Here is a 136,384-nt window from a genome sequence, read left to right on the forward strand (position 1 = left end):
GCATCCCCCACCACCTAGACTTGGGTAATGCACTCCCTGGGCCAGGGCAAACAGACCTGATGTTGGAGTGCAGAGGCCGATGCAGGGTTTCTGTCTGGTGATACTTGATTCAGGTGAGCCTTAACCTCAGCACGGTGCGTCAGCGTCACCATGGTGAACCTCTGTATTTATTTAATGTCTATCAAGGTGAGATCATTCCTTCAGCCTGATTTTTTTGTGTGTTGACATTAAAATTCTGTGCACAGCCTGTGCAGGCTAAAGGTGGTTAATTTCAAATCAAAGTTGTTTTTTTGTCTGTGTCCTAAAAAGTAAAAATAAGCCACAAAGATATAAATATTGACTAAAATGAAATGTTTAATTGAAGTAAAATTTTCATCTGTATTGCTCAGCCCTACTGTGTGTCATCAGCAGCTACTGTGAGAGAAAGAAAGCAGAATATAATTTCAAAACATTGAAGGGTCAGTGTTAGACACATACACACATACACACACACAATAATTTCTGCACAATTTACATTGCATTCTAGCTTTCCAATCCTAAAATCCAAAAGAAAATTTAAATTAAATAAGGTCACAGTGTAATAAAAAATGATGTTTTGTATTTTTCTGCCTTTCCATTGTTTTTAACCCTTGTGTTGTCCTGGAGGTCAAAATTGACCCGTTTTAAAGTTTGAACGTTTGAACAATACATATATTTTCACAGTGAACCCTCTGATGTCCACATTACAGCATTTTTGGGAAATCTGGTGGAAAAAAAGAAAAAATCTACCAAAATCCAGCGAATTTCGATGGATTATGGTTGATTAAATGTTTTTTAAGATAATATTAGAAGTTTTAATGATATATATGTAATCACTTTAGATATTTCGGATTATTTTGGAAGATTTTTACTCATTTTTTGAAAAATATTTACAAGAATTTTCTTGTCAAATTTGGGGGATTTTTTTAAAAAAAATAAACTTTTAAGGGACACTTTTAAAGAATTATAGGATTTTTCTTCCTGAAGGTTTTGCAAATTTTCAGAAATCTGGGGAATATTTTTGCTGAAGTTTTCAGACAGGGAAGCAATATTTTTTGGTGCCTGTAAATGAGGATTAAAGGGTTAAACAATGTTCTTTTATGTCTTGTTGTTGTTGCACAGCCTTGTGGAACACTAAATTTGCATTTCATGTCACATACTGTATGGGCATATGACAAATAAAAGTACTAAATTTTGGATATAATAGCGTTTCAATTTTTTTTTTAATCAAATATGATAAATAACAACTGAAATATGGGTGTCCGTCATCCCTTCACCGCCCAAACAGCGGTCCTTCCCCCAGAAGGTGGCGCCAATGTGAACTCTGTGTTTGCCACCCGCAGTTAAATGTCAAAAGAAGAAAAACATTCTCTTCCGTTTCCAGGACAATTTAGTTGGCGGGTAAAAAGCGCCAAATCAAAAATACTGGACGTACAGAGAAGCTGTGATGGAAACTAGAGCCGCTTCTTTTTAGCTGCTCCTCGTCACGTCTGTTTCTGGAGCAGAGCCCGGAGGACGAACGGATCAGAGCCGTTAAAGAGCCGTCAGTGTGTTGAACGCTATGGAGAAGCTTTTCAGCAAAGAGCTACACGTTACTGTGAAATGCAGGGACAGCGAGGAGAGGTGAGACCGCTTACACAGACATCCACAAGACAAACAATCATCTACATATTTACCTGGAGTATGTTTTAGGAAGTTTCAGTTATGACGAGACGTTTGCGGACATCAGTAACACCATTCAGGTTAGTTTAACACACATTGTAATACATCGTTTCCCAAAGGTTCGTTCACTGGACAAGATCAAATTATCAAATTTATTTATAGAGCACTTTGAAACAACCAGAGTTGACCAAGATGCTGTACAGAGGAGTAATAACATAATCAAAAGATGAAAATAATAAAACTAAGATCAACACAATAGAACGAGCTAAAAAAAAAACAATAGAACTAAAAGCAAAATACACAATAAAAACATAAACAATAAATAGACTAAACAGGCTGGACTGCCCATCCCAGATACAGGGTGACGTGAAAAGCCAAAGAAAAGAGGTGGGTTTTAAGAGGTTTTAAAATTAGACAGTGAGGAGGCCTGTCTGATGTGTAGCAGAAGTTCATCCCAAAGGTTTGGAGCTGCAATGGAAAACACTGGATCCCCTCTGAGCTTCAGCCTTGTTTTGGTCACCCTGAGGAGCAGCCGGTCATCTGACCTGAGGGATCGGCTCGGTGTAAATGGATGAAGAAGCTCAGAGAGGTATGGTAGGGCAAGACCATTTAAAGATTTAAAAACAAAGTAATTTTAAAATGTTTTCTAAAATAGATGGGCAGCCAGTGGAGTGAATCTAAAATTGGTGAAATGTGCTCAAACTTTTTTGTGCCAGTTAAAGCGTTTCGGACTCATTGGAGACGAGCGATTGAGGACACACTAAGATGTTTGATTATCACCAAAATGTGTGCACATCTAGTCAGTCAGGTACTGTTTGGCTGTTTGTCTGATCAAACTGTCAGGTCCCGTCCCACTATAGAAATTTCTTGCTTGACCAAAATTCATTACACATAACCAAAGTTTGGAAGTGTTGTTACCATGACTTATAGTAAGGGTGGAAATGCTACTCTTTCAGAGTTTGAGATTCGTGTACAGGCCATTGCTCTTCGAAATGCAGGAAAAACTGGTCAGCAGGTAGCTGAAGCCAGCAGAAGTATCCACTAGGTTCAGAAGTGGTGGCAAAGACTTTCCTCACTCAGGATGTCCATCTGGCCTAACTGCAAGAGCCAAAGATCTGATGAGAAAGACCAAGAGTAAAAGACACCAGTCATGCCGACAGGCTGAAAAATTTTGGAGATGATGTTTCTGAGAGCGCTGTGCATCATTCTTTAACTGAACCATTGGGGCTGAAAGCTTCCAAGAGGCAATGTACCCCACGACTCACCAAACTGCAAAAGGAGAAGAGATTGGCTTTAGCAAAGAAGTCCATAACTCTGACTCCAAATGATTGGGAGAACTGGATTTTCTCTGGTGAATGCCCTCTCTACTTATTTTCGACACCCAACAGTCAAAATGGCCGCATCTATACAGATGATCGCGAAAAAGTGACATCTTCTGATCAAGTGAAATTCAGTGATTTGGGGGCTACATCCACTTCAGCTCTGTCAGAGCTGCACAGAGCTGCAAAGTACCACTGTAAATGCACAATATTATACCAGTAACAGTCTAGAAAAGGAAATGCTTCCAGTTTTGGCCAGAAGGAAAAAAATCAGGGCCTGTGACTGAATGGGAAATAATTAACAGACATTCAGAATTGGTATTTATTCAAAATGGTACCGATGCTCAAACTGCCTTTATGACTCAGCAGTGCTGCTCTGAGCATCTACTTGTTTTCTGTAAGGAGGAGCGGCCACCAAACTCCTCCGACCTCAACCCAATTGTTGGGGAATCCTGAACAGTCGCATCTTTAACAGTCCACCACCGACCACCATGAAACGGCTCAAATCTAAGGCTATGCGGAAGTGAAGGAAGATAAAACCATCCACACTCCAGAACCTTGTACATTCTGTGCCTGAAAGACTGAAAGCTGTGATCAAAGTGACAGGGGGAAATAGTGATTATTAAATAAATTCATTATATTTCATATTCAGTCTTGTAGTGTGTAGAATAAACTTTTGGGACACGGTGTACACTGACTAGTCTGAATATTTTTCCAGATATCTACAACATCCTATGACCAGTCAAAGGGACAGTTACAGAAATCTGTAATAATTTGAACTAGACAAAATAATAGCTGCAGATATCTCGTGTATCTTACCAATCTAAATTGAGTATGACGCTCCTCATATGAGGCTATGACCAATGGCAAGTCATTTTAACTGCATATGTATTGAACACATCGATAATCCAATCCTTCCCAGCCCAATTAAAGGAAACCATAACATTTCAGATATTCAAATCTTCACTTCACATATAACGTAAGTTTTAACAATCATTTTATAGGATTTCATTAAACAGTTATCTATGATTCAACTGCAGATATCCGTAGTTCACGCCGAGGATAGCTGGAGCTGAATTCTGAGAAGTTGTAATTCAAAAATCTACATAACTAATCGTTGTAGTTCAACATATTTTAATGTCTCTAAGAACAAAATCTCTGTTGCACTTTTTTAGATATCTTCAACTAAGCTTGAACTAGTCAGAATGATCCCATCAATAAGTGGAATTTTGTCAAGTCAAAATGTAATTACAGATATCCTGAATGAAGGTTTTAATGAGGCAAAATGATGCTGCAGGTATCTGTAGTTACGTTAGAAGCTACCGCAAGTGAGACGTAGAGGCAGCTTGCTTTTCAAATATATTAGAATAGAATCGATATAATAGATAAACTTTGTCTGCCCCAAAGAGTGACAGAAATTCTCCTTTGATGAGGCTGCAACAATAAAATGCAACACTTATCAAAACACTTAAGACACAACCTTTAGTACAGATGTGTAAAAGAAATGTTAAAAAGAAAATGTGCTGTTCAGTTTCTTATTTTGCTGAACAGTACATTTATTTTTTTATCAGCTGCTGTTTCTTATTTTTTTGTTTACATACATTTAGTATTCAGTGCTCCTTTTGAATTGAACACTGTTACTGATGAATTTCCACCATTTAGCCGACATTCACAGATGAAGTCTTTGTATTTCACAGCACTTTGTAACAAATGTATCCACACCAGAGCCGTGGGTCCTGCTGCTAACAGTGTTCGAATACTTTGCTGGACCAATGATGGATCCAGTGCCAATACTCACATGAGCATCATCAAGCATAAAAATTCTGGTTAGTCATAATGACAGCTACAGCTATTATTTGACAAGTCACAGGTGAATCACAAATATCTGTAACTGTTACTTTGAGATAGATATCTGATATAAAAACTCTGACTAGTCAGTGTAATTGCAACCAGTCAAAATTACATTGTTGATATCTTTTTAAATTTATATTCCCAATGGACAAACTCAGCCATTAAATGTTAATGCAGCTGCCGTACTGCCATACGAAAGTTTAATTTGTTTTCCTGTCAAAAGGCAAAAATGAAATGACAAGAAAACATCCATCTATTATCTGTACACAGCTTAATCCTTGATAGGGCCGCTTGCATCTATTCAGCTGACTTTTTTGTATCGGTTCAATAATGCAGAAGTCAACAAACAGAAGTATTTCCATGGTTTCTCCTGTTGCTTTGTCTGTGCTGTTGCACTGATCCTCCAAACAGCAGATGTTTGATTTTGGAGATGTTTAAACATGCCCAATTAGCAATTGCAACATCAGCTGTATTTTTATCCACATCTGGACCAACACAATTGTTATCTTTACTTTGGATGCTTATATGGTTTAGATTTATTAAAGACACTCCTCCATTCGTGTTCCATCATATTGAGTGAACCCAGTTCCATCATTAATGGTGTCTGAATGTGTTTATAGCTAAAATACACACATCACTGTTTGTCAGTTAAAGGGGAACTTCGGTTTTTTTCAACCTGGGGTCTGTTTTCATGTCATTTCATACATGTGAGTGATGGAGAAATGAATTTTCGCCATAGCTCCAGTATTTAGCCAGGCAGTCAGCTTAGCAGCTCAGCTAGCAAAAAGTATGGGGCAACTTGCCCCCCCCCCCACGTCAAAGTCCGCCCTAACGTGCTTTTTTCCCCCACACTGACCAGCTCGGATAGTCTCAACGAATCTCGCGATTTCGGAACGAGATTTGCTTTCTAGCGTCCTGAGATTTGGATACAGACCACAACAAAGAGGTAATCAAGTATTCTATCCAGGTAATGTGGAGGTTTTTGTTCACTTCTCATCTCTAGTATGTTGTGGGACACTCGTTGAAACTATCCAACATATGAAAACAGACCCCAGGTTGAAAAAAACTGAAGTTCCCCTTTAATTCAAAACCTCATGCATCTTACCAGGCAAAAACATTTTTAAAAAATACGTGTTTTTAAACAACCCATCAGACTGTGCAATCATCTAGAATAACCAAAGAGTTAACTTTGAGTCCACGTGCAGGTGATTATTTATGTACAGAGTGTCAATAATGTGTGCAGTGCATACATTTAGTCTCAGTGCTCCTTCATAATTGGACATACAATTTACATTTTGGCATTTATCTCAGGAGGAAATTGATTATTCCAAAGAATCTGGTCCTGGGTTCCCTGCCCTTGCTTTTAGTGAATTTGTTTTGTTTAAAATGCTCCAAACAAGTTACAGTGGGTCTTAGCCTCCCACCACAAACTTGTCCAATCCTGTGAACATGTTAGAAAGTGAAGCACTTCACTTTTTCACATGCCATTTTTATATTCCTGTTCAGTCAGAGCTTACCGCACAGCAGAATAATGGTCTGTGTTTCCATGAGCAGGAATTCTAGAGAGCACAACATCTGGGATGTATTTATCCAGTTTTCTCTCATCGGATCTAAGTCATTTAATATTTAGTATCTGATGCTGCTGAGTCCCACTCCAATACCATCCATGACAGGTCTCTCTTGAGAATAAAGCTCTGTATGTCAATGAGATTACCTTCATAAAGGTTAAATAAAAAATATATATTCCCTAGATAATAAACACTTCAAGTACATTAAACTTTGTACAATCCAACTGTTAGTTAATGTTCCATAAGTATCCAGCAACTGTATTGTAAAGCTCCAGTAGGACATTGTCTGAAATGTAGTGTGCAGAGGGTAGGGTGCAGCGTGGCTCCAAAAGCTGCAGAAGACAGTAAAAATCTGCATTCTATACTACAGCAATGGGCTGCTCATCTAGCTATCCATCCATTATCTGTGCACCTCACAGGTTTTGTGGAGGCTGGAATCTGTCCCAGCTGACTTAGGGTGAAGGCAGGATTCACCCTGGACAGATCACCAGTCTATCACAGGAACAACAAGGACAGACAGAAAACCAAGGACACTCACATTCACACCTGTGAACAATTTAGAGTTATCAGTTAACCTCAGCATGTTTTTGGAGTGTGGATGGAAGCTGGAGTAACTGGAGGAAATCCTTACAGGCCCACAGGGAGAACACGCAAATAAAAATCCTGGGCCAAAGACCGAGCTGTGAGGCAACAGTTTAACTTTCCTTTGAAAAATGATGAACACAAAACATCAGAGAGTTAACCACTAGTAAAATTCACACATCAAAATAAAAGTAAATGTATAGGAACTTTCCTGCCAGGGGGAGGTTTGGCTTGTTGGTATGATGTATCGTGATATTAGGCCTGGTCAGTACACATGATCACATGTAAAGGAGCATATAGAGTCCACAGCACTACCTGAATGGTTTCACATCATGATTAATAGTCTGTCAGCACTGAAGGATAAATGTTGTGAAGTTCTGCTTTATTTTAAACATGTACAGTGTATATAAACAAAGGCATTTTATTTCATTTATCCCTCAGTACCACACATCTGTCATCAGTCTCTGAGGACTGCGAGTCTTTATTAGCATTAGCGCTGAGGAAACAATATTTGTCAATCCCTGCTGTTTACTACTTATGTAATGATCCCAGAAATGTTGTTGTACCAATATAAATTAATTTAAACAGTTCTCAATATCAGATCCGGTTAACCTCGTTTTATTGGTTTAATTTTACAGGAAAGCAAACATCCGTGTCACCATTGAGCAATCGCCAAGCCCTTTACATAAAAAGGTGAGTAATTGCTTTACACAAATAATTTTGAAAATGTTCTTAAATAAGCTATAAACAAAAATAGCCAGATTTTTTCAGGCAGCTGAATTTCTCTTGTTTTTGTTTGTGCTAGGATCTTTTAGTGAGACTAACAGATAATGGAGATCCATTTTTTCTCTTCAACCTCACTATATCAGAGGAAGATTTCCAAACGTGAGTCCTGATAGAAGTAGCGTATAAAATGTAAATTTAGGAACATGAACAAATTGTCTTAACATCTCTTGTTTTCTTTCTTTTTCATTGTTTGGTAGCTTAAAAGCCCAGCAGGGGCTACTGATTGACTTTGCATCGTTTCCTCAGAAGTTTATTGACCTGCTAAACCTGTGCTATTCCGAACAAGAGTCAGACAGCCCAAGGTAAGATGAAATGCAAACCACCACACTGTTCAACTCAATAAAAATATCCTAAAACGTCATATTGATTTGTATCAGTCTCAGTAATCCCCTTTGTACACAGACATTCTGTGTAGAAATGTTCAGTTCATGAAGTAATGCTAAACAGTGAATATGTTCTCAAAAATAATGCTACAAGAAGTGATTTATTCCCTAACTTCATTCATAGTGCAGTCAAAGGAAAAAAAAATGAATCCAGTCATTATTTAGTTTTACCACCTGGCCGTGCTTTTGAAAAAGGAGAACCAAAAGTTTACCGGGGTCAGTTTTTGCTGTCTCACTGTATTGTGGATTTTGCAGTATATAGGTATTTTTAAATAGTTCTTAATGTTGCAAGCAGTGTTGAAGAATGACACTGAAGACCAGATATCAGCCTTTTTTGTACTCTGCAACTGGCAAACGCTTTTATTTTGACGCACACAGCCAGCAGCATTATAGACAATGTCACAGGAAGTCATCAAACACACTACACTTCACACTGACGGTGCTGACAATGTAACACAACCACTTGCAGTGTGAAATTTGTGACTGTGGACTGTCCACATAGAAAGTATTCCAAAATATTAAAGCAAACTGGATGAATTTGTGCACTGCATGTGCATCATGATCTATGTACTGCATTAAAAATTCTTTGTTCCATTCCTGTGAAGTAGTTGCACATGCCATTTTCTTCTTTGACTTTTTCACGTTGTCCATTTATGTAGACGTGTTCACATCGTCCACATGTAAATCTGATGCTGTCAGCATGCAATTACTTTATAGTTTGCAAAACAAGTGGTTGTAAGTGAAACAGTTGTTGCCAACCGACACCATGATGTAAAAAATCTAAAATAAACATCTAAGTACCTCAAGCTTGTAGACTGTGTGTGTTGTAAGACTGCCAAAGTTGCATCGCTTTCTAAATTTCAGAAAAGGCTGAGATCAGCTGATGTGAAAATGTCTTTTGTGATTGTGTGTTTATTGGGGAAAAAAACATGACTTTTGTATGTTTCTCAGGTTTTATTGAATGTAATGGACAAAATATTAGGGATAAATTTTCTCACAAAAACCTCACCACACTCTACATAATTGTTTATCATTTTCATCCACAGGTTTCTCCTGTATTTGTCATGTCAGTCTCCAGTGCTGGAAGGCTCTGCCACCTTCACTGTTGTAGAAACAAATGCATTCAAGCACTTGAACCACTTGTCTCTACGGCTTGCACATGGCTCTGACAGCGAGGTTAAAGAATATCTGGCAGTTTGTCTTTCATCTCTGAAGGTTGGTTCTTTCGCCGTCCTGATAAACCTATCAGATGTAACTTTGAAATCCATTTTATTGCCTGGGTGTTTGTTGAAATGTTTCACTGTGCTCTCATTTGTATATTGCTCGTACATTTTAACCAAACGAGTTAAAGCAGTTCAGTGAATTGATATCGTCCTGCAGATACAAATATAAAAACCTTCATATGGCTTTTTATATAAATGTAGACTTTAGTTAATAAACCTAAAGTAAGAGTTTAAGTGGAATTATCTTGTCAAAGAATTGATGGTATTTTTTTTTAGGGCTGCAGCAATCGATTATTTTAATAATCAAGTATTCTATCGATTATTCTGGCAATTGAGTGAGTAATCAGACTCTGTGCTTAGCATGGACGTTACAGCATCAAAAGCAGAAATGAGCGCTCTGTGCAGCAGAAATAAGCATCCTGGCAGAACACAGGTGGACATACGTACTGTATCATACATATATGATAGTGTCAGTGATCAAAAGAAGCCTCGAGGCATTTTAGTGATCAAATTACTTGAGGAATCGTTTTAACCCCAGTGCTATGTTAGCTATGTGGCCTCATTGAAATTTGTTAGCTTATGCCATGTTTACAAAGATGTGTCGTCTCAATTTTTCAGGCAGAAAAGCAAACCCTTTACACAAAGTTTAAGAAGACTGAAGAGGATCTGTCCAGGCAGCTGAGTTATGCTCAACAGGTGTGTTTTGTCTCTGGATTCTGTGTTTGGACCCCAGCTTAATTGTACAGGCGTGGCAGTGAGACATGACTGTCCTCTTGGACTGTTTGTTGTTCCCAAACAGTGACGAGGTGATTGACTTGTTACAGGTTAAATTTAGTTTTAGGACTATTTAGTTTTGTTCCAGAACTCAGCACTGCATCTTAAGGTGACTCCTGGGATATTCTGGTCATGAAGTCTGGAATGTTTTTTAAACTATACAAAAGATTTCTAGATTATCCTCAGGATTTCCAATCCTTGGTCTAAAACGTTATTTGCTATTTTTGCTATGTGCACCTATTTTTTTTAAAATGTACTTAATGTTTTATTTAGTAAACCAATTACCTTTGACATTTCTTGGATAGAAATTTGCTTCATTTCACTCTTATTGTCGTCTTCATTTGAATGCACATTTCTTTTTTCTATACAGGCAACTCCACCTCAATCTAAATAGTTCTAAACTCCCAGTCTCAACTCTGAGCCTGTTGTGAGCTCATTTGTTCATGAACTAATGTTAAAATGAGAAAGAGTTGCCAAAGAAAACGTTTGTACCCAAGTTTCTCAATTCCCTTTTCATCTTTTTTATGTGCAGTATGTGTTAAATAGGGCACACAATTTTTCAATAATAATGTTAACCTGTTCAACTTTATTTGAATGAATTAAATAAATGAATTTATTTGAAACTGATTGTTCTGAACTACAGAGACAGTGTGACTGTAACCAGTGACATTTATTCTGTGTGGCGAGGATATCTTTCACAATGTCACAACCAGCTTCAGATAAAAATTCAACATTTTTGTATGAAAAATGGAAAGTGTACATCCAAATATTGTGCAGTGAAACCTGTGCAACACATCTATGCTTGCAATGTAAGTGTTGGAAGTATTTTTAGATTTCTGCAACATGCAATACTAACAAATGACCAGGGCATGTTTCAGATTAACAGTGACTGTATTTCTGTTGCAGACTCTGTGTGAGAAGACTAAAGAGCTGGACAAACTGCGTTTAGAGTGGACAAATCAGACCAGCTCTCTGTCCAGCTGTCATTCTCAGGAGTTACAATTGGAAAGACAGAAGGCTGTAGAGGTAAGACCCTACAGACTCTGAGCTGATCTTTCAGGTGGAAGCGGGAGGAGAGTTTGTCAGCGAGGATTGGAGGCTGGAGGTTATTGAAACAAGAGCAAGCAGTGGATTATTGTGCAGGTGTTTATTTGGTTTGTCTTTACGATGTCTTTTAGTTGCAGAACAGGCTTCAGCAGCACACTGAGCAGCTCCGTCAGGAACTGGAGAGTGCTCACACAAAGGCCAGCCAGCAGCTCCAGAGCAGACTGACAGAGCTGGAGGCCTCCTGTAGAGAACTGACAGAGAAGAAATACAAGAACGAGTCTGCTATTCGAGATCTAAAGATTAAACTTGTGGGTGCAGAGGAGGTAAGTGAGTGCGTGAGACTAGATGAGGAATGAGTGGGTCCGGACAATTTTTGGTCACTGTTTAAAGATGGAGTAAGCCATTTCTGAGAAGGTTTTGTTGATATTTGAACTCGGCATCCAAAAAACACACCCCTTTCTTTAGGTCAAGGACGTATCGGTGACTACACTAATAACTTGGCTAGCAGGCAAAAAAAATTCCAGCCTTATATGTGTGGAAGTAGGGGTCTTTTTCTCATAGCTGAGGCAAAACAAACATTAAATCATCTGTCACACACAGCACCAAAACACAACAGAGTAAAAACTAGCAGGAGTAGATTGTTTTTACCAGGTGATGGAACCAAAGAGCTGACCACAGACAGCGTTCTCTCCCCGGTGGAGCCAGAGCAGGCTCCTGCTCCAACTTAATGCAGCATTTGCTGTGTCAGCAAGCCTAGACAACACAGTGGCATTGCAGCCTCACAGCTAGGTCCTTGGGTTTGAATCTCATCTGGGGGTCTTTCTATGTGTAGTTTGCATATTTTCCTTGTGTCTGTGTGGGTTCTCACCAGATGTACCGGCTTTCTCCCACAGTCCAAAAACATGATGAGGTTAACTGGTGATTCTAAACCGTCTGTAGGTGTGAATGTCACTGTGCTAGTTTGTCTCTCTGTTATCTGTCCCTGTGATGGACAGATGACCTGTACAAAATGTCCCTTGTCTTCAACCCTACAGAGGAGGATGGCTGGATGGCTGGATGGCTGGATGGCTGGATGGCTGGATGGCTGGATGGCTGGATGGCTGGATGGCTGGATGGATGGATGGATGGATGGATGGATGGATGGATGGATGGATGGGTGCATGGGTGCACACAGGGCAAAATCTGCTCAGGAGGACAGGAGTGTTTGCTGCTGTCTCTCACCGCTGCTGAACAAGCTGCTGCTGCACAAAAACATCCATTGTAAATAATTAGGAATTAACCTATTATCTGGAAAATGCTTAAAGGTTCATAGAGTCATTATGAGATTGTACTCTATGCCTGTGCATGAAAATGAACACCCATTGTTGATAGATAGATAGATAGATAGATAGATTAAACCATTGCTGATTCTGCAGTCGGGAAATTTAAAAAGTTTTCAAGGATATTTATTGTCAGTGCATTTCTGCAACGAAATTTATATATATATATATATATATATATATATATATATATATATATGTATGTATGTATGTGTGTGTGTGTGTATATACCGGGCTTTGCAAAAGTTCTGTTACACGGTTTCATGATCTTTAGAGACGTTTACATGTCGGAGTGAAAAATTCCATTGAATAAACTGAAAGTTCTACCTTATAGGCAGGTGTCCTTAATACAAATTTTTTTCTCCAGTGAAGTTGTATCAAGATGGAAGTCAAAAGAGTTGAGATATCTGCTCTCCTTTGTGCTGAACATCAGCCGGATGACCGTCCACAGAGTCGCGGAGAGGCTAAAGAATGGTGAAGATCTTTCAGGTCTTCACCATTCTTGAAAGATCACTGAAAGATCTTCACCATTCTTGAGCCTCTCCGCGACTCTGTGGACGGTCATCCGGCTGATGTTCAACTGCTTGGCTCTGTCAGACTTGTTGTGGCCAGCATGAAGGAGAGCAGATATCTCAACTCTTTTGACTTCCATCTTGATACAACTTCACCGGAGAAAATAATTTGTATTAAGGACACCTGCCTATAAGGTAGAACTTTCAGTTTATTTAATGGAATTTTTCACTCCGACATGTAAACGTCTCTAAAGATCATGAAACCGTGTAACAGAACTTTTGCAAAGCCCAGTATGTGTGTGTGTGTGTGTGTATGTATGTATGTGTATATATATATATATATATATATATATATATAAATTTCGTTGCAGAAATGCACTGACAATAAATATCTTTGAAAACTTTATATATGTGTGTGTGTGTGTATATATATATATATCATGGTAGAGACTGCGATTTGGTAGAATTGGAGTTTCTACTGGTAGAGACTTGTCAGGGCTAAGGTTAGACTTTTAAGGTTAGGGTCAGGGGTCAGGGCAGGGGTCAGATTTAAAGTTCCATCTCTACTGGTAGAGACTCCAATCGCAATCTCTACTGGTAGAGACTCCAATTCTACCAAATCACAGTCTCTACCCTGACATATATATGTGTGTATATATATATATATATATATATATATATATATATATATATATATATATATAGTGGACCATATTTGCTGAATTTGACAGAAAGTACATTGGATTAGATTGCACTTGCAACCAAATATATTTTACTAAACCCACAATAGCTACTTTTGCAAAGCTGAATACTGATATTTAATTCAATTTATGTTGACATAATGCCCATTTGTTGCTTAACAGCTGCTAATTTACAAAGGTTACGGCTTTGGAACACCATTAAATCTATAATTGTCTGGACTTGATGTGGAGCAGTAACACTACAGAAAATTTTAAGAGCTTTTCAAAGTTGCCTGCTTCAACACTGAATGAAATGAATGAAACAAAACAGTTTGTAGTTGAGCACTATGCTGAAAGTCAGTATAAAGGGTTGTGAAGCTTCGGAGGAGTGAAGATCTAGTTTGTCATTCTCTGTAGATTTTTTTTTTTTTTCACATCATGATTTGATTCCCCGTTCACATAAAAATGTCATTGTGGTCATGACACATAAATAGAAATTTCACTTCACTAAATATGCACACACACACACACACACACACACACACACACACACACACACACACACACACACACACACACACACTCTCTCTCTAACCTCCAGGGCAGAAGAGAATACAGTACAGCCGGCATTACTACTTTCTGTTTGTCAAGCAGAGATGCGTGTTCTAGGGTGCTCTCTGTGTCTTAGATACACATAGGATTACTTTGTCTGTCTTTGTTGTGGAGTTCACTTATACACAGTAATGTGTGTTAAAATAATGACGTCTTGGTGCCCATTTGTTGTGCGTGTGGATGAAAACACAGAAGTCTGGATAGTGTATACAATATTTTTAATACAACACATTTGATAGAACTGGTGCCAGCAAATATGAGATTATGTCTGCTACCTGACTGACTGACCGTTTACAGAATGTGTATTCATGATCTCCTGCTGTGTGTTTTGTGTGTAGGAATGCCAGCGTTTGAAGCAGCAGGTCCTCTCTCTCAGAAGGGAGAACAGCACTCTGGACACGGAGGTTCATGAAAAGGAGCGTTTGGTGAGCCAGCTGCAGATGAGAGTGGCTGTTGTGGAACAGGAGATAAAAGATAAGGATCAGCTGATGCACAGCACAAAAGAGATGCTGGAAGCCACCCAGGAGCAGAGGGTGAGAACTGCCTCCTGCATAAACACTTTTTAAAGTAACCTGAAAAGCTAAGAACAGCCCTTAACCTTTTAGATGGATTTTAGATGCACATTTTGTTACATGGATATCTAGGTCATTTTTTCCTTTTGGCCAGTTTAGCCTGCCTTTGGGGGAACAAATCTTATTTGTGTAATGTTGCTTTTTGTCTTTAATCTGATTTTTGGACAACAAGGCAGAATATCAAATACTTGTTTCTTATGTTCTCTTTTTCTGTTTGTATATTTATAAATTCTGTCATTTTTGTTTCCTAGAAATCAGTTGAAGAAAATGCAGAAAGTAAGGAACTTAAGATAAAAAAACTTGAAGCAACCGTGAAATCACTATCTGAGGAGCTAATAAAGGTTTGTGAAGCTGAATGCAGGTTGCCCGTCTGCTACACGCCACATACTCATGAAGTTTAATATACCACTCTCACTGTAAATCCTATTTTCATACAGGTTCCATTTGCAAAATCCTATATAATATTACATATATTTGCTATATGATAATTTTGGAAGATGCACTTTGTAGTGCTTTTCAACTGTAGTATAGAAAGATGTTTAGATGTTGTATTTAGACTCGACAGGGATTAAAAAACAAACAGTTGGAGTGCCTGTAAAACTGGCAACTGGGTGTTTTGGATTGCATCTTATGTCTTTTCTCCTTTTTTAAATCCAGGCTAATGGTATCATTAAGAAGCTGCAGGGGGAGGTTCGAGGCCTCGTCAGAAAAATAAATGTCAAAAACACAGTGACTGTGTCACAGGAGAAGGTTCTTCAGGACACATCAGAAAAACTTCAGAGTGTTGAGAATGCTCTACAGAGTGCTCAGCAGCAGCTCATTTCCAAGGATGAACAGGTATGACTCCAAAACCTGGCAAAGGTTGGCCCACTGATTTTAACAGACTTGGGACTTTTCTCTGGGTTATTTAAAGTGGTAGGATTTTTGCTCCTTATATGTAGATCACATCACATCCGGAAAGTAATTGATAAATGACAGGGGCAGTGTGGTATTTACTGTTGAATTTATTTTTTTCTAACTGTATACTATTGTGCAACAGTTTTGGGCACTTTAGATTTTTATCCATCATGCGATACCGTTAGTTAAATATCCCATACTCATACTGCTGCATAGAGACAGAGTCATAGAAAAACATCTTCACCCACAAGAACAAATAGCCTTGGTAAAGATGGTATGGCCACCTTTAGAGCCTTGATCTCATCATCATGGAATCAGTCTGGCATTGCATGGTGAGACACAACAGATCCACAAAAGAACAGTTGCAAATTTTTCAAGATGCCAATTACCTGAAAAATCTACAAATGTACAGAAGTAAAATGGTGCTGGCAAAGGATGCTAACCCAAAAATTGATCTGATTGTATTTATGTCACACTTTACATGACATGCATGCTGCTGTTATTTAGAGCATCTTTACTGTCAGTTCCAAAACTAGCAATTTTGTTCATTACCGTAGTGATAACCAATGTGTATATGAATTGTAATCACTGATGACAGAACACAGTCTTACGTGCAGGTTAAAACCACTTCCCTAATATTATGCAGGTTCCGCTTGTACTGCCAAATGAGCTCTGACCCATTGGACCATGGACATGGAACCTCTCAGGGTGTCCTGTGGTGCTGGGCATTGGGACTTGTTGAGATAGACACCATAGTTAAGATGGTGAATACAAAAAACGTGACAAAAAAATGTTTCATTATGGAAACGACAATATTCTTTTTATCTTACAGGTTTCAAAACTGAAGGAGCAGTTGGAGATGACAGTACAGAAGCTAAATGAAAGCAAAGAAGTGTTAAAAACAAATGAGAATGGTGAGGAAGCTAATTTTACTAATTTCATTATGTAGTTTAACAATATTGAATTTGAATTAGATGACCCTTTTCAGTCCCTCAGTGTTTAAAGATCCACTAAAGACATAAAAACTCTTTGGTTGGAATAACAATTACCTTGTTACAGTGTTTTTTATGCATACCCTTCTTCTAGGACATCAAATGTTCATAATCTTTCACGGGTAGCCTTTGGTACTCAGTAGTTCTCAGTACTTAACTGAGACACATTTTGTTCAGTATTGATATGCATTTAAAATGTATACACAGGTTTCACCTCCAAATAATTGTTTGTGAGTTTAGTTTATTTTACTCATGGACATCAAATTAAGCTTTATTGTCATTTTGCTGTGCATACAACAGTAGTACAGGCAAGATGAGAGAGGGTTTCTCCAGGATCCAGTAACTTAAAGTAGTTAAACATTTATGCAGCAGTCACACAACCACCCTCCCACCCATACACATATCTCTAAGATATCCTTTTTTTTTTTTTTTTTTACAAAATTGGCAGTATTTACAAATTGACACTAGAGCTGTTCGTGTCTATAGCAGCAGCCTGTGATGTAAAGTACACACAGTTAAAGTGACCTTGTGGACTGATGAAAATTTAAATACTGAGACTCAAACTGAAAATACTAACACTTTAGATTTAAGGTGCAGATCCAGATCAGCAGTTTAGTGTTCTGACAGCTTGTGGAATGAAGCTGTTGATGCTCTGGAAACGTTTGCCTGATGGTAGCAGTTCAAAGAGTTTATGGAGAGAGTGTGAGGAGTCTCTGACAATGTTTAGTGCCCTGCTTCTGCAGCAGCCCTGGAAAAGTTCTTGAACAGAGGGGAGGGGAACTCCGATGACCCTCTCAACTCCCCTGGCTATCCTCTGCAAACATACTGCAGCTAGAGAACTGCGACGTTGTGACACAGTGTCAGGACACTCTCAACCACACTTGTGTAGAAAGTCCTGAGAATGCTGGTGGGGAGAGAGAGGCTTGTTTCAGCCTCCTCAGGAAATGCAGTTTCTGCTGGGACTGTTTGAAGATCGCTGAGGTGTTTTTATTCCAGCTCATGGACTGCAAGATCTGCACTCCAAGGAACTTGAGGTTTTCTACTCTCTCCACTGTGCAGCCACTGATGCTGGGGGGAGCTTGCTCAGGTCGTGACCTCTGGAAGTTTTTGATCATCTCCTTCATTTTGTTCATGTTGAGCAGCAGGTTGTTCTCTCTGCACCAGCCCTCTAGGTGTTTCACTTCATCCCTGCACTTCATTCCTCATTCCCACGAATGAGTCCCAGCACTGTGGTGTCATCAGCGAACTCCATGGTCTGGATCCCCTCTTGTGTGGCTGCATAGTCGTGTTGTTGTCGTGCAGTGTAAACAACAGTGGACTGAGCACACGGCCTTGAGGAGAACCAGTGCTCAGCAGGGTGGTGCTGGAAAAGTTCTTTCCAACCTGGACAGACTGGGGTCTCTCTGTTAGAAAGTCCAGGACATGTGGCGGGATCCAGGCTGAGTTGGAGGAGTTTCTCCATTAGGGGGATGATGGTATTAAACGTTGAGCTGAAATCAATGTACAGGATTCTTTTGTAAGTGTCAGTCTGATCGCCTTGGGAAAACCTCCTAATCAGTGTATATAAAACAAAGTGCTGAGGACGCACCCTCTGACCAAATCCTAGCTTGTTTTTTCACTGCCTTCAGTAGGGGTTTGTAAATGGGTGCCAGCATAACAGAAAGATGATCAGAGCGCCCGAGGTGGGGGCGGGGGTTGCTTTGTATGCATCAGGGAAGTTTGTGTACAAAAGTCCAGCATGTTCTCTCCTCTGGTTTTAAAATCCACAAATTGCTTCAACTTGGGGAGCACAGTCTTTCAACTGGTGTGGTTAAAATCCCATGCAGCCACTACAAAGCTGTCTGGGTGCTTAGTGAGAAGTTCTCTGATGGCGTCATCCAGCTCTCCGGTGCTTGGTTAACATTAGCGGTCTGAGCTATGTAAACAGTGGCTACAATCACATTGGTGAATTCCCTCAGCAGGTACAATGACTGGCATATCACAATGAGGAACTCGGCCAACTGAGAGCAGTGTTTAGAGCAAACGTGGCATAAACACACCAGTCCTTGCTGATATAGATGCACAGGCCCCCGCCTCGGCTCTTACTAGAGCTACCAGCCTCTCTGTCCGCACAGAACGATGTCATCCCCTTGAACTGTATGGCCACATCTGGGATGTTGTCATGGAGCCACATTTCCGTGAAAGCGCACACACAGCAGTCTTTCCACTCTCTGTGAGTTTCTCTCAGTAAACATAACTCGTCCAACTTGTCGAAGCTGCGGACATTGGAGAGTAGGAGCGATGATACTGCTGGTCCGGAGGGGTTAGCATTTAGTCTAGCATGGATCCCAGCTCTCTTCCCCTTCTTTTGTTCAAATCGTTTGTGCTTCTTCCTCTCTCGAATAACTGCTGACATAGTCTTGGATAGGATTCCGTGCTGGCATAGTATGTTCAAATCACATCTAAATGTCGCAATTTTAGCAACATTCATTGCCCTGATGGTCGGCAAAGTCTCTCGGCTGTAAGTTTTGCGGAATGAACGTCTGGGGTTGGCAAGACACTCAAAAGAGTCTCGCTGTCTCCTGGAAGGGCCATTGCTTCCATGCGTGCCACCATTTTGGGTTTTTTTTTGGGAATATGAACATCTGTTATCACAAACTTCTCATGAAGAGTATTTCTCCAACATAAAATAGTTCAAATAAAATCTGTTGAAAGAACTGCGTAAACCTCTTGAGGACGATCTGCTGTTCTGCACATAAATTGATGAACTTTACTCATCTGTATTTTTAGGTCTGCACAGACTTAGCGAATGCAATACACAGCCAGTCAGTAGGGGAGGAAAAGTAGCTGATATGTGGTAGCTACATTCTAAAAACAATCTCTGTAAAACTACACTAAACCACTTCCAGCTGTGGTCGCCAGTACTTTACTGTATTTTTACAGTGTAGACAGCTTGCAGTTACTATACGTGTGCCTCTCTAGTTAAATAGTGTTAACCAGAAGTGCACAGTGAGACCCTAACCCTGAGACAGCTGCATTCATTTCCTGTGCTGTTTGTGCACAGTGAGATGAAGTAGGGATATGCCAATTTTTTTATGGAAATAAAAGACAGTTTAAAGAGAATTTGGCATATTGCAATTAAAACATGTTTACCAGTATTTAACACCATGTTCATCTCCGATTTTTCTTTTACCGCAGTTATAAGTTGGCTTAACAAGCAACTAAATGAAAAGCAGCTGTCCAGAAGTGCACAGTCTCCTGAATCTTTGGAGAACCCTTCAGTTTTATCCACAACACCAGGACTGAGGGTAGGAGATACCTTGTGACTGTGCTTACAACTATACTCTACTATACTCTACTCATCATAGCAACTGGCCGTTTAGCCATTACCTACCCCTAACACGTTATTGTAAACATGATCTGCATATCAAGTACCGTTATGTCTTTCATTAAATATAAAATACAACTTCATTTTGTTAAAGTAATGATCTGTATTTTATGTCATACATGTCTGAGAGTGAAGTTACAGCTACAGCCGAAAACTTATATACAATAGTACAACTTTTACCTGACACAAACTAAAACAGCACTATTTGTCCAGGCACAGTTTTATCCTCAGACAGGCAGTCGTGCTAACCCTGTGGCAGCCACTAACTTCACCCCTGCTGGACATCAAGCAGGACACCCAGCCAAAAGACAAGTGTAAGTTTGGATTTTTGCTTGCTTTCCACAAGTATAGAGAATTTAGAAAGTCTTCAGACCGTTTCATTGTTCTACTTGCCATCACATATAAGCTAAAGTTTATAACCTGTAAGTTTTTTTATTATTCATTATTTTTACCAGGTAAGATCAGTTGAGAACAATTTCTTCTTTACAATGATGACCTGGGAAGAGACCCCATAAATCAATCCATTTTACTATTCCTTTTGGTCAATCCATTTTTTGATAACCGAATATTCTACAGTGCATTAAGAACAAATGTATTTCTGCTTCCAAACTGCTGGTCATTTTTTCATAAGTAGTCAGGAGCTGTATTGTAAAGCTCTGGTAGGACATTGTCTAAAATGTTGTGTGCAGAGGGTAGGGTGTAGAGTGGCTCCAAATGCTGTGAAAGACAGTAAAAATCTGGATTGTTTACCACTGCAATGGGCTGCTTATCCATCCATCCATCCATCGTCCCTCATCGTCTATGCGCCTCATGGATCTGCAGTGTTTTCCAGCTGACTTGGGGTGAAAGCCGGGTTCACCCTGGACAGATCATCAGTCTATCACAGGAACAGCATGGAAAGACAGAAAACCAAAACCTTTCTGTATTCAATTGATTGTTTGACTTTTTAAGTTCTGTATCAGACTAGCAGTATTGAGTGCAGCTCTGTTGCTCCTTTTGTGTGAAATACTCTACTCAGAAGTGTTACAAGTGGATTACTTTAATTTTTCAGTTTAAGTACTTCCAGAGGGCAGACATTTGAGCCAAATCCTGCCAGAAATTGTGCTTTCCTTACACCCTCAAGCCCAGCAGGTGGGATTTGAAATGGTCTGACAGAAGAACAAGAAGGGCCGTGCTCTCTCTTTATGACACCTCAGTGACAGCAGACATAAAGAAAGAATTAGGGTTGATAAAGCCAGTACAGATTATTTAAACAATGCTTACATTGCTCCTGATCATTGAGATTGGATCTGGACATAACTGCACAATCATCACTCACAGAGCGACGGCAGATGTCCAGCAAAGCTTTTAATAACCGCTTGTCTTTGTTTTTAATAGCAGCAATGCAGTTCACAGCAGTATGCATTCAGCATTTTAGCAACCCATTTTGAGACATCAAAGCATAAGTTTGCTTCTGACTAAGCTCTAGCCTTGCTCTGCACATGCCCAGCTCTTCTCGAGACATAATATACAAATTTTGCAAGTATTAGTAGTGGACTGCAATAGAACAATTTCAACCATCTTTTTGGCTCACTCTCTTCACATGCGTCTGGAATTTTCATTAATATTCTTTAAGATTCTCATCTTGTATTTTCATAGTTTCTGGTTTTTCAGAGACATGTTCCCGCTTGCTCTCTGACGGCTTGCCTCAGTAAAATCTCTCCATCTCTTCAATAGACGCCCTGGAACCCAGAGGGTTTGATCAAAGTTCAATCCACCTCTGTAGTTCTCCAAAAACTTGTCAGACACCCTTAAAATTTCTCAAATATTATCATGAAATATTTGTGGAAAAGTCTTTTTTGTGTTTTAACAGATTTGGCTGCATTACCCAGACACAAATACAAATCATTTGTTTTTAAAGTTTCTGTGATGTCATTCAGCAGTTTTCCCTGCACGTGTTTTGGGATGCGGTCATTTCTTACTGAAGAAACCCTTGGATGCTCAGAACTTGGTTTGTCTTCCAAGTTGTTGGTTGGTCTGTATTTCTGCAGAGTGTATCCAGCTGCATCTGCACTTCCTGGCTGTCTGGTGGCAGCTGTAGTCTTTCTAGCTGAGAATCTGGATCTTCAGGCATGTTCCCTGGGTTCCTTGTTTTGGCCATTTTTAATGTGCTGCTTTATATAGACACAAAGCACAGCAACAAAAAGTGTGTCTCTAAATGAAAAGTATGACCTTCATTAGTGGGTCACTGGTACCAAAATGACCTAATACTCAAAATTTCTTCTGTACTTTTGTGGACACAATCGGTTTTAAGTTTTTAATGGCTTTTTGAGATTTGTTAATTGTTTTAGCTGTGACTGTACTAAAGGAAATTGCATTTAAAGACATAAGAGGGATTCTTGATGTAATATTTCTCAAATGCATGGGGTGTCCAAAAACCTTTTTCCAGCACTCATTCTGTAGTGTCTGCATGGGTTTTCTCCGGCTTCGTCCCACAGTCCAAAAACATACTGAGGTTAACTGATGATTCTAAATTGTCCGTAGGTGTGAATGTGAATATACTTGGTTGTCTGTCTCTCTGTGTAGCCCTGTGGTATACTGGTGACCTGTCCAGGGTGTACCCCACCTTCACTCTAAGTCTGCTGGGATAGACTTTAGCCCCCCTACAACCCCACAGAAGATGAAGTGGTGTATCACTGATGGATGGATGTATAATGGTGTGTGAAACACTGTCAGTCTAAGTGGTGATTTTCCTAAGCTGAATAATATTTTAGATTCAAGTTTTTAATAGTGTTTTGAACATGTCTGTCTTGTTTGAGGGAGTTTTGTCTTAGAATAGTTTAGTCACAGGACAGCATGTTTGATTTTGTGTTCTTCAAGCTTTTGCGATTTCTCATCAGTGGAGACTCTGCAGGTCTGGATTCCAAATACTTTGAGAGGAGAGATGATGGCACCCCAGTCTACAGTCTGTCAACTAATCTGCTTCACAAAGGTAAGCTGTTCATTTAGAGCACTTCATGAATTCAAAGATTTTAATGTGTTCAGGATAAACGATAATCTTGTCATATGACTGTTTAAGTAGAGAATATCATGTCCTCCTCAATCCTCAATGCTACTACTGCAAGGTTTGCAGGGTGTTGCCTAACCTAAGTCACGTCTTAATAATGCTGAATGAACATTTTGTATATAAAAGAGTGTCTCCATGCAGGTTGAAGACATCAGACAGGAGAGTGATGCTTGAAAAGTAGTGACAGAATGAAAGGACAGCTCATTCTGAATCAATATGCATTCTCATGTCCAAAACATTTGTGAGCAAATGAATAATGGATTCATTGTAAAGCGCTTTGGGTGTCTTGAAAAGCGCTATATAAATGTAACCATTATTATTATTATTATTATTTAAGTTTGAAGCAAACTGAACCAGGATTCATGTGTCATCTGAGCACACCTGGAAGCAGAGTGATTGAACCTGTGCTGGATGGACAGGCTTCAGGCTACTGTGAGCAGCCTGCAGTCCTTCACCACGGCACCCTTACCTCCTCACTCACCTGAAAAGAATCTCTGAATGCTACACATCTTTGTAGTACCGACACATTAAATGGCCAAAGTGGTGCATGCTAGCAGTATCGAGATGACAACGTTCACAGGCAGCGTGAGAATATCAGTGCTTGAATTCAGTTAGATTTTATTTATATAGTTCCAGTTTACAGCATATGTCACCTCGTAGCACTTCACATAGTCATGTTTACACCATCCGCATTGTAATTACCTTACAACCATGTTCTAATACTGGTTTGGATGTCTTCACTTTGACATTAAAAGAAGAAGAAACTGTTTTTAATTGACACGTTGGAATGATGTAATGGCTGTTTAAATACATTCTTTTCATTTTCCTTTTTTTTCCAGAGCTTCCTCAGCGTGCAAAGCCCACCATAGTTTCTGCTTATTTTTCTGCATAAAACAGAAGCTGCTGGATTTGACAAACAGCTACAAAACAGTCTCTGTTTCAGTTAGAGGAGGAAGTAAAGCCACCCACATTACGCCTTCAGCTCTCGCACTAAACTGTTGCTGTTATGCTGTGTTGAATAGACATGGTTTTTCTGGAGCTAATGTTGCTTTTTATCACCGCACTCATGGTGTGCAGAGGTGATTTCTATGTTGTAATTCATGTCTTCAAACTGTACTTTTTCTTAATACTTTACGTTTGCCACCCTTAAGTGTTTATATTGTGTTTTTGTTTTAATAAATTTTATTTAAATGCAAGCTTCAATAAACAATTTCTCCGGCCTCATTGGATGGTGAGCAGTTTTACGGTATCTACCTGCTGTATCCTTAAAATACATTTATTTGAGCTCATTTTAAGCCAACATGCTCAACATACCTTGCTTAGTAGTATGCCTACACCCCTTAGCTGTTCTTGAAAAGTGTCCTGATATGTGTGCAGGGCTGCAGCTCCTACAGACACAAATGAGTTTACGGCTACATATTGGCACAACAAAACAGCCTGTAGTAACAGGATGAGGATAAAAAGTTTGTTTATTGGGTGACACATCAGCAGATAGGCTACCCGTTGCAACAAACACAGGCCTAAATAAATAACTTCCTAAATGCGGGATAACACGATATGAACTAGAACAACTAAGAAAAGACACTCATTTTAGGAACATCACGTAGGTACAGCCCGTACACATATTATTGCAGGTTGTGGAGAGGGTGCGCTCAATTTGCTTACCCAGCTGTCCAGGAATGATATTAATAGTATTAGTTGGTATTTCGTGGGCACAAATTAGTATTTCGAGTGCATGTTGTACCCACTTCGTGCGAACGAAGTAGCATTTCATGGGCACGTTATAGCTATGTTGTGGCCACAATTTATTTTTTTTAACGTCATCAGAGGGGCTCCGTATTATAAGCCGTATCAATGCCAAAATTTAATCACTTGTTCCTTGTGTCCTTTCTGACCTTCCCTGAAAATTTCATCCAAATCCGTTGGTTTGTTTTTCCGTAATGTTTCACACAGACGGATTCACGTACGCCAGCCGTCACATAACTCCATTTCCTTGGCGGAGTAATGAAAGGTTACCTTTCAAAATTTGAATTTTTGAGTCACTATTCTATTTTTCTGACATGCACTAGTGGTTAATACCTGAGTCAGTTAAAGTAACACTAAAAACTCCATGTGTTTTCCATGTAGATGTTTGGATGGCCGTGCTCAGTTGATGGTACAGAGGCTGACGCTACAGTTGGCTCCGAGCCACACTGCAGGGTAGAGAGGCATGTCGAATTTGGTTTCCACTCTGTGTAGGAGATGGACTCCTCTGGGTATCACCACGTAGAAGCAGAGCAGACCTACATCATGGTCCAGGAACACCCCGATCCTGTGAGATACAGATCCGGAGGGAACTTCCACCGCCTTCTTCTGGTTTCCATGACAGAGGATGAAGGAGGACGAGCTGCACTGGAGGCTCCAGGAGAGATAGTTGTGTCCCAGTCTGCAGTGATCCGATGATCCCTGAGGAAGGATCAAAGATGAATGATGCAACATGATGACAAATAACAGCCTCTTTGTCAGGAGTTAACTAGTAGTGATCTACACTTCCTAAGCGTACTCAACAAAAAACATTTCATCTGTGATTCAGGCCATGTGACTAAGCCGTAAATGACTGGATTCATATTTTGCCTTGCAATTTTAGACATATCCACTGAGGCAAAAAAAACTGAAGCCAAATAGTGTCAGTATTTTGGCCATGGCGCTATCTCTCTTTTTTAAACACAGTTTTTATTTAAGCTTCAACAACATACGTTCATATTTACAGTTTCACCTGCTATTTCTTTGGATTTTTTTCCAGCTGGATAATTTGACAAAGTAAGAACAGGAAGTTTTGCTTTATATTAACAGAAATTTCAAAAGAAAAATAATGTATTTTTAAAATACCTTTAGTAGTGTGGATGTGTGCGTATTCACAGACAGGAGATGACTCAGTAAGTGTGGAAAAATTCATTTCATTGTATTATGATGGATACTGCAGGGCTCCATTCTATTAATGAATATCTTGTTGGAGTCTCAGGGGCCGTGTTATTTGTCTCATCTGGTGACATGTTGTTGGACAGCTATATATTTAGTAAATTTAATACCAGAGCCTTACACCATAACAGGAAACTTATAAAGCAGTTTGTCATGTTGTGTAATTCCCTCTGTAATTATTATGCATCACTTTGTATGTATCGTCTATCTTATCATGCATGTATGCCAATGTGTGTTATACGATTCTTTGTCCCCCACCCTCCTCTACCTGTCTTCCTCTCTACCTCTCTTCCTCTTCTGTCCCTCTCAACCAGCTGGCTAGCAGTATATTGGTCCCCCCATAGGAGCTGGGTTCTACTCAAGGTTTCTTCCCATTAAAAGGGTGTTTTTTCTTGCCACTGTCTCCTTAGGGCTGCTCTGGGGTTTCAGGCCTATAGGTTCTGTAAAGCGATTTGAGACAACTTGAATTGTAATTGTCGCCAAATTGAATTGGAGTGTGTCAAACACCTCTTGACTGCAATCATGTACCATTTGGATTTCCCCCTACCCGAACCCTTAGTGTATTTGAATTGGTCATTAAATGTGTACTAGAGCATCTGTCTCTACATTTGTGGTCCTGAGTGTCCCCATCTGGACCCTTTAGACATATACATATAGAATGAAGAATAAAAAAATGAATGAATAAATGATTGTGGCCTTGCAGCTAGAAGGTCTGGGATCTTTCTGCATGGAGTTTGCATGTTCTCCCTGTGCATGGGTGGGTTTTCTCTAGCTTCCTCCCACAGTCCAAAAATAAGCTCAGGTTAATTGGTAATTCTAAGCTGTCTGTGAGTGTGATTATTTGTCTGTACATGCATCCCTGTGATAGACTGGTGACCTGTCCAGGTGTCCCCTGCCTTCATCCTAAGTCAGTTGGGATAGACTTCAGCCCCCCACAACCCTAATGATGATTAAGTGGTGTATAAACGATGAATGAATGGATGGATGGATGGCCTTTCATGCACTGGCTGATTTGTGGTCCAGCTGATTTTTTTTTATCCCAATAAAAAAAAAACAACAAAAACGACAGTCTAAAAATCCTTATCCCCTGTAAACACTTCTAAAAGGTGAAAAAGTTGGACACTGGAGCACCTTTCTTCCGATGGTCTCGTAGGTGAGCCCCAGAGCCACCTGCTGGCCGTCCCACTCCACCTCGAAGTAGTTGCGGCCTTGTAGACCCTCACGACACAACACCTGGACCCAGGAGTCAAAGCGGTCAGGGTGGTCTGGGTACGTCTGTAATTGTCCGGTTCGTCTGGCCACGCGGTTTCCTTCAGTCAGAGAAAGTTCCCTGTGTGCAGTGAACGGGTCCAAAGACAGCGGACAGAAATCTGCAAAGGGAAGGACATATTAGGATTAGTGTGTGTGATGTGTGTGTGTGTGTGTGTTCTAGCATTTGCTGCGTTGTGGGGGACCAAATGTCCCCACAACGGTAGGAAAACCGAAAACTATGTCACTTGTGGGGACCTCATTTCGGGCCCCACAAGTTTAAACAGTGTTTTCTTGGACATTTGTTGTTACTGAAAAAAGTAAAAATGCGAAAACGTTTCTTTAGGGTTAGCCATTGTTTTGGTTAAGGTTAGGGTTAGGGTTAGGGGTGCGACAGACTGGTGACCTGTCCAGGGTGTCCCCTGCCTTTGCCCGAGTCAGCTGGGATAGACTCCAGCACCCCCCACGACCCTAATGAGGATCAAGCGGTGTACAGTAAACCCTCGCTATAACGCGGTTCACCTTTCACGGCTTCGCTGTTTCACGGATTTTTTTAGCGCAGTTTTTTTTTTGCTTTTTTTTAAACAGCATTGTGTTCTGCATCCTGATTGGCTAAGGGACTGACCAACATGAACAGTTTTCGCGCCTCGTCTCCTCTGCCATACAGGCCAGCGCTGCCTGCTGTGGAGCGCTGGATCATTTCTCTCCTTGGCCTCCATGTAGTGAGACACCCTGAAAGACGGAGCTGACGGAGCAGCCTTATTCTTTTCCCCCGCCGTCAACCGGACAGTGGACGTGGTCCCCAGCCGTCTCTGGCCACCGCAGCCGCGTTCCCCAGGAGAAGAGCGCAGGCGCAAGCCTTCCCCACCCCCGACTGCTCCAGTGGATTCAGCCAGCCCGCTCTCTGAGGCAAGAGTACCGCCGCGGTGTCCACCTGGCTGCAGCTGCAGTATTGTATAATAACTGTAAAAAATAAAGCTGACTACTTCACGGATTTCGCCTATCGCGGGTTCTTTTTGGAACGTAACCCCCGCGATAAACGAGGGTTCACTGTATAGAGAATGGGTGGGTGGGGGGTGTGTGTGTGTACAAGAGGTCTAGTGGCTGCTAAGTATCAGATGAAACTCACACTGCAGGAGATCAGCTCTGTTGTCCAAAGCAGGAACGTGTGCAGAATCCCAAGCTTCTACAGCCGTGTAAGTAAACAGAAAGACAAAAAAATGATTAGCTTGAACCAAGAAACAGTGTTCTACAGGTTTTCACATCTGATGTAACAATACAATGCAGAACACTTTCTCCAATGGAAAATCATTCCATTAAAATTCCAGCTGGATACTCAAGCAGAAATTTTTTTTTTTCCACTACTTCACATGTGTACCGGTGCTTTGCTTTAAACACGACAGAAAAAAATGAAAACCTCAGTACTATGGTTCTTATCATACCCAGTGCATTTTCATGTCTTTAGAATGACTCCACTGGTGATGCAATTTACAGTATTTGTGCAGCAGGACACTCACCTGTGTTGGTCTTTTCCATCTGCAGAAGGCTTACAGTTTTTACTGTGAAAACAAAAAAATTGATCCAAACAGGGCATGAGTGATTTTTTTAAATAATATATCAATAAGATGGGTTATGGTACTTAAAGAAACTAGATCAACATAGCAAACCTGTGGAGGTGACATTTGGAAATTCTGTGTTGTAGAGGGTCTGCAGCTGCTCCTTCAGCTGGGAGATGGCCGTCCTCACAGGTCCGAAGGAGACGTGTGGACTGACTGTCAGAGAGCTGCTCGCCTCAGGGACTGAACGACCACAAGACTGACACATCTAGAGCAGAGGAAACAGCCGTCATTAGTGCAGAAGCTCATTGTTTCTCATCTTTTAATGCCAAATTCAAGACATTGAAACATGTAAAGTTGGGGTATTATAAATATCAAATTCTATCCTGGGAACACCACTGGAGCCCAACAGGTTGAGCAGGTGACCCATAAAGAGGCTACAGTCCCTGGCACAGCGGTCCTGGGTTTGAGTCCGACCCATGACCATTTACCACAGGTTTTTCCCTCCACTGTGCACGATAATAAAGATCAAGAAAATAACTTTTCATCCTGACCTTCAGCATATTGTAATTTAAGTATTCTGAGAGGAAGCTATACTTCTTCACCTTCTCTTGGCTCTGTTTTCAGACTTAAGAAAGTCTAGCTCACAAGGGGAGACTTCGGCCCATCACAGCTGTTTTCACTCCGAGAAGTTAAATATTATAAAGAGCTACAACGTTCATGGCAGTAGTAGAATGTGGCGGTACAAAAAGGTTAACAGAGGACTCTACCTCAGGAGAGCGATCCCATGTGGAGACACAAATGAATGTTTTCTATAATCTTGACTATTTCTAAGCACATGCTCACCTGGTAATAGAGCAGAAGGCTGGAGTTTTTCTGGGGTTTTTTTGTTGTTGCCTTTTACCCCAGCTTTAAGCACGCCCAGTCATTATTCTCTCACCTGTGTGATCAGCTGCTGATCCTGAGTGTGGAAAACTCCCTCCAGCTCAGCGTCTCTCCTCCTCAGCTCTGAGATCTGCCGCTCCAGATGCTGGAGGTGGTTTTCAGCTCGAGTGAGTTCAGCCTTCTCCTGAGCCCTGATCAGCTCCTTCATCTCAACACGACGGTGCTCCAAAAACTCCATCAGCTCTGAGAAGATCCTGCTGCTGTCCTTCACCGCTGCTTTGGCCAAACGCTGAAGAACACATCACACACTGTCACTCCATCTGACCACAGGAGTAACAAGCTATGTCATTATTTAGGGGTCTACAATAATATCAGCATCATCTTTGGTATCAGTCAACAAAGATTTTAACACGAATAATGGGCCAAATATTTACAATGACAAGTAGATACCTTGTCAGGTGAAAAGTTTGGGTTTTTTAAATCATATTAAAAAATAAATGTTATTTTAACATGTAATTTGAAGCAATACAGAAGTACAACAATACAGGGTGTCCCTAAAATCTGGACACAGGAAATGTCATTAACTGTAGTTTATGCCTCAACAGATTAAATATGGCTTTGTCAAAAGAAGAAAAAGTTGAACTGCTACTTCTAAGTGGATGTGAAGGATGGACATATGGAAAGACAGCAGGTGAATTAAATGCATGTCATCCAAGGAGGATTTCACTTGGCTTTAGGACGGTGGTGAAGGTGGTTAAAGGTTAAAGAAACGGGCAGCATCATGGACAAATCCTGCGCTGGACGACCAAAATTATCAGCTGAAACGAAAGAACCGCTCATGGCTAAAATTCATGTTAGCCCAAAAAATCACTTCCCTAACCCTATCTTTCCATATGTTCTTCCTTCACATCCACTGAGAAGTACCAGTTCAACTCTTTCTTCTTTCAACAAAGCCATATGTAATCTGTGGAGGCAAAAATATATATATATATATAGTTAATGAGATTTCCTATGTGTCCAGACTTTAGGGACACCCTGTATATGTGGAAATTTCCTATACGAGAAGCCTGATGTTGTTTGTAATCAGTTTAAAAATATGTGCAATGTATAAGTCATCAGCCAAAAGAAGTAGGTAAATGATGAAAAAATCATTTTTTTGTGGTGATTCAGTGATTTGGATGTCAAATATCAGCATAAAGGCATACTTTCCAACAAATGTATTGTAGCAGACAGTCTCTTTGTAACTCACAGAGAAGGACTTCAGACTGTGTTTTAGCTGTTGAACTTCTGATTCCCTCTCTTTAATTTGTGCTGCCAGCTGTCTGCGTGTTTCCCCCAAGATCCTCTGAAACAGCAGCATGATGTGGATTAGAACCAGGCATCAGTAAAAACACCTCCATTTTAGAATCAAACATGAGTGACCTCTCACCTGTCCATCAGTCACTTCAGGACGCACAGAGGACACGTCAAAGGTGGCGTGCTCAAAGCCTTGGCCCTCTGCAGGGGCCAGGAGCTCATACAGAGGAGGAGCAGAGGGGCCCTCAGTCTGGCCCACAGTACTGAGTTTCTGCATCATCTCCACCAGCAGGTTGTTCCTGCCCAGCTTGGGTCTGGGACTGAAGGTGGCTCTGCACTGTGGACAGCTGCAGACTGGCTGGCGGTCCCAGTGGTTTGTGAGGCAGCTCATGCAGTAGCTGTGGCCACATGGGATGGTGACCGGATCCCTGAGCAGCTCCAGACAGATGGAGCAGCTGAACTGTGCACTGTCCACACTGAGCAGGGCCTGAGCCATTGTAGAGGGAGGAGGCTGGAGTCAGGCACAGAACCCTAACCCAGAAAATGAGAATAACAAAAATAATGATATACAAGAAGAAAAAAAATGTATATATATATATATATACCTGCCTTTCACTTACTTTTTTACAGCTCCTTTAATTAACAGATCTACCTGACCTTCAAAGCTGAAATCATATATAAATTAAATATATAATATTATATATATATATATATATATATATATATATATATATGGCATGCCGTTTAGGAAATTATATATATAATGAAAGTCGGAATATATTGAATGAAAGTCGGAATATATTGAAAGAAAACTGGAATATATGGAATGAAAGTCGATATATTTTGAATGAAAATCTGAACATTATATATATATTCGTACTTTCATTCCATATATTCCAACTTTCATTCAATATATTTGTACTTTCATTCAATATATATTAACTTTCATTCAATATATTCAGTATATATAACATTAATATATAACAGGTGCACAATACATTTCACTGCACATTGTACTATTATATAATTGTGTTTCTGATAAATAAAGGTCTTGAATCAATGCTTAATAACATCCGCAGTCCCTAGACATGGAAAACATTAAAAAATTACAAAAACAAAAACATAGGACAATAGATAACAATACAACCACATGACGAAAAGCACACAAAGAAGTTAAAGATCAGTGGTCACCAGACTGGTTCACTGGATGACTGAAAGACCGGAAGACTGTTCCAGATCTCACTGGCCTTCACAGAAAGAACATTTTGTCCAATGACGGTTTTTCTGTGTGGATCCTCACAGTCCCCTCTAAAGGAGGCCCTGGTCCTGAGACCGCTGTGAGGCCTTCTTATCAGAAAGTCAGACATGGAGGGTGGGGCACGTCCATGGAACACCTTGTACATCAAACACGTCAATTTAAATTTTTTTTTTAATTCTCAAAGCTCAATAAGGTGTGCTTCTCTAAGATATTACAAGCATGATATGACATTGGTTTTCTATCAAAGACCTTTAACGATTTTTATAGTGATTCTATGACTTTGCATGTGTACATCTGCCAGTGACCCACAAGTTATGCAACAGTCAATATGTAGTAATATCATGGAATGTAGAAGAAGAGTGATATCATATTGTGTTATGTTACTTAAATACAGTGCCATCCATAATTATTGGCACTCCTGGTTAAGATGCGTTGAAAACCTTAAAATAAATTCAGTTTTTATTGCAGAAGCATACTCTCACACTGAGAATTGTTGAAAAATGCATTATAGGAGAAGATTAGGTGCTGTTTTGTTGGCAAAAGGGGGTTGTACAATGTTTTAACATCAGCCGTGCTATTAATTGTGCCACACATGATTTGATGTAAAAGAATTATTTCCTAATGTGTGATTTTTTTTCTCCACTGAATAAATGCACTTGAATTAAAGATTGGATTTTCCTCTTTTTTCGTTGTGGTCCTATATTATTCAGAAAAAAATGAATTTATTAGAAGCTAAAGAACGCATCCTAACCAGGGGTGACAATAATTATGGAGGACACTGTATATATAATTCATTCAATTCTATTTATAGCCAAGTACAATTCGGATTGTCTCAATTTCTAATTAAAAATTTCTTATTAAAAATTAATTATCTTATCTGATCTTATTGAAAAAGCACTGGGCTTTATGTCTGTACCTGATCCATGGATGATCAAGATAAGAGCAGGAACACTAATATTCCACCTGGTGTTCTCTGCACTGGGTCTGGACTTTAACACTGTAAACTTTACCGGCCTGGGTCTCTGATATGTGGGACTCTATCCATTAGTGTGGTTGGTGGAGTGCCATGCTTGCTTTGAGTTACCGTTGTATGAGTAGTCCAGTCTCTGTTGTGATAAAGATCTTGATCTCAAAGGGACTTTCTGAATAAACAAAGCTGAATTAACTATTGAACCTCACTGAACACTGCTGGTTCAGACGGATCCAATCAGACAGAAGCTCTCTGGACATCCACACATCACATCAATCTATACAGCTCGGGCGTTGCCCTCTTTACAGCCAATAAAGACAAACTTGGCTGGATTTTTGTCCGTTCTCACATTTAAAACTATCCCCTTCCATTAAATGACGAGCTGCAGCTGTAAATGAAGAATGTATCCCTCAGCTGAAAGTTGTTGGTACTTGTTTTGAGGTGTGCTGGAACTCATCTTTGTGTTAAATCACTCTTAATCAGTCGGTCGGCATCTCAGCAGATTTTCAAAGCAAATATTAATCTCATAACAAAGACGTTCACTAAGCTGCCGACTACGTGAAACTGTTCTCGGTTTTATCGGGTTTTACTGACCTGAAGTGTCCGCCCAGTCAGCTGGAGAAACAGGAAGCAGGGAGGCAGGGCGGAGGCTATGGGAGGGACTCAGGTTTGTGTTTGAATGCCCCCTGCTGGTAACACACTGAATCACAGCCTCATCTGACAGGGTGTAATGACAGGGATAGAAGGTCCTGATGTACACACACACACACCGTGTTTCACCATGTTACGTTAAATAAAAAAATAGAAGAAAAGAGGAAGAGAGAAATAAGCAGAAAGGAGGACGAGGCAGAGAAAAAAGGCTCAGAAACAGAAGGTTCAGATGCCGTAGTTTTCATTCTGGACAACTATGTGTGCAGAAAAGTGAAGAATACCTTGAAATTACTGGAAACTGCTCCATTCATAATAAAAAGTAACTCTACTGTCTGTAATGCTTCCATCAGCTGTACGCATCTTGTAATGTGCAGCAACCTGTTCTCCCTCAGACGCTCCGTCCAAAGTTCCTCTGCAACATTAGATCTGAGGAGCAGAAATATGTGCATCTCTGTTCTAATTGACAATGAAACCATCTCTTTTGCAATGATCTTATGTGCTAACATTCTTCAATATAACCATCGTAAACAAAACCAAGTCATTTTGATATATTAATGTTTCAGTCATAACGTAAAGGGCTGCAATCACCTGTAGCGTAACTACTAATGTAGTTAAGTTTGTTGTTAATAAAGGGGCACAATCCTCAGTTTGTCTGAGGAAATTATCAATTTAAAATAAATCTCAGACTTTGATTAAAATGAATTTGATCAGTCTGAAATCTGAAAGTCTAGAATTCTGATTAAATTGACCTCAGTTCCAACACAAAGAAAACAAGAGACTGTGAATTGGTTTAAATGACAGCTTACGAGTGAATGAATTTGACTACTGTGAAGTTCTTAAAACATCAACCCAATCAGGAGCAGGTAGGAGCAGTTGGCTTTGTCTTTTTTGTGCAGCGCTGATCAGATCGGTGCCTCTGTTGGCTGGAACACGGTGGGAGGCAGGAAAGTTCCTCATGACGGATCCAGACTGTCCGTCCTGAAAAGTGTCATGTGGTTGCAGACCTCCAGCCACGCTATGTTGGAGGTCTGCACTCAGGTGATGAGTGTCGGTAGGCAGCTGCTGTTCAGTGCGTGGTGTGTGCAGTCTTCAGGGTTGATGGAAAAAGAACTTGTTTAACGGTGGTTCTCATTATGTTTTCTGTTGGCATTAGCCAGGTGATACAAAGAGTTATGAAAATGAGAGCGAGGGTGCGGTGGAATTTAGACAAAAATGAAAATTAACTTCTATTGTTTCTTATTGGTTCTCAAAAAAGGATTAAGGCATATAAGCTTAGGGTTATAAGGAAAGTGAGCACTATCTAAGGCTGCTGCAAAATTTTGAAAGAACAACAAAAATGAGGCCAAGGAGCAAAGAAAAAGAGCGCCAAAATGAAGTAAAAATTTAGAACAAACTCCATGCAGAAAGATCCCAGGAAAGCCAGTATGCAAACCCGGTATCTTCTAGCTGCAAGGTGAAAGTAGTAATCACTGTGCAGCCCTCGTTGAAGCTGTGGTCTTCCCAAATGTTAATGTCCTGTATGAAGCTTCATCCATCCACAGAAGGTCTGGGATTCACACTCATCCTGTAAGCAAATGAATGTAGCACCATTTTCTCTAGAGAACTGCAAATGGTGAGGTTGATCACAATAGTCTCCTGCTGCAATTCATTTCTGATGCTAAAGGAATTTCTTCCTGAGAACAGGAGGGTTCCCCGTCCTGTGTAATGTTTAAGATAGTAGTTTTATGCGGGTTCTAGGTCCAGAACCTAAACAAAAAGGATTAGTTACCTGCTTGACCTCTTCCTTGGCATTCCAAAGAAAGTCAGGCTGTGTCCGCTACACACCTTATTCCAAACTTGTTTCAAGCAGTGAAAACAACTAGACTGGTTATATTGTAGGCACAGAACAGACACAATACTGCAGAGAATTACTGCATTACACTGCAAAAACTCAGAATCTTATCAAGTCTATTTGCCTTAGTTTTAGTCTTGTTTTAATCCTTGTGTCGTCCTGCGGGTCAAATTGACCCATTTTACAGTTTGAAAATGTTTGTGTGTGTGTGTGTGTGTGTGTGTGTGTGTGTGTGTGTGTGTGTGTGTGTGTGTGTGTGTGTGTGTGTGTGTGTGTGTGTATGGCGTCAGAATCGTGTCAAAACAATCAAAGCAACTCGCAGCAACGTGTCTGTACACGCATGATTATTTTCTTACGCGTGCGTGCGTGTGTGCGTTGTCGTGTGCAGATTGTATTTCACGCGTAACAAGAAGCTGCGTGCGTATGAAGCAGCGCGTACACGCCTGTCTGTCACTGTTTGACAAATACTATTACGCGTTCACACACGCGTGCGGTCGCCATACACAATAGAACGTTTCTGCACCGTGCGTACCAGTCCGCCTCACATGAGCGTGTCGTGTAGTTGGCCTTTTCATTTTAGTCAGCCAGGGGAGGCAGCAGTGAGGCATACTGGCGGAAAAGAAGAAGACGAAGAAGAGTCTCCCCTTTTCGATCGAGGCAGTTCCGGTTCGAGGTTGGAGTTGGTGGCCGATTCGGCTCCGGTTTTTTTGTTTTTCGACAGGCGGTGGGCCGCCTCCGGGCTCCAAAAACTGGGACTCGCACCGACCCCAACTCGTTGCTGGGCCAGAGGTGGGCCGAGGTGAGAGCCCAGTACGTCAGGGGCTGGGGTTACAGTCCGACCGTCAACAGGGGAAACACAGAAGCGCCGTTTTTAAACAGCCGAGCGAGCAGCAGTAATGTTCAGTGTTTGTGTTTTAAAAACCGGTAAATATAGAAGCAAAATCCAAGCAGCAACGGTCTGAGGAGGAGACCCAAAGCTTCCTGGAACTGTGGTCTTCATATGAAATTCAGTGGAAGTTAGAGGGAGCCTCTTGGACCACACCAGTGTTCGAAACAATCCAGTGGGAGATGGCTACAGCTGTACGAACGGAGCCTGACTAACTCCTCAACAACTAAAAAGTTCAGAAATGACTACAAGAACCAGAAAAGGCAGCCGGGATGCAGCAGTTTTTGGCCAAAAAGAGCCCCAATTTTTTCCGGCTGCATTCCGTGATTCCAACCGGGTCCCTGAACGCAACAGCTGAGCATTCCGTGATTCCAACTGGGTCCCTGAACGCAACAGCTGAGCAGGAGTTGATGCAGGCCGCAGTACCGATCATGATAGGTAAGTTTTATTTCTTAAACACCCTGCTGTTAGCCGACTATGAATACGCCAGCTACAACAGATCCACATCAATATTATGAACGCTACGCCAGCTAACGTGGTCCGGACACAGGATCAGAGGTCGACTATTTGCTAACCAGTTAGCCACTGCTAAGCTAGCAAGCTATGAAAACCGTCTTATAAAACCTGAGAAACAGCAGCAATATTTCATTACCAGACCTGTATTCAGAACCTCCCACGTTGTTACACAATGGCCCATTAATCATATTGCTGAACTATATGATAATCATTGAAATTTCCCTTGAAGAACCAATAAACTGTTTAACATTATTAATACGAGTCTAAAACTTATTCAAAAGATCAAATTAACACAATGAAGTGAGGAATACTGTTAATGTGCAGCTATTTTTATAATTTCAAGGTAAAATGCTGATTGTTCTGTGATTTTCCAGCTTTGCAGAAAATTCAATGCATTCATTACTTATACACAGATTTCTTTGATGGTTTTTAGTTGTTACTCAAATATATCAAGGCATTTAGCACTGCTGGAAATTATTACAGGCATTTTTTGTAACATTTTCTAACATGGTACGGACAAATTAATAATTAATGGAGAAAATGGTTTTAAATTACAGATGCTATCAACAACATTTCTTGTTAATTTTATTTAGTTGTCGGCCTAGGATGATGAGGTCCAGTTACCAGGATCACTACTCTGCAGCTTACTGGTTCCATCCTGCAGCTCCTTCATGCTGTCCTCCTCGCTACAGACCAAATCAAGTAAGATTTTGATTTAATTAATAAACACCATACATTTACAATAAAAAAAATCAAGTAAGATTTGTTTAGACTATGCAGACATCAACATGATCAATATGTTATCTTTTGGCCCATCCTAAAATCACAACGTACAACATTTATTTTAATCAATCAATCAAAGTTTATTTCTATATCACGTTTCTTACATAAAGTAGCACTAAGTGCTTAACAAATTAAAAACAAACAATAAAAAGACAATGCCCCACATCCCTCCCAACTCAACTCCCATCATACTCCCTATCAACACACGGACAGTCACACAGCCACGCACACACACACACACACTTCTACAACAGAAATAACTAGAAAAGCACGCAGAGAGCGCAGACTTCCGCCAGGCCATCTGTCTGTCTGTCTGTCTGTTTGTTAACAGCATAACTCAAAAAGTTATGGACAGATTTTCACCAAATTTTTACAGAATGTCCGGAAGAGCAAAAGTAACTATCAATTAAATTTTGGAGGTGACCTGGATCATCGTCTGGATCCAGGATTTTTTTGAAGGACTCTGTACAATTGAGAGATGGCCGCCAAAATCCGTCCATAACTTTTTGAGTTATGCTGTTAACAGACAAACAGACAAACAAACTCCGATGATTACATAACCTCCTGGCGGAGGTAATAAGTTAACTGTGTTCATGAATATAGAAAATAATTACTGACAACTAATGCTGCTTGGGTGCTTTTATGCAGGACAAAGGAACCAGGATGCTACTGTGGATCTGCTGCAGTATCTGGAGACGTCAGAGGAACGGTTCTTGGAACAGATCTGAAGACACCGAGACCTGACCACTGCCATGCTCCAGAACATCCAGAGGACGGATGAAAATTCAATCACCTTTGCTGGACTGATGGGACGCATGGTGTCGGTGCTGGAGCGACTGTCACAGAAATAAACTGCATTGTCCACTATTCCTACCTTTTTTAGAAAAAGGAATCATATTTTTTATAAATTATTTTCCTTCTTAGCAATTTAAGTACACTGGTATTTTACTCTTGCATTTTGGGTGAATACAAATATATTTGTGATGAAAGATGCGTGTTTTGTCTATAATCTACAGAGATTTTATTCAGTGTTAAGTGCACACTTCTACGTACACACATTTTGACAGATAATCAGTTGTGCTTTTCAAGCAGATTTCAATCTGAAACATATCAGCAACATACCAGTATGTTGTTTCTTACAACATATGTCACACCAAGCTAGATAAACTGCACTACTGCAGCAGATATATTATTGAAGTGTGCTTACATTACATGTCTACATACACTACTCACAAAAAGTTACTCAACTTTCAGGTGACATTTATGGAAATTGTAAAAATTAATGCTATGGTGATATTAAATCATGAAAGTAGGGCATTTAAGTAGAAACATGCAATAGTGATTTCCTCATCTCAAACAATTTATTAAAACAAAAGCTAACAGCAGTGAAGGGTATATCACAATAAAAATGTCTCATGACAGTTTGCATAGAACAGCAGCTTTCAACTGAAATCCGGTACAGTTGTGTCCCACCAGTAGCGTGATCACGGATGTTCCCAGACAACAGCTGACCTCTGTCTCGTAATTAAGATCATCTATAAAGGTAAATATAGATACCATCATCAATTTATTGCGTTTGTTTAACTGCTATGTAGGTTAGCCGCAGCAAGACGGAGTATCTGTGTGTGAATGAGAGGGACCCAAGGGGAAGAGTGAGGTCACAGGGAGAAGAGATCAAGAAGGTGGAGGATTTTAAGTACTTAGGGTCAACAGTCCAGAGCAATGGAGAGTGTGGAAAAGAGGTGAAGAAGCGTGTACAGGCAGGCTGGAACAGCTGGAGAAAAGTGTCAGGTGTGATGTGTGATAGAAGAGTTTCAGCTAAAATGAAAGGAAAGGTTTACAAAACTGTGGTGAGACCAGCCATGTTGTTTGGTCTGGAGACAGTGTCCCTGAGGAAAAGACAGGAGGCAGAGCTGGAGGTAGCAGAACTGAAGATGCTGAGGTTCTCTTTGGGAGTGACCAGGATGAATAGGATCAGGAATGAGTCCATCGGAGGGACAGCACATGTTAGAGGCTTTGGAGATAAAGTCAGAGAGTCCAGACTGAGATGGTTCAGACATGTCCAGAGGAGAGAGAGTGAATATATTGGTAGAAGGATGCTGAGTTTCCCACTGCCAGGCAGGAGGCCTAGAGGAAGACCAAAGAGGAGGTTTATGGATGTGGTTAAAGAGGACATGAAGGTAGTTGGTGTGAGAGAAGAGGATGCAGCAGACAGGGTTAGATGGAGGGAATTGATTCGCTGTGGCGACTCCTGAAGGGAGAAGCCGAAAGGAAAAGAAGAAGTTTAACCGCTATTTAATGGATGCAAACGTATTTGAGGCTAAGTAGCTAAGCTAAATGAATTATGGAATAATAATAATAAACGTCAGAAGAACTGCAGTCTAGTGGCTCGGGGCTGTGAAGCCTGAGAACCTAATTTAAATAATAATAATAATAATAATAAAAACTGGGTAAGTTTATCCCCGTGTTTTGGAACAATAGCGCCATCAGCTGGAACCGAACAACTACACGACGCGCTCATGTTACGCGTTATGCTGCGCACGGTGCAGATCAACAACTATTGTGTACAATCAGAAATTGTGACCGCACGCGTGTGTGAGCGCGTAAAAGTATTTGTCAAACAGTGACAGACAGGCGTGTACACGCTGCTTCATACGCACGCAGCTTCTTGTTACGCGTGACAGAGTTCGCGCACGTCATTTCCGCGTACGTGTGAGCGCGTGACCGAAATGTTCTATTATCTTCATGTGAGCGTTAATGCGTGCGTTTGTAAAAAACACATGAATTTTACGCGTGACCGCTCCGCGTAGTGTGATTGCCGGTGCGCAGCAATGATCACACGTGAACGCATGCGTGAACGGGAGGCCATTATAAGTCAATGGGGAAACTGCATTACGCGTCAGGAGCTCAGTGAAGCTGACCCCCCACCCACAGAAAAAATCCAAGCAAACAGGCTGAGTGGTTAGTGCTTCGTTTGTGCTGATTTGTGCCGTTAAAATTTTCGTTTGTGCTGCTATCGTTTTTCAGATATTAAAGATTATTTTTTAGGTCATTCAGAGGTCATCATCCCCCCAGCTTGCTCCAAAATGAACCAGACTTGTCTACTTTTTTAGTGCTTCGTTTGTGCTGATTTGTGCCGTTAAAATTTTCGTTTGTGCTGCTATAGTTTTTCAGATATTACAAGTTTTATTTTTGGGCGATGACGTCATCATCCCCCCAGCTTGCTCCAAAATGAACCAGACTTGTCTACTTTTTTAGTGCTTCGTTTGTGCTGATTTGTGCCGTTAAAATTTTCGTTTGTGCTGCTATAGTTTTTCAGATATTACAAGTTTTATTTTTGGGCGATGACGTCATCATCCCCCCAGCTTGCTCCAAAATGAACCAGACTTGTCTACTTTTTTAGTGCTTCGTTTGTGCTGATTTGTGCCGTTAAAATTTTCGTTTGTGCTGCTATAGTTTTTCAGATATTACAAGTTTTATTTTTGGGCGATGACGTCATCATCCCCCCAGCTTGCTCCAAAATATACCAGACTTGTCTACTTTTTTAGTGCTTCGTTTGTGCTGATTTGTGCCGGTAAAATTTTCGTTTGTGCTGCTATAGTTTTTGAGATATTACAAATTTTATTTTTGGGCGATGACGTCATCATCCCCCCAGCTTGCTCCAAAATGAACCAGACTTGTCTACTTTTTTAGTGCTTCGTTTGTGCTGATTTGTGCCGTTAAAATTTTCGTTTGTGCTGCTATCGTTTTTCAGATATTACAAGTTTTATTTTGGGCGATGACGTCATCATCCCCCCAGCTTGCTCCAAAATGAACCAGACTTGTCTACTTTTTTAGTGCTTCGTTTGTGTTGATTTGTGCCGTTAAAATTTTCGTTTGTGCTGCTATAGTTTTTCAGATATTACAAGTTTTATTTTTGGGCGATGACGTCATCATCCCCCCAGCTTGCTCCAAAATATACCAGACTTGTCTACTTTTTTAGTGCTTCGTTTGTGCTGATTTGTGCCGGTAAAATTTTCGTTTGTGCTGCTATAGTTTTTGAGATATTACAAATTTTATTTTTGGGCGATGATGTCATCATCCCCCCAGTTTGCTCCAAAATATACCAGACTTGTCTACTTTTTTAGTGCTTCGTTTGTGCTGATTTGTGCCGGTAAAATTTTCGTTTGTGCTGCTATCGTTTTTCGGATATTAAAGATTATTTTTTAGGTCATTCAGAGGTCATCATCCCCCCAGCTTGCTCCAAAATGAACCAGACTTGTCTACTTTTTTAGTGCTTCGTTTGTGCTGATTTGTGCCGTTAAAATTTTCGTTTGTGCTGCTATCGTTTTTCAGATATTACAAGTTTTATTTACAGACGATCACATGACCCGAATTGAAGTCTGTGGTCTGCCACGTTTATAACGTCTTAATGTATATAATGTGTATAGAACTACTGTAATAACATCTGAGGATGTTCAACCTGTTATTGCTGGAAAATGTCTCTTTGAACTGACTTTGTGCCTTTGTGTGTACATTTGTTCAATAAAATTTGGTTAAATAAACGTAGAATGTGTATTTATGTTACTAATTTACATTTTTAATGAACTGTGCTTTATATTTACTTTGCCAATCACATTTCTGTCATAAGACAATAAATGAAACTGCTTCAAAGTTTATTTAGGAGCATGAAGCATTTAAAAAAAAAAAACATTCAGCACTCCCCACTAAGAACGACACAAAATAGCAGTCTTTCACAGCCATTTCACAAGACACACACATTGGATGACCTTTTCACAATTTTACCGTTTCAGTGGTATTTTTACAACCTTCAGATAAATCTGATTTCTAGACATGGTAAGTGCACTTGTAAAATACCGAGGTTTTAGCAAAAATAATGCAGTAAAATTCCAAGTTAACATGATTTAGCTAACATGGTATCGCTAACATTTTCAAAATTAAACAGGAAACACTTCATTTGTAAATGCACAAAAGACCCAAGTAAGCATGTAGATTGCTGGAGACTGATATGCTTTGTGTCTCCAGGAAGATTATATAGGCCAGAATTAATGTTTTGATCAGTGCTAATCATCGTTTTTTTTTTTTTTTAACTAGATGCCCCGAAAGCCATCAGTAGACAGGGATTCAATTTTTGCTGTTCTCTGCACTTCAAAAGAGGCCATAGTCAACAATGGCAAAATAGCCACTCCAGCTGCCACTGTCTGGACAGAGCTGAGTCAGCAGTTAGAAGGCAAGATGTCTGCAAAGGCCCTGTACACTTTTGTGAAGCTGAACAGACATAACATCTGGTCAGTTTTGGAATTTAGTGACCAGGAAAGTGATCCAGACAGTACTGTTGACATGGAGTCAGACTCAGGTTGCATTTCTCCTGAACAAAAAGATTGTCAAGCTTTTCAGCTGGAAGTGCCTTTTGAGGAATGGATTAAATTTATTCCAGAAAAAGTGCAATACAAAGACAAGTTTTCTCCATCTCAGAAAAGGGAATACACAGTTTTGAAACCTGGCACTTGGACTCATCTCATAAATAATTTATTGTGGAAGAAGATAAAAAACTCATGCACATTTGTGTTCCAAAGAGCCAAGGTTTATCCAACTGTCACCAATGCTTACATACAGATTAGAGGCTACTGTAAGGAGTGCAATGGCCATTTGGAAATGAAATGTGGCAGAGAGCCAGCAATTAATAGCCCAATGATGTTTCAGTGTGACATAAAAAATACAGACATCTCGCTGCACACTGGCCGTTCCAAGCGGTTCATGTCTGGAAACCTGCGTGAGCAGATTGCGAAAGAGCTGTGTGAGGGCAGGATGGAACCAGCTGTATGGAGGTCAGCAAAGGCAGCAGATCTAATGGATGTTGGAGATCCTGAGCCAAGCCACCTACCAAATTTGGCCACCCTGCGGAAAGCCAAACAAGAGAGAAAAGATCTGGAATTAGGGGACAAAGATCCTATTAGATCTTTGCAGTTACTAAAATATAGTGCACCTCACAGTGGTAGCATTCGAGACATTGGACTGGATAAGTTTTTCTGTCACTACTGGAGTCAAACTCAGCTGCATGTATATAAGACGTTGTCTAAAACAACTCACCCAGCAGTGTGTTTTGATGCAACTGGCTCAGTAGTGAGAAAACTGGTGAGACCAAATGGTACATCTGGCCATATCTTCCTTTATCAAGGTGTTCTGACAGCACACAACTGCTCCAGTGTCCCAGTGGTGCAAATGCTGTCAGAGAGACATGATGTTAATGCCATTGCAAATTGGTTAGCAGAATGGATTCGTGCAGGTGCAGCTGTTCCAAAGGAAGCTGTGAGTGATTTTTCTCTGGCCATTCTTGGAGCTCTGGTCAAGGCTTTCACTCCTCATCCTGATCTTAAGACCTACATTAATGAATGCTTCAATGTCTTACGTGGGAACCAGTCTGCAAAACTTCCCCCTTGTTTTGTCAGGGTTGATGTTGCACACTGCATCAAGATGATCTGCCAGTGGGATTGCCTGAAAAACAAAGCACATCGTGTCAAAGATTTCTTTGTCAGGTCATTAGCACAGCTTCTTCAGTCGCAATCCTTGGACCATGCAAAACACATCTTACGTGCTATCACTGTTGTTGCCCTCAGTGAGGCAGAGGGTGACGACAGTTCTGGAGTCCCTCTCGCATCAGAAAGGTGCAAGAAATACCTAAAAGCCCAAATTGCAGAGGACTCCATCATCACTCCAGGAGAAGATAGAGAGGAAATGAAAACAGTGGATCCATGTGATGAGATCCAGACTGACCTACGACAGTGGGTAACAGAAATATGCGAGGAGAGCAGGTCACTTGCTGCAGCTACGGGGATCGAGACAATATTCACTTCCTCCCTGAGATTATTCCCCACATAATACGGCTTGCAAGTTACTTACCTCTCTGGACAGGAATAATGGTCCCTCTCTTCCAAAGCACCAGCATCACAGCAAGCTCAGCCACTGCTGAAGCAGAGTTCAAAAATATAAAACATGGCCTTTTCAAACATGAAAACTTGCCTGTTCGAGTTGATCGCTTCATTGCTCGTCATCTGTCTTTCATTGAAGGAAATATGCGGATTTGCTCTGCAAAAGAAATGAAAGATGAGGCAACAGCGGCATCTGTGATAGTCACAGAAGCCAATCCAGCATCCATGACTACCCACAGTGCGGAAGGCAAGAAAAAAATGGATGTTCACCCTTTTGTGGAATGTGATGCTGCCACAAACATTCCTTCAGCAGATGATGAAGCGGTCGAAAACTGGAGAGGCCTAGTGGTTCCACCCAAAAAAAGGAAGAGGACTTCCTACCTCTCTCCTTGCGCTGAGTGGCTCCACGTAGATCCATCTTTTGGGGCCAAAAGAGTGAAGGTGGGATTATTAAAAAATGGAAACCTTCATCAGCCTATTAGACTTGGCAAATCAATGATCTCTGTGTTGAACACCTGCACATTTGATGCGTTTTGTCAGGCTTTATGTTGTGCTTTCTGTGACAGCTCTGCATTTCAAAATGCTGTTAGGAGAGATGGTGACAACCCAGTCTTGCAGCTGGTGAAAGCTGTCGTCACAGATGGGGTCGCCAAACAGACATACTCACAGAGGGCAGAGCTGCTTAGTACAATGTTTGAAGCAGTCCAGTTGAGGTCCGGTGCCCTCCAAGTTGATGCACAGTGCAACATCTCTACTGTCATTGCAAAAACAATGAGAAATGTATCCAGTGTGTATCTCACAAAACACTGCTCTTCACAGTACTGTTACCTCAGCAAAGGAATGACAAGGGAAGTGCCACTTGTTTCTCCTGACCTTTCTGTTCTGAGGAATTCTGGTGTGGCTCAGCTTGACACTGCTGTGGAAGAAGGACTCCGGCTGCCCCAGTCTCCCTGCCTCAGGCCAATCCTGGAGCATTCTCAGTGTCCAGCAGAACTGAAAACAGCAAACAGAACCTCAGGAAAAGTGCTCTGTGCAGGGACAGTTACTCACAGCTACAGCATTGAAGAAGTAACATGGATTGACACAGACCCTGCAAACCAAACCGAATTTTGCTTGAGTGAATTTCCCTCCAGTATGGTTCTCCAAGGAAAGACATTCACTCTGAGAGCTATCATTGCATTTCAGGGAAGCTTGACCAAGGATGGTCTGGGGCACTACACTGCATACTGCAGGAGAGCTTCCTGTGTGTGGGAGAAGTATGATGACTTGACCAGTGGAGTCACAGCAGCATCTGAGAAGGAAAAGCTACAAGCACATGCTGTGCTATACACTGTAAATTGAGCATTGTTCAAAATTGGCCCTGTTTAAGCCATTAATCAAGGTGCTATTGCTGCCAGGTTGCTTTGACCCTGTTAATTGCCACTTGTGGCTATACTGTTATTCATTATGTGGTTTATTATAGTTACATGTGTTCAATATGGCTATTTTTTTGGCTATTTAAAATATTCCACATATGGAAGTTCTTATTTCTCACCTTCACTTCAACACAAGCTACCTTGTGCACTGATGTACTTTAAAATAAGTCTCTCATTCAGTTTACCTCAACGAGAGACTATATTCCGGAGAACCTGATGAGTTTTACTCAACATTCGTTAGTTTAATTTGATATCTACAGCAGTATTTATCATTTCAGAGGTTGTAATTTCCACAAATATCCGGTTAGCTTCTTGTTGTCTTTGTGATTTGGTATCTCGGAGGGTTTTGAGACCGAATGATTTAAAATGTGAGAATTGCGTTTGTTTTAGGTTGTATGTAGTTAGTGAGACTGAAAGGGATTTGTGAATATTTGTTACACTTGATAGTGAGATAAAGGATTCTCTACTGTGATTGGAGGGATTTATTTTTATAACAGTATTTGTATATGGTTCGGTTTTTGTGTTTTTTGGTTCCATGAATGTGCCAGTGGGAAGAATGATGGACTCTCCAAGCCATCAAGGTTCTGATATTTACTTTTTTGATGGAAACTTTTTTTTATCAGTACATTCAAATTTTCACATAAAGTTGATTTTCCAAATCAAAAGTCTTTTTTCAGTCTTTTCTTTTTCAGTCTATTATATATTGGATTTTCAAACACAGTCATCTTCTTCTGTATCCTCTTCGAAGTCATGGTTCTTTTTTCTCTCAGTCAATTAACTATATTGATCATGCGCTGACCTCATGGCAGGCCGTGGAACATCAATTAACAACACGTGGCTTCTGGCTGCTTTGACGTGCTCTTGTACTTCGTCGTGGCAAAAACAACGCCAATAGAGTTTATGTTTCTATATTTACAAAAAGCAAATGTCCACACTCATAACTAGGAATGGATATATGAAACCAATTTATTTACCGTCTGGAGTTCACCGATATCAACAAAGAGCAAGGTCTTCCCAACAGTCCACGCCACAATACACCTCCCCTATGCGTCACACCTGTGTCAATTAGTGTGGCCTTCAAATAAGCGGGTATCTAGGTCACAGCACCACTCATTGGTTGCTGATTAAAATGGCTCCAACAGAATATATATAATTTAATAAAACTCCATATAGAAAAACCAGGCTCCCGAAGAAACAATATAGGCATTTATAAATCACTTAACCGGTAATGTCAGTTTTTATGCAGAAAAAAAAATTAGAGACTTACGTTTCATTCCTTCTTGTATTGGTAACATCCGACAACTTCACTTTGTCGCTGATTTAATAACAGATAAGTAGTACAACATTCTGTAGGAAGCGCAGAACGCTGCCGCTGTTGACAGCCACGGACGGTGGTGTTGATGTCTATGGCGCAGACCACAGACGTCATCAATTCGGGTCGTGATCGTCTGTAAATAAAACTTATAATATCTGAAAAACTATAGCAGCACAAACGAAAATTTTAACGGCACAAATCAGCACAAACGAAGCACTAAAAAAGTAGACAAGTCTGGTATATTTTGGAGCAAGCTGGGGGGATGATGACGTCATCGCCCAAAAATAAAACTTGTAATATCTGAAAAACGATAGCAGCACAAACGAAAATTTTAACGGCACAAATCAGCACAAACGAAGCACTAAAAAAGTAGACAAGTCTGGTTCATTTTGGAGCAAGCTGGGGGGATGATGACCTCTGAATGACCTAAAACATAATCTTTAATATCCGAAAAACGATAGCAGCACAAACGAAAATTTTACCGGCACAAATCAGCACAAACGAAGCACTAAAAAAGTAGACAAGTCTGGTATATTTTGGAGCAAACTGGGGGGATGATGACATCATCGCCCAAAAATAAAATTTGTAATATCTCAAAAACTATAGCAGCACAAACGAAAATTTTACTGGCACAAATCAGCACAAACGAAGCACTAAAAAAGTAGACAAGTCCGGTATATTTTGGAGCAAGCTGGGGGGGATGATGACGTCATCGCCCAAAAATAAAATTTGTAATATCTGAAAAACTATAGCAGCACAAACGAAAATTTTAACGGCACAAATCAGCACAAACGAAGCACTAAAAAAGTAGACAAGTCTGGTTCATTTTGGAGCAAGCTGGGGGGATGATGACCTCTGAATGACCTAAAAAATAATCTTTAATATCTGAAAAACGATAGCAGCACAAACGAAAATTTTAACGGCACAAATCAGCACAAACGAAGCACTAACCACTCAGCCTGTTTGCTTGGATTTTTTCTGTGGGTGGGGGGTCAGCTTCACTGAGCTCGCGTCAGGCGCACAGGCGTCAAAGTACGCGCGCGTGTGACACGTTCAGTTGATAGCTGCGCACGCTTTTTGACACGATTCTGACGCCATAGTGCGTGTGCGTGTGCGTGCGTGCGTGCGTGCGTGCGTGTGTATATATCTATATATACATACCTAGGGTCGGAGGCAAAGATTTTCTTGTTTTTATTTCAATGTTTTAATGTTGTGAAGCACTTTGTGGTACGATTTCACGGAGGAAAAGTGCTATACAAATAAAGATTGATTGATTGATTGATTGATATAGAAACTTATTAATGATCTTTTTGTCTTTTACTGGCAAGTTTTAGATAAAATATATCAAATTTAGTAAAATCTCTTTTGATCCTTTTCTTATGGGTTGGAAACAGTAAAAGTGATGCTGATCCAGAGATTCAACAAGAACATGAAGAACTTCACTTCATCTGTTGCTCTGCAGGACTGATGAGAAAACCTCAGGGATTCAAAGCTTCACTTCGCATGTTTTCATTTGTGTTACTACAAGTTGATGACTCAATAAATTGATGTCACAATAATTCAGCTGTCATATAAATGTACAAACTTGTCTATGTTAGCACACAGAGAAATATCAGAGAGGAAAAAATATTTATACAATAATTATTTTTGTAATTGATTTTCTAATTTGAATCCTCCTTTAACTCCACACAGAAACAATATGTTGATATTAAAATGACTTCATATATAATTGTTGATCTTTTCTTCTTCTACACAGCATAGTTGTTTCATATGTACAGGCCTGGATGATGCCATGATCCTCTCATAAATCACATTTAACTCCATGAATAACAGCAGTAGGTAGAAATAAGTCAAAACAAATAAAATCATTCCATTGACAGTGACGTCAACATCTTGTTTCTCTCCTTGTGGCTCATGATGCTTGAATTTCAACCACTGCGTTGACATAGTCTGCTTCTTCTGTGTCCTGTGGAAATGAAACAGCACAGAGAGTGTTGGAGCTCAAACAATTTGAGGACAAATATTCAAGTCAGCATGTGACTTTGTGCTTTTACACAACAGCTGCAACACTTTGACTCACTTGTGTTCCAGTGTGACAGAGACTGACAGTGAAAACATGAAGGAAGTTAGAAAGAAGAAGAAAGTGTGTGAATCTGCACCCAGACAGCAGGAGGCAGTCAGCTGCTCTGCTGCTGTTTTATTCTCATGTTTATTCACCACATCAATGTTTCCTCTGCTGCTTGGAAATGAGAAAAAAATCATAGAAGATGATTTGATTTCTTGTGGTCTGATTCAGAGAAACACGTTAGAGACTCTGACATCTCACCATCACTGTCTCTGATGATTTGTCCTCTGATATCTTTGACTCATCAAACTCAACGTTTCACACCAGCAGCTGTTTTAAGGTGGATTTTCTCTTTCCTCTTTCAGTGGAACCACAATCAAACTCTGCTAACTTACCTTGTCTGCCTCGTTGCAGCATCTTGATGTGAAGCAGCTGAAAGAAGAAGAGAAGAGAGAAATAAATGCTGACACATTTAAAGACTGACTGTCAAAGGTCCACAGCTGCAGAGTTTAGCACAAAAGTTTGTGTCACCACTCAAAAATGATGAATGTGCTGTAGAGCGTCACGATTCCCAGGATCTTCACTGTGATGTAGACAACAGCCCCAAAGTGTTGGTGATCTGGAACAAGACAGCACAGTCACCTTCTCCTAGTGGGAATGTTTTGCTTCAAATCATTATTACATTTATTCCTGCTGTTTGCAAACTTTTTAAGTTTGAACTGAGTTCCTGATGAAACTTGTACATTTTGAAGCTCAGTCTTCACCACTTTATTCTTCATGACAAATTAGAAATGTGTAAAACTGAACATCAAGAGTCAGAATAACTCAGATGAAATGTTTTCAGTTCCCTCTCAGAATTATTAAAATAAAACTCTTGAAGTTTGTTCTTCTGCAATTCTTCTCTTAAAGGTCACATTAAAGTGTATTTAAACAGCAGTCAGTGTTTTACAATCAAATAAACACAAATCTAAAGATGATCAGAAAGAAGAACGACTGAAATATTCAGTTCAGTTCAACATTTACCTTCACTCTTCAAATGAATCCATGATGAGCTCTGATTACCAAGAATATTTGTTGCGTTGCAGTAATAACTTTCTGTCATGTTGGTCATCTTGTGTCTGTAAAAGTGTCCTTCAGCTACTTGGATCATGGATCCATCTTCAGTTTTTAAGAACCAGGAGAAGCTGCTGACAGGAGGATTGGCTCTGCTGGAGCAGGTCAGGTTCACCCAGCTACCTGCTGACACCAAACCTGATGGACTGATGGATGCTGAGGTTTCTTTGGGGGCATCTGAGGAAAACGGGACAAAAATGTACAACATGAAAGATGAATCAGAGACTTGAAAACAGAAGAAATAAATCATGATGAGCAGACAGGATCACTTACATGTAACACTGAGAGTCTGTTGTGTCTCTTTGGTCTTTCCATATTTTCCTTCACCCACAGGATATGTAGCAGAACAGCTGATGTTGAATCCATTATGTGAGTCTGACAGAGTGATGCTCTGCTGGATTTTACTTGTTAAGGTTCCATCTGTGTTTTTCTCTATTTGGCTGTGAGAGTTTTGTTGGAGGTTCCAGGTGAGTTGAGGAGGGGAGTGTGGACAGGGAGTGGAAGCTGAGCAACTGATAGTGACAGACTTCTTCTCCTTCACTTCACCTGAGATGATGATTCTGGGACTCCACGGAGAATCTGTGGATTCACATCAAACACACGTTTTACACTGAAAGTACACTAAATCTCCTGAACACACATGGATGCAGTCACTCAACTACAATAAACTTGATGTAGATTTTGTCCTTCACTGATGATGATCAATGTGAAGCAGTGAAAAGTGTCCACAGTGAATTCAGCTGCTGACATGTTTCCAGTGTTACAGTTGCAGCAGTGCAGACAGCAGGAGACACAACAGAAAGATACTTTGATGGATCCTGTCAGTTTCTCAGCACGATTCAACTGGAACAACTTTTCAATCCAACACTTTGTCTTCACACATGCTTTCTTCAACTCTGGACTCTGACTGATTCTGTTCATCTTCCTGCTCTACATGTTGGATTCACACTGAAGGTTACATTCATGGACTTCACTGTTTCACAACAAAACTACAACTCATTTCACTTTTTATTCTCTACTATAATATTACAGACTCATAAAAACTAAACTCTCTTACCTGTGACTGTTATCTGAAGAGGATCAGCACAAGCTGTTGCCTTGAAAGGTCCGTTCTCAATTCTGAAGAAGTATTTGTTTGTTGTACTGTTGTCCAAATCAGAGAACAGAGTGGTGCAGTTTTGTTCTCTCAGGTTTCCAATCATTTTCATTTTGTAGCTGTTAACTGACGACTGACTACTGTTGAAAATTACATTGTCTGGTTTGTCAGAAAAATGTGAGTCACTTTTAATCCAGACTCCGTAGATGTCTCTGCTGCTGTCAAACTGTGTTCCTTCTTTAGCTCTAAAGTTACAGGGGATTAACAAACAAGATCCACTCAGTGCTTCCATCTCCTTTGGTGCAGTGATGAAGAGATCTGCTGTGTTAACTCCACAATCAGCTGAAACATCTGTAAAACCAAAGTGATGATGAACATGATGTGGAACAAAATGTGTGTGAAGAGAAAGATTGAGAAACATCAAGTACAGTTCAGCAACATGTTTGTCCTGTGAACAATCTCACATCAAATACTGTTAATGATTTGATTCTCCAGATAAAAGTCAACAAACAGCTCACCTGAAAGAAAGAAGACACTCAGTAACATGTTGACTGTCACCGCGTTCACACACAGAGCTGCCATCAAACTCATCTCTGGACTGGAACTAAATAATAAAATGTAGATTTTGGTTTGAATTTTACTGTTTAAATAAATAACACTTTGAATGAAGTATTAATGTTTTTACAATCAACCTCAAATTTACACAAGGAACTGTGAACAACCAGATTTTAAAGTTTTAGAAGTTGAGATCAAATCATTCAATCAACAATAATCCAGCATTAATTTATGATATTATAATTAAAATATTGCTGATGTAGCATCTCATTTTTTGAGGCTCATTTCACATTAAAAAATGATACTAAAGAATTAACAAAGACAAAATGCAAAATGTTTTAATTCATGAAAGTTGAAAAACTGAGACAAGTCTGAGTTCAAAAATAAAATCAACCAAAAATCAGTAACATTTTTCTTACCAATCAATCAATCTGCAGCTCAAACACAGAAACTTGACTTTTAAACTCCGTTAATCAGTGAATCTCTGTTGATGAGCAGCAGGTCAAATGAACAACTTCCCTGTTTGTTTGTTCTAATGTTAAAACTCAGTGACCTGATGTTTAAAGACGTCTTCATAACTTCCTGCTCAAACGCTGTGAAAGAGGAATTCACCTTTTTAGGGCATCTTCAGCTCATCAGGGTGTGACTGACTGATTTATTGTTCAGATGATTTGATCTGTCGTCTGCTGTCAGAACGTTGAGTCCAGTAAACAGGGAGGCTCCAGTCACTGTGAGGATCCTGCAGAAGCAACTGACCAACTTCCTCTGTTCACTTCACGCTCTCAGCTGTTTCTCAGCACTTTGTTGATGAATTTATAAATTCACATTAACCACTTCTCTCTGACACCCTGACTGCAGTTCATCAGATATCACACATACTGTAGGTTTATATGTAACACATTTGTAGTGTGAAAACCACATTAAAATTTGAGCACATTGCTGACTCACTGATCACTGAGGAACCATGAAGTTACCTTGTTTACTTAAATCAGGACTTCATCTCATCCACACCTCTAATTACCTCCAGACCTACTGATACCCTGATAACCCATCCAGCAGTTCTCTCAACAACGGACTGTTTGTTTGTTTGTTTTTTTACAACTAAGTTCTACTTCAGTAAGTTAGGTAGGAAGTCATTCCCTTCAGCTGCTCCAACAACAAAAGGAGGTTGTTTCTGTATTCAGCATCCATTCCAGACACAACAAACTCTGAGCCTCCCACACTTCCATCATCCTCACCTGAGCCTCCACCTGCAGGGCCTCAGCCAGCATCAGTAGCTCCCTCTAATGGTTCCAGGTTGTATTACCATTAATGCCTGCTTCCTCTGTGTCTGGCCTCTCTCATGTCATCACATCAGTTCTTTCATCTCTGTGTTTCAAGGCTTCACGAAATCCACATTCACATCCATGCTTCCTTCCATCATCCATTCCTCCACCCTTCCTTCAGCTGTAAAAGTAACAAGGCTCCTGCTCCTTCGGGTTCTGCTCCAGTTTCCTCTACAGCAGTCCAAGTTCTCCATCCACCAACCCAACAGGAACCACCTCAGGTTGACCAAGACCCATCTGCTCAGCGGCTTCCTTCATCTTCATTTGGTACTGGTCTATCCATCTTCTTCATCATTACATTATAAATATCATCCTTTCATCATCATCAATTCTTCTTTTCTCTTTTCCACTCAACCACACGCTTTCATGCACTCAAACAAAACATAGCCTGAATGAACACAGACAGCATGTGCAGAGCCATCATTCTCAACTACATCAGACCTCACATATGTGTCAGTTATCAATAAAAATTATTTTTAGTGTGTCATGGTTTCTCTTAGATGTACCGAGGTTGAATAACACGTCCGGTGTCACTGTTTCCATCCATTCTCTATACACCGCTTTATCCTCACTAGGGTCAGGGGGGTGCTGGAGCCTATCCCAGCTGACTCGGGCGAAGGCAGGGGACACGCTGGACAGGTCACTAGTCTGTCACAGGGCTACATATACAGACAAACAATTCAATTCAATTCAATTCAATTTTATTTATATAGCGTTAATTACAGTCAAATCGTCACAAGATGCTTTACGGAACCCATATGCCTGACCCCCAGAGCAAGCCCAAAGGCGACAGTGGCAAGGAAAACACCCTTTTAACAGGGAAGAAACCTCGAGCAGAACCCGGCTCTATATAGGGGGACCCATCTGCCTGCTGGCCGGGCGGGTTGAGAAGGACAGAGGAGGGCAAGGGGGAGGGATGGGAGAAGAGGGAGGGGTGGGACAATCACAACAATCACACTCACATTCACACCTACGGACAATTTAGAGTAACCAATTAACCTCAGCATATTTTTGGACTGTGGGAGGAAGCCGGAGTACCCGGAGAAAACCCACGCATGCACAGGGAAAACATGCAAACTCCATGCAGAAAGATCCCAGGCCCAGGCCGGGATTTGAACTGGGATCTTCTTGCTGCAAGGCAAAAGTGCTACCCACTACTGCACTGTGCAGCCCCTGTCACTGTTTCTTTTAATATAATTTTATTATAAAAACACAGCATCTGAACAGGCCCCACGGTTTGCCTATGGAGGTTCACAGCCAATACGAACATCTCCCAGAATGATGGGCTAGTGCAGGGCCAGCCCAAGCCTTCAGTGGGCCCTAAGCGAAATTTACCTTGGGGGCCCCCCACAAACGACTTCAGTGCAAATTCTGAATATATGTCAATAGTGTTTCCCCTTGGTTGAAATGGCTGTGAGGTGGTGGGTTGCGCTGGAGGCGCGAAGCAAACAGGGGGGTCCGGGGGCATGCCCCCCTGAAAAATTTTGAAAATCAAGATGCAAAATGGGGCATTCTGGCACAATTTGGAGCACATTTTGTTGTATTTGTAGCCATTTCCAAAAACTAAATTAAATAAAATTTTCACGTTTCTTTTCTAAAAATTAGTGATAGGAAGAAAATATGACAAATATAAACCCACTTGTCCTTGCGATCAAAACATGTCAACTAGTCCAGTCTATTATATTCTGGTCAGATTTCCACAAGCCATTCCAAAATGCCACATCAGTTCCTATTACAAATTTGAAAAAGATGACAAAGGACTTGAATCTGGAATCAAGTGGTGACTTTTACTTTTTTTCTAAAAACAACTACATGCTCGGTACCAAATTCCCACTTCATTTTTATTTATAATAAAAAGGTTATGTCATGACCTTCATTTTACTTAAAAATGTGAAAGAAAACTTCAACTCTGGGTTAACAACTGGTTTTCTGAAGGAGTTAGTTCTGTTTTCAAAACTGTTACCTTTTTGAACACAGAACTAGAATTTGAAGACAGAATTTGTTTTGCCATTGAATGATATAATTTCGGGCACTCTATAAATCATTTTATCAAAAGAAACTAGGGACTTTATATTCCGTTGAAATCATTTGTCTTGTTCATAAGAACGGGTTTTGTCGTGCCTAAATGTTTTAACGGGAGCCATTTTTGCAGTCACTGTCAATTCGTATCACTGGTCAAGTAGTGATGGGTAGACTAACTGGTGCCACGAGTGGATTAAGAAATGTACTGCAGCCAATGAACAATAAAGTTTTAAACAATTTGTGATGAATGAGCTTGACTGAAGGTAATGCAACTATTTTTTTAAACTGTATGTCTAAAAATAAATACAAATAGACTTGAAAGTGTTTTTGTTTGATAGAGAAAGTAGGCCTACATGTGATAAATTGAATGTTATATTATCATTAAAATGTAGGCTTAAATGCTTTGTGCCTGTTGTGACCACAGTCAATGTCAAGTGTTGTTTATAATTTTCTCAATAAACCCAGTTGTGTTCCCATGCAGGAAATCATGCTTGTAGTAATTTTTAAGCCCCAAAATTAAAATTCATAGCATGTATTTCAGTAGTTTTTATGCTTTTATTATACAGCAAATGCTTCTTTACTTTCACTTCACTGAATTACTTTTATATTTATTGGGGTAAATTTTTGACCCAATTTACTTTTACTCAAGTAATGTAATCAAGTTCTTTGATCATTACTGACCATGTTGATGTTGGAAGTTCATTTAGATGTTTTTTGTAAAAGTTTCCTTTATCTTTTAACAGAAATTACCTGTAAGGTTGCTTAGCTTACTTTTTATTACAAATGATTGTAAAACAGAGTATAAAAGTACAGATTGGCATGCCAGAAAAACATATTTTCATATTTGAAAAGGCACATGACATGTTTTTATGATTTTATAACATACATAAAAAAACAAGTTCTCTAGAACACTAAAATCTTTGCTTTCTTTTTGCTTTTTCTGCTCTTTCTCTTTTCATCTGTGTGTAATAATGAACCCGCAAATGTGAGTCGTGCTGTGTACGTTAAAGCCGTGTATAGAGAACAGAAGGATGGATATTGGTTGTTTGTTGGACAAATATTACCCGCTGTGGTAATCACATCTGAAAGTGGTTTATACCGGCGGATTCGTGAGAATTTAAGCTTTCCATCGGTGTATAATGTTTCTATCATCGAGTTGGCAGTGTCGTTCTATTTCGAAAAATGCTTATGTAAATATCAAAACGGCCCACCCGCGGGCCGCTGAACCTTAACGGGTTTTAATTTCTCGGTTTTAATGTTTAGAGTCGAGGATTTAGATCATTTTGGGTTAAGTGAAGGGATTTGTTATATATTAAAGATTAGAAAATGTAATTGCAATGACCAAATATCCAACCGGAGGAGAAAAAGGCACCGTGGCAAACAAGACTCAGACTGAGCCCTTAACTTGCGATGCTCACAACGTTTATCAAAACAAAAAAGTCATACAACCTACCTTTATCCTTGTTTTTCTTTTCCTGCTCCTCCAACCATTTTCTCTTTCTTTTTTGTGCCCCTGAGAGGTACATTTTCTTGGACAGCAACATTTCTGTTTGCTTCTGTCCGCCATTGAGCAATGACACTGTCACTCTAACTGTCACTGAACTTGCGCAGCCGCTAAGGTATTCTGCCGCAGGAGTAACTAGGTCCACTTATTGATACCATCGAAGGTTGACATACTTGGCAACCTAGCTGGCATTAGAAAATTATACCAAAATTATTGTTGTACAACCCGGAACAATGGTTATTCATTGTTTTGTTTTTTTTCTAAATTTTTTTACAATTACACTTGCTTTTTTATTAAGGACTCTGGGGGGCCCCTGGTGGTGGTGGGCCCTAAGCAACCGCTTAACTCGCTTATGTCTTGGGTTGGCTCTGGGCTCGTGGTCATTTTATACCCTTCTGGTGAAGGATATGAGCTCAATCTCTGAGACTTTGGTAAAAACAGGATGCACCCCTAAATCAACAAAACACAGTTTCTCTTCTAGGATAACAGAAGGCACTCACTGATATCGGTTCATGCATGGAAACCTAATGTAACATACTGTATGGCTTCCCTTCAATGACAGGTCCCATGTCACTTTACGATCTGCCAGGCACAGAAGCCACTTTAACATAAACATTCCCAAACCAAAACAGAAACACACATCTCAGGTCAGAGACTACCTACTTACATAGGAACAAAGGAAATGTATGTTTTCCCACAAGTTACTGGTCAGACACTACAATAGACAAAACAGTTTCCATTCTACTAACTTATTAAGTAATACATGTCTCAGATCAGATACTACAAGTGGAATCGTTTAGCTTCAGTTTGTTTTGGAATTTCAGTTTAGGTGATCTGTGTATTCGATGACAACCATCAACTTATCAAGTTAATATGGGTTGTTCAGAAGAGTTGCTCAGGAAAACATCCTGAGACTTACTCCCCACAGGACCAAAGGTCAGACAGCTGGTCTTGCTTTTCCACAAACAAATACTTTTACATTTCCCAGAACGTCTTCATCAAAGGTGGAAAGCTCACAGACTGTCCCCTAAGGTTGAGTCCAACCCTCCATTTAAAAGGTTGACCCAGCATAAACCCGATCACTGCATCGTGCACCGTACTTGTCTCTTGAGGTCTCATTTCTAATATTACACAGATAACTTTTAAAAATTTTACAGGTACAGAATCTCTTCAAACTCAGACATGGAAGATTGCAAAATTTCAACATTTACACTTACCAGTGTCATTGCTCTGTTGAGATGCTATTTTGTGATGGTAATTTGTTCAGGAAAGTCTACGATGTTGAGAGAAGGCTGAGGAGACAAACACACAGACACTCTGGACACTCAGATGGCTTTGGTTGAGAATAAGGTTTACTGACATCAGGAGAAATGATACAACAAAGAAGCACATTAATGTGAGCAACGCCAGCATCACTTCTGAGGATTGTCTCTGATCTTCGGGTATACAAGTTGGGAGAAGGTCAGCTTTAGACTACAGCCTGATATGGAGACAACTCGTTGTGTTAAATATAAACCTCGAGTATGTGTGATATCTAATGAACTACAGTCAGTGTGGCAAAGAGGTGTGGTTGGTGTGAATTTATAAATTCATCAACAAAGTGCTGATAAAAAAAAAAAAAAACAAAAAACCCAAAGTGCTGAGAAACAGCTGAGAGCGTGAAGTGAACAGAGGAAGTTGGTCAGTTGCTTCTGCAGGATCCTCACAGTGACTGGAGCCTCCCTGTTTACTGGACTCAACGTTCTGACAGCAGATGACAGATCAAATCATCTGTACAAAAAATCAGTCAGTCACACCATGATGAGCTGAAGATGCCCTAAAAAGGTGAATTCCTCTTTCACAGAGTTTGAGCAGGAAGCTATGAAGACGTCTTTAAACATCAGGTCACTGAGTTTTAACATTAGAACAAACAAACAGGGAAGTTGTTCATTTGACCTGCTGCTCATCAACGGAGATTCACTGATTAACGGAGTTGAAAAGTCAAGTTTCTGTGTTTGAGCTGCAGATTGATTTGGTAAGAAAAATGTTACTGATTTTTGTATTTGATTTCTAACGGTAAGATTTTTGTTACTTTTTTAAATTTTCATGAATTCTCCTTTAAACATTTTGCATTTTATCTCTGTTCATTTTTTTGCGATTATTTTTTATTGTAAAATGATCCTCAAAGAAATGAGAGGATGCATAAAAAAAAACCAACTTATTTTTTGATTTTATTAGACAGGTTTAGTTGAGAGGAAAGTAGGGAGAAGAATGAGGGGGAGACTTGCAGTAAAGGGCTGTGAGCTGGAATTGAAGCCACATCATGAGGAACTAGAGCCCCTGTTCATGGGTCACCTGTCAACCAGATGAGCTATCTGGGTCCCCAGAAAAAAAGTTTTAAAGTATAATATCATAAATTAATGCTGGATTATTGTTGCTTCAATGATTTGATCTCAACTTCTAAAACTTTAAAATCTGGTTGTTCACAGTTCCTTGTGTAAATTTGAGGTTGATTGTAAAAACATTAATACTTCATTCAAAGTGTTATTTATTTAAATATCAAAATTCAAACCAAAATCTACATTTTATTTTTATGTTCCAGTCCAGAGATGAGTTTGACGGCAGCTCTGTGTGTGAACGTGGTGACAGTCAACATGTTACTGAGTGTCTTCTTTCTTTCAGGTGAGCTGTTTGTTGACTTTTATCTGGAGAATCAAATCATTAACAGTATTTGATGTGAGATTGTTCGCAGGACAAACATGTTGCTGAACTGTACTTGATGTTTCTCAATCTTTCTCTTCACACACATTTTGTTCCACATCATGTTCATCATCACTTTGGTTTTACAGATGTTTCAGCTGATTATGGAGATAAAACAGCAGCAGATCTCTTCATCACTGCACCAAAGGAGATGGAAGCACTGAGTGGATCTTGTTTGTTAATCCCCTGTAACTTTAGAGCTAAAGAAGGAACACAGTTTGACAGCAGCAGAGACATCTACGGAGTCTGGATTAAAAGTGACTCACATTTTGCTGACAAACCAGACAATGTAATTTTCAACAGTAGTCAGTCAGTTAACAGCTACAAAATGAAAATGATTGGAAACCTGAGAGAACAAAACTGCACCACTCTGTTCTCTGATTTGGACAACAGTACAACAAAGAAATACTTCTTCAGAATTGAGAACGGACCTTTCAAGGCAACAGCTTGTGCTAATCCTCTTCAGATAACAGTCAGAGGTAAGAGAGTTTAGTTTTTATGAGTCTGTAATATTATAGTAGAGAATAAAAAGTGAAATGAGTTGTTGTTTTGTTGTGAAGCAGTGAAGTCCATGAATGTAACCTTCAGTGTGAATCCAACATGTAGAGCAGGAAGATGAACAGAATCAGTCAGAGTCCAGAGTTGAAGAAAGCATGTGTGAAGACAAAGTGTTGGATTGAAAAGTTGTTCCAGTTGAATCGTGCTGAGAAACTGACAGGATCCATCAAAGTATCTTTCTGTTGTGTCTCCTGCTGTCTGCACTGCTGCAACTGTAACACTGGAAACATGTCAGCAGCTGAATTCACTGTGGACACTTTTCACTGCTTCACATTGATCATCATCAGTGAAGGACAAAGTCTACATCAAGTTTATTGTAGTTGAGTGACTGCATCCATGTGTGTTCAGGAGATTTAGTGTATTTTCAGTGTAAAACGTGTGTTTGATGTGAACCCACAGATTTTCCGTGGAGTCCCAGAATCAACATCTCAGGTGAAGTGAAGGAGAAGAAGTCTGTCACTATCAGCTGCTCAGCTTCCACTCCCTGTCCACACTCCCCTCCTCAACTCACCTGGAACCTCCAACAAAACTCTCACAGCCAAATAGAGAAAAACACAGATGGAACCTTTACAAGTAAAATCCAGCAGAGCATCACTCTGTCAGACTCACATAATGGATTCAACATCAGCTGCTCTGCCACATATCCTGTGGGTGAAGGAAAACATGGAAAGACCAAAGAGACACAACTGACTCTCAATGTTACATGTAGGCAATCCTGTCTGCTCATCATGATTTATTTCTTCTGTTTTCAAGGCTCTGATTCAGCTTTCATGTTGTACATTTGTGTCAAATTTTCCTCAGATGCCCCCAAAGAAACCTCAGCATCCATCAGTCCATCAGGTTTGGTGTCAGCAGGTAGCTGGGTGAACCTGACCTGCTCCAGCAGAGCCAATCCTCCTGTCAGCAGCTTCTCCTGGTTCTTAAAAACTGAAGATGGATCCATGAGCCAAGTAGCTGAAGGACACTTTTACAGACACAAGATGACCAACATGACAGAAAATTATTATTGCAACGCAACAAATATTCTTGGTAATCAGAGATCATCATGGATTCATTTGAAGAGTGAAGGTAAATGTTGAACTGAACTGAATCTCATCTGTTTTTCTTTATTCTTCTATTGTAATAATTTTCTTATTTTGTGTTGCTTTAATGCCCTGAGAATCATTTTTCCGGATGATTTTATACAGTAAACTCCGTTCAGCAACCTCAATTCTGTCCACATTTATTTACATTTAATCATTTGGTTTTTGTGCGTTTTCATTTTTTCTTGGTAACAGAAAGTTTTCCTCTTTCTACAATCCTGGCTGGTATTGTGAGTCCTGTCGTTGTTCTGATCTTTCTTCTTCTCTGTGTTTGGTAAGCACCATAAATTTAAGCGTCTGACTCAATATATTTTCCTGCAGTGAAGTTTTAGTTCAACATGTGTTATAGGTGATGGAATAATGGATATGTGATCTTCCAGTTTGTTTCACTTCTTCACATGACAGTTTCCATTCAGGCTACTTGATCCTTGATTTAACTTCAGCAAATGTTTGATCTTATTTTGTTTCTCCAACATCCACCAGTTGGATTTCAATCATGTTTTCCACTGATGAACATCCAATAATGTTCACTTCATATCATCCTTGCTTCTATGTGTCACAACTGGAAACACTGAATGAATGTTCTGACAGCTCTCTAATATCTTCCAGCTGCCTGAAGAGGAAAAACCCAACTCTACAACAGACTCAGGTGAGAAAACACACATTGGTTTAAGCTCCATGTTTTACTGGGAGTTTGAGATTCTAGTAAGATTTGTTAAAAGCATCTGCATGAAAAAGTACACAGGTATTTTTGAGGTTATGGAGAAGGTTAAATATCAGAAAGCAAACCAAATAATAATAAATTCACAATAGTCGCTGTTCTATAAATAAAATTTTGTGTTTTGCTGCATTTATTTTTCATTGAATTACAAAGAATGTCCTTCTGGAGAAAATATTTATGAAGTTACAGCAGTATAAAAAAACACCATACTTTATGATAACCTTACTAATAGTAAATAGTTTGATACAATGGATCATATATTATTTACAGTGTTTTTCTCTTATTGTTAAGATAGTACGTTATAATTTGCATTATATGGCTGAGTACTATTTTATTACAGACATTTTTCCACTAACATGTGATCCATTTACAGAAAACTGAAGTCCACACATCTGCCACATGCTGTTCAAACTCGTCCTAAAGCCCATTCAGTAAACATATGTAATTATTTAATACTGTGTGGAAGGATCAGCCTTAATATTTCCTGCGCAATACATTTCTCCAGAATCAAACAGGTGAGGAGGAAGAAATCCACTATGGAGACATCAAGTTCTCTGATCAGAGACCTGCACCTTCATCCGTCGGGGAACAGGACAGCGGAGAACAGCAGGAAACTGTGTACTCACAGATCCAAGTGTCCAAACCAGAAAGCAGCTCAGAGCAGACTGCTGAAGACCTCCAGGATCTCTATGCTGAAGTCAACAAGAAATGAGTTCTGTTTGGGGATCAAATACCTTCAGTTTGTTGCTTCAGCAAGATGTTAGTTTCTGTTAAAAGACAAGAGATGTTTACTGACCTGAGCTGAATGACAGGAAACCTGCAGTTCACAGTTTCATCATTTTCATGTCTGTTGTTGTGCTGCTGTAGTGTGATCAGTAATCTGGACATTTGTGCATCTGTCTGCACAAAAACTACCCAAAGCTGTAAACTGGGAGCTACAGTTGAAATGGCACAAATCTGCACCCACATTTCCAGCAGAGAACAGGATTTCATGTTGGTTCATGCAACTTTGTGAGAGTTTATTTGCTTTTCTGCTGCACATCCAGTTTATTCCTTTAATTCAAGTTACTGCAAAAATTAAGGAGTCGCTGTTTCTGCTCTTGAAGATGTTTATTCATTGCACTGTAATAAAAACCTCGGCGTACAATTTCTAAAAATACCTAATAATCTCAGTGGCATTTATTGGTCCAACATTTCACATATTGTGTTAACATCACCTGAAATCATACAGTTTAATCACAAACATTACAAAAGTGGTTTCATGAATGATGCATAGTAATCCTATGATGCCAGCCGATGATGCTCTTCTTGGCCGCCTCGTCTTCCCTCTCTCTGCTGCGGCGCTTGAAGATCCACTCCAGCACGTGGGCGTCTTCTCCGAAGCCGGGCCAGACGAAGGCGCCGCTCGCTGGGTCTTTTCTGAACCAGTTGACGTGGAGGATCTTGGGCAGGTGAGTGGGGGGTCTTTCGGCTCTGCATGCTCAGCCAGTGAGCGAGGTAGTCTCCGAAGTTGTAGCCGAAGAATGGCTGCATGGTGAAGGGGTCGTGCATGATCACCTTGCCAGGAGGGAAAAATCTAAACTTTATGCTTTCACCGTTTTCTTTAAACAGCTCATCAACAGACAAATGTAATGTCTGGTGATACAATCATGTCAAAAAGACAACCCAAAAGCAAAAATTTGTTTTCCACTAAATCACCTGTTTATCTCATAAAATCATCTCTGAGCTTGTACCTTTATGCTCAGCAGCTGCCGTGGCCTCAGACTTCATCGCGACTCGGACAATCACTCCATGCTGCGAGCTGAAAGACTCGTAGACCAGAGGGACTCGTGACAACAGCAACATTTAAATTTGATAAACCACAGAGCTACTTTCTAACAGAAATGTTCCTGATGTTGGTCAGTGACTGAACTTTAAATACAATAAATCTGACAACACAAAGACTGTGTTGCATCCAGCAGGTTATGCACAATACATCTGATCTGTTCAACCATGCAGTCATTTTATCACAGCAGGTATATTATAACTCTGACATCGATTATTATAAGGACTCAAACTGAATAATGAAGTCAGAATGCTGCTACTTGTGGAAGAAAAGAATAAGGAAAGATAACCATCTGTTAATGTGCTAAATGTAGTGATGGCAAAAAAAATTAGGAGGTGGAAAATCATAATATATAAATTTTGGTATTTTGTATTTATTTGAATATTGATTCATGTAAACTGTCCCTTTTAAAAACAATAAACTGACACAGAAATACACAAAAAGCTAAAATACATTCTGAGTCCAAATCTGTTTCTATTTCATCTGAAAACAGCTCTTTCCCTTCTTGTTCTAAGACTGATGTAAGCCGTTGAACTTTCCTTCCTCAGTCACATCATACACACGTGGACAAAATTGTTGGCACCCCTCAGTTAAAGAAGGAAAAACCCACAATTCTCACTGAAATCACTTGAAACTCACAAAAGTAACAATAAATAAAAATTTATTGAAAATTAAATAATCAAAAACAGCCATTACTTTTGAATTGTTGATTAACATAATTATTTAAAAAAACAAACTAATGAAACAGGCCTGGACAAAAATGATGGTACCTCTATAAAAGATTGAAAACTATTTGACCAGAGTGACATGATTAACTCAGGTGTGTCATTTAATTGACATCACAGGTGTTTCCAAACTCATAATCAGTCAGTCTGCCTATTTAAAGGGAGACAAGTAGTCACCCTGCTGTTTGGTGAAAAGGTGTGTACCACACTGAACATGGACAACAGAAAGCGAAGGAGAGAATTGTCCCAGGACATCCGAAAAAAAATGATAGACAAACATCTTAAAGGTAAAGGCTATAAGACCATCTCTAAACAGCTTGAAGTTCCTGTGACAACAGTGGCTCATATTATTCAGAAATTCAAGACCCACGGGACAGTAGCCAACCTCCCTGGACGTGGCCGCAAGAGGAAAATTGATGACAAATTGAAGAGACGGATCGTTGGAATTGTATCCAAAGAGCCCAGAGCAACCTCCAAAGAAATTAAAGGTGAACTCCAAGGCCAAGGTACATCAGTGTCAGATCGCACCATTCGTCGTTGTTTGAGCCAAAGTGGACTTCATGGGAGACGACCAAGGAGGACACCACTGCTGAAAAAAACTCATGAAAAAGCCAGACTGGAATTTGCAAAAATGCATGTTGACAAGCCACAAAGCTTCTGGGAGAATGTCCTTTGGACAGATGAGACCAAACTGGAGCTTTTTGGTAAGGCACATCAACTCTATGTTCATAGACTCAAAAACCAAGCATACGAAGAAAAGAACACTGTCCCTACGGTGAAACATGGAGGAGGCTCAGTAATGTTTTGGGGCTGCTTTGCTGCATCTGGCACAGGGTGTCTTGAAAGTGTGCAAGGTACGATGAAATCTGAAGACTATCGAGGCATTCTGGAGAGAAATGTGCTGCCTAGTGTCAGAAAGCTTGGTCTCAGTCGCAGGTCATGGGTCTTCCAACAGGACAACCATCCAAAACACACAGCCAAAAACACCCAAGAATGGCTGAGAGAAAAGCGTTGGACTATTCTAAAGTGGCCTTCTATGAGCCCAGATCTGAATCCCATTGAACATATGTGGAAGGAGCTGAAACATGCCATTTGGAGAAGACACCCATCAAACCTGAGACAACTGGAGCTGTTTGCTCATGAGGAGTGGGCCAAAATACCTGTTGACAGCTGCAGAACGCTCATTGACAAATACAGAAATCGTTTAATTGCAGTGATTGCCTCAAAAGGTTGTGCAACAAAATATTAAGTTATGGGTACCATCATTTTTGTCCAGCCCTATTTCATTAGTTTGTTTTTTTAAATAATTATGTTAATCAACAATTCAAAAGTGATGGCTGTTTTTGATTATTTAATTTCCAATAAATTTTTATTTATTGTTACTTTTGTGAGTTTCAAGTGATTTCAGTGAGAATTGTGGGTTTTTCCTTCTTTAACTGAGGGGTACCAACAATTTTGTCCACGTGTGTAGAAGTCCATTCAAATGATGCCTGTTTCTGCTACAGAGGAAAAACTCTCCATGTGTCTTGTATGAAAGCAGCACCAACCTTCTGGCCTCCAAAGACGACCCAGATAGCAAACTATGGGTGAATCAATGTTGAATCTATGTTGAGACCTAACGTTGAAATTATACAGAAAGCGCAAGGTTGATAAAATGTTGAGTCAACGTTTGCTTTTCATCCATAAATCACACTTTACCCAGATAGCAAAAGATGTTAAATCAATGTTGAATTAGGGTTAAGAAGGTTGAATTGTGGTTATGGTTGAAGACTGATGGTTGGATCAACGTTGATTCAACAACATTTTGTCAACATTGAAGTTTGTGTTTAAAAGATACCATTGAATCTACATTGTATTTTGGTTTAATTAAAATGTTTGACAGGTCAATGTTTAATGTTGAATCTATGTTTGCAAACATGTAATCTATGTAAGCAAATGTTGACTCAACATTTTATCAACCTTGCGCTTTCTGTATAATTTCTACGTTAGGTCTCAACATAGATTCAACATTGATTCACCCATAGTTTGCTATCTGGGAAAGGCATCGATGGGAACGCTCTCCTCGCTGTCCCACTGAGGGTCGATGATGGGACACTGAGCCTGATCCAGTTTCTGCTCTTCCTCATTTCCTCTTTCTTCCTCCTATATCTCTCACACTCATCGTCTCTCTCTCTGTCCCTCTGTCTATCTCTGCATCTCTCTCTCGTCCTCTTGCTCTCTCTGATTCACCTACCTGCACTCTGCTGATTACTGCAATGAATGTCAGCTGCAGAAATCAACTCACTCTGGTCACCTGTCCACTACCTCACCTCCAGCTATTTAAGCTCAGCTCATTCACTCACTCTCTGCTGGACCAGATCCTTGCTTTCCCCTGAACTCACATCTCCACATGGATTCAGCTTTCCCCTTGGATTTCCACCTGTCCTGTTTTGTCTCAAGATCCTGTCTTGGATATGGTTCTTCCCTTGTCTTTCCACTGTTTGTCATCCAGCCTCCTGTTTTCTATCAAGTTTCCCATCAGCTCCTGGATTCCCTGTGCCTGTCTGTCAGCCTTTCAGTTAGTTCCCTGGTTTTTTGTGAGTACACTGTTTGCTTAGTTTTTATTGTTCAGTTCTTCTGTTGGAGTTTCTGTGTTTGGTTTAGTTCTTAGCTTAGTTTTAATTCAGTTTTTGTAGATTTCTGCATTTCCGTTCATAGTGTGTATGTAGGATTTCAGTAGCTTGGTTTAGTTTTTCCCTCTGTTCAGTTCCTCATTCTATATGTTGGTTTGGTCCTTGTTTGTTAAATAAAACCCCTGTTTCACTTACTGTCTCCCACTTTCTGTGTTTGTGCTGAGGTTCTCTTGTAACAGCCACTGGACCACAGAAGCTTGAGTTGGGGTAACTTTGTGAAATCAAAGTGGACTAGTTTTATGCATCTTTTCATCTATTTTCTTTTGCAGAGCTGCAACATCAACAAATTCTGTTTTTCTGCTATGACAAGTCAACATCCATCCACTATCGCTGCACCACTTAACCCTCTGTAGGGTATCTGGGGACTGGAGTCTATCCCAGCCATGAAGACAGGAGACACCTGGACAGGTCACCAGTCTATCTCAGAGCTACACACAGCAGGGCCATGCAGGAACCTTTGGATTGGCAATCTAAGTGTCACGGCCGAGTGGGGCATGTGCCTCAGATTAAAGCCTTTAAAACAGAATTAAATTGGGAAGTTTGAATTACAAACAATTAAAACTGACAACGCCACCTAGTAAGGGACTAGGACCCGCTTTTAAAAGAGGTTCTTAACCCAGAGGTTAGCAGTGCATAACGACAGAGGATAAAACACTTTTTTTTCCCATTCCAATAAATTTATTCATCTAAAAAAACATAACATTTAAGAATAAACGATAAAAATTTAACAGACTAAAAGTTCTTAAAATAAAGTCACTAATAGATGGGTGACCACTGGACTCGTCATGCGGGGCCTCTTCTTTGACGGGGGTTGAGGGGAGCTTCTCCAGTCCTCCGGGGCCACGGCGCTGCGCCTCGCGATCACGCAGGCTCTGGAGCCTGGGAGAAAGAGAGGATCTGCCAGTGGGGGAAGTAATAACAGGACCCACGCGTCTCCCTCCCGTGTGTGGCGACTCACCGGGTCTGGGCGGCGATATCCAAGCCCATAGATATATACAAACACTAGATGTCTCAAGACGGAGTCAGCCGCGTCGTCACTTGGCGGCCATCTTAGGACAGGGGACTGCTCTGGCGCACTGTACTGTAGTCAGTGGTAAGGTGGACGATTTCCTCACTTTAACACTCATAACTCGCTCAATTCTTGATTGATTTACAAACGGTTTAGTTTATTACAAACCTTATTAACGTGGCTATGATTCAGGCTCAATTCCGAAATCGCAGCTTTTCATTTTGAAAAATGCGGCATAGTTGTGTCTCTTTTCTGCCTGGCTACTCACATTGAAGATGGTGTTACTCACAATCTGATTTTCAATTATTAGGTTTTCCTGAGACCAATGTTTTTTTAGAACCAAATCTTTAGGCGAAATTACATTCGTGGTGGTTGTGGTTGTATTTATTTGCTTGTTAAGAGACTTTGATTGAGACCTTAGACTTATTGTTTGTATACATCTATGCCTGGATTAGTTAGCATGCAGCCGAAATGCATTGTGGGTAACAGGTTCATGAAAAGAAAAGACATCTCTGTTTGTTTTGCATTGATTTTGGTTGAGCTTTGTTTTTATCTGTGCATTAGAAAGCTGATAGTAATAAAGAAGTGCAATGCTAAATAATAAAATTACATTTACATCCATTTATGCTGAAAAAAGATGATATCTGTGTTCATTTTTTATTTTTGCAGTTGGCAGCCTGAAGTTTAGAGAAGTGGAAGGTCCTCGCTGCAATCCTCAAACCAGCAGGATAAAATTTTGAAGATTACAATATAAGTATAAACCATAAATTAAGAATAGTAAGACACTAAATAACCTTTGACTAAAAAGACAGCTAGCAGACAATTTTCATGCCCGAGATTTAGAAATAAATTCCAAAGCTGAACATGATACTGTGCAGCTAGTTAGAGATATTGGTCATCAACCTTTAATCTTGTTTTTTTAAGAAGGCGAGATTAACTTAAAAGTTGCCCACTCCATTGTTGTAACTTCAGTTGGTTATGGGACACTGCAAAAATCCTGGAAAATGATTTATTGAAAAGAGTGGGAACCTTGTTATTATTTTTCTTTATTATTTATTTTTTTGTTCAAATGTCATTATTTTTCATTTTAGCATTACTTTTTTAGCATTACTTTGTTTATCATTTATTTATTTTGTCTATTTGAATATTGTAAATATTAAAGATTGACAGTATAATATCTGTGTGTGTATAGCTATTTCTTTATTACCTATCTACTTAATATAATTCTTATATGAATTCAATGGTTTTAATTATTCTTAAGTAAGCAGTAAAAGAAGTACATCTCTGACGTTTATAACAAACCAAGCTGTTCTAAAATTGGTTGAAAATTGAGCAATCGACAGTGATTTTAAAATCCACGCTCCATTGACTTTAATGTTATGAGTGATCGAGCAGCCCTGTCCCAAGATGGCCGCCATGTGACGACGTCGCTCCCCATCGGCTGACAGCGCTCACGAGCCATATAGTGTTTGTATATATCTATGTCCAAGCCGCCCAGTATGCCGCAAACACGCGTTGAGCACCGCCGTGCGTTCCAGACCTGGCCCCACTTTACGGCTCCCGTGCGTCTCTCTCTTGCTCTTCGGTCGTCCTGCTTCTGTGCCGGTGCTGTGCGCCCTTGTTTCAGCCTAATGGTCTTTCATGGTGCTCGTTACAGACCGCCATTCACCGTCGCTTCTGCCCGGTTATCCATCACGCTGCCGTTCCCCGCTGCTTCTGCCGCCGCTGCACTGCCTGTCTCTCTGCGGCTCGCCATTGCGGCTCGCCTCCGCTGCCCGTCCGTCTCTCAGCTTCCTTCCGGCTCCCCTCGGTCTTCGGCTGAATCCCAAACCGCCCCCTACACACTCCCCCTCCACTACCGAGTGTCACTCCAAAAGAAGTCACACTCGCAGCTGTGGAGGGCACCTATTATTGAAGGGGGAGGGTATAAATACGATCGTCAGGAATGGGACACCCTGTCGCCTCACCGGAAAACGGAAGACGTCATCGCCATGGTAACACAAAGATGCCTACTGTGCATGGCTGTACCGCTGTGGCAGGTTGCAACTAACAAGGATCGCTGCTGCTTCCAGAAGACGAAAGCATCCCACTTTTTTTCACTCACATGTTTTCCAATCCTATTGTCTGGCATTTAAAATCCAATAAATGAATTCTGTCAGTTGTGTTCAAATTTTAAGGTGTCAGGGGGTGCACAATTAAATCAAACGTCAGCAGAGAAGACGATTTATTTCTTTTGATTTATCTTTTTGCACCACTATTTTTGTGATGTTCTGTCAGTGTTTTTTAAAAAAAAATTTATTAAGGTCTTTATTCCACAATTTAATTAATATAAAAAAAAGAACAATAACAAGAAGAAAATAAACTCACATTTCCATTTACAAATCTGCTTACATCTGAACCTAGCAAGCTTTCTGAATATAATGACAGATAAGACATTCCTTTACATGAACAAAATGCATTTTAACTTTAAAAAAAATTTAAAACAAAATAATCCAATAATAGGGGTTAATGACTTAAAGTTATTAAGCGTGGTTACATTACACAGGATTATAATTTAGAAAACAAGAGACTTTAATCAGGTTTCATATAAATCGCATAAAGACTGATTTACTTCTGACAGTATCTTTAAGGATAATAGATCATTTTTAAAGCAGATTATAGAGGGTTTACAGTTTTTCCATTTACTTTGATGTATATGATACTTCCCCATAATGCAAATAATGTTCACCATTTTAGAAATGTTTTTTGGCAGACAATCCATATAAACCATCACCTGCAGCTTATTAAACAAAGAATTGTTTAAGTCAATATTCAGCCAGCTGTAAACATCTTTCCAGAAAAGTTGTGTGATCGAGAGAAATAATGGATGCATGTGGAACTTACATCAATATGTTGTTTCCTCCTCCATTTCGACGTTGCACTTCCTGAAAAATTGTCCGGAGTGAGCATCGATGCAGACTCGCTATTTAAGGGCTGAACAGTCCACTCTCCCTCCGCACTATGCGGTTTGGGACGGCCCTTAATATGGAGGACCCTCCACGGGAACGCGCAAACGGAGGGGTAGTGTGTAGGGATAGTGTGTAGGGGGCGGTTTGGGATTCAGCCTTCGTCTGATTGTGTCTTTTGTTTGCTGTCATTGCCCCAGGTTCAGCCCTGCTAATCAAGCTGATTGGCACCAGGTGCGCTCAACCAATGTCCACAGTCTGTTCTGGTACACACCAGCAGGTAGTGGGTTTGGCCTAAACTCATTAAAAACAAGGGGAAAAAAGGAGTATGCGAAGAAAAACAGCACAACAAAACATGCAATTTAAGAAACCAACACAAGAATCAAGCAAATAATTTCACAACAAAATATAAGAAAACCACACACCAAATAATCATGCAAATAAAGATAATCACAATAAATAAAAGGCCATATTCCCACATAAGGGGGCACATGGAGCCGGAATTTTATACGCCATACAGAAACATACCTGACAATAGAACTGGCTGAATTGTAGGAACCCATATTCACGAAGAACTTAACATGGAAGCAGTGGTGCAATGGTTAACACTAGCAAACCCAAGAGTGGATCACTTGATACATATCATTATTGAACCCAGAGAAGGGTCATTTGACCCTAGTCAGCATATCTTTGTGAGTATTGAGGTCCTTAAACAGGCAATCAAGCAGATGACCTTTTTACACATTCCTGTGGTGTCACTGCCTGGGTGTGGAATGGTGCTGTTTACAGATCAACAAGCTGCAGGTTGCGTAACCCTGCTCTACAGTGGGTACGGAAAGTATTCAGACCCCTTGAAATTTTTCACTCTGTCATTGCAGCCACTTGCCAAAATCAAAAAAGTTCATTTATTTCTCATTAATGTACACTCAGCACCCCATCTTGACAGAAAAAAACAAATGTAGAAATTTTTGCAAATTTATTAAAAAAAAAAACTGAAATATCACAGGTGATGAGCAGTGCCTGGTTTTCTCCACACACACCGCTTAGAATTAACACCAAAAAGTTCAATCTTGGTCTCATCAGACCAGAGAATCTTATTTCTCATAGTCTGGGAGTCCTTCATGTGTTTTTTGTCAAACTCTATGCGGGCTTTCATGTGTCTTGCACTGAGGAGAGGCTTCCGTCGGCCACTCTGCCATAAAGCCCCAACTGGTGGAGGGCTGCAGTGATCGCTGACTTTATGGAACTTTCTCCTATCTCCTGACTGCATCTCTGGAGCTCATCCACAGTGATCTTTGGGCTCTTCTTTACCTCTCTCACCAAGGCTCTTCTCCCACCATTGCTCAGTTTTCCTGGACGGCCAGGTCTAGGAAGAGTTGTGGTCGTCCCAAACTTCTTCCATTTGAGGATTAAGGAGGCCACTGTGCTCTGAGGAACCTTGAGTGCTGCAGAAATTCTTTTGTAACCTTGACCAGATCTGTGCCTTGCCACAATTCTGTCTCTGAGCTCCTTGGGCAGTTCCTTCCACCTCATGATTCTCATTTGCTCTGACATGCACTGTGAGCTGTAAGGTCTTATATAGACAGGTGTGTGCCTTTCCTAATCAAGTCCAATCAGTTTAATTAAACACAGCTGGACTCTAATAAAGATCCAGAACCATCTCGAGGAGGATCAGAAGAAATGGACAGCATGTGAGTTAAATATGAATGTCGCTGCAAAGGGTCTGAATACTTCTGACCGTGTGATATTTCAGTTTTTCTTTTTTAATAAATTTGCAAAAATTTCTACATTTCTGTTTTTTCTGTCAAGATGGGGTGCTGAGTGTACATTAATGAGAAATAAAATGAACTTTTTTTATTTTGGCAAATGGCTGCAATGACACAGAGAGTGAAAAATTTCAAGGGGTCTGAATACTTTCCGTATCCACTGTATCATGAACAGCCTCAGAAGTCAGCATATAGATCTTATTCATACTATATTTTGGCTTGGGATCAATCCTGACATTTAAAGACTAATGTTGACTAAAGGACAGATATTTGATTATGACCAGTGGTGGAAGAATCATTCAGATATTCAGTTTTAGTAAAAATAAATCATCCTTGACTGCATTAAATGTATACAGCAGCAAAATGTAGTAAAAGTGGAAATGTGTATGAATTGTTCCCATTTAAAGTCCTTTATTTGGAGTAGAGAAACCTTTGTGTAAGATGAGTGGAAACTGATGTTATTTTATTCTTTTCGCCTTTACAACACTGTTTCCTTTAGAGAAATATGACTCAAACATAAATCCTTTCTAAATACAATGTAAACAAGCATGAAAACTAATCAGATTTCTTCTCAAACTGTATAAAAAAATTACCAACCCCATTTCTACTGCTGAAAAATGACTTTCAAAGGTGCAGCCAACTACAAAGAAGTGATTCCACACCTCTGGAATGTTTAGACATTTTTTAATCAACAACTTCTTTTATATGGAGCAATAACAGTTGTAAGCCTTAAACACTCACCATAGCCTGGTTTTGGCTGTGAAATTAGACCGACTATGTGAAACATGCATTTAGCTCCCCAACGGTGAATGCAATATTTTTGTTGAAGCCTTTGAATCAAAACTAATGTCTACACTTTAATCACATCTCGATTGCTTCATTTCAACTCCACTGTGGTGGGCTACCAGGCAAAGTTACAAAAACTCTGTCCCTGTCCAAATATTCGTGACTTTCCTTTATCTAGCTAGCTATTTGAGAAATATTTAATGGTTGGATTGGTCGCGGTTTGAGAATGGTGAGGATATGCGTGTGCAGGTGTCTTCAAATAGAGGAATGAGATTCACTAAATCCAGTCTGTTGAACAAATTAAATACAAAATTTACATCAATGAAATTAAGTTTGTTTCTAAAAATACATCATATTCCTTTTTGTGTCTTGTGCACAGCAAGCAGCCACATGAATCCACTTTTAAGAGTTTGATACTGTGAATCTACTACGCCACCTAGTGGACAAACAAAGTGTTACAGCAATAATAAAACGTTAAGCTCTTGGAAAAAGACGGAAAAACATGTTAATATCGCACGTGATGTCCCTACAAAATAGAAAGTAACTTAAATATGTTCTGTATCGGCCTTCCTCTTTGTGTTTCAAACAAAGTAAACAGACTAAATAACTGATTATCCAGATAAATTATCATTTTATTTATAAGGTTTGAGATGCAAAGAAAAATGTCCCATACTAGTATGAAGTAATCAGGAGCTTGAAGCGATAATTTATCAGTGTGAAACAAATGTAATGATTAGAGATGTAGCTACACTGTGGCCTCTTATGTGTTGGTCTTGTTGATGGAGGCGTAGAGGTTCATGGGACCAGTGGAGGCTCCAGCAGAGGTGGAGGAAGTGCTGAGAGTGCTGCAGGTCACTGTATCATCTCTATGATCTTCACCCTGAACCTGGAGACAAACAGAGAAACACAACTAATAAACTGACAAACATTTGGGTTCATCCACTGGAGAACAAGAACATTGTGGACAGGCTGACGCCACAGGACTGATAAACACAGCAGTATAGTAACAAATAAGAGAGCTTACCCGGGCTTCACTGTTGCTCTTCTTCTTGTAGCGGAAACACCATCTGGAAGATCAGCCTGCAGTGAACACTGGTGGAAGATGACTACATCACTCAACTACTTATATAGAAACACTTAGATGCCTGTTGATGTTTCCTCTACTTTGTTCCATGATATACTTCTACTTCATTACACTACAAGTCGTTCTGCACTTTCTTGCGGCACTGCATTTCTCTGAGGGTCATAGAAGTAGGTTTACTTTGTAGAATAAAACACAAGCTACTTGTAAAATGAGACACATTATTGAGGATAACATCTCCCTCTCATCAAATCATTTCAATCTGGATTTGAAGTTCTTTGTCTTTACAAAATGACAAACGTCTACTGGGAGTATTTCTACAAATTTCAGTTTCTTTCACAGTTTTAGTTTGCAGATATTTATTTCTAGTACATTTCTAACAATTAAAATAAGAAACAGGTGAAAATATTCTGCATTGAAAAGTGTTGGGACGCTGTTGTGTTTCAGGAATAATAATTTTCTAGTGTCCGTAGGATCAGTATCCTGTTGAATGATCCACTTCTGATTCACTTCAACTTCTTCTTTCTTTTTTTTTGACTGTAACCTAAGTAGGTAACCTCAGGTTATTAATAATGTGTTTTTAGCCAGTATTTTAGGTTAGTTCCTTAATTTGTATTTTCTCCAGGAGAATAGACCCTGTGCACGTCAAAAATGCTAACTTCCGGGTTCTGACCGGGAGGGCTTACAGGTCCTTCCGGAGGCTATTTCGCAGCATGGATAACATGGATCAAAAAAGAAAAACACTGTTTTCTCGGCAAACAAAAAATCAGATTTCCGCGTGTTCAAGGTCGATATGGGAGGTACTGTAGTGTACCATTATGTTCGCTTCTGGTGTTTATAACAGTTCTATAAGCCTTCATCGTTTTCCCAAAAGACCGGCATTTGCGGGCTCAGTGGATTGCCAAAATTAGATGAAAAAAAATGTTTCACACTGAGCTGAGGATCGGGAATATCCAGTGCATAGTCACTGATCAAACAGCAAATATCTGATAAACTATAACACAATCCGTGCACTCTTCAATCATTTGTTATTCTGTTTTGACATCTAATCAAATATAGAGGAAATCCAAAGCATTTGTCATTTTGTTCAACAAACTACAAATATAAAATGTCTTGCTGAAACTCGACTAACCCTTTAAGCTGCAGTCAATTCCGGCCATTTTTAGTACAAAAAATCGCTAACATTCTATTGTAAATAAAATATGACGAGAAATACAGGGAATATTGGACGCGCATCGCTAGGTGCATTTCCTTGAAAACGACCTATTCGTGGAGTATATACCGACTTCAAAGACATGTTTTGGACAAAATATGTTACTGGCTTGTTTCGTCTGGATGTCCAAGGTTGGATTATGGCCGTTTTTTGTTGGAATATTTTCATCTGTGTGTAATAATGAACCCGGAAATGTGAGTCGCGCTGTGTACGTTAAAGCCGTGTACAGAGAAAGGATGGATGGATATTCGTTGTTTGTCGGACAAATGTGTTATATTACCCACTGTGGTAATCACATCTGAAAGTTGTTTATACCGGCGGATTCATGAGCATCTAAGCTTTCCATCGGCGTATAGTGTTTGTATAATCGCGTTTGCAGTTTCAGACATTTAGCAAATTGCTTATTCAGATCTCAAAGTGTACCGCAGATGGGACACTGAAGCGCAACTGAAGCGCAACGGGCTAAGTACCAAAAGACTAAAGTGTAAAGTGGATTCTAGTAGCTAACTAAGCAAAAATAGTAATGTATAAATACTAGAAATAAAATAAGGTACATGTTTGGTAAGCCCTACAGTTAAGCTAGTGCTAGTTATGTAGGATGCGATGCCACTTACTTCAAAGTTATATATGTACTGGGATATATAAATTTGAATCCCTTTTCCTGTTTGCTTTGAGGAGCTGACGAAAAATCATCATCGAGATGATAACATCGTCAACAGAAATTTTAGACAAGTTGCCTAGGCATCTGGAAAAGTAAAGTGTACTGCTGGCTTCTTCCATTTTGACAGCACTGTAAGCAGAACCGGAAGTACTGTAGCACCCGGAGTTTTTCAACTGGAACTAGCACATGCTATCGTGCATAGGGTCTATTACTACCTTAATTGGCCACAAGGTGGTAGTAGAAGGCCATTATTGTTAGAGTGCCTGTATATCAGAGTGGCGACATGACAGGTCAAAATTTTGGTCACGTGATCTATGGTGCCATTTTGTTTCCTATTCATGAACGCCGGGTTTTTCTGTTAGCGTTGTTTACACCGGCGGAGAGTAATTCAAGTAGTGATGGTGAAATCGAAGCTTCATGAAGCAATGAACCACTTTGACATATCTGCTTCAAGAATGGCACATTGCTTCGAAGCATTTGACACAACCAGAAAAGTGACATCTGCTGGTCATGTGTCAGAACTGCATCTAAGTGAAAAAAACTGATAAAGCCTCAGGACTGCTTTTCTCACACTACTTTGTACTTGCAATAAATGTTTAAAACGTTATATATGTATGTTTGTGTGCATATATGTGTAGTGTGTTTCTATGAATGCATGTGTGTTTTGTATGTGTTGAATCTATGCATATGTATCTGTGTGTTCTTTAATGTATTAAATGCAACTAGATATATCTAAACTAAAATCTAACTAAATGTATACTCTCCTTAACTTCTCTCAAAATGACAAATGGCAAATGAGCTAGCGTAATCTCCTCCTCTCAAAAACCCACAATTTGAGGAGTGAATCAGACCCCTATGCCTTTTAAGACCTGGACAGATTGAAATGTCAGACCCCTTCAAAGTTCGCACGAAGCACCGCGACACGCGATGTGACGTAACGAGGCCTTGCTCTCGATAGTCACGTGATTGTGGGCGTGCTCAAGCAGGGGTTGAAACACCGTCTTGGAACACTTCCGCTTCAAAAGCTCGGCACTGTGTCGAGCAAACTGGCTCAAGCATAACATCGCTAAATCTAGGTCCTTTTTCGCTTTCTAAATACCTGAAAAATGATGGGCTGTTGTGCCTTTGGGTGCACAAATCGATCAGAGAAGGGATTCCACATGTTTAGATTTCCTAGTAATAGTAAAAGAAGGAACGGGGGGAAAATAAAGTCCGGAGAGTGGGATGGAAACCGACTTCATCATCGTTTTTGTGCCAGGTTAGTCCCATGTATGTACTTTCATGTTATGATGTATGGGTGAATGACAGATAGAAAAGTTTGATGTGATTTTAGGCAGTTGTGGTTATTTTGACTTTGACCATTTTCATGCATGGAGATGCATGAAATACGGGCCGCTGAAGTTTAACGGGGTAATCCGTTAAGCTTCAGCGGCCCGTATGTGCAAACGTATTTTGCTAAATTGACTGAAGCTGCAAACTCGATGATAGAAACATTATACACCCATGGAAAGCTTAGATTCTCATTAATCCGCCGGTATAAACCACTTTCAGATGTGATTACCACAGCAGGTAATATAAACACATTTGTCCAACAAACAGCAAATAACGTAAACAGCACAACTCACTTTTGAAGGCTGAAAACTAGTCACAGATGAAAATATTCCACAAAAAACGGTCATAATCCAACCTTGGACATCCAGACAAAACAAGCCAGTAAATATTTTGTCCAAAACATGTTTTGAAATCAATAAGCAATCCACAAATAGCTAGTTTTCGTGAATGTGCACCTCGCGCTGCGCGTCCCATATTGAGTGAATGGAACAAATTGGCGTCAAATCCCCAGTTGTCGCCACTCTGGTTATACAGGCACTCTAATTATTGTCTTAAGATTGAATTTGATAAGTTTTCTTCATGCGCGAAAAAGTGCTTGGGGTGGCCATCTTACCGAATACGTCGTCTTTTCATTGTCTTGCCGCAGCTAGTCCTGTGTGGATGCTACGCTGGAGCTAGAGCTGGATTTACTCAGAAAACAAACCATAAAAGAGGTATTTTGACATTAAAGTTAACTGCAGAAGTTACGGAAGTAGACAAGAATTATCAGACGTCTTTGAACCACGTAAAAATTGATATTCCGGTGAGTTATGGGTGTTCCTCAAGGTATTACCGTAGCATGCTAACACTAGAAAAGTGAAGCTAAAAACGGGAAACATGATCCCCGTGGTCTGTCTAAAAAAACAGTTGGGATAACTTTGATAGGAACTAAATGATTTTCCATTCGTACTTGTTAACTATTTTATGTATTTACTGAGTTGTATGTGGTTGGTACTTGTCTAATTTACTGTGTAAAACAAAGGATCTCCACTCTGCTGACTAATTAGATGCTGCATATGTTTAAATGCTAGAGTCCATTTCATGCAGCTAGACTGTGAGTTACTGAGTCTTAGTAATGTGTTAAACTGTAAAATGAGTTGCATTATCGGCTGTAGGCTGAGGGAAGAATGTATATTCACAGGTTTATATTGTTCATTTGGTTTCAACGCCGAGAAATGAAGCCCGGATTTTGCTACTTCCTGGTCGCCATTTTGGATTTTTTTGGAAGCCAGTGATGTAAAAAGCGTCATCAACAGGCTGGACCGGAGAGCAACTAGGGCAGGCCAGACTGAGAGTTGAAGACTCCTCTTATCCCGCCACATTTTAACCGCAGAGGCTTCTCTGCCTAAGGATTGTCAGTCATTCCAGACAAAGACTGTCTATCAAGTATAGCCACGCCCCCTGGCTCCGCCAACTTTAACGATTTATTTAAAATTCAGTATTGATTTATTTAAGATCGGCACCCTGATCTCTCATTTTGACCATGAGAACTAAGGGGAAAAAATCCTGAGCTGTAGAAAATCAGTCTATCATATTTTATTTTTTCCCAAAAATGAATTGGGGTCTATGGAGAAAAAGCTTTTTGGAGCCAACCCTAGCGGACGGTGTGATATTGCAAGTTTTTGACACTTCCGGGTGGACTTCAAATTTGGAGCCAGATGCTACGTCCATCTTTATATACAGTCTATGGTCACTGCACTGCTTTCGTTTTATTTCTTCATTTCTTGCTGTCTTGGTGTGTGTAAAAGCTGAAACAAGCCTTGAACAGTTACGGTTTTTCTTGATTGCTAAGACACATTCCTGGAAAGCTGCTCTCCTTTTCCCTAAACTGTGAACACAAAACCCAATTTTTTAGCTACATTCACAAAATCTCTGACTCTTCTTGCAAAACCAAACTTTCACCCAAAACAGTTCATTTCTGTGCTCAAAACTGAACTATGCTGTCAAATCATGCCTCAAATCAATCTAAATGAAATACTCTGAGTAATCACTAAACACTACATAGAAAAAAGGAAAACACAATGCTCAGGACATGAAGTGGTAGAAATAAATGTTTATTTGGGCTTAATGCAAAACAAAATACCTGGGCATTTGTAACACTTTGTACACACGTGGACAAAATTGTTGGTACCCCTCAGTTAAAGAAGGAAAAACCCACAATTCTCACTGAAATCACTTGAAACTCACAAAAGTAACAATAAATAAAAATTTATTGAAATTAAATAATCAAATCAGCCATCACTTTTGAATTGTTGATTAACATAATTATTTAAAAAAACAAACTAATGAAATAGGGCTGGACAAAAATGATGGTACCCATAACTTAATATTTTGTTGCACAACCTTTTGAGGCAATCACTGCAATTAAACGATTTCTGTATTTGTCATGAGCGTTCTGCAGCTGTCAACAGGTATTTTGGCCCACTCCTCATGAGCAAACAGCTCCAGTTGTCTCAGGTTTGATGGGTGTCTTCTCCAAATGGCATGTTTCAGCTCCTTCCACATTGTTCAATGGGATTCAGATCTGGGCTCATAGAAGGCCACTTTAGAATAGTCCAACGCTTTTCTCTCAGCCATTCTTGGGTGTTTTTGGCTGTGTGTTTTGGATCGTTGTCCTGTTGGAAGACCCATGACCTGCGACTGAGACCAAGCTTTCTGACACTAGGCAGCACATTTCTCTCCAGATGCCTTGATAGTCTTCAGATTTCATCGTACCTTGCACACTTTCAAGACACCCTGTGCCAGATGCAGCAAGCAGCCCCAAAACATTACTGAGCCTCCTCCATGTTTCACCGTAGGGACAGTGTTCTTTTCTTCGTATGCTTGGTTTTTGAGTCTATGAACATAGAGTTGATGTGCCTTACCAAAAAGCTCCAGTTTGGTCTCATCTGTCCAAAGGACATTCTCCCAGAAGCTTTGTGGCTTGTCAACATGCATTTTTGCAAATTCCAGTCTCGCTTTTTTATGAGTTTTTTTCAGCAGTGGTGTCCTCCTTGGTCGTCTCCCATGAAGTCCACTTTGGCTCAAACAACGACGAATGGTGCGATCTGACACTGATGTACCTTGGCTTGGAGTTCACCTTTATTTCTTTGGAGGTTGCTCTGGGCTCTTTGGATACAATTCCAACGATCCGTCTCTTCAATTTGTCATCAATTTTCCTCTTGCGGCCACGTCCAGGGAGGTTGGCTACTGTCCCGTGGGTCTTGAACTTCTGAATAATATGAGCCACTGTTGTCACAGGAACTTCAAAGCTGTTTAGAGATGGTCTTATAGCCTTTACCTTTAAGATGTTTGTCTATCATTTTTTTTCGGATGTCCTGGGACAATTCTCTCCTTCGCTTTCTGTTGTCCATGTTCAGTGTGGTACACACCTTTTCACCAAACAGCAGGGTGACTACTTGTCTCCTTTAAATAGGCAGACTGACTGATTATGAGTTTGGGAAACACCTGTGATGTCAATTAATGACACACCTGAGTTAATCATGTCACTCTGGTCAAATAGTTTTCAATCTTTTATAGAGGTACCATCATTTTTGTCCAGGCCTGTTTCATTAGTTTGTTTTTTAAATAATTATGTTATCAACAATTCAAAAGTAATGGCTGTTTTTGATTATTTAATTTTTCAATAAATTTTTATTTATTGTACTTTTTGTGGAGTTTCAAGTGATTTCAGTGAGAATTGTGGGTTTTTCCTTCTTTAACTGAGGGGTACCAACAATTTTGTCCACGTGTGTACATAGAAAAAAGAATTTGCAAAAAAACAGAAATCCTGTGCATTTAGATGTAGCACTTGTACGTAAAAATAAAGCACAAAAATATACAAATGAAGTACAAAGAAAGGAAGTGCATTACTCTGCCACAGCATCATTTCTCCGTACTGGGTCAGGCCACAGGACTTCATCTACATCACAGGCCGCATTTTCTCTGGCCAGGCAACGGGGGGAAAAACCCTGGCCTGCCGTATCCATGCTCCTCTTCTTAGATTTCTATCCATTGTAGTGCCTCACAAACCAGTGCTCTGGCTTGTATGTACCCTCACACCATTAGCCACAAGTGTGATCAATTTTTTTGTTTGGTGACGCCTGAGCTTTAACTGTGTTTGACTTTTGCCACCTGTGCTCACCAAGATGCAACACAGGTGCATCACAATGACAACGTGTTGACAAGATGTGTCTAAACAGGTGAAAAGGGCTCATGGTTTTGCCAAAAGAGTGACTGATTCAATAAGTGGGTTCAGGCAACTGAGAATTTGGTTCAGACAATAGAGTTTAGTGTTTTAGCAATTGAGAAAAACTGTAATTGTGACAGCAGTGTTGGAACAGAGTCCCAATTCTGCTGCCTCGTGTTCACTTTTTGAAAAATGCGTGCTATGACTGAAAAGTTTGTTCAAATGAGCAAAAACATGTTCAGTCTTTTGCAAAAAGAGTGCAAGAGTTCTAGAAACTTTGTGTAAATCATGAATAGTGTCCAACATTTGGACAGCAGAGTCCTCTTTTTGAGAATGTGTGCAGTGAATGGAATTTAGTGTCTTATCAACTGAGAAAAACTGTAAATAGTCACTTCATCCTCTGAACAGTTTGTGTGACAACCTAAAACTTCTCTATATTAACAATGTCAAGATTGTAGCTGCATAAATACATTTTATGCTAACTTGGAGTAACAGGTTGTTAAACGCAACTCACATTACTACTAGTGCAGCTTTAACTTTTTACCTCCAATGCAGTTTGAAAAAATGTAGGTATTTCTGAGGTTACATTACTGAAAATGAAAACAAATGTATGAATCATCTGAAAATCAGGTATTTGGAAAGCTTACAGAGAGCACTGATATATTTTTGTGTTGTGTGACTTCTTGTTTCCCTGAGTTTCTACAGCAGTGGTGGAGGTCAACATGATCACTAAAGCCACAGCAGCCACATTAATGGAGAGAAGAAAACTTTAATTAAACCAGAATAATGCTTTTAGTTTATTGTCAAGGATGTTAAGGGAGTCATCAGCTTCACGTGCTTTTAATTAGCTTCTGTCTTTTATTGTTAAAGGAGTTTCTTCACATGGCATGGCAGGAGTTTTCCTTTACCCCCGTCTGCATCTACCTCCTCCAGTGATCAAAGAAGCCAAGGTCAGAAATATGTTCAAAATATAATAAACATTAAGCATTTTTTAATTTTGTGACTGATTTTAAACAGCTTTGAGAGCTTGTACCTCCTCTCTAGTGCACTTATTTGACAGATTTCGTTACTTTTTAAGATTAAAGTTTCACAACAGAAATATACAGGTTAAAAATAACACATTGTCAAAAGTTAAATGTTAAAATTTCTGTATCTTTGGTAATAGTCAGCCAAAATAAATGCATCTATTTTCAAATGTCAGTTGCATCAGTAGGAGATCTTTTCCCTCTTTTTTAGAATAGCTTTATTTAAAAGACATTCTGGATTCAGATGCTAGGAGTGGAATCAGATGTGCTTTACTGCCAGAAGTTACTGGAAGAGGAAGGGGTTTGTTTGGGAGCGGCTGTGAGAACGGACAAGAAGATACAAACTTTCACATCAGGTAAGAAAAAGCCAATTACAGATTATACTCTCTGTGTTTGCGTTGTTTTATCTTTATGAAGACCTTCCTGAGTTTTACACACTCTTTTGGAAAGGAAAGTTTATGGAAAGTTTTTCAAATATTCTCTAAACCTAAATGCTCAGTATGGTTGCTGCTCTACAGTCAGAACAAAACAGACATTCTTTGATCTGCATATAAGATGGACCTCTTGTTTTCATGTGTGTTAAACCTGTATTTTGTCTGTTTGTTCTTCCTCTCAGGTTGTGTGTTTTGGCTGCTCCGGCCACTCTGGAGGAGGTCTTGGCTCGCTGTCGTTCTTTCCACCTGTGCCTGCTGGACACATTTCCCTCGTAGAATCAAGGACACAGAGTTAGGGGAAAATGTCTCCTCTGACAGTAACATTGCTCTTTACCCTGGTCCTTCAAAATGACCATTTTTAAACCTTTGACAGCATAATGTAGTCACACAAACTTAATTGTAATTCTGTATAAAAACCTGTGAACACCAGAAACACTTCTCATTTTCTCTCTCTTTAAAATAAAAGTTCAGTGTAGGTGCTCTAATTTCTTACTCTCCTATATTGACCATATTTTGCACTCATTCCAGGAACAGCATTTTGGTTATGGTTGAACTATTATAGTAAAAGTTGTGTAACATGCTGTTAAAATGAAGATCCAGGACAACATTATGCAGTGGAAAAAGGTTTCAAATACATTTAAGTGCAGCTGCTGAGAATTTAAGCACAACTATTGCTTTTTAAAATTTTTACTAACATCTTTTAAGTTTTCTACACTGTAAATAATTTCTTTAATCTTAGGTTGGATTGTAAGGTTTCAAAGTTTGCATTGTTGAGTGTTTAATTACTTTTTTATATTATTAAGAAATGTTTCACTGTAATCTTCATTTAGATTTTTCATGTGATACATTACATCAAATTATTTTAAGAATTTAAAAGATAGACTGCATCATGGAAACATCCATCCTCTATACACCGCTTTATCCTCATTAGGGTTGCGGGGGGTGCTGGAGCCTATCCCAGCTGACTCGGGCGAAGGCAGGGGACACCCTGGACAGGTCGCCAGTCTGTCGCAGGATCATGGAAACATCACAAACAGAAATATATAAAAATAAGCTTCACTCATTTTTTCCTGTCTGTTCTTCTGGTTTAGTACCAAACGCGCCCTTCAGTTATAGTGATGTGGATCAGGATACTTATTTTACATGCCCTCTCTATGTGTAGCTTGTGAAAACAAATTCTCTAAATTTTATGCAATAAGGTATTTAATGCTTTGTTCATACATCTGGACAAATGTGCCTGTTATGTGCAGGTGCTGGAGAGGTTATGTGAGGACAGGTGGAGCAGGTGGAGGAGGGAACAGAGATTCCCAGGTCACAGATTGGACTGTGTTTATGCGCTTGATCACTGAGAGTATGTTTGTGGGTATAAAAGGCCGATGGTTCACTCAGAAAGTCCATTCTGAGGAAATCATGATGAAAGTGGCCCTGGTTCTGCTGTTTGCAGCTCATGGTGAGTAATACACAGGATTTTAAAAGGCTTATTTACCTACAGCAGGATTTGAGTTGCATTATATTTTTCATATTGTAAACAAATCAAAAGAAAATACCTAACCAGATAATGTACTAGTCTATCAGTACCTCCAGACTTCTCTCTCTGTGGCTCCTCGCCTGACACTCACTGGTTCCTGCTGAAGACTTTTAAAAGTAGCTCACAAAAACACTAACAGTAGTTTCTAGGAACTGTTTTATTGTGTTGGATTATTCTACATTTGGAGCTATCTGTGTAGGTTCTCATTCATCCAGGTCATGGTTATCCAAAGTTGTTTAAATCAATCTACTGGACTTTAAGAAAGTTCCTTGAAGACGATTCACCTCTCATGCAAGAGGCTTCTTCAGTTCTAGTGGTGGTTGGTGTTGCCTCAGCTTTTAAACCTCTGTGAGGTGTGGTCAGGGCTATTGTTATTGTCTGTGAAGGTCCTCAGTCGTCCAGGTCATCTTAAGGTGAAGGGTTTAGTTCAGGCAACTGGACTTGTTCTTGTGATCTTCAAGATCACAAGAACAAGTCTGGCTATTATTATTCAAACAACCACTACCAAGATACGTCTGATTACTCAAATGACCCAGCAACCATCGTTGAGTAATGAGATAATGAGATGGGTCTTGGTAATGGTTCTTGGAATAATAATTTTATATATATATATATATATATATATATATATATATATATATATATATATGTATGTATGTATGTATGTATGTATGTATGTATGTATATATATATATATATATATATATATGTATGTATGTATGTATGTATGTATGTATGTATGTATATATATATATATATATATATATATGTATGTATGTATGTATGTATGTATGTATGTATGTATGTATGTATATATATATATATATATATATATATATATATATATATATATACATACATACATACATACATACATACATACATACATACATACATATATATATATATATATATATATATATATATATATATATGTATGTATGTATGTATGTATGTATGTATGTATGTATGTATGTATATATATATATATATATATATATATATATATATATACATACATACATACATACATATATATATATATATATATATATGTATATATATATATATATATATATGTATGTATGTATGTATGTATGTATGTATGTATGTATGTATGTATATATATATATATATATATATATATATATATATATATATATATGTATGTATGTATGTATGTATGTATGTATGTATGTATATATATATATATATATATATATATATATATATATATATATATATATATGTATGTATGTATGTATGTATGTATGTACACACTAAAAATGTACCAACAATAATGAAAGTATATCTGTTTTGTATGTGTAAATAAAAAACATGCTTGCACATGGTTTTATTAGTTAAATCATTTATAATTTAAGTTTAGCTATGATTTAGTTGAAGCTCTTTTACAGATTCTTTAAGGCTGTAGTAATGAAAAACTAAAGACTGGATGTACTTAGTGTGAAGTCTCAACTGGTGTCACATAAAAAAGCTAATTTTACTGTTTATTAATTCTCTGTTTTTTTTACATAGCAATTTTGCCCTCATCAGCAAATAATAAGAGTGAGTGACTGAAAACATATTATTTGGCCTTAGAAATATGACACCCTAGTGTGAGAAATAGTCTCATCGTGGTCACCACTCTAAACAATGTGTCTGTGCCACTGCTAGGCTCAGCTCGACACTGGAGATCATGTTTACCTCACTGATATGTCTCCAGTGTGAAGAGTAAGACTGTACCCTGTACTGAGCTGTACAGCTTTTATAATTCTCTGTGTATTCCAGCTTATGGGTGTGGAAGACCCACCTACACACCTTCGGTGAGCCGTGTGGTGAACGGGGAAGATGCTAGACCCTACAGCTGGCCCTGGCAGGTGAGATGACAATACAACGCCATCACAAAGATTTACCAACTGCTACATGTAATGATGTCTTTACTGCATTTAAAATAACATCATATCCATATTGTTTTTCATTTTGCACACTTAACAGGTGCAATAAAATAACATCACAAAGAGTCCATTCTTGGGCCTCTTCTATTCAAAATCTTCATGCTGCCCCTTGCTCAGGGCGTTTTTCGTGATTGTTGTGGCCAAAAATGCCTGAATTCGCGGCAGCTTTTCTAAAAAATTGCGATAAAAGTTGCGATGTTTTAAGCTTATTTGTTGAGATAAAATTGCGAGAGACAGTGACAATTGCTAAGAAGCTGCATTTTTTCCAGCTTGTAGAACATGTTTCAACACTGTAATTGACAATATTTATTCTGAAATTAATTATTTAACGTTCCAGCCCATTTCCACAAAAGCTGGCACACCATGGTGGGACATTAGCAGCAGCCAGATACTGGTTTAATATGATGTGACCGAACTATGCAGGGGGCGACAGGAATTGATGGGACTCAGAAACCCCCACAATTTATCAGTTGTTCCATGTGTCATTTCCTATACATCCACAGTGGTAGATTTGTTGTAGGATCACAATCATGTGATCATCAGCAGGCCTCTGAGGAAGCGTTCACTTGTTGCCATGGTTACCGTGCCGCTATCAGACGCCGTGCCGCTATGAATCCTTAACAAATCTGTGGATCCAAACTTTAAGCCACATCACTGCCGAAGTCTAATCACTTGGTCCTTGTGTCATTTCTGACCGACCCTGAAAACTTCATTTAAATCCCTGAGTCCGTGTTTGAGTGATGTTGGTAACAGAGGTAGGATTCACACATGACAATCGTCACATGACTCCACCGTGTTCTTTGGTGGAATATTTAATCTACCTCAGTCTTTCAGTGATCTAATGGATCTGGATGCAACAGTTTCCATCATGGTGGTTTGTCTGGTCTGTTGTCCGCTCATTTCAGCCGTTCTAATATGTTTCTTGTTTTTTAACCCGTTAAACTTCAGTGTACCACCGGCGGTACACCTACTAATTTGCATAGGAATTTCAAGAATGTCCGAAGGCTGCAAACGCGATTATACAAACATTAGACGCCAATGGAAAGCTTAGATTCTCATGAATCCGCCGGTATAAACCACTTTCAGATGCGATTACCACAGCGGGTGAGAAAAACACATTTGTCCGACAAAAACGAATATCCATCCATCCGTTCTCTATACACGGCTTCAACGCACACAGCGCGACTCACATTTCCGGGTTCATTATTACACACAGGTGAAAATATTCCACCAAAAACGGCCATAATCCAACCTTTTACATCCAGACGACACAAGCCAGTAAACTATTTTGTTCAAAACATGTCCTGAAGTCGGTATAAAATCCACGAATCGGTCGTTTTCAAGGAAATGCACCTCGCGATGCACGTCCAATATTCCCTGTATTTTTCATCATTTTTTAAATTTAAAAATAGAATATTAGCGATTTTTTTGTACTGAAAATGGCTGGAATTGACTGCAGCTTAAAGAGTTAAAAAAAAGTGTATTAATCGATGATTTTTTTTCTTTTTTGTATTCCACAACAATATTGCATGGGTGTACAACAGTTTAGCTCCACTTTGGTGAAGAACATCAGTGAATTAATTGTTTATCATGGTCTTCAGCAGTAATTTTTGTTGGTAAATGAGAGACATTAGTATCGCATGTCTGCATCTTCAAACCATAAACAGGAAGTGAATTCGTTGATGTACGTGCATTACGTTTTCTCTGAGAGCTGCTATGATTGGTGGATCTCACGGGAGGCGGGCCAAAATTGCGGGGAAGTTGCGGTGATTGGACAAAATTGCAAGGCCGTGCAAAATTCGCGGAGATTGGTTGATTTCATGTGAATTTGCGCGATCGCAACATCGCGAATTCCTGAAGGGACTGAACATAGTGCACAACAAACAGACAGGGTGGTTGTATATCCCACTGCTTTTAGACACAGGATGTACTGAAGACCTATACAAAGCAAAATAACATTACTACATGGTTAAAACTAGCTGTTACCTGCTCAAGAAGTACATGAATGTTTGATTATAAGTCCAGTTTACCAGAGAAACTAAATGACTGAAGTACTTTCTGTTATCAAACTTTGAATATAATCAGGTTTAATGAAGTCCTGGAGTATCAGAGCTCCAGTGGCGCATTCGGTCAGCGCGTGGTACTTATAAGACAGTAACCTGCAGAGTGATGCCGAGGTTGTGAGTTCGAGCCTCACCTGGAGCAGGCAAGCTTTACTTGCAGCACCTGAAATCTGTCAGTCTTTAAAACAAGGTTGAGCTACACTTTGGTGTGTTTCCACAGAATGATACAGCTGTTAAATGTACAGAGCTCAGCATTTCTCATGTGAAAATGAAACAATTTAGTTCAATCAGATCAAAAAATAGAATCAAACTAAGTGCTGATTTCAATTTTATTCTCACTAAAGAGACCAGAGACCATGAAGTCGCTTCACTGCCACCTAATGGGGATTGTGTTACTTTTTGTTCATATATTAGGTCCTCAGTCCTGCAAATACTCAACATAAAAGCGTCAAATGAGTTTATATTACTATTTATGCTGTTTTGCATTTTTTCCCCCCTACAAATATCAGTCTGGATTTGTGTGCGGATTAAAAGATGCTTTGAAACCTCAAAGCAAGAACAATTAAAGGTAATAAAGCGTGGTGCATCTGTGCCTTTAACAAAAAGGAGAAGTGTGCACATGTCTCTTATATATGTCACTTAAGAAAAAAAAATTCAGAAAGTATACTAAAGCCATAGTATGACAAGAAAAAAATTAACCAAAATTTTGGCAAACACTGTTTATATTTCTATATCATGTTAGCTGTGAGGTTGAACATCTGCCACACTGAAACAGAAAGCATGACTGTGCATTTTGTTTAACGGCTTAGCAAGAAGACTTGAGTCGTCTATATGCTGAGTCAGCCCTCATCATTTCACCACGTAACAGTTGGAACAAAACAGTTTATGTACCTTAAACGAATGCAAACAAAACAACTCACTAAACTCTAAAAGTCACCATTACTTAGGCGATCAGCCTGTTTTATTCCTGTTAATGGAATAATGTGCAGTTATTGGAAAGATAATAAAACCTGGTGAGCAGATATAAGAATGTATAGCATTGATCACCATAATGAAAGTATTGTAAGTGAAATTAAACCTCTTTCATTGATGCAGCATGTCTGAGTCACATGTGATGGTGGTGAGAGGTCATGTAAGGTCACCATAATTACTGTAGAGTCATCTGGTGGTGATATGAGATCTATCACCCACCCTGATCTCTTACTGTTAACACACCAGCACGCAGCAGTCGAATGGTTTACTGAACAGTTGTGTCCATCAACAGCTGGAAAGCTGAGTCTCTTTTATTTGTCTTTTTCATTCTCAATCCTGCTATAGTTCCTCCTTCCATCTGAAGCACAGTGTTGATGAATAGGTGGGAATTGTTTTCCTTGCACATTAAAAACACCTGCAATTGGTTGTTTCTGCGATGTTATCAGTATTATAATATTTATAATCCATCATGGAATGTTAAGTTTGAACAACTTAATAGAGTAATCTGGCACAGGTTGGAGCAAACTATTTGAGAAATGTGTTTTAATATTTACGTGTTCTAAAATGGCATGTGTTAGACTGAGATAATAAGGTGGAAATAAGTGAGACTGCATGGAATTGGAGAGAGGATAGATAAAACAATGTGGATCTGCATGTCCATTGATACATCCGTGCAACAAAAGATAAGATTCTTTCATTACAGACTAATAAATACACTGTGAAAATCTTTTAGTAGTTCAAAAGGCTCTTCAAGTGTGTAAGAACCTAAAAACCCAAGACGTCAGTGGGCTCATACTCACCGAGGAAAACTGTTCTCAGGAGTGTCCAGAGGTGGCAGCAGATACCAGCTACTACAAGAGCCTCAGATCAACATAGTGCACAACAAACAAACAGGTTGGTTGCATATGCCACTGCTTTTAGACACAGGATGTACTAAAGACCTATACAAAGCAAAATAACCTTACTACATGGTGAAAACTAGCTGTTACCTGCTCAAGAAGTACATGAATGTTTGATTATAAGTGCAGTTTACCAGAGAAAGTAGAGAGTAGTTTCTGTTATCAAACTTTGAACACAGTCAGGTTTAATGAAGTCCTGGCATATCAGGGCTCCAGTGGCGCAATCGGTCAGCGCGCGGTACTTATAAGACAGTAACCTGCAGAGTGATGCCGAGGTTGTGAGTTCGAGCCTCACCTGGAGCAGGAAAGCTTTACTTGCAGCACCTGAAATCTGTCAGTCTTTAAAACAAGCTCTGAAAGTTGAGCTACACTTTGGTGTGTTTCCACAGAATGATACAGCTGTTAAATGTACAGAGCTCAGCATTTCTCATGTGAAAATGAAACAATTTAGTTCAATCAGATCAAAAATTTAATCAAACTAATTGTTGATTTCAATTTTATTCTCACTAAAGAGACCAGAGCCCATGAAGTCGCTTCACTGCCACCTAATGGGGATTGTGTTACTTTTTGTTCATAACTCCGCCATGTTCTTTGGTGGAATAATTAATCTAATTTACATCATTCTTTCAGTGCTCTAACGGATCTGGATGCAACAGTTTCCATCATGGTGATTTTTCTGGTCTGTTGTCCGCTCATTTCAGCCATTCTAATATGTTTTGTATTTTAAAAAAAGTGTATCAATCAATGATTTTTTTTCTTTTTTTGTATTCCACCACAATATTGCACGGTTGTAAAACAGTTTAGCTCCACTTTGGTGAAGAACATCAGTGAATTAATTGTTTATCACGGTCTTCAGCAGTAATTTTTGTTGGTAAATGAGAGACATTAGTATCGCATGTCTGCATCTTCAAACCATAAACAGGAAGTGAATTCAGTGATGTACGTGCATTACGTTTGCGCTGGGAGCTGCTATGATTGGTGGATCTCACAGGAGGCGGGCCAAAATTGCAAGGCCGCTCAAAATTCGCGGAGATTGGTTGAATTCACGTGATCGCAACATCGCGAATTCCTGGAGGGACTGGATAATAGAATATCACAACATCTCTTACCACACTTATGCAGATGATACACAACTTTATATTTCAATGTCATCACATGACTACAGTTCTTTACTCGCTCTCGGTAAATGTATCTATCATTTCTCCAGCTCAGTGCAAACAAAATTGACATGATTGTATTTGGCCCTAAAAATGAAAGGTCAGCTATCAGTGCTCACCTTGACTCCATGTTGCGAAAAGTTAGAAATCACGGAAGAAACTCAGTGCCATTATTGACTCAGACCTCAATTTTAATAACCACTTGAAAGCTGTTACTAAATCTGCCTATTTCCAGCTGAAAGCCACTCCTACGTTTCCAGTCTAGAGAAGACACAGAGAAACTTGTTCATGCATTTATTTTCAGTAGGTTAGATTATTGTAATGGTGTCTGTACAGGTCAAAAAATCAATCAAGCAGCTGATGCCAGAGTCCTATCTAAGACCAGAAAACTGGACCATATTACACTGGTCCTCAAATCACTACACTAGCTTCCTGTCAGTCAATGGATAGAGTTCAGAATCTTACTCCTGGTCTACAAAGCACTGGATGGTCCTGGACCAAAATACATCCTGGACTTATCTCCATATGGAGCATCCAAATCCCTCAGGTCATCAGGGGCAAGTTTACTGTGTGTTCCCAGAACCAGAGCCAGGACTAGTGAAGCAGCATTCATGTATTATGCTAATCACCTGTGGAACAAACTTCCTGAACACCTGAGGTCTGCTCAAACTGTCGGCTCTTTAAAATCAGGACTGAAAACCATATTGTTTACTGCAGCTTTTTCTTAGATGCTCAGTCAGTGTGCTCGACTCTTAATGCACTTTTATTGTTTAATTATGTTCTATTTCTACGGTTTTAATTTATGATCTTAATGTCTACTTTTAAATCATCTTTATAAATTATTGTAAAGTTGTGTTGAAGGTATTTCCTTGCCATTGTAAAGCACCTTGAATTCCCTTGTATTTGGATTGTGCTATACAAACTTGCCTTGCCTTACATGCAAACCATCATGACCGACCTTGTAGTTCATATTAAGCTCATTTATCATCAAATTTTATTATTTTTAATTTTTTTCAAAACTATTATTTTCAACCCAAATTAACATTAAAAAATGTCTTGTTTTGTTTGAGCAGCTGCTAAGGAAAGTTTACCACCACACAAACCTGCAAAATAAACAAATCTGAACAGCTGGCTAATAAAATTCAATTTGAAACACGATTTTCTTCCCCAAACGTATCCAGATGTGATTAATTCTCAGATCACTGTGTACTGGTTGGAGGAACTGTCATATACTCTGGTATCAGCTGTTGTTGTTGCAGTTCTTGACACTATGTGATGTTTGACTGTGTTCTTACAGATTTCTCTGCAATATCTCAGTGGTTCTACCTATCGACACACCTGTGGAGGCACTCTGCTCGCCCCTAACTGGGTCCTGACTGCTGGACACTGCATTGGGTGACTCACCGTCTCCTTATTTGTGTGATAGCATTGTGCACAGTGGCTTTGTAAACTGAAATGTATTTCTGTGTCAGATCTCGTACCTACCGTGTGGTGCTAGGAGAGTATGACCTTACTGTGGCGGAGAACAGTGAGCAGTACAGCGCTGTGGAGAAGATCATTGTTCACCCTGGCTGGGATAATAGCTGCTTGTCTTGTGGGTAAGATTCAAAACTTGAATCTTAAGGCTTGTTTTTAAATGTATGCATTACAAAAGATCAAAAAGTGCACATAATGTACAACAAACAATCTTAAAATGCATTCTTTAATTTTTTTGAGGTTGCTTTAGTTTGCCTTTCTCTCTGAGACATAATTTGTGTGTTTTGGGAAAAGTTTTCATGCAGTCTTTCTATGTCTTATATCTAATGATTGTCTCCATGCTCAGTAATGACCTCGCCTTGCTCAAACTGGCCGTCCCTGCCACACTGAATGATAAGGTGCAGCCCGCTTGCACGCCTCCAAGTGAGGAGAACCTTTCTCACAACTACCCCTGCTACGTTACTGGCTGGGGAAGACTCTATAGTAAGTGTAACATAGCAGCAAACTGACTGATTTAATATCAGCCATGTGATAACTTTGATCAAAACTGAACTGAAGTACAATGAACACTTAGAACAATGGAGCTCAGCAGGAATGAGCCTCAACATATGCAATAATGGTAAAACAGCTGGATGTGCAACACAGTATACGTTACCTTTGGGTAGTTTGGGGTCAATTACAAATGTCCTTATTTTTGAAAGAAAAGCATTTTTTCCCATGAAGTTAACATTAAGTGAATCATAAATCCAGTCTAGACATTGTTAATGTGGTAAATGACTATTCTAGCTGGAAACGACTGATTTTTAATGGAATATCTCCATAGGGGTACAGAGGAACATTTCCAGCAACCATCACTCCTGTGTTCTAATGCTACATTGTGTTAGCTAATGGTGTTGAAAGACTCATTGATGATTAGAAAACCCTTGTGCAGTTATGTTAGCACGTGGATAAAAGTGTGAGTTTTCATAGAAAACATGAAGTTGCCTAGATGACCCCAAACTTCTGAAGAGTAGTGTATGTTTTCTAAGTTCATAGTTCTTGTGTTGTCGTAGTATGCGTTTTATGAATTATTCTTTTTGAGGTTGAGAGTGGATTGGAACATTATGTTTGCAAGATAAAAATGCAGCAAATGGCAGTTGGTTAGATAAATAGATAGATAGATAGATAGATAGATAGATAGATAGATAGATAGATAGACGATAGACTAATAGTAGGTAAACAGTTGTCCAGTCTGTCCATATGTAAATATATTCCACCAACACCTCTAAATATACATCCAACGGATTGTGAAATGTGTGGGATTAACCATTAACTGACTAGGCTTGAATAATTAAATGAAGTATAAAAAAAACCCCAAAAAGTTGCCATAATTGTCAACTTATTGCTCAGATACATAAAGCTCAAAAAGATGTCAGATTGTTACACTACAGCAAAAGAGCTAACCGCTCACTGTCAGAACAGAGTGAGATATAGTCAGTACAAACCTGTGGTATATGTTAAAAAAAAACAAACAACAAAAACACTCAGATAAGATCTGCAGCTAACGTTTGTCTACATCCAACCTCTTACCAAAGGTCTTAATACTATATTATTACAATTAGCAATAAAAACACAAACATAATTATTTAAATTGAGCAATCTAGCTTTAAAAATGTAATTAATATAGTTATGCTACTGCTCAAAAGTTTGGGGCGCACAAGGGTTTTCAAATCATCAGTGAGCCTTTCAACACCATTAGCTAACACAATGTAGCATTAGAACACAGGAGTGATGGTTGCTGGAAATGTTCCTCTGTATCCCTATGGAGATATTCCATTAAAAATCAGGCTACACTGGATTTATCATTCATTTAATGTTAACTTCATTGAAATAACTGCTTTTCTTTCAAACATAAGGACGTGTCTAAGTGACCCCAAACTTTTGGACGGTAGTGCACATTTAAACAATCAAAAAGTGTCACAATATTCAATGTTAATAGAGAAGAACAGTTCATTGCATTCTTCTGATATCCCTCTTTGACCTCCATGTTCCCCTGCAGCTGGAGGTCCCATCGCCTCGAAGCTGCAGCAGGCTCTGCTTCCTGTGGTCGCCCACAGTGTCTGCAGCACCAGTGACTGGTGGGGCAGCTACGTGAAGACCACTATGATCTGTGCTGGGGGTGACATCCGCTCTGGCTGTAATGTATGCCTCATTCCTTTACTAACAGTAATAATAATTCATGAAGAAAAGCAACAACACACACATTTACTCCAGTAATCCAATACTGAAGTGCAGTTTTGATACACTCTTCTGCTACTTACTACTTTTATTCTCCAGATGGCAGAGAAGGACACAAAGATGACAGAAAGTAGTGTGAAAACTGAGGACACGTTTGTGAATCTGAACCTTTTGTCTTCTTTCCTCTTCTATTTATAATCTTGACCGATGAACTAAACCAATAAACTTCATAAAAAGTAGTCAAACCATTTCCACGTCGAGAAGATACAGCAATGAAATGCTGTTTTCATATCGATGCATTAGAATTAATAAAGTAAGAAAACTGCATTTCTCAGTCATTTTACTTTTGAAAAAATTCTTTATATTGTACTTTTCATTTAAACATGAATTCCTATTTTTGTCAACCAAGCATATATGTCATTTATGTGTCTGTTGTGGTTCACTGGGTCATGCTAACTTTATGCTCCTCTGTTGTAGAGATTTGAGGAAACACAAGACAGCATGTATCAGAGAAAAATGTTTTTCAAATCATTGTAAAATTTTGTTGTCGAGTCCAACTAAATCTCTGCAACATCAACTTTAAACAAAAGTAAATTATATACAATTTACAGAACTTTCAACATATCAAGTTCTGCATTCGATATCCTAACCTGAACAACTCCTCCACCACCAACAGTAGCATCTACAGTGTCCTGTTGTGTCAGTGTGTTACCTTCACTTGTCCTCTGCCCCTTTGTCTCTTCAGGGTGATTCGGGTGGACCTCTGAACTGCAAGGGTGAAGGTGGCATATGGTACAACCATGGGGTGACCAGCTTCGTGTCGTCTGCAGGATGTAACACTCTGATGAAGCCCACCGTGTTCACGCGCACGGCTTCCTTCACCCAGTGGATCAGTGATGTGAGTTTGCACTCAGAGAAAAGTCACAGCTACACATTAACCACAGATGGGTGACTCTTTTCTGTAAAGAAAAGTATCTTAAGGTGTTAGACTGAAATAGACTGTGAGAGATTTCTCACATTGCTCTCTAAAGGGATGATCACTTTTGTTCAGAACCATAATCTCTCATATGGGATTTTGCTGATAGCGGTGGTGAGCTCTGTGGAGCGCCGCTGAAGGGAGAATTAACTGAAGAAACCTTCACTTTTACTTCTTGTTACAAACCTCAAAATTAAGGCAATTTGTCATCAAAATGCTTTCAGAAGCCCTGCAGACATGACTCAAGTTAGTAAAGAGACAGACAGTAGACAGCTCAAAGCATCCATCCATCCATCCATCATCTGAACACCGTTTAATCCTCATTATGATTTGCAGGGGCCTGGACACCCTGGACAGGTCACCAATCTATCACAGGGACACACAGAGACAAACAATCACACTCACATTCACACCTATGGACAATTTAGAATCACCAATTAACCTGAGCATGTTTCTGGACTGTGGGAGGAGGACGGCGTACTCAGAGAAAATCCACACATTTACAGGGAGAACATGGAAACTCCATGCAGAAAGATACCAGGACCAGGCCAGGATGCGAACCAGGGATGTTCTAGCTGCGAGACAACAGTGTTAATCACTGAGCCTCTCTGCAGAGGTTACACTAAAAGAAACAGACATATTTCCTGTCTATATAGTGTTTTCTAAGTGACTACGGTTTATTGAGGTTGACCTCTGTGAGTCTCAATTCCCTATATGTGGCACAAAAATGCAAGCAGATTTCTCAGAGCAACGGCAGAACTTGCACACATTGCAAGTCCAGAACCTTTTCATTTCCAGTGCAGTCTGTCAGAATGACAGAGCAGTGTTCTCATGTGGCCTGCAGAGAGAGTCTGTTTGCTGTGTTGACTGAAATCACAGGTTTAACAGTATTTCCATCTTTTGTATTTTTCAGACTATGCTGCAGAACTGAAGAACTGGAGCTTTTGATCATCAATAAAGGACTTAATAAACATCTCAGAACATCTCTGGTGTCTCTGCTTTTTTGCAGTGCAAAAAAAGGCCTAATCTGTACAATACAAATGTGATTTGTTACCAATCAAAATTTTATGAAATTCTACATTTGTGTCTTTATTACTGCAGGGTTCTGATGGTGCTAAACCTCTAAAAAATGGATGAACCAAACGGCATCAAAGTGCAAAGCATGATGAAACAATAAGAGCAGCCAACCAGCGAGGAATTTTGTTCCGGAGCTCCAGTTTTTACTAGTTTTCACATATAAAATACACAGCTCACCAAACAAACCAGCAGAACAAAGAAGTCACAGAGATGCAGTAGATGGTGGCATATTCAGCAGCAGAACAGCGAGAAAGCCTCAGTCTGATCCCCTCCTTTTCACTGATTACTCATCTGGTCTTTATATAGTCTCCTTCCACCACAGTGACTTGTCCACACTTCTATTTAAAAACACATCCATCCATCCATCCATTGTCTATACACCGCTTAATCCTCATTAGGGTCTCGGGGATGGGGCCGGAGTCCATCCCAGCTGACTTAGAGTGAAGACAGGTGACACCATGGACAGGTCACCAGTCTGTCACAGGGCTACATGTAGAGACAAACAATCACACTCACACCTAAGGACAATTTAGAGTTTCCAATAAACATCAGCATATTTTTGTATTGTCAGAGGAAGCTGGAGTACCTTCTAGCTGCAAGGCAAAAGTTCTAACCACCACACCACTGGGCAGTCCCAACACACATTCATCTAATTTAAATTCATCTATGCTTAAAATACACAGTGCAAGTGGATACAATCTGATGCAAATTAAAGAAAACGCATAATAAACTAAATAACGACCAAACAAAGATGAAACTCAGCACAAAATCCCCATGTAACTCCTCCCCTCTCTCCTCTCTGATCCCTCAATTCAGCCTAATCAGGTAAGTGATGACTGCTGGCATCCTGTGACCACATCCTCACATGTGTAATCCATGAAAACACGCCCCTGAAGTGAATCTCAAAGAGAGGGAGCAGTTAACACAGGTTTTTCCCCCACCACAAAGCAAAAGAATAAATAAACTTAATGTATCAGTCTGTTGTCCAACCGTCAATATGCATGTGTACTTTCACCGTAGTGAGGGGGATGCTTTCCAGCTCCCTCATAACTACTACACAGACTTCTGTAATTCCCCAAATGTGAGTGTAGAGCAGTTGTCTCTACTATTGCACAATATAGTCACACAGACCTACCAAACAAAATGCAGCTGCTCGTCTTTTAACAGGACAAAGTTTTTGATCTCAACATTTCAGTGTTTGTTTACAAGGCTGTAAAGGGCTGGTGCAATCCTGTTAAGCAGAACTTTTGCATCATCACACCCTGGTTAGAGCACTGAGGTTGACCAATCACATGTTCTGAGATTATCTGAGATCCAGCCACAAAAATAGAGGTGATGCAGTAGTTGCTCCTAATCTCTGGAACAGTTTACCTTTCCATGGACGAACTGCTCAGAATGTACCGGTAGACTCTTTCGGGTCTCTGCTAAAGACTAGCCTCTTCTTTTTGGAGTTGAGTTCAATTAGAGCTTGAAATTCTGACTTCATTTCTTAAGGTGTTATTCTTTTGCTATCTTCTTACCTTTTTGCTCAGATTTGCCTCTCAGTCATTACGTTTTACTGTGTTTAATGGTCTGCTAAAATAATTGTACAGCACTCTGATTCATGTCTGTTATTATTTTAAATGTACTTTCTAAACACACTTGACTTTGAAATAAGAAGACATTTACAAGAAGATGAAAGAAGTGGTTTAATAATTAAAAATGAACATGTGAGAAATAATAGCTCATTTTATTATAAATAAATTAATTATGGTGTATTGGATTTATTTTTTATTGCAATATTTAACTAGGTTCCACCCTTCATTAAGCAACTGCTGCTCTTCTTGAACATCACAATTAATTTGTTAGAACAGAAATATTCAGATGTAAAAGCACATGTGAAAGAGTTGGAATGCTTTTATTGGTTCTGTTGCTTCCGCTACATTTTATACAAGTTCTGTACATTGTGAATTTTCACACTTTCAATGAATTGCTGTGCACCACATGTCTGAAAATTAAGGGTGTGAGGCAGTAACAGATATTCCCCCAGGGACAAGAAAGTCTGTCTTTAGTTGGATTCATTCTGTGCATAATGGGATAGATATATATAAGCTGTTCAATATTGCAGTAAAAATGCAAAATATGCAAAAAGCAAAATAAAATCTTCGTGCTTCATTCTTCCACCACTGGCAGCAGTACAGTATGTGTCCTGTACAAAGGTGCATTGTGTGTTGGTCACCACCAGGGGTTGCTGTTAGCTTTAAAATTTTGTTTGATTTAATTGCAGGAGTCTGGTTGTTTGTTGAGGACAGAGGAGTCGCCATCGAAATGAGTTTGAATGCTAATGTCATGAATGCACAGAAAATAACAACATTCATTCATCAGAATGAGTCCAAATAGCCAATCAAGCAAGTGAATGAACCTGTTAGAACTGATTCTTTTCTATACAGGTATGAAAACCTGGGATTAGGGACAACATGGGGTACACACATAGACACACACTAATTCACACATATTCATAGGTACATGTGTAATGTATTACACCTGACTGCAAAAGAATGAAGTGAAAAATAATCAATGGGAGCTGGCTTTGTTTCCATCTGGAGGGACTCCTACAGCCTTTTGCTGCCTGGAGTTCAGCCCAGCGAGTGAATAAGTGAGTTTCAGATCACAGGCCATTGGCTGGCTGCTCATTACTGAACGATGCATTAAATCCTCAACTTTAAATAATGTGATAACTGCTGTATCGAGGCTCAGAGGTACCCACAGGAACTGACAGCCATGTTTCTTTCTGTTTTGTGCTTCATTTCTCTCTTTATCGTTGGTGCTCTGTATCCTTTCACAGCGGTTTTGCACATGCCATGTAATTATTCCACTCCAGTTGCTCCAGGGAAAAAGAGCAATAGGGCTCATTTCTCAAAAGCAAAGTCCCACAATCCTCCCCTCCCCCAGCCTCCACCCAGCCTCCACCGCTCGGCTCAGGGGGCTCCGCTGCACAAGGCAGAGGGAAACCACAGCATCACTTCCATGGCCGCACAGAAACGCAGAATCAGCAGCTTCACAGGAGGGGAAAAGCAGGCAGGAAAACACACAGTCAGAACGTATAGCTTTACTCCACACACAGAGCCCTCAACAAAGGAAACATATTTAATACGATGATTAACATATCGTTTACATCAAGTCTAGGAAGTACTGGACTTTACTGTTTGACTCTGATGCTGTCATTGCAGATATGGGTTAATGTGTAGACATATTCATTAAAACACATTAAGACATTTGCACCAAGGATTAGAGACTAATAAAAAATTAAGATGATATGACATCTCCCTGAGAAATGAATTCAAATACCTGGACTCCCACCATGTTAGGAGGTAGGGCATGAGGACATGAACCAAAATATAAAATAAAAGTACACCTCAAATGAAGATGGCTCCCACAATGGTTGGTTAGTCATAGTAAGCCATTTAGAAAATGCTGATGTTAGTTCAAGTGATCATTTTGCTGATAAATGTTTTTATTTAATCATTTGTAACCATTTAAAAGGGAGTTTCTCATCATGACTGACAGCTGTTCTGAACAGAGTAGACTCTATGACACTGAAGAGCAAAGGATCGTTTCTTTCCCTAAAAGCCCTCTACCCTGATAATCACTTTTTTTGACCTTGTTAACAGCACCACGAGGTGTTTTTATATGCTGGAAGACACATCATGAACGAAATAAGTAGTCAAAACTATAGCTGTGCCGTTCTGAATTGAAACTGCAGATGTGCACATTTGAGAAGACACAGCTGCATCTAGGCCTATTGAAGCCTTTTTTTTTTCATTTGGAAATGTTTAAATATAAATAAAGAGATAATTTAGATCCACAGAGATGAGTTTTTGATGAGTCAAAATCAGCAATAGGAGAGAGACATTAAACTGTATGATTTATCGTCTGTTTCAAACAACAAAATTAGTTCCCCTGCATTAAACAGTGCTAACAAAAGCAAAGGTTTGAAGCAGATTGTGAGATATTTGCAGCAAAGATTGCAGTTTGTAGTTAAAAATATAGTCATGTAGCCACAGTATGGCCATAAGAGGTTTGCTACTACAAGCAAACATGCTAACGTGTGGTTTTCCCCCACAGTTTGTCAATAGTACTAAACATTTAGAAGCCTTCTGGTAACAAGTTTGCCATTAAAGGAAAATATTGCAAACAAGTTGATGTTTTCCACAAACTTGGCAATACTGAAATTAGTCATAGTTTTTGAGGTTTCTGGTAGAATGTTGTAGTTCACCTTTTAGCAAGGTCTTGCTGGAAAAAATGTTTAGCTGAAAGCACATGGAGTAACATTTCACTGACCCTGTACATGTACAGAACTTTATATACATCTAAGAAATAATTCCATACAGGTTTCACTGTCTTGGCAGGATTTGCTCCGATTTCTTTTTACTCATGAACTCTCACTCTTCATCAATTTTGAATGCATGCTGTATATCAGTTGAAGAAATTTTTTTTTGTGCATTACACGGTTTTATCAGTTTTCAGGTTGCTCCATTTATGAAGCTCTTTTACATATGAATCGAGTTTGTAAACATGTCTGAAAGTACATCTGAACAGCTTCCAAACAGACAGAACCTAACATGACCAAGACACTGAATTGTAAGTAGCAAAACTCAAGTGGCGAGGCAGCTTTTCAACATTATGGCCCTCGCCTGTGGAACAGCCTGCCAGAGGACCTGAGGGCTGTAGAGAACGTAGAGACTTTTAAACGCAGGCTCAAGACTCACCTTTTTAAACTGGCTTTTACATAATGCTTTTATTTTATCTTAATGTCTTGATTTATACTGTTTATTCCCTGGTTTTGCTTTTATTTATACATTTATTTTATTATTTTGTATACTATATTAGTATTTCACTATTTTAGTATTTATTTTACTATTTATTTTACCATTTATTTTACTATTTATTTACTATTTTACTATTCTTTATCTTTTAGTAGCTATTTTATTCTTCAATTTTTAGTTTTACCTGTTATTTTTAACACATCTATTTTAGATTCCAGTGTTTCCTCGGGGGGAGCCGTCTGCATCTGGGGCTTTGGCAGGGCCTGGGCCTAATGGCCCTGGAGCTAGCTGGCCTGTTGGGCCTGACGGGGCCTGCTGATGCCCCGGGTGCGGGCGACTCTCATTGATGGTGTTTCCTCTTTCTGGTGCTTCTGCTCTCAGCCAATAGACACTATTATTTCTGTTACAAAAGTGTGTGTGTGTGTGTGTGTGTGTGTGTGTGTGCGTGGCTGTGTGACTGTCTGTGTGTGTATGTCTGTGTGTTCTTAGGAAGTATGTTGTGGGGCAGGGTTTGGGAGGGATGTGGGCCATTGTCTTTTTATTGTTTTTTATTGTTTGTTTTTAACTTGTTAAGCACTTTGTGCTACTTTTGTATGAAAAGTGCTATAGAAATAAACTCTGAAACTCTGAAGTGCGTCATTCACAGATATAGTGTAGGAGAGAAGAAACACACATATAGACCGAGGAACAGCATTAACAAAGGAGACAGGAAGCTGAAGATCCAGATCTAAAGCATCTCTCTCACCATCCATTTGCAGCCTGAGACACAACAAACAAACTGTGTGGTGGTTATCACTGCGTTACAAACAGGGACCAGATGATGTATTAGGATTAATAGATTAACTGAGACTTGCACTGACTCACCGGAGGAGTAATTCTAATAGGTGTCAAAGATTAAGCTATTAACAAAGTACGAGGGTGAAAAGATGAGCTTGAATTTAGAATTTAAAGCCTCTGGAACTGCCTGAGAAATGCAATGCTACCTGAATTACGCTATTCTGACATGATTAGGATTACCATAATGTTGCTGATGCTGATGATGGTGCAAAAAGCAATAACCGTCTCCACTTGTAGCAATTAAATCACGACTGGTGAACAGCTTAGAGAGAGACTGTCATCTTAGTGCATCAAAGTCAAAGCCCCATTTATTCACAAATCACTTTTTTTAAAGTCAACAACAAAACAGCAAGAGTGAGCGCCGTACAATTAAAATATCAGGCTGTAAAATACAGTGACTAGAAGACACATCTAAAAAGAAAGAAAAAGGGAATTAAACATCACACCACAATAAGACATGAAGTCACAATGTGAGGGCTCTACTTGAGCAAAATGCCAATGAAAAGAGGTGGGTCAGAGCAGCTACAGCAAAGGCTCCTACACCTCTATTTTTGTGAATCTCAGAACATCAAAAAATATGTGGTAGGTCGACCTCGGTGATCTAACCAGGGCGTGGTGATGCAAGAGTTCTGCTAAATAAGGTGGCACCCACTTAAAACCTGAAAACAAACAATAAAATCTTGAAATCAATACTGAAAGCAAGTAGAGGGAGGTCAATATTGGTGCTACGTGATGATGCTTTCTTTTCCTGTTATAATAGGAACAATCTCATTTTGTACCAGCTGCAGAGACTGAGAGAGACAACTACTCTATGGTAACACACAAGGAAAATTACAGTGGTCAAACTGAGTGGTAATAAAGGCATGAGTAACTTTATCCAACTGTTTGGAAGAGAGATAAATCTTTAGCTTGACTAAGTCTTAACTGAACAAAGCATATTTTACAACTGAGTTCATCTGTCGGTCTAGTAAGAAGATATTGAAGGTCACTCAAGGTATTTCACAAAAGGCCAAAGGGCCAAGAGAGCACAACAATTGGTCCTATTTTCATTACGATTAAAAACTCTTAGATCCATTGAGATTTTAAAATCTTTTCAGCTGTCTAAGAGTGACTGCACCGTGTCTTTACTGGCAGATAGATTTGTACACTATCGTTGAAAGGTTTGAGGTCACCCAGACAATTTCATGTTTTCCATGAAAACTCACTCTTTTATTCATGTGCTAACATAATTGTACAAGGATTTTCTAATCATCAGTTAGCCTTTCAACACCATTAGCTAACACAATGTAGCATTAGAACACAGGAGTGATGGTTGCTGGAAATGTTCCTCTGTACCCCTATGGAGATATTCCTTTAAATATCAGCTGTTTCCAGCTAGAATAGTCATTTATCACAATAACAATGTCTAGATTGTATTTCTGATTTATTTAATGTCATCTTCGTTGACAAAAACAATAACTTTTCTTTCAAAAATAAGGACATGTCTAAGTGACTTCAAACTTTTGAAAGGTAGTGTGTGCATACTCAGTCAACAGCCTCACAATTAAGTGTGTATGACTGGCTTAGCTTCAAGGTTTTTTCCATTCAAAAAAACACACGCACAAATTGAAATGTAACAATAAGAATGCAAATATTTCCTTTATTTTTTGGATAAAATACAAATGAAGTCTGTTCAAACCAAACGTTTTGTATGGGACGCAATTTTGCAGTATGCACTGAAATCTCCAACAGCAAATATAAGAGTGTAAAATAGTTTCCATGTACTATGCACTGTATTAGTACCCAATATTTAATTGCTTACAAGCTTTTGGACATCAAGAGTAGAGGCTGTATAGGCAGTGCAAAATAAAGCTGAATGTAAAACGCCTGTGTCTGTTTAAAATAGGTTTTGCTCAGTTTATTTTGGAGTTTCACCCCCTTCCCTGTTTGTAGAGGACCTGAACTGGCTCGATACATGCTGAATGAGCTTCCTTAGTATTATGAGTCCTAATTACTTTGGCAACCATCAAAGGATATTTGTTGTAAACTTCTCCTGGTTGTGCCAATGTTGCTGTGGAACTGAGCCATCATTTGGATGCCACATTTAATTTTTCCTTATGTGCTTTCTCTGGTTTCTGAAATGCAATTAGATCCTCGTGGTAATCCAATCCTCACCACCGACTGTTTGCTTGGCCATCTGCCTGCTGACCTCCCTCCCTCTCTCCCTGCCTGCATGGATGTCCACTGCAGACATGATGGCAGTAGCACGCATACAGTGCAGTGAATTGGATGCATCTAACTGTAAACATGATCTACAAACAGGAGGTGGCAAGAATAAGACATCACCAGGGAGTGAGTGTGCAGGAGCAGACTAAATCTGCTGTCAAAGAGGAGGAGTGTTAATCCTGTGAGGAGTTAGAGTGTGGGCTCACAAGCTGTTGTTATATGTAAAACAGAGACCCAACAGGACATCATGCTTGTTTTCATTCTCCTCATCTTTCCATTCTATCCTACTCTGCTTGTTTGTCAGTCTTTTCCAGTCTGTCTTTTCTTCCCTTGTTCACTCTTTCAGAGGAGCTCAGTGTCTCTACTGTCTAGCATCTAATAGTCAGCATCAGCAAGCTTCACTGTATGTGTAAATGCAACTTGTTTTTTTTTTTTTAAAGATTTTGCTATCAGGTCGAGGGGTTAGATTATTTTTGGACATTTAGTTTCATCAGGTCTCTGTCTAAAATGCTATATTCAGGAAGCAGGACATAAAATGGAATTGCATATAAGACACTCTAATGTTAAAGTGACAAAGCCTGAATAAGCAGAAAGCATGCTTGTTATTAGGGATAAGAGAGGAAAAGATGTGACCTTGTTAAAAAGTTTACATAGGGAGGTGGTTGGGATGATATCTTTTAACCATTATGCCTGCCATTCCTTCACATTAACAGAGGCACAGTATCTATCCCTTACCTTAATAAAGCAGTTATTTCAAGGGTGACTTCTGCTGAAATTCAAGTGGTGTTTTTCATACACTAGAAGAGATATAAGACAAATAAACTCAACATTTCCTTGAAACTGCAACGTATCCCTTCCAGTTTAAAAAAAAAATGTATTCAGGCATTTGGGGTTTCCCACGCAACAAATCTAAAGAATCAGTCCTATTTTTTGCAATCAGCATGCTGGATTGGGATTTCCATATCATCATTCTTCCTGAGAATTGGCTTCAGACATTTATAGCTGAATTATTCCAGTATGATGACTTGCAACTTTGCAGTGTAGAGGAGTTTTATGGTGTCTGAGCAGAGTTGCAGGTTAACTAATGAACTTGAGCAGCAGGCAGTTGGAGCAGGCAGATGGAAAAGGAGAAGGTGACTCCTCCTAAAGGGTCTCAAAAAGCAGCACATGATGCTACGTTCTAAAGAGATTCAAGAAGAGATGCAAAATAAAGTCATTGACATTTATTTATTTGGAAAAGTTCACAAGGCCATAGGTTAGGCTGTGGAACTCCAGAGAACCACAGTGAGAGACATTATCCACAAACAGCGAAGCATGGGACAATGGTGAACCTTTGTAGGAGTGAACCAATGACCAACATTTTTCCAAGAGCGTATCGATATCTAATCCCAGAACCCAGACAAACATCAAACGATCTGCAGACCTCACTGGCATCAGTTAAGATGCGTCTACATGATTCCACAATAAGGAAGACACTCGGAGAAAATTGATCCATAGGAGAGTTTCAAGGCGCAAACCACTACTGACCAAAAACAAAAAGGTTCATCTGGCATTTGCAAAAAAAAAAGTCTAAATGAGCCCCGAGATTTTTGGGATAAAATCTTGTGGACTGTTGAGTCAGTGATGGAACTTTTTGGAAGACATGGGTCCATTACATCTCGTGTAAAGCTAATACTGCATTAATGTAGCTGCAAGGGGACACAAGCCAGTGTCTTATTGTGCTGGTCCCAAGCCCAGATAAATACAGAGGGTTGTGTCAGGAAGGGCATCTGACGTAAAACTTTGGCCAAATCAAACATGCGAATCAAATGTATGACTTCCATACCGGATCGGTCGAGGCCCGGGTTAACAATGACTTCCATCAGTGCTGTCAACCTACAGGGTGCCAGTGGAAAATGGACAACTGTTGGTCAAAGAAGGAGAGGAGGAAGGTGTGTAGGAAGAGAGAAATCGAAGGTGTGATGTTCAATGTTGTTAGTGGGTATGCTCCACAGGTAGGATGTGAGCTGGAGGAGAAGGAGAAATTCTGGTTGAACCTTGATGAAGTGATGTAGAGCATCCCTAGAAGTGAGAGAGTTGTCATTGGTGCAGACTTCAATGGAAATGTTGGTGCAGAAAACAGAGATGATGAGGTGGTCATGGGCAGGTTTGATATCCAGGAGAGGAACGCAGAAGGACAGATGGTGGTTGACTTTGCAAAAAGGATGGAAATGGCTGTAGTGAATACTTTCTTCCAGAAGAGGCAGGAACATAGGGTGACCTATAAGAGTGGAGGTAGGAGCACACAGGTAGACTACATCTTGTGTAGACGGTGTAATCTGAAGGAGATCAGTGACTGCAAAGTAGTGGTAGGTGAGAGTGTAGCCAGACAGTATAGGATGGTGGTGTGTAGGATGACCCTGGTGGTGAAGAAGATGAAGAGGGCAAAGGCAGAGCAGAGGACCAAATGGTGGAAGCTGAAAAAGGAAGAGTGTTGTATGACTTTCAGGAAAGAGTTGAGGCAGGCTTTGGATGGTCAGGAGGTGCTTCCAGATGACTGGACAACTACAGCAAATGTGATCAGGGAGACAGGTCGGAGAGTACTTGGTGTGCCATCTGGAAGGAAAGGAGATAAGGAGACTTGGTGGTGGAATGAGGAGGTGCAGGAGTGGATCCAGAGAAAGAGGTTAGCAAAGAAGAAGTGGGACACTGAGAGGACTGAAGAGAGTAGACAGGAGTACAGGGAGATGCAGCGTAAGGTGAAAGCAGAGGTGGCAAAGGCCAAACAAGGGGCTTATGATGACTTGTATGCTAGGTTGGACAGTAAGGAGGGAGAGACTGATCTGTATAGGTTGGCAAGGCAGAGAAACAGAGATGGGAAGGACATGCAGCAGGTTAGGGTGATAAGGGATAAGGATGGAAGTGTGTTGACAGGTGCCAATAGTGTGATGGGAAGATGGAAAGAGTACTTTGAAGAGTTGATGAATGAGGAAAATGAGAGAGAATGAAGAGTAGAAGAGGTGACTGTTGTGGACCAGGAAGTAGCAAAGATTAGTAAGGATGAAGTGAGGAGGGCATTGAAGAGGATGAAGAGTGGAAAGGCACTTGGTCCTGATGATATACCTGTGGAGGCATGGACGTGTCTCTGAGAGGTAGCAGTAGAGTTTCTGACTGGGTTGTTCAACAGGATCTTAGATAGTGAGAAGATGCCCGAGAAATGGAGGAGAAGTGTGCTGGTGCCCATCTTTAAGAACAAGGGAGATGTGTAGAGTTGTGGCAACTACAGAGGAATAAAGCTGATGAGCCACACGATGAAACTATGGGAAAGAGTAGTTGAAGCTAGGCTAAGGGCAGAGGTGAACAGCTGTGAGCAGCAGTATGGTTTCATGTCAAGAAAGAGTACAACAGATGCAATATTTGCTTGAGGATGTTGATAGAGAAGTACAGAGAAGGTCAGAAGGAGCTGCATTGTGTCTTTGTAGATCTGGAGAAAGCTTATGACAGGGTGCCCAGAGAGGAACTGTGGTTTTGTATGAGGAAGTCTGGAGTGGCAGAGAAGTATGTTAGAGTGGTGCAGGACATGTATGAGGACTGTAAGACAATGGTGAGGTGTGCTGTAGGTGTGACAGAGGAGTTCAAGGTGGAGGTGGGACTACATCAGGGATCAGCTCTGAGCCCCTTCTTGTTTGCTATGGTGATGGACAGGATGACAGACGAGGTTAGACAGGAGTCTCCATGGACTATGATGTTTGCAGATGACATTGTGATCTATAGTGAGAGCAGGGAACAGGTGGAGGAGAAGCGAGAGGTGTGGAGGTTTGCCCTGGAAAGGAGAGGAATGAAGGTTAGCCACAGCAAGACGGAGTATCTGTGTGTGAACGAGACGGACCCAAGTGGAAGAGTGAGGTTACAGGGAGAAGAGATCAAGAAGGTGGAGGATTTTAAGTATACTGACAGTCAATAGAAACTTTGAGGTAGAAATTTACACAGAATTCTACTTGTAGGGGGTTGTAATTATTCATTGTGGATTTACTAATGATCTAGTGCCCTGGTAGTTGAGATAATGATGAGTTGTCATTTTGTCATGATTCATTGCACATGGGTTGGTCACTTTGCAAAAGTGAACCAAATACACACCAAGCAATACTCAGTGAGTATCTGCACAATTTGAGAATGGGTTTTGAAGGCCTATATAAAGGCCCAAAAAAGGCCACCATTGTTAGTCCGGTGAACAGCATCATGCCGCATCTATCACATGAACAACGTCTCCGGGCACTGGGTATGGTGGAGGCCGGTTTGAGCTACAGTGATGTATCCAGGCGTATGGGCTGTTCCCAACCCACAATCAGAAGCCTGGTCCAAAGCATGCGCCGAAGGATTGCTGCCTGCATCGAAGCAAATGGAGGCCATACTCGGTATTGACTGTTGTGACTTTGTGTTTGGCAGGTGCCGTTTTCTTTTGTGAAATTCTTTATTTTGAAATTATTCTTGAAGCTTTAGATTTTTGTTTCTGTATGCCAATATGCTAAACAAATGATTCATTTGAAGAAAACACGGTTTTGGGCTTCAAAATAAAAATTATGTTGAAAAATATGGTCTCAAAGTTTCTATTGACTGTCAGTGTACTTAGGGTCAACAGTCCAGAGCAATGGAGAGTGTGGAAAAGAGGTGAAGAAGCGTGTACAGGCAGGCTGGAATGGCTGGAGAAAAGTGTCAGGTGTGATGTGTGATAGAAGAGTTTCAGCTAAAATGAAAGGAAAGGTCTACAAAACTGTGGTGAGACCAGCCATGTCGTTCGGTCTGGAGACAGTGTCCCTGAGGAAAAGACAGGAGGCAGAGCTGGAGGTAGCAGAACTGAAGATGCTGAGGTTCTCTTTGGGAGTGACCAGGATGGATAGGATCAGGAATGAGTACATCAGAGGGACAGCACATGTTAGAGGCTTTGGAGATAAAGTCAGAGAGACCAGCCTGAGATGGTTCGGACATGTCCAGAGGAGAGAGAGTGAATATATTGGTAGAAGGATGCTGAGTTTCCCACTGCCAGGCAGGAGGCCTAGAGGAAGACCAAAGAGGAGGTTTATGGATGTGGTTAAAGAGAACATGAAGGTAGTTGGTGTGAGAGAAGAAGATGCAGCAGACAGGGTTAGATGGAGGCAATTGATTCGCTGTGGCGACCCCTGAAGGGAAAAGCTGAAAGGAAAGAAGAAGTAAAGCTAATACTGCATTCCACAAAAAAGCATGATACCAGCTGTGAAACATGGTAGTGTAATGGGTTTTGGCTCTTTGCTTCCACAGGACCTGGATGACTTGTCATTATTAACAGAGCCATGAATTCTTTTCTCTATCAGAAAATCCTCCTGGAGAATATCCTCCATCAGTTCACGACCTAAAGCTTAACACAAATGATTTATGCAGAATAACAACGACCCAAAGCACAAAAGCAAGTCCACCTCTGAGTGGCTGAAAGCGAACAAAAGATTTTTGGAGTGGCCAAGTCAAAGTCTGGACTCAAATATAATTGACATGTTGTGGCAAGACCTTTATAGGGCAGTTTATGCTGGAAAACCACCTAACGTGGCTGAATTATTCTGCAGAGGAGAGTGGACCAAAATTCCATGGTGATGTAACAGACTGATCACAAGCTATCACAAACATTGAACTGCAATTGCAATACTTCTTAACAGCACTGTATTTGCACATTCTAGAGGAAGCAACAGTATAGGATAACATGTAAGCCATTTGAAGGCAAGAGGGGATAATTTTCATCAAACTTCTAAATATATAACTTAGAGACACAATGTAAGAATTTCTAATCAAAACACATTATTTCTTTACTAAGTATATACCATATAGTAACCATAGCACTGTCACATCATATAGCTGTTTTAGAAGACAATCAAAATGATGTTGCCCTGATAATGGAAAGATGGCAGAGTGATGTCATGGGTCAGAAGTGTGTGTCTTGAATCACTTGGCAATATTTTACATTGTACTTTAGAAACAAACATGCTTATGCTCTGCTTAATTTGCTTCTTCCATGTCCTCCACCGCTTGATCAAACAATCTGTGTGTGGGGGAGGTATTGGCAGAGTCCAGTCCTTTGCATTCCTCTACAAGTCTATGTCACTGTATTCTTCAGAAATGCAACAAAACCTTGATCTTACATCAGTGCAGAAGTGGAGAGCTGCACACATTCCACACGTGTACACTATAAAACATGACGGTAGCTTCTTGATAGAAAAGAAGAAGGGAAGCTCCTTTGTTGTTACTGAACAATGTGTGCAACCTCGGAAATGAATGAAAATAGGACCGAGGATGTGGAATACTGTGTATATACAATACACAAAGCAAACATCTGTGTTTCTTGCAGTGCACATGTTCAGCATAATCGCACATTTTGGGCTGCACATGGATATCAGTCTAACGCTTCTCTAAGTTGGGCATGTCTGTGTTCATTCTCAGTCTACTGGATCATGATAAATTGGGCTTCTTTTGGTTCTTGAGGGCATTTCCTCGTCTCATTCAAAAGATTTCCTCAGTTCTAAAAGGCTGATGGGCAGTCCAAATCACATGGCTCATGTCTTGTTATCAGCCCAAGACTCACATGAGGCCAGAACTACAATACAATAAGCAGAACCCAGACAACATGCAGCCACCGGAAAGGTTTACCAGAGAATTGTCTCAGTTATCTTCCTCTACAGCAGCCTTCCTTTGTGTTTTTTGATACATCAATAGCCCTCACTGCAGTGTTAGAGAGCAATGACAAGCATGTGTGAGAGCAACGTTGACAACCTGTGCTCAAAAGTGGTCTTACTATGTCACTCATCGATGGAGCTCATTAAAATACACCTCCCTCTGTACAAATTATATTTTAATAGGTGCCTGGTGATGAACACACGTGACACGCTTCTGTCACTTATTTCCTTTGACTCAGTTCTTGCAATGAATTAGTTAAAAAGGTGGTACAGTTCATATTAAGCAATGCTTCCATGACTTCTGTAGGAAGTATTGCACTGATTAACTCTCTGTGTAGCTTCCTATTGTATAATCTGTAATCTCAAGCAAAAGATTACCACGTATATCAGGCAAGATCCAATACCATCCAATCCAGGAGAATGACTGTGTAGGTTGTCAGTGATTTTTGTAAATGCCCTGTCTCTCAGTGACCTGCTTAGCTCTTGCAATCCAGGTGGATGCCTGATGATTGACTAGGCCAGGAGAAGGTCAGAAAAGCCACAGGACTAGAGAGCCATCTTGTGTTAGAAGGATTCTCATGTCAAGCTGAGTACTGTGCACAGCTCACAGCTTCTGAGAAGTGATGCTTGACACTAAGCGTTGCCATGGCTACCGTCTCTGAGAGCTTCACTGTAATTCATCTTGCTCTACAACATTACTATAAAAGACTTTTATGCCATCCCTATTATGTGTATTTGAGGGTATATACGGTATATATATGACCGTTTAAAAGTTTAGGGTCACTTAGAAATGCCCTTAGTTTTGAAAGAAAAGCATTTTTTTTAATGAAGATAATGTAAATTAGTCATGAATCCAGTCTAGACATTATTAATGTGGTAAATGACTATTCTAGCTGGAAACAGCTAATTTTGAATGGAATATCTCCATAGGGGTACAGAGGAGCATTTCCAGCAACCATTACTCCTGTGTTCTAACGCTACATTGTGTTAGCTAATGGTAGTGAATTAAAACTGAAGACATGAAATCATACTAAAGCTTTGCATGCAAGTCGTCAAGTAAAACAACAAAGAAAAGAACAAAAAGTAGGTTTTCATGCTTATTCAAAATAAAAAAAATCCAGTTGCTTCCATTTTAATTTTAATGTCACTCCTTTCCTCTGCACTGAAGGATTACAGATGATCGCGGCAATTCAATGGTAAATTGCTCGTTCAGAGTGGCGTGTAGGCATCTCCATGTCAGGGAGCAATCCAGACTTTCAGATAATCTCCATCAAAACATATAAGCCTCAGAAAAGACAGAATGTCTCAACTGTAGCTGTTGAATGCCAGCAGTCGGTGGAAGGTGATGCTTCCACCGTGAGAGGTGCCGGCTGGCAGGCAGCAGGGGGATTAATGGGGGGCTGGCAGGTACAATTGCCCCCGTGGCTCTGTAGAGATGAGTGACAATGAAAAGATAGCACTGTGGAGACTGGGGTCAAGGGTTAGACAGTTAGCATGTTGTTCACAAAGCCTGAAGGGATACATGATCTTATTTATTACTGTCAAAGGGATGAAAGGAAATACACTTCTTAACAATATCTTAAGGCCGGGGGAAAAACTACAGTTATTTGCATTTCTCGCTGGTGCATTGTAACCAGGTTGTAAGTAGGCCTTCAAAATACAAAAAGAAGAAACAGGAGCAAGAGATAACAAACAGAGTGTAGGCAATTTTTTGAAAACTAAATTGCATTTAAACTCAAACAGGCTGCTCATTGGCTGATCAAAAATAGCCCCCAAAAAACCGCAAAACACAACTAACAATGTCAAAAACGGCCTCAGTAGTGAGGAGCTCCACCATTCTTGCTGATCAGTTCAAATATTAGTTTAGGCATGCTTGATTCCAGGAGGCTTGTGAGAACATTGCTCCATGTTTTGAATATGGCTTCATCAAGGGCGTCCACAGTCTGGAATTGAACTCTGGTTTGTAAATTTCTCTTTTCATCCATCTCATATGTTCTCAATTGGATTTAGATCAGAGGAACACACAGGATGATTAAAAAGAGTGATATTTGTCTGATGGAAGAAGTCCTACATCAGATGTTGTGAACTGCAACGTTGTCCTCTTCAGAGACCCAATCATTATGACCAGATGAGGAACCTCAGTTCAGAGGGCTTCCCGCTGCAACATCTCCACATAGCCAGCCGCCATTTGTTGACCTTGTACAACCTGCAGCACCATGGTTCCATTGAAGAAAAAGCACCCCAGATCATGATGGAGCCTCCTCCACTGTGTCTCATAGAAACATCTACAAAACATCTCTTTGTCATGCCAGTACAATGCATGAGAACTGTCCAGATTACGTTTTATCTAGTCAGAGAATAAAACATTCTTCCAACTTTCAATGTCTCACCACTGGTGCTCCTCTGCAAAGTCCTTCTTTTGCAGATGCCGTCTTGTGGTTATCAGGCTGCAGTCAGCATCAGGATTGGCCTGGGTCTTGACTGTCTTGTCCCATAACCCTCAGGATCTTTAAAGGAATTTAAAATGACTGTCTTACTGCGTCCAACCTCGGCAGCGGTGTAGCTCAACAATCCTGACCCGTTCAAAGACAGAAAACCTTTTTGCATTTGCCGTCAGGTCAGGACAGTGTGAACACCTGACAAAAAATTACACGAAAATCAGAGTTTTGTGCAGATTCTGCCTTTTAATAGGTACGGTCTTCAATTTTGATCAGCTGATGAACAGCCTGATTGATTTTAAATGGAGTGCCTACCCTCTGCTTTTTGATTTTTGGTTGTAATTCACCAGCACAAAATAGTCCCTCCAGGAATCCATGATTCCGCGATCTCGGAATTTCCCGCAGATGTCAAGGCTCTCCGTGGAAATCAAACCTGTCCACGGAATATAGAGCGAGGTGCAGAACATTACACTTTACATGTAGTTTTCACGAAGAAGCACACTCACATCTAACCAATTAACGGTGAAAACTCCGTCCAAACAACAGCAAGTAACTTAAAACTTTCACCACTTATTAACTAAATGTTTGCAGAACATTTAAGTGAAGTGACTTACTTATAAAGTCAGATAACGCACGGATATAAGTGGCTGGGTCGGTCCTAGATAGACGTGCACACACTCAGACACGTGCAGCGCTCAATTAGGACAGGAAACACGGAACAAATCAAAGGTTCCCCCCCAGTCTTCTTAACAGGTATTGCAAATAATTTTCTAAAGAGAATTCTTCCTTCATTATTGCTTTATTTTAGATTTTTGTAATGCCTGCAGAAAATCAACTTTCAAGCCGTGGAATCAGGAATTGCTGGGGGATCTAACAAAATGCGAATACTTGCAATTTTCCCCCTAGTTTTAAGATTTTGCTCAGGAATGTGCATGTGCAGCTACATGCAGGGTTGATCACTGAAATTCTGTCAGAGGTCAGTAACTCTTTAATAAATTTACGTGAAACAGAAAGGCCTTTTAACAAATGTTTCTTTTATGTGTGTGGCTGACTGAGAAAACACATCAGAAAAAGCATTTCAGCTGTTACAGATCTGTTAAAACTCTCTGGATACTCCATTTGCTCAACTCCACATGCGGAAATATGCCCCTGAAGTGCGCTACCAATTCAAAGTGCTTATTACTTATTTTAGTTAGTCAACATGGGTTACAATACTTCAAAATAACAAAAAATGGGCGTCCCTGTGGCTCAACTGATTGAGTGGGTGACCTATAAACAGAGGCTGTCGTCCCCGATGCAGTGGTCATGGGTTTGACTCTGACCCACGGCCGTTTGCTGCATGTCCTTCCTTGACTCTTCTCCCCACGTCTCGTCTCTCTCTGTGCTGTCTACTTTAATCAAGGCTAAGAAGCCCCAAAAAACAAATAATAAATAGTATATTGAATAGAATGCTGTCAAATTTTTCAGTGCTTTTCTGCTGTTTGCTAATCTGAAGAAGACATAAGATATCCTGCAAAATCATTATGAGACAAACGTTGGCCTCTATTTACGTCTCAGCTTTGTTTGCCTTGAGCCTGTGTGGCTTCTCCTCTTAGTGAAATGGTGTCTCTTTCACACAATGTCTCCCTGGGGATGTTTTAGGCTTCATATATTTGCACCTCATTTACTTTGCCAGCCTGGGGACCGCAGCCCGGCTATGACTGCTCACTGTGTGTGTGGGTGAGTCTGTGGTTGTTGTGGTTGAAAAATTATCCTCCTTGGGGCTCCAGCTTTGTTGTGTCTAAGTGCATCATGGTGGTTTTGTGTGGCATTAGGAAATGACATCTCGAATATACACAGCTTAGAAAGTGATTGCGCAAAGAGGGCAGAAACCAGGCATTCAGTAAGGCTGAAAGATGCAGACAGATGTGATTCTGGTTCTTTGTCTACATACCCAAAGTCTAAATAAAACAGCATGAGGAAACAGTGTGTCTCGCCCCCTCTATCTCCTCCACAAACACTGTACGGTGACTGACTCATCAAGTTGTCATCTCTCTCAGGGTAGCAGCCATTGGGAGGAAATACAGCTGTTATTTCCCTACAGTGTCAATTGTTTGCGCATTTGGAGGGCATTAAACTACTGTTAATTTTAGCCCCTGATATTGATTTAGTTTTAATCTTTTGATGGAAGTGTCTGTTGAAGTTAGTGAGATTATAGCCATTAGCTTTTTGTCAGTCTTAGTCAACCAAAACTGAAAGCATTTTTCCCAAGCAATGTTTCAGTCTCATGTTTTCATTTATTCATTTATTTTTTTTATCATCCAAGCACTTTGAGGCTACAGTTGTGAACATCTTTGTGTATGATTATCCAGGATGAAACAGAAAAGACAGATTTTTTTTACAGTGAATCCAGTCAACATTATCATTTGTAATTTGTCTCAACTGATTGGTTCCTGCTTCTTCTCAAGTTTAGTTCATAAAATGTTTTTTTCCCCCAACAACTATAAACATCAAATAACATCATTAATAAATTCAGAAAGATACTCAATACAAAGAGTTTCATAATTAACAGCAGTACATCTGAATGTTACAGCTTAATTGGAGACTCATCAGCCAACGTTTTTCCAATCTTCTGTTGTTCAATTTTGGTGAGCTTGTTTGAATGGTAGCCTCAGTTTCCTGTTCTTAGCAGACAGAAGTGGCACCTGGTGTGGTCTTCTGCTACTATAGTCCATCTTCTTCAAGACTGGACATGTGTGTTCAAAAATGGTCTTCTGCATTCCTTGGTTGTAACGAGTGGTTATTTGAGTTCCTGTTGCCAGCCCGTCTGGCATCAACAACCATGCCACGTTCACTTTAATCGCCTTTCTTTCCACTTCTGATGCTTGGTTTGAACTTCAGCAAATTGTCTTGACCACGTCTTCATACAGAAATCGCTTCTCTGCCTTTTGGCAAAGATCAAATGTACACTGCTCAAAAAACTTAAAGGAACACTTTTTAATCTAAGTATTGCATCAAATCAGTGAAACATGTGGGATACTGATCTGGTCAAGTAAGTAACTGAGGGGCTTTTTAGTCAGTTTCAGCTGCTTTGGTGTTCATAAAATTAACAACAGGTGCACTAGAGGGGTAACAATGAGACAACCCCCAAAACAGGAATGAGTTTACAGGTGAAGGCCACTGACATTTTTTTCCTTCCTAATGTTTTCTGACTGTTTTTCACTAGTTTTGCATTTGGCTAGGGTCAGAGTCACTTCTGGTAGCATGAGGCGATACCTGGACCCTACAGAGGTTCCACAGACAGTCCAACTCCTCCAGGATGGCACATCAATGTGTGCCATTGCCAGAAGGTTTGCTGTGTCTCCCAACACATTCTCAAGCGCATGGAGGAGATTCCAGGAGACAGGCAGTTAGTCTGGGAGAGCTTGACAGGGCTGTTGAAGGTCCTCAGCAGGACAGGTATCTGCTCCTTTGTGCAAGGAGGAACAGGATTAGCACTGCAATAGCTCTACAAAATGATCTCCAGCAGACCACTGGTGTGAATGTCTCTGATCAAACAATCAGAAAAAGATGTAATGAGAGTGGTCTGAGGACCCAGCGTCCTCTAGTACCCGCTGTGCTCGCTGACTGGCACCGTGGAGCTCGGCTGGCAACACAGGAATTTGCAAGTCCACCACTGGTGCCCTGTGCTTCTCACAGATGAGAGCAGGTTCACCCTGAGCACATGTGACAGGCATGAAAGGGTCCGGAGAAGCCGTGGAAAACGTTATGCTGCCTGTAACATTGTTCAGCATGACTGGTTTGGTGGTGGGTCAGTGATGGTGTGGGGAGGCATATCCATGGAGGGACGCACAGACCTCTATAGGCTGGACAATGGCATTCTGACTGCCATTAGGTATCAGGATGAAATCCTTTGACCCATTGTCAGACCCTACATTGGTGCAGTGGTCCTTGATTTCTTCTGGTGCACAACAATACCCAGTCTTATGTGGTAAGAGAACTCATGTAGTTCCTGGAGGATGAAGGAACTGATACCATTAGCTGGCCCCCATGCTCAACTGACCTGAATCCAATAGAACACATTTGGAACATTATGTTTTGTTCCATCCGACACCATCAGGTTGCTCCTCAGACTGTCCAGGAGCTCAGCGATGCCCTGGTCCAGTTCTGGGAGGAGATACCCCAGGACACCATCTGTTGTCTCATTCAGAGCTTGTCCCGGCATCGTCAGTCATGCATACAAGCACATGGAGGCCATACAAACTACTGAATACCATTTTGAGTTGGTGCCAAGGAATTTCAGCAAGATGGACCAGCCTGCCACATCAGTTTTTCACTTTGATTTTGGGGTGTCTTGAATTTAGCCCTCCTGGGGGGTTGATAATTTTCATTCCCATCAAACAATGTGGCACTTTTCATTCCTAACACATTATCCAGTCCATATCAATGCTAATATCCAGTTTGTTTTTCCCCGTATTGAAATATGATGTTTTTTCAAAGTGTTCCTTTAATTTTTTTTGAGCAGTGTAGTATCTGCTCTTGTCAGTACAGAATTTCCATCTGGGGATTGATAAAGTCTGTCTAAGTCTACGTCTAAGAAATGCATTGAGTTGCGGCCATGTGATTGGCTCACGGACTGCATCAAGATAATCAACGTCTTCACCTGTCAGTGGTTTTAATGTTGTGGCTCAATAGTGTACATTCATCAGGTGAACATTAACAGAACTTCAATGACAATGCTGCTCTGTGTCTGTGTCTCTGTGTCCGTGCTGGATATGGAATTAAGCCTCCATTTTCCACTGTTACACAATAATCAGATCTACATACATGCTTCCATTTTCATTATAGGTATTTGTCTGCACCCCAGAGCAGTCCAAAGTGTAGATAAATACTGGAAATGACATGTTGATGTCACTCATCCTTTAGTCTTTCCTCTGTGTCTGACAGGAATCAATAGACAAACATTAGGCAGATGTCTGGGTAGAGACCCTTGTCCTTTTTAGGAAGCTGCTCCCTCATCGACTCTTTCTTTAATTGTTTTGAACAGGCTCACTGGTGAGCAGCAGTTTACAGTTTATTTATACATGCTATCAAAAGCAGCCTTGCACGTCATTAAGCTTTGTTTTGTCACTCTTCCTACTGGTTGGCATTGATTGCCTCTATGAATAGCTCCACTTTGCTGGATGACAGACAGAAAGCAGCAACACAAACACCAGGAAATGTGCTTGGCTCAAAGAGAACAGCATTGTTTTCATGCAACAGAGAAATGCTGTCATTCTTTCTCTTAAGAGTATATGTGTGACAGTATCTGAGAGACACAAAGTGATGCTGCGACATTATTGTTATTCTAAACAAGGTGAGGCTGAGAAGGAAATGTGGCTCTACTCGGTTGCCATAGTGATTGGTGAACTGTTGGTGCTGCAGGGGACACTGTGTTCTAAGATGTGTTTGTATGGAAGTCAGTAACAGAAACCATATCTATATATATTTATACTGTAGCTGCCAATGTGGATATTTAAATACAACTGATTGCGGAGCACTGACATACTGTATGCTACTTTGAACAAAATTCTGAACTCGTGTTTGAAGCTATATCTATTACGACTATATCTATTGGTATCCTCATAGCTACAACATAGGTATCAGAATTGCACAAAAATATACAGTATAAAAGATGGATCAAGCAAGCTCTAAAGTAAGTTTCAACTCATAGTTCATCCATGCGGCTGCATCTTTACTGTTTCAGTCTCTCACACTGCTTTGTGTGTCTTGTTTTTGGTCCATGAACTGTCCATAGAAATGGACAGAGCAACCAGTGACCTCCTCACCAGTGTTGGGTAAGTTACTTTGAAAAAGTAATTAGTTACAAATTACTAGTTACTTTTCTAAAAAGTAATTGAGTACATTACTTAGTTATTGTCTCAAGAAAGTAACTAAGTTACACTACTTTTTGATTACTTCATGTCCCAAAAAATAAAAAGAGGAGAGTCAAAGGTGTATGTTTGTTTTATTAAAGTCATTTAAACTATTAAACTAGCTCAAACACTGCACTATTAATATGAATAAGCCAGGATAACTAGTATAGTCTTCAAAACTACTGGCTGGTAGTGCAAAACTGCAAATAACATAATAAAACTTAGGCTAAACAATTCATGAATTGCATTTGAACATATAAAAAAATGTGCAAACAGTGCAAAAAAGGCACAGTACGTTTTGGAAGTCCATCAAGAACAAGAGCGTTAAAAGTTAATAGAGGTGAAAATGGCACAGTGCTGAAGATTAACATCTTATGGCTTGAGAAGTGAAGGGAACTGTCTCTGCCAAGTGACATGACAGAAACTACAGTACGGCTCTTTTTGGTTTGGAGCTGTACTTTAGGAACATTAAATCCATCAGGCAGGTTGGCATGTAGGACAGTGGCAGCCAGAAGAACTTTGCGTCCCATCCAGGAGAGTAGCGAGTACGAGGATGAACAGCAGAGATGGCGTGCTCCATGCAGCCCACCACCTTCATCAGGTCAGCATCTGTAAACTGCTTAAACCTTTGATCCAGTTGTTCAATACTACTCTCATAGAATTCATATCCATACTCGTCCTTCATTTCCTGAGGTAGTCTTTCCCAGAGCTTCCTTGCATTATTCTTCACCAACCCAAGATCAGTCACATTTGTTTTGAAGAACCCAAGCTCAAGGACTTCCAAATAATATAATAAATCTCAGCCTTAACAACAAGTCCTGAATTGCATTTGAACATATCAAAAAAAGTGCAAACAGTGCAAAAAAAGGAACAGTATAAGTTTTGGAACCTAACTTCTGTAAAGTAAGCCTTTAACAACTCCTTCTCAGTCTGATGATTTTGCTGATTAATATACCTAACAAGAAGGTTTGCAAATTAACAATTGACATCTGTTGATCATTACATGGAGCATAGATTAGTCGATTAATTATAGTACAGCAGCCATTAGAGCAACAGCACTCACTCACTTTTTTGACAAGAAGAAATTAATGGCTAAAGATATACAAATACATTTTATCTTTTATCTTTCTTGATTTTTTTTAGAGAAAACTTGTGTTTTCTACAGCTGCATTTGGGAGGTATGGATTATATTTTTGCAAGGAGAAGGTTTGACATCAACATTGAATTTTATATTAAACAGCAGATCTATATTTTATTTTTTCAATATATTGTTGCAGCTGCACTTTGGAATGCTTTTCATATTTGGAAGGATAAGTTTCTTTCATTTGCAACATATTATGTGGGGATGCATTAGTCAAGGACTAAGTGTGAGCATACCAAGTTACTGGCATAGCAAGTGTTATTTTTCAAAGTAATGGTTGTACCTTAGTAGCAGTAGTTTCTCAAAACGTTTGGCTGACAACCTATTCCTTCTCGGAGTTAGGACCAGGCTGCCCAAGCTGAAAAGCCTCTCTACTGGGGCACTTGAAGGTGTTGCTGTGTTCAGTTTTAAGAATAAGGTCTTAATGTTTGGAAATTGGTGGAGAATGTCTACTTCACAACCTGATTGGAAATAACCAAAGATTTCACTTTCACAGCTGCGAGAAGTTGGATGGTCGTCTTCAAAAGCAAAAAAGTCAATTTCACTTTTGTTTGAGGAAGAGGCCTGTGGTTTAGAAACGAATGGGAGCACCTCTTGTTGTGTATCCATTGAAGTTCGGCATTCTGTGATGAGCAGTGTCTTTAAAGAGTCCTTCTTGTGCTCTTCTTTCAGCCACCTTAGTTTGAACTTGGGAAGTGTGACTGCAGCAAGCTGAGCATCCTTGTTTTCCAGCACTGATGCAAATCTGGTCTTGATGCTCTGCATGTAAAAAGAATAAAATAGCATAAGAACATATATATATATATATATATATATATATATATATATATATATATTGTTTGTTTGTTTAAATGTACGTATAGTACACATACCTGCACAATGACATCTGGTAGACCTGCAGTCATTCTTGAGAGGCTGGGTTGCAGTGCCAACACCTTGGACATTAAAACTTCAAGTGTTGGCAGAAGGCACCCATAGTAGCAGTTATCTTCTCCTTGTAAAATATCCAAGGCAATGCTGAGGGGTTTCATTACTGAACAGTATTCACTAAGAAATTTATGTTCACGTTCAGAGAGGACTCTTATGTCTAACTGAGCACACAAGTGGTTTAACTGTGGGACTGGAATAGTGAGGATGCATGTCAAGGCATCATGGAATGAATTCCACCTTGTTACTGGGATAATAAGCTTCCGTTTGCATATATTTTCAACAAGCTCTGAGGCTACAGTAGAACGGCTACATTTTGTCCAGAGTGCAGAGCACTTTGCTGTTGCACTTCTGAATACAGACTTAGCCTCAGCATTTGCAGACAGCCATTTGTTAACATCATTATTGGAAATCAGGTTCAGCGTATGTGAAGCACACCTTAAGTGAGGGGGTAAAGTGTATTCTCCATCTGAAGTGCCATTAGATAGGATGTCATCAACGTCAGCAAAAACAACATTGTCCTCCTCTTCTTCACCTCCCTCCTCCTCTGAATCAGACGGTGCTGTTGCTGCCTCGTACACCCGAAAGGCTTTAACGAAGTTTGACCCATTATCGGTCACAGTAGCGGTTACCTTGTGAGTGAGTCCAAATGCTGAATGTACGTGTTCTATCTCACTTGCCACTACGTCGTATGTATGACGTCCTTTTATTCTTCGACAGGCAATTGCTGCTTTTTCACGTTTGAAGTTGTTTGGGTTAATCCAATGTGCAGTCATGCCCAAAAAACTTTTATTATGACATGTCCAAATATCTGCCGTTGTCTGTAAAAAAAATTGAGGTTATTTCAACAAGAACTGCCAAAATTATTGGCTTGTGAAGTGATGTCAAATTTTTTGGGACACCCTGTATATGTATATGTATATATATGTCAGGAAGCCGTCCGGCTCCTGACTGGTTTTTTGTTTCTGCCCCTGTCAGGATGCTGTTTCAGCTCCTGCCTGGTGTTTGTCCCTGTCTCCCTCTCTTTCAGCTGATTACCTGCTGAAGGACAGACAATTGCAGCATGAGACTCAGCTGTGGAGTAATCAGCCAACACGATTCACCTGCCTTCCCCTTTCTGTTTAAAAGTCCTCTGCTCCCCTCAGTGTGTGTGGGAGCATCACAGCTCAGACCGTCCCTTATACGGGTTTCCCCTCACTCCTTCTGGTTTCCACCAACTCTGGACTTTTTGAAGATTTTTCCCCCTCTGGATCCTACTGCTTTGGACATTATTGTTTTTTTCTTGTGTGGATTCAACCCCTTTTAAGACTCTGCGTTTTTGGACTTGCTGCAACTGTTTCCTTCCTGTGGGAGAGGATTATCACTGTTGTGAGTACGTGTTCCTTGTGTTGTTTTCTGCTACAGAGTTCAGGATTTTGTTTTAATAAACTCTATTTTCACTACTTACACCTGTTGCCTGCCTGTTTGGTTTCTGCGCCTGGGTTCTACCTCCACCACTCGTGACAGTATGCTCCCACCAAAAATGAACCCAGCAGGCCAACAGGTGGTCACAGCCCCCACTCCTGAATCCGTTGCTATCTTCTTCACCACAGAGAGATACTCGGACTATTATGTTTCTTTGTTTAACTTGTGGTGTGAGTGGACTTTGGCTCAGGACCAGGCCTCCCTCGAGGAGCTTGCTTCTCGGGGCCGTGACATTGCCTCCCAAATACCTTGGTTAAAAGAACATCTGCCAGACCACATCTTAGAGTTCATGAACACACCTTTACGATACTGGACACCACCTGACCCTGCCACCAACCCACCCTTTTCCCCAACTGTCGGTTTGCCCACAGATTCCACTCACCATCCCACTACAGTTCGGACTGGATTTTTTTAGTTTTCAGCCTGTCACTCGTCACAGGTCTTCACTCCCAGCTTCAGCCTACTCCCCACCGAGATCATCCAGGAGGTCGTTCAGGGGAAAGCGTGTTGCTTGGAGATCGCGTCCCAGCACCCGGACCTCCCCATCTACCGTTGCGGTGGTTCCACCGCCGAGCGTCTTTTCCAGACGTCTCGGAGTGGGACGATGACGCCGCCTCGGACGTTTTGGAGTGGGACGATGACGCCGCCTCGGACGTTTTGGAGTGGGACGATGACGCCGCCTCGGACGTTTTGGAGTGGGACGATGACGCCGCCTCGGACGTTTTGGAGTGGGACGATGACGCCGCCTCGGACGTTTTGGAGTGGGACGATGACGCCGCTTCAGAGGTTCCGGAGCGGGTCGATGCCGCCACGTCAGCCTCGGTCCCCGAGCGGGTCGACGCCGCCCCCTCAGCCTCGGTCCCCGAGCGGGTCGACGCCGCCCCCTCAGCCTCGGTCCCCGAGCGGGTCGACGCCGCCCCCTCAGCCTCGGTCCCCGAGCGGGTCGACGCCGCCCCCTCAGCCTCGGTCCCCGAGCGGGTCGACGCCGCCCCCTCAGCCTCGGTCCCCGAGCGGGTCGACGCCGCCCCCTCAGCCTCGGTCCCCGAGCGGGTCGACGCCGCCACCTCAGCCTCGGTCCCCGAGCGGGTCGACGCCGCCACCTCAGCCTCGGTCCCCGAGCGGGTCGACGCCGCCACTACAGCCTTCGCCTCTGAGCAGGTTGACGCTGTCGACCCCGCCTTCGACTCCGCAGCAGCAGCTCCTGAGCGGGTCGAGGACGACGACTCCGAGTGGGACGACATCTCCGAGTGGGTCGACACTACCTCTGACGGCGCCGCAGCCGCCGCCGCAGCTCCAGCGCGGGTCGAGGCCGCCGCAGCTCCAGCGCGGGTCGAGGACGCCGCCGGCCTACGGACTGTCTACTCCGCCGCCTGCCCAGACGGCCCTCCGAGCGCCGGTGCAGCCGGCCCTCCGAGCGTCTGCGCCGGTGCAGCCGGCCCTCCAGCCGGCCCTCCGAGCGTCTCCGCCGGCCCTCCAGTGGAATCCTCTGTTCCTGTGATGGCTGAGGGGTTCCGACGCCTGCGGCCGCCTGAGGGTCCTCGTCTCGTCCACCGCCGCCGGCCTCTAGCCCGGCCCCCAGAGCGGTCTCGCCTTCGCCGCCGTCTCCGCCGCCGAGGACGGCCCCCAGAGCGGTCTCGCCTTCGCCGCCGTCTCCGCCGCCGAGGACGGCCCCCAGAGCGGTCTCGCCTTCGCCGCCGTCTCCGCCGCCGAGGACGGCCCCCAGAGCGGTCTCGCCTTCTCCGCCGCCGAGGACGGCCCCCAGAGCGGTCTCGCCTTCGCCGCCGTCTCTGGCCAGGCCGGCCTCCAGAGTGGTTTCGCTGCCGGCCTCCAGAGTGCCTTCGCCAGAGCGGCCCTCAGGGCGCCTTCGCCGCCGGTGCAGCCGGCTCTCAAAGCGTCTTCGCCGGTGCCTGTCTTCAGAGTGTCCCAGCCGCCGGCGACCCTCCAGTGCAATCCTCTGTACCTGTGATAACTGAGGAGTTCCTACACCTCCGGCCGCCAGAGTTTCCTCGCCTCGTCCGACGCCGCCGGCCAGGATGGCCTCCAGCCCGGCTTAGCCGCCGCCGTCGTCCAGGACGGCCTCCAGAGTGGTATCGTCGCCGGTTCCCCAGTGGTCCCGCCGCCTGTCCCCGGGCGCCTTTACCGGAGTGCCTTTGCTGCCGTCTCCAGTATCCTTTTTGGAGTTATTTTGCTTTGGACTGGTTGACATTTTTTGGGTTTTGGACTTGTTTGGGACTCTGTTTTGTTGTTGGGGTTTCCATTTTTAGCATACCTTGTGGCCGCACAGACTGACTCTTTGTTTTGGCCCTCCGGCCTAACCCCCGCCACCCACCCGACTGGGGTGTTTTTGGTTTTTGTTGTTTTGTACGTGCGCCGCGGGGCGCACGTTAAAGGGGGGGGGGTACTGTCAGGAAGCCGTCCGGCTCCTGACTGGTTTTTTGTTTCTGCCCCTGTCAGGATGCTGTTTCAGCTCCTGCCTGGTGTTTGTTCCTGTCTCCCTCTCTTTCAGCTGATTACCTGCTGAAGGACAGACAATTGCAGCATGAGACTCAGCTGTGGAGTAATCAGCCAACACGATTCACCTGCCTTCCCCTTTCTGTTTAAAAAGTCCTCTGCTCCCCTCAGTGTGTGTGGGAGCATCACAGCTCAGACCGTCCCTTATACGGGTTTCCCCTCACTCCTTCTGGTTTCCACCAACTCTGGACTTTTTGAAGATTTTTCCCCCTCTGGATCCTACTGCTTTGGACATTATTGTTTTTTTTCTTGTGTGGATTCAACCCCTTTTAAGACTCTGCGTTTTTGGACTTGCTGCAACTGTTTCCTTCCTGTGGGAGAGGATTATCACTGTTGTGAGTACGTGTTCCTTGTGTTGTTTTCTGCTACAGAGTTCAGGATTTTGTTTTAATAAACTCTATTTTCACTACTTACACCTGTTGCCTGCCTGTTTGGTTTCTGCGCCTGGGTTCTACCTCCACCACTCGTGACTATGTATGTATGTATGTATGTGCTTTAAATTAACACATTTCTTTATTGGACAGAACTGTCCTGTTTCTGAAGGAAGTTGCTTTTATGAAATTGAATGTTTTAAGGTTTAACATTTTCATTTTGAGGTTGTCAGTGCTTTCCTAGAGTTAGCCTCATTTTATGATGCAGTATGATAATATTGTTGTCTTTTTTGAAATACTGTCTTCAGCACATTTCTATGCAGTCCTGTTCCAAGTAAAGAATCTGAAGGTTGGACAGCTTTTTTTTTTTTTTTTGCAGTGAAATATTTATGAAAACATATGAAATGATTGCACTTACCCCGCTGTAGTTAGCAAATTTTGCTAGTAGAATAAGACCAAAATATATTGTTGTGTCAAGTGAGTCTGTTCTTTGTTACATAGGAATTGGAGTTGGCGGAGTTGTTTGAAATTATACTACTTTCAAGTCACATTAAATAGATGTTGACATAAGAAGAGAAATTCACAATAAAACCTAAAACATAAATACTAATAATATGGAATATATCTGTGTAGAAGAAGTTTGGAATTGAGAAACAGTGACAGCTTAATCTGTGTCGATAGCTATATTGTTAAATATTTATATAGTGCAAGAAAAGCTCAAAAGATAGAAATAGGTGGGGTCAAAAATCTAAAACTGTAGCAAAATGTATTCTGATTGTGGATAAGTCACAAATACAGCGTGTTCTCACCTGTCAGGATCACTATAACAGTCACATTAACACTGCTTATCAGGTTTGTCATGCTGCTGTAAAAAAAACAAGTTTCACATTATCTTCCAGCTCTGCCAGGCCTTCAACTCGACAGTGACATTCACTGTCAAAATGTATTTGTATATCACATTTAAAACAACAAGGTATGTAACTCAAATATGTAAATGTATAAAAATCAGAAAAAAAACCCACTTTGAAAATGCTCTTGTATTCTACAACAAGAATGGAATTGAAAGAAGCATTTTCGCCCAACAAGTTCAATTCCGTCTCAACTTCCTGCACTGTTCACCAAACTTTCTTGTGCGCTGACAACACTCAATGCATCCTGTGTATCTTCTTCACAGCTGGAAGACAGATTTTAGGTTCATTACCGCCACCTACTGGGTTGGAGTGTGCATCAGCTTTACCGATGTGCCAGAAATTAGGGAACTGAGAAAGTATGATTAAATGCATTTCTTTAATACATTATTTTTTCTTTAATTAATCAAAATGAAAGTCCCAGCCCTAATGCAAATATATTTAATTAATCATAGCTTGGGGGTGCATTGGAATTCTCACATACCACAAATTAATGCCTATAGTTCTTGTTCGAAACTTCGATCATAAATATTGCTACATAAAAAAATACTATTGTATCACCGGTATCAACCATTAAACTTTAAAATCATTAACTCAGGTGTTTTAGTACCATATATTTGCTCAAAGACTAGAATACAGTGTTGTATAACATATTACAGGATCCAGAGTAAAGCTTTACCCTTTGTTCTACTAACCCAAACTTAACGAGTTCATGAACTTTTTAAAATTATTGTCAGTCTTCCTCACAGGGAGGTATAAGACCTGAATGTACCAACGTGGCATCCCCCCACTGCCCCTCTGGGTCTGTGAGGTCCAGATCTTCACAGTAAAGGGTTTTGTGAGGAGGCTCAGCAGGTTTCTACGGAAGTAGCTGACTACTGCAGAGCGTCACATTTATATGGCCAGAACAACAAGCTGAAGCTTCCCATCCTCATCCTGAACAAGGATTCAAGAAGAAACTTACCAGAGAGGTGCTGCAAGGACAGCATTGAAGTTGACTGAGTCTTGCTGAGTCCAGACCAAAGCACAGAGTGCTGGTGGGCACAGTTTGTTGTGAAAATCAACCTGGGGAAGCAATTCAATTCACAAGAAACTGCTATAGCATTGCCTACAGCTAGATTTGGTGCAGATCTTCAAGCCATCCATGGACATCATTCTCGAAGAAACTGGGAGGACTATTTTGAGGAGGCCAATGAGGGGACGAGGAAAAACTATACTGAACTTACAGAAGAATCTTAAAGCAAATGGTGGTGAGTGCAGTGCAGGCCAGTCCCTCTGTAGACCTACAACATGCTGCGTATCACTGGATCAGGAGGTGATAGGCCATCAAGTTGGCCCCTAAGGCAGTAAAAGTTGCCTCAAGGTGGTTGTGGATCACTGTGAGTAATGCCTCGGTGAACATGTCCAATATTGACCCCAAAACACTCGATGAGCCCAGGAGACATCATCGATGACATGTACAGGTGCGTTAAGATGATGCATGTTCAAAGAAAAACAGGCTACAAGCATCCTCAGTAATTGCCAGTAGGACTCGAGGGCAGCATGTGTGTTGCATGAAAGGCAAACCCGTCATCTGTGTGCTCTGAAGACTGGAGAAAACCATGCAAGCACAGAGAGAACTCCATCAAGAAAGTCCCAGTTCAGTAGCTGGTTTGAATACAGAAAGTTCTTGCAGTGAGGTGACAATGACAACACAAATGAGCTGCCAGCATATTAAGCATTTAAAAAAAAAACCAAAGCTTCTTGGACAATCATAGCATGTTGTGGTTTGGGGGCCTTTGCCTGAATAAATCAGTCTAAAATGATAAAAATGGGAATGCCACCCCTCAATATTTCATTTGGCAGTCATACAATGAAAATATTGAGTTGACAAACTGCTGCTATGTTGTGATGAATAATTCCTGTCTCTGTGCACATGTGCATGTGTGTTGGCTTTTTGTTTGCAACTCATTTACCCATCTGCTTTACTCAGTATGCAAACAAGTGAGCACAGCAGTTTGAGGATCACGAGGCGCTGTCTCCGTGCCTTCATCCGGCTCTCTGTCAGCCTCCCTTTCTCTCACCTGACTGTATCTGTATGCACTTACCTTTACTCTGTGTACACATTTGTCACCACACCACGTTAGAAAAACGTGATACCAGATAATTGAGGTGGCATACTGCTGCAATGATGCTGGAGGATGAAATGAACAAGGAGTTAAACGTGTGGCAAGCCATCCCTGATTCAATTTGTTATTGCTCTTTCATGCTCTGCCCTTCCTGTATGTGTATCTACTGTAGCTGCCAAGACATGTTTACTACAGCTAGATAACACCAAGTGTCATGTTGGTACCAAGCCAGAAATTAACCATTAAAAAAGCTTTCAAAACTGCTAGTATTTTTTCTCAGATTTTAGTGTTCCTGGTTGATGCTTCAATTTGCATGCAAAAGGCAAAGAGACTAATGAGAATAAGATGCTGAATTTGGATTAGAATTTGGATGTGGATAGTCAGACAAGGGCAAACAACATGGATTGTATTCAGACCATTACAATTTCAGTTATAAAAAGCAGTTACCTGAGCAAAGGGAAAACCAACAGAGTCCCAAGTATCTCTGATATCCAGATCATAATGTAATCATCTCAGCAACTGTAATGTGAATCCGTCCACTAAAAGGAATAGCTAGGGTTAGGCATTCCAGGAAAGAATTGTTTCATTTTCACTGGGTTTAGATCAATATCAGTCTTGTGTCTGTGCTTTAAGTACAGAGGACTAGAGCCAGGCAACAGCTAGCATGGCTCAGCATATAGCTTCCTAACATAGGATAGATGATGAGTTCTTGCATTGTCTGATGCACTCCTGGGTCCATGGCTGGCTGTACTGGCCTGGGTGCTAATGGTGCAGTTCAACCACAAGCACAAAGCATAGAAATGGAAAGAACATTGAGTTTTCTTTTGTTTCTCAATTCAGTTTAGCAAACAAGAAAGATGACAAATCAGAACAATAACAACCACAAGCTTCTGGTTTTACCATCCTCTTGTGGAAAGAATTTGTTGGATCTTTGACACAATCGTGTTTCTCCATCACAGTCCACAGGTTCTTCATGGGTTTAAAGGTAGAATTTTGTGTATGGGCTCATTGTCTCATGCAAACACCCAACTGCATCCACAATCAAACCTTGAGGCAGGTCTTCCTTGAGAATGTGGAGATAATTCTTCTACTTCATTTATGTTGTGTAAAACAACAGTTCTGCAAAACAGCCCCAGAGCATAATGCATCCATCATCTTGCTTGATGGCAGGTACGGTGTTCTTGGAGGTATTGACTCTTCACCATCCTGATCAATTGTTGTTCTGCAGCAGGAAATAGTTTGCGTTTTCTTGCTGATCATGGCAATGGACTTGGTAAATGGACTTGCTCTTATGTAGTGCTTTTCTACTCATCAGAGTACTCAAAGCGCTTTTTTACAACAATTGCTCCCATTCACCCAGACACACACATTCACACACTAATGTGCAGGTTGCTAATCAACCTGCACATCAGTCAGTATACATTCATACACCAGTGGAACAGTCACTGGTAGGCAATTCAGGGTTCAGAATCTTGCCCAAGGAAACTTCAGCATGCAGCACATGACTAGGCGAGAGCGGGAATCGAACCGCCGACCCTTCGATCATTGGACAACCCGCTCTACCTGATCCACAGCCGCCCCACCTGAACCACAGCCGCCCCACCTGAGCCACAGCCGCCCCAATGACACAACTGTACCATGCACTTCATACTTACCATGATTTTTGCATCTTTGCTGCTTTGAAATGGTTTCAAGTGACTTTCCTGACTTGTTCAAGTCAGTCATTTGCTTTTTCAGATCTTTGTGAGCTTCTTGGATTTTTCCACTGTAGCGTTGGTAACTAATGAGTTCATCAAATGGCCCCATTTGAGTTGACTCAGAGAAGTCAGCAGCTGTAGTCAATCAGTCATCCACAAGAAGCTATAAGGCCACGCTTCTAAGAACATTTGATAAACACAGCTTTCTACATCACCAAAACTGACATTTAAAGTTGCTGTAGCCTATGTCAAGTTTAACCCCGGGTTTTTTAATGTTTTTTTTGTGACAGAATGCATGCATTTAAGGATTGCATCATAGAAAATTGAGAGTTAAAGAGAATCAGTGAAAATTCAAGACACAATACACACAGTCATTACAAGTGTTTGTCGACTTTTGTTCATGACTCTATGGCGATCTTCTGTGGAAGCTGTTGTCATCTAACCCCTCAGAAAATCAACTAAAGTGCTGTCCTATGCTAAATCTGGCAGCATGTTGCTGTTACTGCAAGCCAAACAGACACACTTCTGTATGATTGTGTCTGTGTTTAGGCATTGTAATTGTAACATACAATGTAGCATAACTGCATTTTTTGTGGTTAAATTTAGGGGCATCATCAGCTTACTGAGAAAATGATCATTTTAGACAAACTCTCAAAGGACTTTGATTAAAATGCAGTTGATCAGTCTTTTATCTGAAAGCCTTAAGCTCTGATTTCATTGACCTCCAGTTCCCCAAAGAAATACACAATAGAACCAATGATAATTTTATACAAACATTTATTAGCTAACACTCGAACAAACAAAAAAAAGCAACAATAATGTAACAACAACAATAAATGAATGAATAAATGCTGATAAACCAACTGATTAACTGTGATCATCACTGGAAGCAGTTGGTAGAAAAGTGATGAATTCAGAATCACTCTGGAATTGGAAGACCTGATGAAATTTGCATATTTACCCGATTAGCAGAAGGAAAGTGGTGCCTGTGCAGCATTTGTAGGAGGGAGAGGGAAGCTGCTGCAGGATGTGAAGCTGTGATGATCTGCTGGATGAGGTGGTTCAGGAACACAGAGACAAAGAGACACTTTGGCAGATGTTCCATCTGGGTGTGAGTTTTGGGTTAGCAGTCTTCTGAAATGGTGTCTTACCAAATTTACAGCTTTGGGAAAGGGTCTCTGGTTTCTTTGTGTGCTGCTCTGGAATGTTCTGTTTGTCAGTCAGCTACACAACAATGAGACAACACTTCCTCCATAAGGGCAATTTGAAAATCAAAACATTGTTCTCAATAATTTTCATTCATTAGATGGAAAAAAAAAACGGCCTTCTAGTGGAGTTTCTGATTCTCGAGAGAATGATTGATATTTAGTTCAAATAAATAACAGGTGCCAGAATTATCGCCCCTCCCTTTGCCCCCTTTTACGTGTTAAATCGATGGATAAGTCAGATGCATGTTAAAAAAACCTATATTGCTAAAATTTACCATGTTGTTGTCAATGACGCCATGATTTGACTCTTAGTTTTGTCATCACGACAGTCCCTCTGATATTCAGCTTCAGCAGAGACAGTTTAAAACTGAATGAGGATTAATTACATCCTTTATGTGATTTGCGTAAAATCTAGAAACAGTTTTAACTGAGTTCTGCTGGATACCTTGTTAGTTTTGCAGATGCCTGTCAGTCTGTTCCACTCTTACTCACTTACTCCCCCTCTCTGTTTCTCATCCTTTCCCTCCGTTGGTGAGCAGCATGGTTTGCAGGCATGTGTGTGATCAGAATTTCAACATCATTGTCTACCAACCAGACTCCTGGGATGTTGCTGCCTGGATTTCTGTTTTCCCTCTCTTTAACTCCCACCCTCTGACCTCCTCCTATCCACAATCTGTAAGCGCAATCATATCAGAGTCAAAAAACTACATTCAGGTAATTACTACAGCATATTGCACAAGATTTACCCGTTGTAAAAAAGCAAGACTCTCTTGTGAGCGCAACATGTACGCTCATTTTAAAGGTTATGTAATGCACTTCGTGGAACATGTAGTGCATATCAGCCTCATCAGTGAGATTTTACTGCAGACTGACTACTCCTCCTCCTGCTGTCATGGGAACAAAGGCTCAGTCTGAATTGCTCTGGGATTCTGGGCTTTATGAAACCTTCCTGTTCATTTTGCTCTGTTCTTAGCTGGGTTTGGTGATCACAGTCTCTTTTAGTTCAAGAGGTATTTAAGGAAAAGGTGCCGCTCAGAGGTGTGTCATTTACGTCAATCCCGCTAGCACTACAAATGATCTTATTGCTGCTGGAAAGTATGAGCCAGATGCAGCATTATACTGCAGCATAAAAAGGAGCTAATTTCAGGTCCTGTGCTACAGATAAGAGCAGATTTATTCAAGTGAGTCTAAGCTCATGTTTTTTGTAAGTGCCCAATTTACTCTAACAATAGAAAAAGACACATTTTACAATGTTTTCAACCCCCTTGGAAGTTTTCCTCTTTCGTTGCTTTTCAGCTTTGAATCATGGGCCATTTAATTTACTTGTTTTGACAAGAATTTAATAAAGAAAGACACATTCATACCAAAATGAAAACAGATTTCTACAAAGTAATGTCAAATAATTGAGAAATATGAACAAAGTACAGGACTGTGCTTACCCTCTTCAAACCAGGGCATACAAAAATGGAGATGTAGCAGAAAAGGTAATCAATATATGTTAAAAATAACATGCACATAGAATATATGACTTCAGCTGCAATTACAGCGTTGACTCTGTATAGACAGGTCTCCCTTGCACATCTGTACTCTGCAGCTTTACCCTGTTCTTCTTGACAAAATTGCTCAAGCTTTGTCAAGCTGCACAGGGATCATCACTAAACGTTGTTTTTTATGGGCTCTAACGTTGACACTCCACAACTTTATTGTCCTTAAACTATATCGATGCAGCTTTGGCTGTAAGCTTGGAGTCATTGTCTTGCTGGAAAACCCATTTCCCCCCAAGTAGCAGTTCTGTTGTAGACTGCTTCAGGTTGTCCTCCAGTATTTCACTGTGCTTTATGTTCTGCATTAATTTTATCCTCTACCTTTACAAGCCTTCTAGGGCCTGCTGGCAAGAATGGTCCCGTCTGGGCTACCTGGTTGATCCTGCCAGTAGCATATGCTTGTCTCAAAGATTAAGCCATGCAAGTCTAAGTACACATGGCCGGCACAGTGAAACTGCGAATAGCTCATTAAATCAGTTATGGTACAGTTATGGTGGCACCACATAACGATGCTACCACCATCATGCATCACAGTGGAGGTGGTGTGTTTGTGATGATGTGCACTGTTTGGTGTCTACCAAACATACTGTCCAGTCTGATGGCCAAAAAGCTCAACATTGGTCTCATCAAAGACCCTGTTTCAAGCTGATTTCAGAGTTTCTCAAATGCAGATTTTTTTCAACATTGGCTTTGTCTTTGCATTTCTCCCGTAAAGGTTTGACTGCTGAAAAACTCGGGCAACAGCTGTTGGGTGCACAGTCTCTCATCTCAGCTGCTGAAGCTTGTCACTTTTTCAGAGGAGTCAAAAGTGTTTTGGTGACCCCCCTTATTTATCTCTTTCTTGTATGCTAATTCAGATTTGAGGATGGTCTGCTCGAGACAGATGTGCCACATTCTTTTCATTTCTTAATGATGGATTTATTGTACTTCAAATTATATTTAGTGACTTGGGAATTCTCTTGCATCCATCCTCTGAATTGTATCTTTCCGTAACTTTTTCACTTAGAAGTTTGGGGTGTTCTTTTGTCTTCATGGTTTAGTTATAGCTAGGAGTACTGATTCACCAGTGACTGGACCTTTCAGATACAGGGGTCTTTATAACAAACATTTACTGCAGTCAGATGATCTCCATTTCAGCCATTGTGGGACTTATGGCTCCATTTG

General features: G+C 40.4%; 5 protein-coding genes, 2 long non-coding RNA genes and 2 other non-coding genes across 15 annotated transcripts; 6 read left to right on the top strand and 3 right to left on the bottom strand.

Annotated features, from left to right (window-relative positions):
- The first annotated feature begins 1,381 nt into the window (after nt 1–1,381).
- Nucleotides 1,382–24,454, top strand: sass6 (SAS-6 centriolar assembly protein). Its single transcript, XM_022219372.2, has 16 exons — nt 1,382–1,641; nt 7,639–7,693; nt 7,806–7,885; nt 7,984–8,088; nt 9,216–9,384; nt 10,011–10,088; nt 11,073–11,192; nt 11,345–11,536; nt 14,675–14,869; nt 15,160–15,249; nt 15,566–15,745; nt 16,638–16,719; nt 19,975–20,084; nt 20,378–20,478; nt 23,044–23,135; nt 24,050–24,454. Exons 1-16 carry the CDS (start codon nt 1,580–1,582, stop codon nt 24,100–24,102), a joined length of 1,764 nt encoding a protein of 587 aa, XP_022075064.2. The 5' UTR covers nt 1,382–1,579; the 3' UTR covers nt 24,103–24,454.
- On the bottom strand, nt 23,803–34,040 carry LOC110969312 (tripartite motif-containing protein 16-like protein). Of its 3 annotated transcripts, none has more exons than XM_022219374.2 (9): nt 33,976–34,040; nt 31,287–31,684; nt 31,107–31,202; nt 29,913–30,146; nt 29,084–29,240; nt 28,934–28,975; nt 28,546–28,608; nt 27,300–27,538; nt 23,803–25,655 (listed from the first exon to the last, which is right to left on the bottom strand). In XM_022219374.2, the coding sequence occupies exons 2-9, from the start codon at nt 31,647–31,649 to the stop codon at nt 25,356–25,358; spliced, it is 1,494 nt and encodes a 497-aa protein (XP_022075066.2). In that variant the 5' UTR covers nt 31,650–31,684; nt 33,976–34,040; the 3' UTR covers nt 23,803–25,355. The 3 variants fall into 3 exon arrangements, with proteins under 3 accessions (XP_022075066.2, XP_051803607.1, XP_051803606.1); XM_051947647.1 differs by lacking the exon at nt 33,976–34,040 and adding an exon at nt 31,774–31,823 and having other exon boundaries at nt 28,546–28,602; XM_051947646.1 differs by lacking the exon at nt 33,976–34,040 and adding an exon at nt 31,774–31,823.
- A 2,458-nt stretch (nt 34,041–36,498) lies between these two features.
- Nucleotides 36,499–40,374, top strand: LOC127533783 (uncharacterized). Its single transcript, XR_007941659.1, has 3 exons — nt 36,499–37,187; nt 37,859–37,967; nt 38,697–40,374. It is a non-coding gene; the product is annotated as an uncharacterized LOC127533783 (long non-coding RNA).
- A 1,518-nt stretch (nt 40,375–41,892) lies between these two features.
- Nucleotides 41,893–48,326, bottom strand: LOC127533768 (uncharacterized). 5 transcript variants are annotated; one of them, XR_007941539.1, is made up of 7 exons: nt 47,660–48,326; nt 45,851–45,970; nt 44,949–45,731; nt 44,641–44,822; nt 44,458–44,543; nt 44,139–44,273; nt 41,893–43,946 (listed from the first exon to the last, which is right to left on the bottom strand). It is a non-coding gene; the product is annotated as an uncharacterized LOC127533768 (long non-coding RNA). The 5 variants fall into 5 exon arrangements; XR_007941537.1 differs by having other exon boundaries at nt 44,949–45,395; nt 45,645–45,970; XR_007941538.1 differs by having other exon boundaries at nt 44,949–45,011; nt 45,248–45,970.
- Nucleotides 48,327–49,097: 771 nt separating this feature from the next.
- Nucleotides 49,098–52,580, bottom strand: LOC127533697 (sialic acid-binding Ig-like lectin 13). Its single transcript, XM_051947398.1, has 7 exons — nt 52,500–52,580; nt 51,943–52,332; nt 51,159–51,464; nt 50,796–51,062; nt 50,304–50,391; nt 50,168–50,204; nt 49,098–49,673 (listed from the first exon to the last, which is right to left on the bottom strand). The coding sequence occupies exons 1-7, from the start codon at nt 52,570–52,572 to the stop codon at nt 49,620–49,622; spliced, it is 1,215 nt and encodes a 404-aa protein (XP_051803358.1). The 5' UTR covers nt 52,573–52,580; the 3' UTR covers nt 49,098–49,619.
- Nucleotides 52,581–59,973: 7,393 nt separating this feature from the next.
- Nucleotides 59,974–63,699, top strand: LOC127533718 (sialic acid-binding Ig-like lectin 13). The gene is made up of 7 exons (XM_051947490.1): nt 59,974–60,048; nt 60,216–60,605; nt 61,084–61,389; nt 61,486–61,752; nt 61,962–62,040; nt 62,376–62,415; nt 62,993–63,699. The coding sequence occupies exons 1-7, from the start codon at nt 59,976–59,978 to the stop codon at nt 63,197–63,199; spliced, it is 1,362 nt and encodes a 453-aa protein (XP_051803450.1). The 5' UTR covers nt 59,974–59,975; the 3' UTR covers nt 63,200–63,699.
- Nucleotides 63,700–85,533: 21,834 nt separating this feature from the next.
- On the top strand, nt 85,534–98,396 carry LOC110970130 (proproteinase E-like). The gene is made up of 8 exons (XM_022220345.2): nt 85,534–85,618; nt 87,485–87,573; nt 94,040–94,137; nt 94,215–94,340; nt 94,565–94,701; nt 96,257–96,399; nt 97,181–97,333; nt 98,325–98,396. Exons 1-8 carry the CDS (start codon nt 85,579–85,581, stop codon nt 98,340–98,342), a joined length of 804 nt encoding a protein of 267 aa, XP_022076037.1. The 5' UTR covers nt 85,534–85,578; the 3' UTR covers nt 98,343–98,396.
- trnai-uau (transfer RNA isoleucine (anticodon UAU)) lies at nt 89,763–89,856 on the top strand. The gene is made up of 2 exons: nt 89,763–89,800; nt 89,821–89,856. It is a non-coding gene; the product is annotated as a tRNA-Ile (tRNA).
- trnai-uau (transfer RNA isoleucine (anticodon UAU)) lies at nt 91,795–91,888 on the top strand. Its single transcript has 2 exons — nt 91,795–91,832; nt 91,853–91,888. It is a non-coding gene; the product is annotated as a tRNA-Ile (tRNA).
- Nucleotides 98,397–136,384: the final 37,988 nt, after the last annotated feature.

This window comes from Acanthochromis polyacanthus, chromosome 4 (genome assembly GCF_021347895.1).
Source record: "Acanthochromis polyacanthus isolate Apoly-LR-REF ecotype Palm Island chromosome 4, KAUST_Apoly_ChrSc, whole genome shotgun sequence".
Classification (NCBI taxonomy): domain Eukaryota; kingdom Metazoa; phylum Chordata; class Actinopteri; family Pomacentridae; genus Acanthochromis; species Acanthochromis polyacanthus.

Coding starts and splice junctions, on each gene's coding strand:
- sass6 (XM_022219372.2), top strand. CDS start 1,580: ATGGAGAAGCTTTTCAGCAAAGAGCTACACGTTACTGTGAAATGCAGG. Junction 1,642..7,638: donor TGCAGGGACAGCGAGGAGAG/GTGAGACCGCTT, acceptor TTAATTTTACAG/GAAAGCAAACATCCGTGTCA. Junction 7,694..7,805: donor CAAGCCCTTTACATAAAAAG/GTGAGTAATTGC, acceptor TGTTTGTGCTAG/GATCTTTTAGTGAGACTAAC.
- LOC110969312 (XM_022219374.2), bottom strand. CDS start 31,649: ATGGCTCAGGCCCTGCTCAGTGTGGACAGTGCACAGTTCAGCTGCTCC. Junction 28,609..28,933: donor GATGGAAAAGACCAACACAG/GTGAGTGTCCTG, acceptor TTACTTACACGG/CTGTAGAAGCTTGGGATTCT. Junction 27,539..28,545: donor CAGAGCTGATCTCCTGCAGT/GTGAGTTTCATC, acceptor TTCCCTTTGCAG/ATTTCTGTCCGCTGTCTTTG.
- LOC127533697 (XM_051947398.1), bottom strand. CDS start 52,572: ATGAGTTTGATGGCAGCTCTGTGTGTGAACGCGGTGACAGTCAACATG. Junction 52,333..52,499: donor GAGTGTCTTCTTTCTTTCAG/GTGAGCTGTTTG, acceptor TTGGTTTTACAG/ATGTTTCAGCTGATTGTGGA. Junction 51,465..51,942: donor TCTTCAGATAACAGTCACAG/GTAAGAGAGTTT, acceptor GTGAATCCACAG/ATTCTCCGTGGAGTCCCAGA.
- LOC127533718 (XM_051947490.1), top strand. CDS start 59,976: ATGAGTTTGACGGCAGCTCTGTGTGTGAACGTGGTGACAGTCAACATG. Junction 60,606..61,083: donor TCTTCAGATAACAGTCAGAG/GTAAGAGAGTTT, acceptor GTGAACCCACAG/ATTTTCCGTGGAGTCCCAGA. Junction 61,753..61,961: donor GATTCATTTGAAGAGTGAAG/GTAAATGTTGAA, acceptor TCTTGGTAACAG/AAAGTTTTCCTCTTTCTACA.
- LOC110970130 (XM_022220345.2), top strand. CDS start 85,579: ATGATGAAAGTGGCCCTGGTTCTGCTGTTTGCAGCTCATG. Junction 85,619..87,484: donor TCTGCTGTTTGCAGCTCATG/GTGAGTAATACA, acceptor TGTGTATTCCAG/CTTATGGGTGTGGAAGACCC. Junction 94,702..96,256: donor TGGCTGGGGAAGACTCTATA/GTAAGTGTAACA, acceptor GTTCCCCTGCAG/CTGGAGGTCCCATCGCCTCG.